The sequence below is a fragment of the Moschus berezovskii genome, chromosome 8 (genome assembly GCF_049115385.1).
Source record: "Moschus berezovskii isolate FMDL1 chromosome 8, NW_MosBer_1.0, whole genome shotgun sequence".
NCBI lineage: Eukaryota > Metazoa > Chordata > Mammalia > Artiodactyla > Moschidae > Moschus > Moschus berezovskii.
The window spans coordinates 50119519-50241414 of NC_142467.1; the positions used below are offsets into that span (position 1 = coordinate 50119519).

Here is a 121896-nt window from a genome sequence, read left to right on the forward strand (position 1 = left end):
GAGGGCAGTAGGCTCAGACATAAGTAAGCATCAGATTCCCCTAGAAAGTCTCTGCAGGTCCCACCTCCCACCTCTAATTCTGCAGGCCTGGGATGGGATGCCCTGAAATCTGTAGTTTAACAAGTCACCCTGTAATCCTGAGGTTGGGATTCCTGGGCTGTACTTGAAGGTCCCCACCTATACCGGTTCCCTAGCCTCATAGAATACAACACAAGCTCCAGCCACCAAAATGTTTAATTTTGATGAAGTTCAATTTATCTGTTTTTTCACTTTGGTTGCTTGTGGCTTTGCAAGCAATGTCAATTTGTTGACATAGCCATGAAACCATTATGAAGTCCAGGTTATGAATATTTACCCCTATACTTCTTGGGAAATAGATGGGGAAACAGTGGAAACTGTGTCAGACTTTATTTTTTTGGGCTTCAAAATCACTGCGGATGCTGATTGCAGCCATAAAATTAAAAGACGCTTACTCCTTGGAAGGAAAGTTATGACCAGCCTAGATAGCATATTCAAAAGCAGAGACATTGCTTTGCCAACCAAGGTCCATCTAGTCAAGGCTATGGTTTTTCCTGTGGTCATGTATGGATGTGAGTGTTGGACTGTGAAGAAAGCTGATCGCTGAAGAATTGATGCTTTTGAACTGTGGTGCTGGAGAAGACTCTTGAGAGTCCCTTGTACTGCAAGGAGATCTAACCAGTCCATTCTAGAAGAGATCAATCCTGGGTGTTCATTGGAAGGACTGATGCTAAGCTGAAACTGCAATACTTTGGCCACCTCATGCGACGAGTTGACTCACTGGAAAAGACTCTGATGCTGGGAAAGGTTGGGGGCGGGAGGAGAAGGGGATGACAGAGAATGAGATGGCTGGATGGCATCACCGACTCGATGGACATGAGTTTGAGTGAACTCCGGGAGTTGGTGATGGACAGGGAGGCCTGGCGTGCTGTGGTTCATGGGGTCGCTAAGAGTCGAACACGACTGAGTGACTGAACTGAACTGATACTGATGCTTTCCTGTAAGAGTTTTATACCTTTAGCCTTTGTATTTATGTCTTTGATCCATTTGAGTTAATTTTTATATATGGTATGAGTCAGGGTCTGACTTAATCCTTTTGCATGTGGATGTCCAGTTCTCTTAACACATTTGTTAAAAAGACTTGTTAAAAAGACTTTTTTCCCCGTTGAATTGTCTTGGCATCTTTGTTGAACATCAATTGACTGTATATATGAAGGTTTCTTTCTGAACTCTCAAGTTTATTCCATTGATGTCTGAATCTATTCTTAGGCACTTACCACACTGTTTTGATTTCTTTACCTTTGTAGTAAATAGTGACCTTGGAGAGTGTGACTCTAACTTTGGGTTTTTCCAGATTGATTTGCTATTTGGCATCTCTTGAAATTTCATATGAATTTGAGAATCAGCTTTTCCATTTCTATCATAAATACCATTGGAATTTTGATACAGACTGATTTTGTTGGTCACCTTGGGAATATTGTTATCTTAACAATATTAAATCTTCCTATCTGTGAACACAAATGTTTTCTGTTTTGTCTTAACATCTTTCAGCAATCTGTTGTGATTTTCAGTGTTTGTGTTACATTTTTTTGGTTAAGCTGGTTCCCACATATTTTATTCGTTTTGATATTATTGCACATAATTTTTAAAAATTTCCTTTTTGGGTTCATTGCTGGCATGTAGAAATACACTTGAGTTTTTTGTGTTGATCTTACATCCTAGAAGTTTGCTGAATGCACTTATTAGCTCTAATAGGTTTAAGAGTATTTTGTAGATTCTTTAGGGTTTTTCTATATATAGGCTTATGTCCTCTGTGAATAGATGAACGTTTACATCTTTTAATTTGAATGCATTTTAATTCTTTTCTTTGTGATTGTTCTGACTAGAACCTCCAGTAAGTGTTGAATAGAAATAGTTAGAGTCAGTGTCTTTGCCTGGTTCCTGATGTTAGGTGGGTGGAAGAGGACACGGAGCTTTCCATCTTTTATCATTGAGTTAACAGTAAGTTTTTTATATAAGTTTTTAATAATTTTGAGGATTTTAAAAAATTCCTAGTCTTTTGTATGTTTTATCACGGTAGCAATTAATGTGAGGTTGATTTTCTTGAGTTAAACTATGTGGGATAAATCCCACTTGGACATGGTGTGTAATCATCTTAATATGCTGTCAGATTTGGTTTGCTAGTATTTGGTTGAGTATGTTTGCATTTATGTATATAAGGGATATGTGTGCTTAATCACTCAGTCATGTCCAACTCTTTGTGATCCCATGGACTGCAACCTGCCAGGCTGTTCTGTCCACTGGGATACTCCAGGCAAGAATACTTTAGTGGGTTACCATGCCCACCTCCAGGGGACCTTCCAAACCCAGGGACTGAACCTAGGTCTCCTGCATCGCAGGTGGATTCTTTACCATCTGAATCACCAGGGAAGCCCAAGAATACTGGAGTGGGTAACCTATCCCTTCTCTAGGGGAACTTCCCAACCCAGGAACTGAACTGGGGTCTCCTGCATTGCAGGCAGATTCTTTACAAGCTGAGTTACTAGGCAAACCCATAAGGGATATAGGTCTGTAGTTTTCTCGTGATATCGTTGTCTGTTGATGGTATCAAGGTAATGCTGGCCCCATGGAATGAGTCTAGAAGTGCTCACTCATATTTTAATTTTTGAATGAGTTTGAAATGAATTAGAGTTAATTCTTTAATTGGCACTACTCACTAGTGAACCTATCTGGTTCTGGGCATGTTCTTGTTGGGAGGTTTGATTCAATCTCTTTGTTCAATATAGTTCTGGTCAGAGTTTCTAATTCTTACCTCAGCTTTGGTTTGTGTTCATGATTAATAAAGGTGCAAAACACTTTGCTAAAACACAAATGTATTTGCAAAGTTTCTGTATCTAAGGAGATGGAAAGAATGTCCTGGTAGACAGAAACAAGAGGGCGAATAGCTTCCTCTGATCTCCAGGACAGGGACAGGTTCTGCTGAGGTGGCCTAGGCCACCCCTTGGGGCCACTGTGACCTTCAGCCCACTGGTCAGCCACCTTCTCCACATTAACACACACTGCCAGGAAGGGGTCCCCAACAGCTCCAATCAGGGACTTTGTGACAATTGCATGGGAGCTAAGCACCCTATCCCAACATCAGACACAAATGTCTCCTACATTTTAGAGATTCCAGGTTTCCTGCAGCTCCATCCATTGGCTTTTGAGGGCAGTGGGTTCGGACATAAGTAAGCTTCAGAATCCCCAACAGAGCCTATTTCCTGTACAGGTTCCAACCTCCTACCTCTAATTCCACAGGCCTGGGATGGCCCTGAAATCAGCATTTTGACAGGTCCTCCTGTGATTCTGAGGCTCAGGTTCCTGAACTAAATACTTGGAGGTCCCTGCGTTTGCCAGTTCCCTGGCTTATAGGATACAGCCTAAGCTCCAGCCACCAAAACGTTTAATTTTGATGAAGTTCATTTGATCTATTTTCTCTTTGGTTGCTTGTGGTTTGGTGATATAGCCATGAAACCATTATGAAGTCTAGGTTATGAATATCTATCCCTATGCTTTCCTCTAAGCATTTTATACTTTTAGCCTTTCTATTTATGTCGATGAACCATTTTGAGTTAATTTTTATATATGGTATGAAGTCAGGGTCTGACTTCATTCTTTTGTATGTGGATATCCAGTTCTCCTAATGCCATTTGTTGGACTGTGAAGAAGGCTGATCGCCGAAGAATCGATGCTTTTGAACTGTGGTGTTGGAGAAGACTCTTGAGAGTCCCTTATACTGCAAGGAGATCCAACCAGTCCATTCTAAAGGAGATCAATCCTGGATGTTCATTGGAGGGACTGATGCTAAAGCTGAAACTGCAATACTTTGGCCACCTCATGCGACGAGTTGACTCACTGGAAAAGACTCTGATGCTGGGAAAGGTTGGGGGCGGGAGGAGAAGGGGACGACGGAGAATGAGATGGCTGGATGGCATCACCGACTCTGTGGACATGAGTTTGAGTGTACTCCGGGAGTTGGTGATGGACAGGGAGGCCTGGCGTGCCGTGATTCATGGGGTCGCAAAGAGTCGGACACGACTGAGCGACTGAACTGAACTGAATGCCATTTATTGAAAAGACTTATTCTCCCTATGAATGGTTCTAGCATCCTTTTTGATAATCAATTGCCTGTAGATGTGAAGGTTCTTTCTGAACTTTCAAATTTATTCTATTGATCTCTGAATCTATTCTTAAACCAACACTACACTGTTTTGTGTTTTTATTTCTTTTAGTTTTGTAGTAATTATAACATTGAGAAGTGTCAGTCTAGCTTTGTCTTTTGTTTTTTCAACATTGATTAGACTATTTGGCATCTATTGCATATTCCATTTGAATTTGAGAATCAGCATGTCCATTTCTATATTAAAGGCCATTGGAATATCAATATTATTATTATTATCTGTAGATCTCCTTGGGAATATTGTCATCTTAACAATATTCAGTCTTCCAATCTGTGAACACAAATGTTTTTCCATTTATTGAGTCTTCTTAATTTCTTTCAGTAATGTGTTGTGGCTTTCAGTGTTTATGTCTAGCATCTTTTTGGTTAAATTGTTTCCCAAGTATTTTATTCATTTTGATACTATTGCAAATGCAATTGTTTTTAAAATTTTATTTTTGAGTTCTTCACTGCTAATGTATATAAATAAACTTGAGTTTTTTTGTGTTAATCTTGTATCCTGTAACTTTGCTGAATGTATTTATTAGCTCTAATAAATTATAGAGTTTTTTGTGGATTCTTTGTGGTTTTTCCATATATAGATTATGTCCTCTGTGAGTAGAGAAATGTTTATTGCTTTTATTTGGATGCCCTTTATTACTTTTTCTTTGTGATTGATCTGACTAGGACTTCCAGTATAGTGTTGAACAGAAATAGTGTGAGATGGTGTCTTTGCCTTGTTCCTGGTATAAGGTGGAGGGTAGGGAAAGATCATGGCATCTGGTCCCATCACTTCATGGCAAATAGATGGGGAAACAGTGGAAACAATGTCAGACTTTATTTTTTGGGGCTCCAAAATCACTGCAGATGCTGATTGCAGCCATGAAATTAAAAGACGCTTACTCCTTGGAAGGAAAGTTATGACCAACCTAGATAGCATATTAAAACACAGAGACATTACATTGCCAACAAAGGTCTGTCTAGTCAAGGCTATGGTTTTTCCCGTGGTCAAGTATGGATGTGAGAGTTGGACTGTGAAGAAAGCTGATCGCCGAAGAATTGATGCTTTTGAACTGTGGTTTTGGAGAAGACTCTTGAGAGTCCCTTGGACTGCAAGGAGATCCAACTAGTCCATTATAGAAGAGATCAATCCTGGGTGTTCATTGGAAGGCCTGATGCTAAAGCTGAAACTCCAATACTTTGGCCACCTCATGCAAAGAGTTGACTCACTGGAAAAGACTCTGATGCTGGGAGGGATTGGGGGTGGGAGAAGGGGACGACAGAGAATGAGATGGCTGGATGGCATCACCGACTCGATGGACATGAGTTTGAGTGAATTCTGGGAGTTGGTGATGGACAGGGAGGCCTGGCGTGCTGTGATTCATGGGGTCGCAAAGAGTCGGACATGACTGAGCGACTGAACTGAACTGAGGGAAATGTCAGGGTTTTTTTAATTATCATTGCTTTAGTTGTGAGTTTTTTGTATATGCTTTTAATAATTTTGACAATGTTTGTTTTTGTTCCTTATCTTTTGGGTGTTTTACCATGAAAGCCTGTTAGATTTTCTTAAAGGCTTTTTCTGTATCAATTGAGATAATCCTGTAAATTCTATTGCTGTTCTTTAATGTAATGTTGATTTTCTTGTATTGAACCATCATTGCATTTCTGCCCAGTGGGATTAATCTCACTGGATCATGATGTATAGTCATATTAATGTGCTGTCAGATTTGGTTTGCTAGTATTTGGTTGAGTATGTTTGCATTTGTATTCATAACAAATATTGTTCGGTAGTTTTCTTGTGATGTCCTTGTCTGTTGATGGTATAAAGGTGATGCTGGCCTCATAGAATGAGTTGGAAGGTGTTCGATCCTCCTCTCATTTTTTAATGAGTTTGAGATGAATTGGAGTTAATTCTTTAAATGTTCGGTAGAACTCACCAGTGAAACTATCTGGTCAAGGGCTTGTCCTTGCTGGGAGGTTTCTTATGATTGATGCATGTCTTTGCTAGTTATAGGTCTGGTCAGAGTTTTGAGTTCATGATGGCTTTGGTTGGTGTTCATGATTAGTAAAAGTTGAAAATGCTCTGATAAAACACAAGTGTATTTTAAAAGTTTCTGCATCTCAGGAGATAGAAAAGATATCCAGATAGACAAACAGCTTCCTCTGATCTCTGGGACAGAGATATGTTCTGCTGAGGTGGCCTAGGCCACCCCTTGAGGCACTGTGATCTTCATGCCTCTGGTCAGCCACCTTCTCCACCTCAATACCCACCACCAGGAAGGTATCCCTAGCAGCCCGGGTCAGGGCTTTGAGACAACTGTATGGAAGCTGAGCACCCTATCAGAGACCAGACACAAACCTCTCCTGCATTTTGAGATTCTCAGGTTTCTACCAGCTCTTCAATGGGCTTTGGGCTCAGATATAAGCAAGCCTAAGAATCCCCTGGGCTTCCCTGGTGGCTCAGAGGTTAAAGCGTCTGCCTCCAATGCGGGAGACCTGGGTTCGATCCCTGGGTCGGGAAGATCCCCTGGAGAAGGAAACGGTAACCCACTCCAGTATTCTTGCCTGGAGAATCCCATGGATGGAGAAGCCTGGTAGGCTACAGTCTATGGGGTCGCAAAAGAGTCGGACACGACTGAGCAACGGAACGGAAGAACCCCCTAGAGACCCTCTTTCCTGTGCAGTTTCCCTCCTCCTGCCTCTAATTCCACAGGCCTGTGATGGCCTTGGAATCTGCATTTTCACTGGTTCCCCTGTGATTCTGAGGTTGGCCTTCCTGAACTGTTCTTGGAGGTCCCCTGCCTATGTTGGCTCCCTGGCTTTATAGGAAACACCTAAGCTCCAGCCACCAAAATGTTTAATTTGATGAAGTTCAATTTATCTATTTTTTTGTCTTGGTTGTTTGTGGCTTTGGTGACATAGCCATGAAACCAATTTCACATCCAGGTTTTGAATATTTACCCCTATGCTTTCCTCTAAGAGTTTTATATTTTTAGCCTTTCTATTTATGTCTTTGATCCATTTAGGTTAATTTTTTAATATATATGAAATATGGTTTACTTCATTCTTTTGTATGTGGATATCCAATTGTCTTAATAACTTTTGTTGGAAAGACTGTTTTTCTCCCACTGAATGGTAATAGCATCCTTGTTGATAATCAGTTGCCTTAAATTCTTTCAGGAGTGTGCTGTGGTTTTCAGTGTTTATGTCCTGCCTGTCTTTCATTAAATTGGTTCCCAAGCATTTTATTCATTTTGATACTATTGTAAATACGATTATTTTTAAATTTCCTTTTTGGTTGTTCACTGGTAGTGTATAGAAATACACTTGAGTTTTGTTTGTTGATCCCATATCCTGTAACTTTGCTGAATACATTTATTATCTCTAATATTTTAGAGTGTTTTGTAGACTCTTTAGGGTTTTTCTGTATATAGAATTCTGTTCTCTGTGAAGAGAGAAAGGTTTTCTTCTTTTCATTTGGATGCATTTTATTTCTTTTTCTTTGTGATTACACTGACTAGAGCCTCCAGTACAATGCTGAATAGAAATAGTGATAGCTGGTGTCTTTGCTTTGTTCCTGATATAAGGTGTGGGGTAGGAAGCTTTCAACCTTTTATCATTAAATTAGCTGTGAGTTTTTTATGTATGCTTTTAATAATTTTGAGGATTTTAAAAAAATTCCTAGTCTTTCGTGTGTTTATCACAAAAGTACATTAGATTTTGTGAAAGGCTTTTTTCTGTGTCATTTGAGATAACCATGTGAAATCCTGTTGTTCCATTAATGTAATGTTGACTTTCTTCTGTTTACCCACCTTTGTATTTCTGTAAAATGGGCTGAATCTCACTGGTAATGGTGTTATTTATTTTAATAGGCTGTCAGTCTTGGTTTGCTAGTAGCTGGTTGAGTATGTTTGCACTTATGTTTATAAGGGATATTGTTCTGTAGTTTTCCCATGAGGTCCTTGTCTATTGATGGTATCAAGGTAATGCTGGCCTCATAGAATGACTTGAGAAGTGCTCTGCCATCTTGTAATTTTTAAATGAGTTTGAGACAAATCAGGGTTAATTCTTTAAATGTTTGGTAGAATTCAGAAGTGAAACTATTAGCATCTGGTCCTGGGCTTTTCCTTGTTGTGAGGTATTTGATGATTGATTCAATGTCTTTGTCATTTATATGTCTGGTCAGAGTTTATAGTTCTGACTGTTTTTGTTGGTGTATATCATTAGTAAAAGTTCAAAACACTTCACTAAAATACAGATGTATCTATAAACTTTATATATCTAAGGAGATGGGAAGAATGGGCAGATAACTAAATAACAGGGCAGATAGCTTCCTCTAATCTCCTGGACAGGGACAGGTTCTGCTGAGGTGGCCTAGGCCACCCCTCAGGGCCACTGTGACCTCCATCCCCCTGATCAGCCACCTTCTCCACCTCTACACCCTCCACCAAGAGGGTTCCCACCAGCCCGGGTCAGGGACTTTGTAACAACTGCCGGAAGCTAAGTACCCCATCCCGAGACTAGACACAAACTTCTCCTGTATCTTAGAGATTCTCGGGTTTCCTCTATCTCCATCCATGGGCTTTTGAGGGCAGTGGGGCCAACATAAGTAAGCATCCAAATTCCCAAGAGAGTCTATTTCCTGTGGAATCCCCACCCCTAATTCAACAGGCCTGGGATGGCCTTGGAATCTGCATTTTCACAGGTCCCCCTGTGATTCTGAGGCTAGGGTTCCTGAATTGTACTTGGATGTACAATCTGTCTTTGCCCACTCACTGACCTTATAGAATACAATCTAAGCTCCAGCCACCAAAATGCTTATTTTTCATGAAGTTCAGTTTAGCTATTTTTTTCCTTTGGTCGCTTATGGCTTTGGTGACATAGCTATGAAAACATTTTAAATTCCAGGTTATGAATAATTACCGTTATGCTTTCTTCTAAGAATTTTATACTTTAGGCCTTTATATTTTGTCTTTGATCTATTTTGAGTTAATTTTTGTATGTAATGTGAAGTCAGAGTCTGACTACATTCTTCTGTATGTGGATATCCAGTTCTCTTAACACCAGTTTTTGAAAAGACTTTTTCAACATTGAATGGTTTTGCATCCTTGTTGAAAATCAGTTGACTCTGAAAGTGAAGGTTTCTTTCTGAACTCTCAAGTTTATTCTATAGATATCTACATCTATTCTATATATCTCACTGTGCTGTATTACTAAGAAAAACTTTGAAAATTTCCTTTGCCTTTTAGGATAGGGTGTAGGTTTAAGACTTATAGTCCAGAAATTCATTACACATCCCTCATAAAACCACCACTCTGGAATTCAATTTATTAAAAAACATACTCCAAAAACAAGAAATATCCACACTCCCAACTTAAAAATATTTACTCTCCTGATTGAAATATTTACTTAACCTGGAAAACCTTATCCATCAGAGGGCATACAGAATGGAAACTACAATTACAGAAAACTAACCAAACTGATCACATGGACCACAGCCTTTTCTAACTCAATGAAACTATGATCCTTGCCATGTAGGGCCACCCAAGATGGACGGGTCATGGTGGAGAGTTCTGACAAAACATAGTACACTGGTGAAGGAAATGGCAAAACACTTCAGTTTTCTTGCCTTGAGAACCACATAAACAGTATGAAAAGACAAAAAGATATGACATTGAAAGATGAACCTCCCAGGTCGGTAGGTGCCCAATATGCTACTGGAGATCAGTGGAAAAATAGCTCCAGAAAGAATGAAGAGGCTGAGCCAAAGCGAAAACAACGCCCAACTGTGGATGTGACTGGTGATCGAAGTTAAGTCTGATGCTGTAAAGAACAATATTGCATAGTAACCTGGAATGTTAGGTCCACGAATCAAGGTAAATTGGAAATGGTCAAACAGGAGATGGCAAGAGTGAACACTGACATTTAAGGAGTCAGTCAACTCAAATGGACTGGAACAGGCAAATTTAATTCAGATGACCATTATATCTATTACTGAGGGCTAGAATCCCTTAGAAGAAATGGAGTAGCCCTCATAGTCAACAAGAGTCTGAAATGCAGTACTTGGATGCAATCTCAAAAATGACAGAATGATCTCTGTTGTTTCTAAGGCAAACCATTCAATATCACAGTAATCCAAGTTTATGCCCCAACCAGTAATGCTGAAGAAGCTGAAGTTGAATGGTTCTATAAAGACCTACAAGACCTTCTAGAACTAATACTCAAAAAAGATATCCTTTTCATTATAGGGGACTGGAATGCAAAAGTTGGAAATCAAGAGATATGTGGAATAACAGGCAAGTTTGACCTTAGAGTACAAAATGAAGCAGGGCAAAGGCTAACAGAGCTTTGCCAAGAGAATGCACTGGTCATAGCACCCTCTTTCAATAACACAAGAGAAGACTACACATGTACATCACCAGATGGTCGATATCAAAATCAGATTGATTATATTCTTTGCAACCAAAGATGGACAAGCTCTATACAGTCAGCAAAACAAGACTGGGAGCTGACTGTGGCTCAGATCATGATCTCCTTATTGCAAAATTCAGACTTAAATTGAAGAAAGTAGGGAAAACAACTAGACCATTCAGGTATGACCTAAATCAAATCCTTTACGATTATACAGTGGAAGTGACAAATAGATTCAAGAATTAGATTTGTTAGAGTGCCTGAAGATTTATGGATTTATCACTTTATCACTTTAAATTAGTCATATCTATTCTTTACTGGTGCTTTCTAAGGCCCACTTGACTTCACATTCCAAGATGTCTGGCTCTAGGTGAGTGATCACACCATTGTGATTATCTTGGTCATGAAGATCTTTTTTGTACAGTTCTTCTGTGTATCTTTCCACCTCTTCTTAATATCTTCTGCTTCTGTTAGGTCCATACCATTTCTGTCCTTTATCAAGCCCATCTTTGCTAGAAATGTTCCCTTGGTATCTCTAATTTTCTTGAAGAGATCTCTTGTTTTTTATATTCTGTTGTTTTCCTCTATTTCTTTGCATTGATCACTGAGGAAGGCTTTCTTATCTCTCCTTGCTATTCTTTGGAACTCTGCATTCAGATGCTTATATCTTTCCTTTTCTCCTTTTCTTTTCACTTCTCTTCTTTTCACAGCTATTTGTAAGGCCTCTCCAGACAGCCATTTTGCTTTTTTCATTTCTTTTCCATGGGGATGGTCTTGGTCCCTGTCTCCTGTACAGTGTCACGAACCTCCGTCCAGAGTTCATCAGGCACTCTATCTATCAGATCTAGTCCCTTAAATCTATTTATCACTTCCACTGTATAATCATAAGGGATTTGATTTAGGTCATACCTGAATGGTCTAGTGGTTTTCCCTACTTTCTTCAATGTAAGTCTGAATTTTGCAATAAGGAGTTCATGATCTGAACCACAGTCAGCTCCAGGTCTTGTTTTTGCTAACTGTATAGAGCTTCTCCATCTTTGGCTGCAAAGAATATAATCAATCTGATTTCGGTGTTGACCGACATCTGGTGATGTCCATGTGTAGAGTCTTCTCTTGTGTTGTTAGAAGAGGGTGTTTGTTATGACCAGTGCATTCTCTTGGCAAAACTCTATTAGCCTTTGCCCTGCTTCATTCCGTGCTCCAAGGCCAAATTTGCCTGTTACTCCAGGTGTTTCTTGACTTCCTACTTTTGCATTCCAGTCCCCTATAATGAAAAGGACACCTTTTTTGGGTGTTAGTTCTAAAAGGTCTTGTAGGTCTTCATAGAACCGTTCAACTTCGACTTCTTCAGCGTTACTGGTTGGGGCATAGGCCTGGATTACTGTAATATTGAATGGTTTGCCTTGGAAACGAACAGACATCTTGGAATGTGAAGTCAAGTGGACCTTAGAAAGCATCACTACGAACAAAGGTAGTGGAGGTGATGGAATTCCAGTTGAGCTATTTCAAATCCTGAAAGATGATGCTGTGAAAGTGCTGCACTCAATATGCCAGCAAATTTGGAAAACTCAGCAGTGGCCACAGGACTGGAAGAGGTCAGTCTTCATTCCAATCCCAAAGAAAGGCAATGTCAAAGAGTGCTCAAACTACCGCACAATTGCACTCATCTCCCACGATAGTAAAGTCATGCTCAAAATTCTCCAAGCCAGGCTTCAGCAATACATGAACTGTGAAATTCCAGATGTTCAAGCAGGTTTTAGAAAAGGCAGAGGCACCAGAGATCAAATTGCCAACATCCGCTGGATCATGGAGAAAGCAAGAGAGTTCCAGAAAAACATCTATTTCTGCTTTATTGACTATGCCAAAGCCTTTGACTGTGTGAATCACAAAAAACTGTGGAAAATTCTGAAAGAGATTGGGAATACCAGACCACCTGACCTGCCACTTGAGAAACCTGTATGCAGGTCAGGAAGCAACAGTTAGAACTGGACATGGAACAACAGAGTGTTTCCAAATAGGAAAAGGAGTACGTCAAGGCTCCCTGCTTGTCACCCTGCTTATATACAGAGTACATCATGGGGAATGCTGGGCTGGAGGAAGCACAAGCTGGAATCAAGATTGCCGGGAGAAATATCAATAACCTCAGATATGCAGATGACACCACCCTTATGGCAGAAAGTGAAGAGGAACTAAAAAACCTCTTGATGAAAGTGAAAGAGGAGACTGAAAAAGTTGGCTTGAAGCTCAACATTCAGAAAACTAAGATCATGGCATCTGGCCCCATCACTTCATGGGAAATAGATGGGAAAACTTTAGTGGAAACAATGTCAGGCTTTATTTTTTGGGGCTCCAAAATCACTGCGGATGCTGATTGCAGCCATAAAATTAAAAGATGCTTACTCCTTGGAAGGAAAGTTATGACCAACCTAGATAGCATATTAAAAAGCAGAGACATTACTTTGCCAACCAAGGTCCGTCTAGTCAAGGCTATGGTTTTTCCAGTGGTCATCTATGGATGTGAGAGTTGGACTGTGAAGAAAGCTGATCACCAAAGAATTGATGCTTTTGAACTGTGGTATTGGAGAAGACTCTTGAGAGTCCCTTGGACTGCAAGGAGATCGAACCAGTCCATTCTTTTTTTTTTTTAGGTAATTAATTTATTTTTTATTGGAGGCAAATTATTTTACAATATTATATTGGTTGGTTTTGCCATACATTGATATGAATTTGCCCCGGGTTTACATAAGTTCCCCCTCCTGAACCGCCCTCCCACCTCCCTCCTCCCTTTATCCTCCCTCTGGGTCATCCCCGCATGCCAGCCCCGAGCATCCTATAACATGCATCGACCCTGAACTAGTGATTCGTTTCACATATGACAACATACGTGTTTCAATGCCATTCTCCCAAATCATCCCACCCTCACCCTCTCCCACAGAGTCCCAAAGACTGTTCTATACATCTGTGTCTCTTTTGCTGTCTCGTATACAGGGTTATCATTTGCATCTTTCTAAATTCCATATATATGTGTTAGTATACTGTATTGGTGTTTTTCTTTCTGGCTTACTTCACTCTGTATAATAGGCTCCAGTTTCATCCACCTCATTAGAACTGATTCAAATGTATTCTTTTTAATGGCTGAATAATACTCCATTGTGTATATGTACCAAAGCTTTCTTATCCATTCTTCTGCAGATGGACAACCAGTCCATTCTAAAGGAGATCGGTCCTGGGTGTTCATTGGAAGGACTGATGTTGAAGCTGAAACTCCAATACTTTGGTCACCTCATGCGAAGTGTTGACTCATTGGAAAAGACCTTAATGCTGGGAAGGATTGGGGGCAGGAGGAGAAGGGGATGACAGAGAATGAGATGGCTGGATGGCATCACCGACTCGATGGACATGAGTTTGAGTGAATTCTGGGAGTTGGTGATGGACAGGGAGGCCTGGCATTCTGCTATTCATGGGTTTGCAAAGAGTCAGACACGACTGAGTGACTGAACTGAACTGATTCTTTACTGAACATCAATAAGGACACGGAATTTTTTTTTTTTTCTAGATGAAAGCAAAAGCACATTTTGTAGTGGTGTAATCAAAGTCAAAACTTCCATGGTGGCTCAGTGGTCAAGAATCCACCTGCAATACAGGAGACACAGGAGCTGCGGGTTCTATCCCTGGGTCAGGGAGATCCTCTGGAGGAGGAAATGGCAACCCACTCCATTATTTGCCTGGAAACTCCAATGGGCAGAGGAGGATTTTCTGTATATAGGATTATGTCATCTGTGAAGAGAGAGAGTTTTACTTGTTCATTTGGATGCACTTTATTTCTTTTCCTTTGTGGTGGTTCTGACTGGGCCTCCAGCACAGTGTTGAATGGAATCAGTGAGGGATACTGTCTTGCCTTGTTGCTGATGTGAAGCTGTGGTGGGCGGGGTGGGGGTAGGGAAGCTTTCAATGTTTTGTCTTCGAGTTCAGTTCAGTTGAGTTCAGTTCAGTTGCTCAGTCGTGTCCGACTCTCCGCGACCCCATGAATCACAGCTCGCCAGGCCTCCCTGTCCTTGAGTTAGCTGTGGGTTTTTTAATATATGCTTTTAATAATTTTGAGGATGTTTGTTTTCATTTCTCGTCTTTGGGAGTTTTACCATGAAAGCATGTCCGATTTTATTAAAGGCTTTTTTCTGTGTCAATTGAGATAATCATGTGAAATTCTCTCATTCTATTAATGTGATGCTGATTTTCTTGTACTGAGCCACCTCTTCATTTGTTGGATAAATCCCAGTTGATCATGGTGTATAATCATTTTAATATGCTATCAGGTTTGGTTTGCTGGAATTTGGTTGAGTATGTTTGCAGTTAGGTTCATAAGAGAAATTCATCTATAGTTTTCTTGTGATATCCTTCTTTGTTGATGGGATCAGTTACTGCAGCCCTCATAGAATGAGTTGTGAAGAGCCCAGTCATCTTCTATTTTTTTGAATGAGCTTGAAACGAATCAGGGTTAATTCTTTAAGTGCTTTTCTTTGTTGGTTGGTTTTTATTGATTAACTGAATCTCTTTGATAGTTATAGGGCTGGTCAGAGTTTCTATGTCTTTTAGTTTGTTTTTATGATTTGTAAAGGTTCAAAACACTTTGCTAAGACAGAAATGTATTTGTAATACTTATATTTCTAAGTGGATGGAAAGATTAATCATTTTCCTGGATCAATGTTTATTGAGTGGTTCTGTTTTCTTTTTAGATTCTAGAATTAATTTTATAACCATTTGAATAGAAATAAAAACACTGAAAGAATCAACTAAAAGTGGTAAATGCAGTTGCGTCCAGGAAAGGCGGCAGAGGAATGCTAATTTTCTTAGAAGTACAGCAGCGCAGTTTAACCCTTTGTAAAAGTAAACAAACTTAATTAGTCCAGAAAAAGGCAGTTCTATAGCCAGGTTGTTGTTGCTGTTGTTCAGTTGCTAAGTCATATCCAACTCTTTGGGACCTCATGGACTGCATGCAACATGCCAGGCTTTCCTGTCCTTTACTATCTCCCGAAGTTTGCTCAAATTTATATCCATTGAGTCAATGATACTATTCAATCTTATCCTCTTCAGGTTTTCTAGATCCAAAGTCTAACTCCATTTGGTAGCTATGTGACCTTGGGCAAGTTTACAGTGTTTGATCTCTCTGAACCTCAATTTCCCCATTGTAAAATGGGAATGATAACAGTACCTACTGTATAAGATTTTTGTGGGAACAAAAGGGGACAGTGGTATGGAAAGGTTTGGCTGGTGAATGTCCTATAAATGGAAGCTTCTTGATACTATCCGTTATCAGGCTTGTCCAGACCAACCTAACTTCTTTTTCCACTTAGCAAGAGCCCCCTGCCGCTCTGGAGACCCCCTTGTGTACAGTCAACTGCCTGTCTAACATTGGGCATGGCCCTTCTCCCAGGGCCCCTTAGAGGTGGCTTCGGAAGGGCTCCGAACTTAGCCAGTGCTACCCTGACTCCAACCCTGCCCCCTGGGGGTCATGTCTTTATTTTGTTTTTTGTTTTTTAACCAAGATTTCCAAACTCTGTGGTTGCCTTGCCTAGCTAAAAGAGGAAGAGGGGGATCAGCCCAAGGAGAAGGAGGAAGAGGAAAACAAGACAAAGAGCCAGTGCTAGTGGAGAGGAACACATGTCCAGGGGGTCTGGTCCCGTCAGAGCTGGTGTCCGAGAATCCAGTGCTCTGCCCTTCCGCAAGCCCTGCATCAGCCTGCTGCTTTCCTGCGGAGGCCATGGGCCCATGGACCCTGCTGATCCTGCTGGTGGCCACAGCTTGGCATGGTAAGAGCAGAACCAGAGCCTTGGGGGTGGTGGGGGTGAGAGGGTTGTGACAAGGTTCCTAGGGAAGGACTCTCTAAACCTCTGCCCCTCACTAGGGGTCCCCACTGTTTTCATCTTTCATCCCTGGACTGCGGGTGTGTGGGTGTCTGTTTCGGAAAGGCAGTGGAGGGGAAAGCGGGTATGAACGGGGTGGAACCAGCCTGGCCAGGGCTGTGGATCTGGCCCAGCTCAGATGGTGGCTGTCCATGTGTCCTGAACACATCACTGTGCCCTCAGGACTCTTTAGTGCCTACTGAACGGTTAACGGCATGTTGTTGAGGGTGAAGGACCAGACACAATGCTCCTCAAACCCCACTGTGCACACAGATCCCCCAGGGATCTTGTTACAGTGCAGACTGACTCGATCGGTCTCAGGTGTGACCTGAGATTCCTCATGACTAACGAATTCCTAGGAGATGCCAGTGCCGCTGGTCCAGACCTACACTGAGCAGAGAGGCCCAGAGAGCCCCTCGTGCCTCTGCTGGCACTGCCAGGCTGGGACTCATGAGGTGAACTAGGCAGGATATAACTTGGAGGGGCCTGAAGAGGCGATGGTACTTCCTTGGGCGGCTTGGGCAAGAGGTCAGAAGGAGAGGTCAGAGGTTAACTTCTCTGACCCAGGGTTCAGGAGAGGTAAATTTGGGATGAGAGGATACAGGGATAGCAGCTTGTTTCGGGGAGGACAGCGAGGGTCTGCTGGGTGGAAATCCTCCCAAACACAGGCTGCGGGGCCTCAGGACAGAGAGCTGTGGAGCAGACCCCACCCAAATCCCATCCGACAGCTTCAGTGATGCAGGATCTCTCACTAGGAGGGTCCCTAACTGAGGCTGGGGACTGGGTGCTGGATTCATATCTACAGTAGGCCCAACAAACACATGTTAGGTTCTTTTGGCCACTCCGTGCAGCATATGGGATCAAACCCATGCCCCCTGTACTGGGAGTGTGGAGTCTTCACTATTGGATCACCAGGTAAGTCCCTACATTTTATTGCATATTTCGAGGAACCCTGGGGAAGGTGGGTGGGATAGGAAGGCAACAGCATCTCCGGCCTTCCCACAGTCCTGTGGCTGCAGGACCCTGAGGAATAGGTGTGTCTGGTCCCTGAGGAGGAGATGGCCCACTGCGGGCTTTTTTGGGCCCAGTCAGTTCCGCTAGGCTTGGAGGTCTGTCCTTTTTTATTGAGATGTGATTTCTGTGTAGTAGAAAGCACAGATTCTTAAGTGAGCCTGCGCTGAGATTTGACAAGCATATATGCTTGTGTCCCCACCGTCTCAGTTAAGACAGACACTATTCCCGTCATCCTAGAAAGCTCTGTGTGTTTTCCTTCACTTTTGTCCTATCCTCCTGCCCAGCAAATGCCTGTGGGAGACTGATGGGGAATGGAGGGGCTGTCCAGCATCTCACCTCAAAGGGAAGAAGAAATGGGGACTGCAGGCTGGGAGCCTACGTTTTCAGTAGACCAGTGATGAGTGAGGGGCAGTTGTGAGAAAGTTAGGGGATAGGATCCGTGCACCCCAGAGACCAGAAGAGACTCGCTAAGACTCCGGGCCAAGGAGGAGGCTGTGCCCAAACCTTGGCATGCTGTGTGTGTATCTGTGTGTGTATGTTTGCGTGTGTATATGTGTATGTTTGTGTCTCTTTGTGTGTGTGTGTGTATGTGTGTGTGCATGTTTGTGTATGTGTATATGTTTGTGTGTATATTTGTGTGTATGTATATGTTTGTCTATTTTGTGTGTATATGTTTGTGTTTGTGTGTGTATATGTTTGTCTATTTTTTTGTGTGTATATTTGTGTATGTATGTGTGTGTATGTTTGTGTGTTCATGTTTGTGTTTCTGTGCATGTTTGTGTGTGTGTGTATGTTTGTGTATGTGTGTGTATATGTGTGTATGTGTATTTGTGTGTGTGTGTATGTTTGTGTATGTATGTGTGTGTGTGTGTGTGTGTATTGAGGGAGAGGTGGGGGGTGTGGGGGCACACCCTGGGAGCTGATGATGAGGGGGGTCTCCCAAGCAAGTGGGAGGGGGTGAGAAGGCTTGGGGAGATGAGATGGTGAGGGGAAGGGGCAGAAGGGGTGCAGCCCCCACCCAAGGAGTAAAGGCCTGAGCAAGCTTTTCCTTCCCTCCAGTCAAGCCAGCAGTGGGCAGCTGGAGCAGAAGCTGAGGCTGTTAGCCCTGTCCTGCATGAATACTTAAGACGACAGGACAAAATAAGATAATGCCTCTCTGACTATACTTCCAGGGGGCCGAGGCTGGAGTTAGAGGACAGGAGGGGAGGGGGAGGGAGAAGGCACCTGTGAGACCCAGCAGGGGCAAAAGCGGAATAGAGTCACAGAATCTGAGAGTGCGGGATGTTGCAGGCATAGGCTGTGACCTTTAAAAGTTAGCACTTCAGCTGTCAGAGTGTTAGGATCAGAGAGGAGGTTAGGAGAGTAGTAGTTGAAGCAGTAACACAGGACAGGAGAGCTGATTCATCCAGAGGTTGTGTATCACCTCCTTGAATCCTTCCAGGACCTCTCAGAGGTGGAAATTCAGATTATTCTCTTTGAAAGAGTAGCCTGAGGGTCACAGGTTAAGCAGCCTACTCAGTTAGCAGGGGAGAGCCAAGTTTCAGACCCAGGTTGGCATAGCACAGTGGCAAAGAATCCTCCTGCCAATGCAGGAGATGCAAGAGACTCGGGCTTGATCTCCGGGTCAGGAAGATCCCCTGGAGGAGGAAGTGGCAACCCATTCCAGTATTCTTTCCTGAAGAATTCCATGGACAGGGGAGCCTGGAGGGCTACAGTCCATGGGATCTCAAAAAGTCAAACATGACTGAGCGACGACTGGCTGCCATGAGCCCACAGGCAAGCTCTTCCCTCCAGTTCGCCACCCCCACCCCGATGCCCTGCCTGGCTGCAGCAGTAACAGGCCAGCACCTGCTCTGTTGGGACTTGCCAGCAGATGCCAAAAATGATGCCTGCCCCTCTCCCTGGTGGTCAGTAGCACAGGGGAGCCTGGCAACAACCCCCAGGTGTTGGCTTCCGCAGTATTCCTCTGGTCACTCCATCCTTTATGCGGATCAGAAGCCTGCACATCTCTGATGTGTACAAAATCAAAACATAAATTAAGTCACCCTGAAATAATTTGACAAAGAGGATCTTTCTGATTCTGGGGTTTGTGGTGAGGGCAGGGTGCAGTGGGATGGAAAGACCCATTAAGAAGCTTTTGTGCAGTACTTCCCTGGTGGTCCAGTGGTTAAGAATCCACCTTCCAATGCAGGGGACGTGGCTTCAATCCCTGGTCGGGGAACTAAGATCCCACATGCCACATGGCAACTAAGCCCCCACACCGCAACTTCAGAGCACTTATGCTGCAACGAAATAGCTCACGTGCTGAAACTAAGACCTGATGCAGCCAAGTAAATGAATACACTTGTTTTTTTTTTTTTTTTAAGAAGAAGCTTTTGTGCAAGATGAAGAGTCCCTGAATTTGCCTGGTTCCCTGAGGGTTGGGATGTCTGTGGCCCCATCACTGGGACCGACAGATTGGACTCAGTAGGGGGGTACCTAGTAGGTCAGTGACAGAGCTGGGTCCCGCAGCCTGGGACATACCAGTGCTCAGCGGGTGGTACCACCTGTTTCAGGGGGTTAGGGGGTCTTTCCCCTAAAAGGGACAGTGGCCAGGAAGCAGAAGTGAGAGCCTTCCTGGGAGAAGGACTGCAGGCTGAGCGGAAACGGGGGCTAGGCCGGGTGCCAGCAATGTGTTTCCGCCTGCACAGGCTGGAGGGCGCCTGGCAGCCCCTCCAAGTCCTTGAATCAGCTCTCACTTCCCTCCTTTACCCCTATTTTAGGCCCTAGAAAAATGCTGACACTGCAGAGGCAACGGGCCTTCTTCCCGGAGGGCCTGAGATGAGTTTCATGTTCTCTTTTCTCCTTCAAGAAATTTCCTTAAAAGAGATTGTCTCCCTAGTAAACACAGCAGGGCTGGGAGGTTAGGGTAGGCTTCTGGGGGTAGACTAGATAGTAAATAGAATGGCTAACCTTTGCTGAGTTATTTATATTTGGTGACAGGTGATGTTCTAAAGCTTTCTGTGCATTTAAATCTCCCGACATCCCAATAAATGGGGACAGTTTTGGTCCCCATTTTGTCAGTGGGGAAACTGAGGCACAGAGCCTCTGAACCTCCCCACTGTGCTACAGAGCAGATGTCCAGTGATGAGAGAAGGCACAACAGAAGACTGAACTCTGCTGTCTAAGATCCTGCACCCCTTTTCTTCTTTAATTTCTTTAAAATATTTTTTAAAGGGATATGGATTTTTATTTGTTTTTGGCTATATCATGTGGCATGTGGAGGAGTCAAACCCACGCCCTCTGCAGTGGAAGCTCAGAGTCTTAATCACTGGACCATCAGGGAAGCCCCTTTTTCTTCTTCCTCGTGTGAATTAATTCAGAGCACTTTGCCACGAACATTCTATTCATTTGTTTCTTCCTTGCCTGGAGAATCCCAAGGACAGAGGAGCCTGGTAGGCTACAGTCTATGGGGTTGCAGAGAGTCAGACATGCCTGAGCAACTTTCACTTTAGCTTGTTTGAAGCCCCTTTTTTGATCTAGGTGCTGGACTTCATAGCAGGAATGCAGGCCATTTATTCCATCAGGCTGAAAGAGTCCACTCCTGGGGAGAATGATGCAGTGATGGCCAGGAAGACAGGCCAGAGGCTGGGGTAGCCCCCACGGGACAGTGGCTGGGTGGGAGGCCAAGAAAGTCCCCAGTCCCCCTCTCTCAGAGACATCAGAAACATCAGTCCATCACAGAGGGTTTGGGGTAGGGCCTGAGTGAGTGACTGGAGAGGGGCAGGGACTTGTTCGAGGTGATCCTGCAGGTCGTAGCTGAACCCCAGAGCCAGCAGCACCCGCCAGAGCAGCACCCATCTCAGAGGCAGGGTACAGCCAATGGGGTGTCACCTCAGCCCTCATTTCTGTTTGCCACTTCCCATCTCCAGGTCAGGGGGTCCCGGTGATAGAGCCCAGTGGCCCTGAGTTGGTGGTGGAGCCAGGCACAGCTGTGACCTTGCGATGTATGAGCAATGGCAGCGTGAAGTGGGATGGCCCCATTTCCCCCTACTGGACTCTGGCCTCTGATGCCCCCAGAAGCATCCTCACCACGAACAATGCCACCTTCCTACACACGGGAACGTACCGCTGCACTGAGCCTGGAGACCCCTTGGCGGGCACTGCCACTATCCACCTCTATGTCAAAGGTGAGGACTGTGAGCCCCCTCCCAAGAGGACTAGCCCAGCACGGCCCACCCAGAATGGCCAAGAGGGCTGGGCCCTGACGTGAACCATCATAATAAGCCAGCTCCACGTTTACTGAGAACCTGCCATGAACAAGGATCGGTGGCAGTGTTTCTAATTTTGTTCCTTACAACAGCCCTGTGAGAAGGTTCTTGTTTCTGCCCATTTTCCAGACGCTCAGAGAAGTTGAGTCATTTGCCAAAGATCACACAGCATTAAATAGTGGGGCTGGACCGGGCTCCAGAGCCCCCAAGCATCAGCTGAGCTTCCCTGGTATTATGTGACCTCAGGCAAATGAACAGCATCTCTGAGCTTCACTGTCACCAATGTCCAGGGACCGGTTAGCCTGGCGGAGGGGGGACAGTTGTAACCCTCTATCTCCGGGCTCCCCAGACCCTGTGCGGCCCTGGAGGGTCCTGGCCGAGGAAGTGACGGTGCTGGAGGGTCAGGACGCGCTGCTGCCCTGTCTGCTCACCGACCCGGCACTGGAGGCGGGCGTCTCGCTGGTGCGGGTGCGCGGCCGGCCTGTCTTGCGCCAAACCAACTACTCCTTCTCGCCCTGGTGCGGCTTCACCATCCACAAGGCCAAGTTCATCGAGAGCCAGGACTACGAGTGCAGCGTTCGGGTGGCTGGCAGGATGCTGAAGTCCCTCAGCATCCGGCTTAAAGTTCAGAAAGGTGCGTGGACAGGGAGGACCTGAGAGCTGGGGCCTGGCCGAAGGGGAGGAAGGGTGGGTGCTTCGCTTCACCTCTTCCTTCCAGTCGTGCCTTCATCATCCACGGGGCACCTGCTGGGGCGAGACCGGGAGGCGTCAGGTGCTGGGAGGCAGACCACACGTGCGCCGGTAACTCCGCTGGCAAGGTAGTCTCAGGTCATGAAACAGGCTATGAAAAGCATTGAACGGGGTGGTGGAGTAGAGTGTGTGGGGGTGGGGGGCTCGTGGAGAGGGTGACATTTTATTTGAGGGGAAATGTGAATTATGAGAAGGTGGAAACAGCAGCACACAGTCGTGAGCCTGGAGCAGGCTTCAAATGTTCCCGGAATGGAAGGAGGGCCCGAAGCTCTTCCGCCCCTTCAGACATGGATTCCTACTCAGGGCCCACCAGGTGCCGGGTGCCGAGGGTGGGAGAGCGGGGCGCAGTGAGCCACGCCACAGGGTGTCGTGATGCCAGGCACATGGGGCGCCTCTTGCTGGGAGGCGTCAGTGGTGTTGAAGTCTCTCTCCTGTCCTCTCCCCACTTGTTTCTGCTGGGCTGGTAGATGGATTCTGGTTTCTGGGAGGACTGGTGTGAGTCAGCAGAACCCCAGGATCAGAATCTGAGCCTGAGACAGGAAGCAAGCACCTGTAATGAGGTCAGAGTGGAAGGGTTGGCCCAAGGCCCTGTGCCCACGAAACCTGTTCAGGAAGCCAAGGGAACCCACTCTGTGTGCAGAAGAGCCAGGCAAGCCCTTTCCCTGCAGCCCACCTTGCAGAGGGATCCTGGGGCCCTCATTTCGCCATGACTCTGTGACAGCATCTGACCCTGAGAAACTGAGTTAGGTTATCTTTCAACAACAGCCACAGCCACAGATGTTAATTCATAGGCTAGGGCTTCCCTCGTAGCTCAGTGGGTAAAGAATCTGCCTGCAATGCAGGAGACCTGGGTTTGATCCCTCAGTCAAGAAGATCCTCTGAAGAAGGAAATGGCAACTCACTCCAGTATTCTTGTCTAGAGAGTCCCATGGACAGAGGAGTCTGCCAGGCTACAGTCCATGGGGTCACAAGAGTTGGACACAACTGAGCAATTAAACCACTACCACTATGTTTTAGGCGCTGGGTTAGCTGCTAGGGATACCACCTTCATTTACTGGGGATGACAGATGAGAGAGAACGTAAATAAATGTGATGAACAAGAAACCAAGCTGAAGAGATTTGGGTAGGGGAATCCATGGGATTCTCCAGGCAAGAATACTAGAGCAGGTTGCCATGCCCTCCTCCAGGGGATCTTTCTGACCCAGGGGTTGAACCCAAGTCTCTTACGTCTCCTGTATTGGCAGGTGGGTTCTTTACCACTAGTGCCACCTGGGAAGCCCAAAGCTAATTTAGCTAACCTGTGACAGGAGGCCCCTCTGAGGAATGTTTGAGCTGAAGATGTGAAGGATGAGAACAACCAGTCAAAGTGTGGCTTTTGCATGGATCAAGCATTCCCAAAGGGAAGGGCAAGGGCTGGGAGGGAGGGGACCCTCTTTGGGTGGGAGGGCCCACGTGGCTGCAGAGCAGTGAGGGGTGGCAAGTGCATACAGGTCGGGAGCAGAGTCTGGGGAGGTGTGAGGGACTGCAGCTTTTAGTTTGAGAGGGATGAGAAGCCACTGAATATTAGCACAAGAGAGGAGCGTGATCCAATCTTCCTTGTAAGGAGCTCACGTTGGCTGCTCAGAGGAAGCAGGGAGGCCTTCCAGGTGGCTGCAGGAGTCCAGAGCAGAGGGGAAGGGTGTGATGGGGAGAGGCGCTGGTGCTGGAGCCAAGGGGACTCTTCAAGGTCCATTTAGGAGATGGGACTTGTTGCGGGGAAAACTGAGGTGTCATGGCTGCCTCCCAGGATTTGTGAGGGGAGCCTGGGCCCATGGCAGGAAGCAGAGTGACAGCTCTGGCCTGGGTGCTCATGGGTGCCTTCCCCTGACCTCAGTCATCCCAGGACCTCCGACCTTGACACTGGAGCCTGCAGAGCTGGTGCGGATTCAAGGAGAGACTGCCAAGATTGTGTGCTCAGCCAGCGACGTTGATGTCAACTTTGACGTCTTCCTTCAACGTGGAGACACAAAAGTCAGTCCCTGGGGGTGGCGGTGGGGTCCTGCCTGTCCTCCTGGCACCCCAGGCCCCACCTCAAGCTGGCACTGGGAGCTGAGGGCATAGCTCAGGACCGGAGAGGGGGGTAACTCACCCACGGTCTCACCCTGGTCAGTAGATGATGCCGAAGCAGGTGTCAGGCTCCTGCATCCACACATTGTGATGGGAGAGGGAGGAGGCAGTATTCCACCCCCTTGACCCATGACCTTTGCCCTAGCCTATAGACAGGAGGCACATGTCAGCTCACTTCTGACTTTGCAAGGGGTTCCAGGGCCACCTCTGAGAGCCAGGAATGTAAGGATTATTTCTGAAAAACTCTAGAGAGAGGAAGAGGGGGTTTTCTCAGGAGGAAATGGCATTAGGCCGCTTCTAAGAACATACTTCCTCCCATGCCTTCCACATGCCAGGCATAACCCTATGCCATTTGCATTCTCCATCTCACTCACTCTTCACTACAGCCCTAGAGCATGGGCCAATGTCAGTCCCAATTTGCAGATGAGGAAACTGAGGCTCACAGTTCAGCCCCTGCCCAAGGAAAAGCAGATAGTAATCCTTCAAGGCTGAGAATTAGAACCCAGCTCTTTGTAATTCCTAAACAACCTCAACGTACCATCTCTGTTCCTTCTGGCTGCAGCTCGCAATCTCTCAACAATCCGACTTCCGTGACAACCGTTATCAAAAAGTCCTGACCCTTGAACTCGATCACGTAGTCTTCCAAGATGCTGGCAACTACACCTGTGTGGCCACCAATGCCCGGGGCGTCCACTCTGCCTCCATGGTCTTCCGGGTGGTAGGTGAGCATCGTGGTGGGGGGAGGGTCAGCATGCATCCTGGAGCAAGGGGGTGCATATGGGGATTGAGAAAGAGAGAGCTGATGTTAAAAAAAGGAGCAGACGCTGTTAGAATAGCTCGCTAGAATCCCCCTTTTCTCAGCCTGGCTAAGGAGCCATGTCTGCGTTAGCCCTCTGATTCGTTCTCTCTCAGAATCCTCCCTCTCTCCTACCTTGGAGGTCCCACAGTACATGGCTGCATCGCAACCAGCATCATGTTGTTGTGTTTGGGGATTGATGTCCAACAGCTCGCTCCTGGACTTCGCTGTTCACTGATTCACTCATTCCTTCATGCCTGGAACTCGCATCACATGGGCTTGTAAACAGACAGCAGTCACCCTGGGTGGGTATGGGAGAAGCCTGAGGTGTCCCAGGAACACAAAGGGGGACTCTCCAACAAAGGCTTGGACTAAATGGACTCGAAGCTGGGACCAGAAGAATGGAGGTGGGTTAGCCAGGCAGAGGGGAGGGGAAGAAAGGGGAACAGCACTTCTGACAGGGGGAAGAGCATATGCAAGGTTCAAAGGCAAAGAGAACAAGAGCATCTGAGACATCCAGCGAAACCGACAACAGCAGGGACACGAAGGGGTGGGAGGGTGGTCACAGAAAAGCCGGGCTGCGGGTAGTATCCGAGAGCAAGTTGACGGGTAGCTTGCATCATCTCTGGTTGGTGGGCGTCAAAGGTTTTAAGAGGAGAGTGATGAGATCAGATGGCACAGAGGATGCAGGAGTGGTGCTCAGGAGCCTGCAGTCCTGAGCCACATTCCAGCCTGCCTCCACCAATGACTTAGGTAGGTTGCTGAAACTGTTTCCCCATCTGCAAAATGGGGATTCTAACAGTAACTGTCTCATAGGTTTGCTCTGAGAATTCATTGAATGTATCTGAACTAACTGGGGCAGGGCCTGGCACAGAGTAAACGCTCGGTGTGCCTGAGGAGATGCCATTTGAGAAAGCTCTGCCCTGTGTCATGTGGATTGGACAGGAGACTCGAGGCTGGAGACCCATCAGGGCAGTTAACGCGGTGTTCCAGGCCAGAGATGGCAAAGGGTGCTGGATTATGGTGGGGACCCCGGAGAGTCTGTAATCCAAAACAATGTAGGAGGGACAATGGCTGCTGGGACAAAGAAAGGAACCAAGATGACCAGAGTGATTGGGGAGGAGGCAGCAACAGTCACTGGGCTGAGACTCCAGAGCAGAGGGCAGCTTCTTCAGGGTGGGGACAGACTCAGAGTGCTTTCAGTTTGGCCATACCTCATGTATTAAGCTGGGAGCCCCAGGGGAGGCAGGAGGGCGAGCCTAAGAATCATTACCCTCACAGAACAAGTAATACATCGGGCTTGCAGGAGCACCTAAGCTCTGTTTTGGGCCCATCCTGTGCCGGCAGTTCTGAGGGCTAAGGCAGGAGAGGAGAACAGTGAACTGTCTCCCGGTTATGGATTCTAATCCTGTCCGTTTTGTAGGGCAGACCTACAGTAGTCACTCGGCGGATGTTGTTTTCCTTCACTCTTCCTGCTAGATCCTTTTTAATGTGGGGGATCCAGTTACAAATGAGAGAGAAAATGCCCTGCCCACATGGGGTTTGTATTCTAGTTGGGAGAAGACAAGCAATAAGCAAAATAAATTATGAAAAAGACAATTTGATAGGATTTTCAGTTTAAAATCGGGTGATCATCAAGGAAGACTTCCTGGGAAACTGACATTTGAGCAAAGACTCGAAGTTGGTGAAGGACCAAGCCATGTAGAATCTTGGAGAAGAGAGCTGCGGACAAAGGGCAAGCAGTGTTCTTAAGGTGGGTCCAAGCTCACCGCGGCAGCCAGCGTGGCTGGGTGGAGCTTGAGAGGAAGTGTAGTACATGATGACATCAGAGGTGAAGGGGAAGGTCCCGGGAGGCCAACCTAAAGACCTGGGCTTTTCTTCTTGAGAGAGAGGGGATACCATTGGAGGGTTTGAGCAAACGAGTGACATGATCTGACTTGAGGGTAGAAAGATGAAACATAGTTTTCTGGTGCTTTGTTGAGGATTGTCTATTGGGAGACGAGGGTAGAAGCCAGGAAACTGTTAGGAAACTACTGCTACTAGTTTGAGCCAGAGGTGATGGTGGCTTGATTAGGGAGGGATATGGTGGAGGTGATGGGAAGGGGTTGGAGTCTGGATGAATGGCTGGCTGGCTAAGGGAGACAGAGAGAAGAAAACAGCCTTGCCCTCAAAACTCACAAGCTTGGAGACAGAAGACAGCTGCCTAAAGGGAGGACCAGATGCATGAAGTAGTGTGGTGGTGGTGGTTTAGTCGCTAAGTCGTGTCCGACTTGTGCGACCCCATGGACTGTAGTCCATGGGATTCTCTAGGCAAGAATACTGGAGTGGGTTGCCATTTCCTTCTCCAGGGGGTCTTCTGAACCCGGGTCTCCTGCACTGCTGGCAGATTCTTTACCAACTGAGCTATGAGGAAAGCCCGAAGTAGTATAGATGTGGTACCTAATGGCTGTACAATCTCAAAGGGCTGCAGTGGGTATTCTGCTAAGTGAAATAAATCAGACAGAGAAAGACAAGTACTATATGATATTGCTTATACGTGAAATCTTAAAAATACCACAAAGGGACTTCCGTTCTTGTCCAGTGGTTAAAATTCCACCTTCCAATACAGGGGCTGTGGGTTCAATCCTTGGTTGGGGAACTAAGATCCCACACACTGCAGGATGCAACCAAAAAGTTAAAATAAGTAAAACTTTAAATATAAATAAATTAAATTTAAAATACCACAAACTAATGAATATAACAAAAAAGAGTCTGACTCACAGTGGGGAGAGGGAAGGTGGGAGGAGCCATATAGCAGAAGGGGATTAAGAGGTAGAAACTTTTATGTATAAAATAAATAAGCTACAAGGATGCGTTATACAACACAGGAAACAGAGTTAATAATTTTTAACAACTTTAAGTGGAATATAACTTTTAAAAATTGTGAATCACTATGTTGGATAGCTGAAACTTATCAAATATTATACATCAACTATAGCTCAGTTTTTTAAAAAAAAGCAAAGTGAATCCAGAGGAGGGAGCACTCCTTTAGCCTGGAGTGATGGGTGGAGTCTCCCTGACGGGGGAGTCTTAGAGAATGAGAAGGATCTAAACAGAAGAAAGGAAGCATATGGGGTTCCTGGTGGAGGAAATGACTTGAGCTAAGAGCCCAGATTGGCTGTGGGGTGTTCTGGGGATATGAGAACACCACGAGGGGTGGAGAATTGTGTGTGCGCGCGCATGTGTGTAGGAAGAGGGGCCACGGCTAGATGGGCACAGGAAGACCTAATTGAGAAGAGCCTTGACTGCCAGGCTGAATAGTGAGGTAATGGGGAACCAGAGTGGGCTCTTTGAGCAGGAACATCACAGGGGAGAGGAGTGAATGTTAGATTTCATAGACCTGAGTAAGGAAAGGAGCCCTGAGAGATGATCCAGTCCAGGGACTTTTACAAAGCCTTGGGGTTTTAAGAAGGCATTTCAGAGGCATCCATGAATGGCATGGAGGGTCTGTGGGTGGAGGTACCTCTCCTTTGCCTGCGATTCAGTCAGAGCAGCTTGATTTTAATTCATGCAACATTTAATTAGAAGGAACCAGTCAAGAATCTTTCAGGTACAGGTAGCAGGATTCAACTCGAACTGACCTCACCAAAAGAGGATTGTATTGGCCTTATAGCTAAAGCAAAACAGAACATGGTTATGAGCTTCCAGGACAGTTGGATTTTGATGTTCAGATATGGACGAGAATCTATTGTTTTCCAACCCTCGGGTCTATATTTTTCTTGTGGGGCAGCACCAAGCTGGGAAACCCCAGTGGGATGAAAGCTTCTCCTTTCCTCCAGTTCCAACAGAAACCATGGGAATGAGTGTCATGGACTCACTCATTCCTTCCTACCCCCAACCAATCACGATCCAAAGGGCACAGATTACCCTGATTGGCTGGCCTGGGTCACATGCCCACTTTCGATCTGCATATGGAAGTTGCATTGATTAAACTTCTACCAGAAAAAGGGGAAATATAAACTACCACCAGAAAAGGGGACATTTCTAGCTGCTAGAAAACATTTTATACAGTTATAACAAGATAGATTTATTCTATTAATCCCTTTATTATATAAACAAAGAGGCAGAGGTGCCAAGGAGGATAGGAATCTGCCCAGGTTCTTTTGGGAGCTTGGAGATAAGAAGAGTTTAAAGCCCCGAGCTTTTGAGAGGGGCGGGAGTGGTGGGAAAAAGATGAGAGAGGGCAAGATTTGGTTCCAGGTTGGGTCTGTGTGACTGGCACGTGCTAGGTACTCGGGGAGGGTCCAGCTGAAAGACTTTATCCACAGGTGGATCACCAAATGAACGCACAAGATGGACATCTTCCCACTCATGCCAGATTGCTGTGCATTCTGCTTTCCAGACAGGGCCTACTTGAACTTAACCTCTGAGCAGAACCTCCTCCAAGAGGTGGCTGTGGGTGAGAAGCTCGAACTCAGAGTCAAGGTGGAGGCCTACCCAAGCCTGCAGAGTTTCAACTGGACCTATGAGGGTCCCTTCTTTGGCTCCCAGCCCAAGCTCAACTTTGTGACCACCAACGACACATACAGGTACCACCCACTAGCTGCCATCTGCATGGCCCACAGCCAGACAGAGAACACTTTAACTGAGAGTCCGCACACTTGGGTCCCATCTCAACCTTGACTAGGGGCTGAGTCCTTTCCCATTTTGAGGTCTCAGTTTTCTTGACTATGTACAGCCTCAACATTAGTCATCTGTTTGAGATGTAGATGAAATCAGTGTACCCTTTTGCTGTATCCTTGGGAAATTAAACAACGTCCTCAAGAATTCTACCATTTCTTGGGTGTGTGCATTCTGACAGTCACCCAAGGTCTCCTGAGCTTATTCACTCTCCTCTTTTGTGACTAATCCAAATGCAGAAGACCATCCCCATGATTTCCACTTAGAGTCACACTCCTGATGGCAATTGCATGAGGTATCTAGCGCCACACACACAGGTTTGGGGTACTAGAGGGAATTAGTATCTCTCAGTCACAGATACATCGAAAGTTCTTTAAAAACCTGTGGCCATCCACCCCTGAGAATTTCTCACCAGCTACTCTTCTCCACTGGATCAAAACTCTTCTTATAAAGGTCTGTCTGCCTGTGCACGCCCCCACCCTCCACTACATGCACAGCATTTTAGAAATGTCTTTTTGTCACCTGCGGACTCTCTTCTCAGGGTCTTACTTTCCTGTCCAAAGTGACCTAACCAGGTCGTTTCTAAACAAGAGAGTTTCCCTGAGGAAGAACACTGTTATTAACAAGTGTGGAAATAATCATTTCTCTACCCTCTTCTATTTCTAAAATTGTTCCTGGAGTAAGGAAACAGCAACCCACTCCAGTGTTCTTCCCTGGAAAATGCTATGGGCAGAGGAGCCTGGCAGGCTACAGTCCCTGGGGTCACAAGGAGCTGGACATGACTGAGCGTGTACACACCCCAGTCCATAGTCACTCTACAGTGTGGTGTTAGCTTCTGCTGCACAGCAAAGTGAATCATCTATCTGGATACACATACCCCTCTTTTTTGGACTTCTTTCCCATCAGGTCATGACCACAGAGCATTGAGTAGAGTTCCCTGTGCTATACAGTAGGCTCTCATTAATTACCTATTTTATACATAGTGTCAATCGTGTATATATGTCAATCCCAATCCCCCAGTTCATCCCGTCTCCCTTTTCCCCACTGATATCCATGTTTGTTCTCTAGGTCTGTCTCTATTTCTGCTTTATGAATAAGCTCATCTATACCAATTTTTTCAGATTCCACATGTATGTGTTAACATACGATACTTATTTTTCTAACTTCACCCTCTATGACGGTCCCTAGGTCCAGCCACATCTCTAAAATTACCAAATTTCATTTCCTTTTATGGCTAAGTAATATTCCATTGTATATACATACCACATCTTCTTTATCTATTCCTCTACCATTTGAATGAGAGAGTACAGCTCCATTAAAGACAGCAAAAATGTGGATCACATTCAATCACATCTTCTCCCACAACTGTGATGAATAGCCCTAATTCAGTTTTGAACCATTTCCTGCAATGTCTAAATGCAGCCTCAGTGTCCTTCTCAATACAGTCTTCAGGCTGTATTTCCATCATAATTGGCTCATGAGAGGAGACCTGTTTGCCATCTCTGTGGTAGATAATCCCTGGACATCTTCCAACTCCCAAACTCTCTGGAGTTCTCTTTCTAGCTTTGGAAGCCCAAACTTCTTTGATTCCTGGATTCTTCTTTGTTGATCAACAGAATCAACAAAGATGTTCCCTTGTCCTCATCTTCTTCTTCCTAGTTCCTTTCTTGTCCTTTCCAGCCAGGATTTCTAACTTCCTCTAGTCTAAAGGAGAAGTTCTGAACTTGAGTCTGCAGACACCTGGAAGGAGGTTGATCTGTGGATAGGTTTCAGGGGTCTGTAAGCAACAGGGACACTGTGGAAAGGAACCAGAGAGGTGCCCTTGAACTCGGGAATCTGGGGCCTTTCAGCACAGGGCACCAAACTGAGCCCATGTGATAGGTGTGTTCATTATGGTGCTTTTGACTCATGCAAAAAGTTAGATTCTTTCAGTTTAAGAAGTAGGTATTAGTTATCTCAAGAATTGACACATGTAGAGGGGTTCTATATGCCAAGGCTTGAGTAAATATTGTGGGTTTTAGTCTAGTAATGGCTGCAGATATTTTCCAATGAAGGGGCAAGTGTCTGCAATGAGTCAGGCTCTCTGAATACAGATCCCTAGTGCTCACAGACGGAGAAGGCAATGGCAAGCCACTCCAGTACTATTGCCTAGAAAATCCCATGGATGGAGGAGCCTGGTAGGCTGCAGTCCGTGGGGTTGCTAAGGGTCGGACACGACTGAGCGACTTCACTTTCACTTTTCACTTTCCACTTTCACACATTGGAGAAGGAAATGGCAACCCACTCCAGTGTTCTTGCCTGGAGAATCCCAGGGATGGGGGAGCCTGGTGGGCTTCCGTCTATGGGGTCACACAGAGTCGGACACGACTGAAGTGACTTAGCAGCAGCAGCAGCAGTGCTCACAGAAAAAGAAGCAAAGGAACGGAAAGGTTAAGTATCCTTGCTTAAGGCCACACAGCTGCGAAACGGTGATACAAGGACTTGAGCCCTGGTCTCTGGAGCCCCATGGCCACATCCTGCCTCCCTGCCCTCTCAATGCCCCTCCTGGCAGGGCTGGCGCTTTGGGGATAGAAGCTGACCACGTACTGGCGTTTCCAGTGAGGACTGTTTAGCCCAGCGATGGTGGTGAAAGTAGATGCATTCAGTGAGGCTTGTGAGGTGCCTCCCAGCACTGGCACTTTACAGGCGCTGCCTCCACTAAACCTCAGAACCACAGTGCTTTGCGGATGAGAGAGGCAATTAAGGAAATTGGGTTGGTGGTTTTTCCATGTCTCAGTGGACCCAGCCCGGGCACCTGGCTCAGCCAAGGCCTTCGTGCCCCAGACCCTTGACCAAAAATAAAACCACCCCTGCTAAGGTGGTTGTGGGAACCCTCTGTCCTCACCCCAGACGGCCTGCTCCTCCCACACAGATACACCTCCAAGCTCACCCTGCCTCGCCTGAAGCCCTCCGAGGCCGGCCTCTACTCCTTTCAGGCTAGAAATGCCAGAGGCGAGGATACCCTGACCTTTGAACTCACCCTTCTATGTGAGTATAAGGGCTTGGGGACACAGGGTCCCTGGAGTGGCCGAGATAGACGAGCTGGGGGAGGCTGGGCTGGGACAGAGAAGGCTCAGGGTGGGTGGTCAGGCGAGGAGACTCAGGCCCTCTCTACCTCAGACCCCCCGGAGGTAGAAGTCACGTGGACCCTCACCAATGGCTCTAAAGCCCTGCTCTGTGAAGCCTCGGGGTACCCCCGGCCCAATGTGACGTGGGTGCAGTGCAGCAGCCACACCAATAGGTAAGTGACTCCCCTCCTCACCTGGGCTCAAGGCTGGGCACCCCAAAGCTCTGACCACATTCTGCGCTTCCCAGATGTGATAAGACCCACGTGCTGGTCCTGGAGGAGCCAAACCCTGATGTCCTGCACCAGGAGCCTTTCCACAAGGTGACTGTCCAGAGTCTGCTGACCCCTGGGACCTTGGAACACAACAGGACGTACGAGTGCAGGGCCCAGAACAGCATGGGGAACACCTCCGGGGCCTTGGGGCCCATCTCTGTAGGTGAGCCTTGGACCCCTGCTCCAGGCTGCAACAGGAGGGGGGCCCGGGGAGCTACCCCCACCCACTCCTGGGAGCCAAGGGCCAGAGTTCAGCGTCAAGCGGATCCCAGACATACCGAGTTCTAGCTCTCCGTGTGCGACTCTAGGCCTCTTGTGACCATAGGCAGCAAGATGGGCAGTCTAGACCCCAGAGGGCTGGAAGTTGTGGGGGGAGGAGGGCATAGGGGAGGCAGAGGTCTAGACAGAAAGCAGCCTGAAGCAGCGGCGGCCTATTCTGGCCCCTCTGCTCTTGAGCTGACTCATTAGTTCACAGGTGTGTATTTGAGACTCACAGGGGAGCAGGGCCTCCCCTGGGCTTAGAGTCTGGTGACGGGGACAGGCGAGTAATGAACACAGGCCCCCAACTAATGAACACAGGCCCCCAACCCAGGGCCAGCCTTGCTGGCGTTTTCCATCCTTCCCAGACTCCCTTCCGTCAGAGGCACAGTCCTATCCACCCGGGGCCGCTGTGTTGTGGGGGTGGGGGGCAACTGGCGCAGCAGCATTGTCTGGAGGAAGACTCATCCCTCTCTGCATTGCACAAAGCCTGCATGTGGGTGAGTTCTCTGATTCTGAGAGGCCCAAGACTGAACAGGGCTACAGCACCCTCAGGCCTCTGAAAAGCAGGTTTGGCACCCACTGTGTGCCAGGCCCAAGAGGACAGACTGGGGGCCTCCGCCTGGCTCCAAGGGGGCTCCTGGTGCCCTAGCCTCAGAGTCCCAGTTCCACATGCCGCTGCCCTGGTGGCTGAGTCTCAAGCTGGTGGTCCTACATTACAAATAAGAAAGCCAACATTTTGCTGAAGGCTTCCACTGCACCAGGCATAGTGCTCAGCCCCTTGCAGACGTTATTTCAGTGCACTCGCCCAGCCCCAGGAAGCTGCTTTCATACAGTCTGCCTTCCCTCTTGGGGCATGATGAACCTGAGGCTTCGGGAGAAGTCACAGGTTCGCTCTCACACCTCATAAGAGGTAGAAGTGAGGCTGAGTCTCCGATTCATGCTGCTGATCTGGCCAGGGGGTGGAAATTAGGTCCTTCCCAACACATCAAGGGAACTGGGGCTACTGATGTGGGAAGAGGAGACCTGGGCCCATTAGCCTGGCTTTCAGACTCTTGGAGGGCCGTGTGGTCCCAGAGGGCACTCAGAGGCGCCGCAGGGACCTCCTGGGGAGGCAGATTTCAGTCCAACCTCTAGAAGATCTCTCCGTCCAAGTTGGCCAGAGGTGTAGGTAATGAGCCTCCACATTGGGGGAGGGTTCAAGTCATGGCTGAGTCCCAGAGGCTTCTTACACAGGCAGGGGGTGGGTTGCGTGATCTGAGGGGCTCCCCCGGCTGCAGAGGCTGTGAGTCTGGGCAGGGTTTATTTATTTATTTATTTTTGGGGGGCAGGGTTTAGAGCTGGGAATGACCAGGGCTGGAAGGGGAGGTCCTCCTTGCCCCTGGCTGGGGGAGGGTCTGCAGGCTTCCTACCGAGAGGACACCTTGTTCAATCAACAAGAATTTGGGGGGCACCTACTGTGTTCCAGGCCACTGGCCTGTTCCAGGGGGGCACGGGGTCTCAAAGGTCCCTTTGGGCGGCTCACTCCCCTGCCCTGCCCCTTCCTGCAGGAGCCTCCACGCAGCCCCCCGATGAGCCCCTCTTCACACCAGTGCTGGCGGCCTGCGTGTCCATCATGGCCTTGCTGCTGCTGCTGCTCCTGCTGCTTTTCTACAAGTACAAGCAGGTGAGCCTGACCGCCAGGTCGTGCGGATCCACCCGGCATAACCACTCACCCATCAGCCAGTCATTCACCGACAAGAGCTCTCTAGTGGGCGCCTGCTGTATGTTAGTGTGAGTGGCTGTCTGAGTCAAGATTCAAGCCTCTGGGGTTCTGCTCTCCTAGGCTTCACTGTCTAGTACCGGAAATGGCTGCGACCATGAAAGTGAGGGCGCGGATTACAGAGGAAAGATAAGATGCTACCAGGAGAGCCCTGGGAGTTGGGGAGAGGGTGAAGGTAGGATCCTCTCCCAGCTGGGGCTTCCAGGGGCACAAGAAGGGCCCCAGGGGCCAGGCCTGTGTCTCTGTCAGGTGGCAGGTGAGTTAGTGGAGGGAAGGCCTGACTGTCATCATCCTCTTCATTATTTTTTAAAAATATTGATGTGGCTGTTTTGGCTCTTTGGATACGCACAGGCTTCTCTAGTTGAGGTGCATGGGCTTTCTCTTTTCATACGCATGCTGAGTTGCTCCGCGGCATGTGGGATCTTAGTTCCCCACCTAGGGATCGAACCCGTGTCCCCTGCACTGGAAGGTGGATTCTTATCCACTGGACTGCCAGAGAAGTCCCCATCCTCTTCATTGTGCGTGCTAAGTTGCTTCAATTGTATCTGACTCTGCAACCCTATGGTCTATAGCCCGCCAGGCTCCTCTGTCCATGGGATTCTCCAGGCAAGAATACTGGAGTCGGTTGCCATGCCCTCCTCCAGGGGATCGTCCAAACCTAGGGATCTGACCCAGGTCTCTTATGTCTCCTCCATTGGCAGGCGAGTTCTTTACCACTAGCACCACCTGGGAAGCCCCTCCTGTTCATTATTTAATATTATTACGAATCCAGTCTGCTGTTAATTGCACTTTGATGTTTCATACCCTGCCTGTCACTTTGAGTGCTCAGTGCTTGAGCAGTGATTTTAGGGGCATTTTCGTGACATGTGTTGCCTTATCCTCTCATTTACTGCCCTCAGCAACCAAGGCATGTGGGTAGTATCGCTAACCCCATTTTACAGAGTTGGAAGCTGAGGTTTCAAGAGGTTGAGACAGATGCCCTAGTCTACAGATGCCCTCTGCCAGTGGCAGAGGTTGGTTTTGAAACAGTCATTTTCTAAACCATTTTGCAAACCATGAAGTCATCTTATTGACTCCATGACAATCTGGAGGCAGGGACTAGAGCAGTCAGCATTCTACAGTAAGGAAATGGGCTTAGCAAGGTTGAAGGACCTGCTCAAGAATCCTAGTTGCTTCCTACCCCAGAGCCCACGGTCTCCACCATTTAGCCTCACTGCCTGTTTATATGAAAGACCATTTCCAGTGCGCGTGGGCACTGACAGGACCAGGCCAGAAGGCTGCGGGAGGCCAGAAGTGGAGGGATGGTTTCTGGCTGGCAGGGAAAGGAGTCTGCTTGGAGGAGGTGGCCTGGCGTGGGTGAGACTGGCCATAGAGGATGGGGCAGGCAGCCAGGGGAAGAGGAGATTCAGGGCAAGGGTGTCTCTGGGGAGAGGGCAGTGTGCACAGAGTGGGGAAGACCATGGGCAGTCCCAGAAATACTGGTGCCTGGCAGAGGCTGTAGGTGGAGGCACGTTGGAGGTCTGGACCCCATCCTGAAGGTTCAGGATATGTGAAAAGAATGAAGTGAGTTACAAACGAATAGCCCACCTGTGAGCCCCTTTGCTGCCTTTTCTCCCCCGTACCTGCCTTGAGGGTTCAGTGTTCTTGCCTGGAGAATCCCAGGGGTGGGGGAGCCTGGTGGGCTGCCGTCTATGGGGTCACACAGAGTCGGACATGACTGAAGTGACTTAGCAGCAGCAGGGGACTTGGAGTAGACAGACGCTGTGTTGGGAGGTGCCCCAGAGGTGCACAGGGTGCTCGGTGCTTAAATCAGCACCCAGCATGAGGAGGCAGCTCCGAGTGCAGACTCCAGAATCCAGGGCCCCAGGTCAAGTCTTCAGGGATCTGGGTCCACCTCTGATACTGGCCATGCGACCTTGACTGGTAGACTGCAGACTGTGGAACACTCAGCAAGATCCTGGGCTTGGACAGCACTCAGAATGGACACTGAACACGCCGGGCCCAGGAGGAAGTTGGCTGGGGAACCTAAATTTGCTCACGCATTTGGGATTGGAGAGCTGTCTGAGGTTGGGCATCTCCTTGACTACACGCCCAAAGTGGTTGTCGGGCACTGCTCGCCCACCTCCAGGGGGATAGGACTTCAGTCACTCTCGTGGCCTCCTGTTCCTTCTCTGAGCAGCTCTGTTGCAAAGTTCTTCCTTATATGGAGCTGAAAGCTGCCTCCCTGTGTCCCACTGAGCTGCCTCCCCAGCCCTGCAGAGATTCCAGAGAAGAGCCCAGTTCCCCCTCCAGCCCTGCCTTGGACTGCCCGGCCCCCTTGGTCAGTTGTTGTTTGGGGACACTCTACCTTCTCTTCAAGGGACCATTTTTGGAATGTGTACTCCCAGGCATCTCTTATCCCATTTAGGAAATTGAACTGGCCCCTGAGCCCACCCAAGGCCAAGAGAAGGAGGGCATCCCAGGGGTCAGAATGGCCATACCCTGATGTGATGGCCATGCCCAAGGGCTTACCGTCCAAGTGCCCTTTGCTTTGCCCCTTGGGGTTCTGAGCCTTGCCCCTTCCCTGGGGAGCCAGCCTGGCTTGTCCTCACTACCCAGGCCTGAGGGGAGGGTGGCCCCAGTCGGGGGAAGGGTTGCTCTGTCCCAGGGCTGAGTCATCACCTTTCTGGCCCCCAGAAAGACCACAAGGGGGGGCTGAGGGGGAAGAGAAAAGGGCAGGAGTCAGCAGGCTAGAAGCAGGAGGGACATGCGGAAGAAAGGATGACAGTGATGGGGAGGAGGGAAGGGGATGGTGGGAGGGGCAGTGGAGAGGCTAGCATTCTCGGGAATGGGGGGCATAAAGGGGGGATGCACAGGAGGGTCCCTAAGATTTCTGGTGAGAACTGTTCAGATCTTCCCCTTCCCGAGACAGAAAGCATCCTCCCACCCAGACAGCAGGTCTGCATGGGGACTTTGATGATTCCATGCCCACCTCGGTCGGCAAGGGGAAGTGGCCAGGGCCCGCTACAAGGAATAAGTGAGATGACGCACGTTGAGTGTGGAGCCCAGTGCCCACTCACAGGAAGTGCTCCGCAGGCCACGCACTGACAGCATTCTATTCTGAGGCCACCCAGAGGAGAGGCCTCTCTGGGCTGGAGCTCCACAGGGGGAGCCACGTGTAGGCGTGACAGAGGCTGGGCAGAACTGGAGGCCACCTTCCAAGAAGAGGGGTGGGGGCGCCTGAGATAGGCAGGAGAGAGTGGTGTCCTCCAGCAATCAGGTCTGGGATTCAGAGGCTGAAGTCCCAGCCAGACAACCTGGCTTGCCTTGATCGCCCTCCCCTTCCCCACTCTCCCCTGCCCGGCTGGGGGTGGAGTGGGGGAGGGGGCTGACTCAGGCCCAGCTGCAGGGCCAGAGGAAGGAGAAGTGGCAAGGAGGAAAAGATAGCCTTCATCGCAGTGGCTCCTGGAGAGGAAAAGGAATCCTTCCTGGTGCTGTCTCTGTCCTTTGGGTTGGAAAGGCGGCCACAGGCAGGGTTTGAATCCTCTGACACTCAGGAAATCTTCCTGTCCCATTTCAGACTATCTGCTATAACTCTACCATGGCTGTCCTGACATTCACCCGTTGTCTCTTGTTCTGAATAAGAATCTGGAAGTTCTTCCTTATGTCTGACTCCAGTCTTTCCCTCCAAACTACCATCTGGATGTTCTTCCTGATGGCTACCTGGGAGACACAAGCCACCCGCCTCCCAGCACCCACTTGAGCTCCCCCGACCTCGAGGAGGGTGTCACATGGAGGAGCCCAGCTGCTAAACAACACAGCCCAGCTGGCCTCCATACCCCACGAGTGACCGGAAAGAGAGTTGGATTGCTGACCCGAGGCCTCGGTGTTCTCCAGCGCCCCACCCCAGCTTCCACTTTCCACCTAAACTCTGTCTTCCATCAGCAGTTCTCGTGGTCACCCCCTGGCATCATGCCCCCATGCAGCTGCCACCCTGGGCAGGAAAGAGCGGCAGCCACTCCCCGCAGCTCAGGGTCTGCCACTGGCCGGCTGGTTGGAGCAGCCTGGAGAGCCCGAGTGCGCGGGCTCGCTCCACCTGGCCTGTAACTGTGAAGTCTGACGCGTCACTCACCTGCATTGAGCCTGGGAGGTTTCTCCTGGCACTGAGAGAATTCACTCAGTGACTGGCAGCCCTCAAGACTCTCCTGCCTTCAGAACTGTGCCCGCCTGCCTCCAGCCACATGGCAGCTCCGGTCTCTCGGCCTCTCCAGGACCTTTGCCACCTCCACGCCTCTGTCCCCTGCTGCTCCCCTGGTCAGCACCCTCTCGCCTCCCCGGGGGCCCTCCCCGACTTGTCTTCTCTTGTCCCCAGCCCCCTCTGTCTTCTTGCCCTGCTTTACTGTCTCCATTGAGCCATCTGAACATGTACATTTTTCTACATTTTGTATTTGTAGTCCTATGTATGTATGTATTTGAGTGGAATGCCTGTCTTATCCACTAGAATGCAGACTCTAGGGGACAGGAACTCTGTTTTGTTCAACTCTGAATCATTGATGCCTGAAACAAATAGGTGCTCAGTGAAATATTTAGATGGAAGTAATACTCAGCCTTAGTTGAGTTCAGTCGCTCAGTCATGTCTCTTTGCGACCCCATGAACCGCAGCACGCCAGGCCTCCCTGTCCATCACCAACTCCCAGAGTCCACCCTAACCCATGTCCATTGAGTCAATGATGCCATCCAACCATCTCATCCTCTGTCGTCCCCTTCTCCTGCCCTCAACCTTTCCCAGCATCAGGGTCTTTTCCAATGAGTCAGCTCTTTGCATCAGGTGGCCAAAGTATTGGAGTTTTAGCTTCAGCATCAGTCCCCCCAATGAACATCCAGGACTGATCTCCTTTAGGATGGACTGGTTGGATCTCCTTGCAGTCCAAGGGACTCTCGAGTCTTCTCCAGCACCACAGTGCAAAAACATCAATTCTTCAGCATTCAGCTTTTCTTTTTTTATGTGAGAGTCCAAATCTCACATCCATACATGACTACTGGAAAAACCATAGCCTTGACTAGATGGACTTTGTTGACAAAATAATGTCTCTGCTTTTCAATATGCTATCTAGGTTGGTCATAACTTTCCTTCTAAGGAGTAAGCGTCTCTTAATTTCATGGCTGCAATCACCATCTGGAGTGATTTTGGAGCCCAGAAAAATAAAGTCAGCCATTGTTTCCACTGTTTTGCCATCTATTTGCCATGAAGTGATGGGACCCGATGCCATGATCTTAGTTTTCTGAATGTTGAGCTTTAAGCCAACTTTTTCACTCTCCTCTTTCACTTTCATCAAGAGGCTCTTTGGTTCTTCACTTTCTGCCATAAGGGTGGTGTCATCTGCATATCTGAGGTTTATTGATATTTCTCCTGGCAATCTTGATTCCAGCTTGTGCTTCCTCCAGCCTTACTCAGCCTTAAAAGGGGAGGAGATATTGATATAGGCAACAACATAGGTGAACCTTGAAGATATCATGCTGAGTGAGACAGTCATAAAGGGACAGATTCTGCATGATTCCAATTGCATCAGGTACCTGGAACGGTCAGATGCATGAGATAAGGGGGAGGTGGGAACGGGGAGCTGTTGTTTAGTGAGCACAGAGTTTCAGTTTTTCAAGATGGAAAGAGTTCTGGAGATTGGCTGCACAACAGTGTGAAAGTCCGTAACACCGCCGAGCAGTATGCTGAGAAATGGTTGACTTGGTGAATCTTGTTATGTGTATCTCGCCACAAGTGAAAATAAAATAGCTGATACTTGGATGGGAGGGTGGATGTGTGAATGGACGTATAGTTTCACCCTCTCTCCTAGCTCAGGAATTACCAAATTATCAGACCTGTCAAGACCCTCAGGCGTGGTCCTAAATCTTTCAGTATACAGTTAGGGAAATCAAGGCTTGGAGAATGGATGGTCCCTTGGTAAGGCCAAGCCAGACAGGGACTGAGCTCTCGGTGGCATAGGCGTGGGGTGACACAGCCCCTCTCACCAAATCGCAGGCCGCACACCCACCTCCTTGCGCTGTGCGGTGGGAGCCAGCCCCTGTCCTCCTGGGTCGGGATGATATCCCAGACTTACCTGGCAGGCCCAGCTGACCCTTCCTCGCCATCCCCACCCCCACCCCTCAACAGAAGCCCAAGTACCAGGTGCGCTGGAAGATCATCGAGAGCTATGTGGGCAACAGCTACACCTTCATCGACCCCACCCAGCTGCCCTACAATGAGAAGTGGGAGTTCCCCCGGAACAACCTGCAGTTTGGTGAGCCGGGGTCTCTGCACCCACCACGCCCTGCTGTCACAGGGCCGGCGTGGGTGGTGGGGAGCCTGTGGGCCCTTAGAGAGAGGCCCCTTTGGCACCCCAGGACCTAAGGAGGCTGTGTGTGTGTCTGTGGCAGGCAAGACCCTCGGAGCTGGTGCCTTCGGGAAGGTGGTAGAGGCCACAGCTTTTGGTCTGGGCAAGGAAGATGCTGTCATGAAGGTGGCTGTGAAGATGCTGAAGTGTGAGTGCAGGAGGGGCTTGGGGTTGGGGGAGTGGGTGGGAGGTGGTGGACACCATCGGGATGGTCTATCCTGTGGTCACAGGGCATCGCCTGCATTTTCAGCCTGTCAGAACTTGGTATCAGGGGTGAAGCCACTGTTTCCTTTGTGAGCTCCAGGCTCCCTCTTACTCCTGGGTGTGGAAGGGCTTCTGACTGAACCCCAAAGGGGCTGGGATGAGAGGCCACCCTGGGCTCTGGCTTGGCTACAGCTTGGCCCAAACAAGTTCAATGATAGGCCGCCTTGCCTCTCTCTCGCCCCACAACTCTCATCTGTATGTCACCTCTTCCGGTTTCTGATTGTCTTGGGCGCTGTGGGTGCCCTCTGCTTCGCTTCCCTGTCTCCTGTGTGTGGCCCTCCATGCCCTGCCCTTTCTGTGGCCCCACCTCCCAGCCACGGCGCACGCTGACGAGAAGGAAGCTCTCATGTCAGAGCTGAAGATCATGAGCCACCTGGGCCAGCACGAGAACATAGTCAACCTCCTGGGAGCCTGTACCCACGGAGGTGAGGGGCCCTGGCAGGCATGCGGGGCCACGATCTTGGGTGTCTGAGGGTCCCAGGGCAGCCTCACTCCATCCATATTCCCCCTGCCATCCCCACAAAGTGAAGGTAGGATCCTTGTCTGGGCACCCCTTGAATTCCTAGGCCAGATGCCTGGACTGGTCAGAAGCTGCTTGTGGATGACAGGCAGTTCTGGGAGCTCTGACCAGTGGCTCTCAGGCAAGCATGGACATCAGAGTCATCTGGAACAGGGGCAAAGAATGCAGATATCCGGGCCCCGCTCCAGGGAGTCTAATGCTGTTGGTCTGGAGTGAAGCCCTTCAAATCTAACTTTAAGCCCCTACTCAAAGAGGCTGGGCACTCACTGCAGGGCCCACAGAAGGGTCGCAGGATCCATTGAGATTCAGTCCGCCTCATTCTCTTCTCCTATAGAAGCTTTGACTTATATGGAACTGCCTTAGTTTTCCTTTGAAGAAAGAATTCTTCAGCTAGTTGTTTGGAGGGCCCACTGCTCTAGACAGATGTGGTCACTGAGGCCCAGAAAGCATGGAGGGCTGCTTACAGACAGGCTGGATTAGAACCCGGGGCTCCAGAGTCACAGTCCGGGTTCTTATTGCCCTTTCCACATTCCTGTCCAGGTGGGGTGGCGGTTAAGGGTGCACTGACCCCACATTCTTGGCTGCTCTAGGCCCCGTCCTGGTCATCACGGAGTACTGTTGCTATGGTGACCTGCTCAACTTTCTGCGAAGGAAGGCTGAGGCCATGCTGGGACCCAGCCTGAGTCCAGGCCAGGATCCCGAGGCAGGCACCGGCTACAAGAACATCCACTTGGAGAAGAAATACATCCGCAGGTAGTATCCTGGCAAAGGCTGGGACTGGGAGGTGGGGCTGTGTCTATTCCCAAAGTCAGCTCAGGGTTGGGTGGCTGTGTGGTCTTCACCTTCCCCTTCGTGCTGTGGGGAGTAGCCACCCGTATTATGTGGGCACTTTAGTTTGTCTCCTTATTCCTATTATCCAAGGAATATCTGAGCCCCTACTATGTTCCAGGAGTATAGTGGGCAGAGATAGGCAGCTCTCAGTCCGGTGGAATCAGCTGTTAATGAATCATTTTATCATGCGTATAATATCCATTCAGGGCCCTAGCTAGAGACGGGCAAGTCTTGGAGATAATGGCCCTATTTCTCCCATAGCACCCATCCCAATTTTGAGTAGCCATGGGGAAGTGGCATAGAGTCTGTTCCTTGTTGGATGAGAAGGTATCATCCTATACAAGGTATCACAGCATAGCTGTAGCCAGGTCCTTGGTCCACTTGGGCCTCAGTTTCCCCAAGAAGCCATCCAGGCTGAACCTCTCAGAGTCTCTGCTCTCTCGCTCTGTAATGCTGTGATTCCTGGAAGCCACCCAGAGGCAGGTGGACAGAGCCACATGGGGAACCACAGAGAGGAAGTGGCCAGTTGTGTGTCACACACGAGTCAGGGGCAGAGGCAGAGCCTGGCTGGACCCTGCTGCTGCCTCCTTTTCCAGTGCTCACCTAAGTCATGCTGCTCTCCTCCAAGCCTTGGACTCAGGGCCTGTGAGGCCTCGAGACCAGGCTGCTGGAAGCTGCAGCAGGATCAGGAGAAGGGTATATCCTGAGCTCCTGTTTTACCACTGTCAGCTACCCGGCCTGGGAAGGCAGAAGGGGAAGGAGACCATGTCACTCTATCCAGTGACCTCGAGCACGGGGGCTGGCAAGATCTGCTTCCTCTTCAGAGTTTCTGACACTCTTTGGAGAGGGTGGCTCATGCTGGGCCTCAGCAGGCTGGGAACTTAGGCCAGATCAACTTGAAATGAGAACAGAAGTCAAGTGTTAGCTTCCATTTTCACGATTTCAAGAGCAAGGGGCATGTGAACCAATCCTGCTGATGGGATCCCAGGCTACATTAATGGAAGTGTACTTTCTAGACCAAGGGAGGGAATAGTTTTTCGATGCTCAGACCATAAATAAAACACTGGATTGTTTTTCTGGGAACATCACAGTAGTGGGCAGGAGGTGAGAGGGCCAGGCTCCTGTCTGGCTGAAATGTTAGAAGGTGCTTCTCAATCCTAACAGCTGCCCAAAGCACAAGCTCAGTCTTCTGAGAGCTGTTAGGAATGTACAGTCTCAGGCCCCTCCAGACTTGCAGAGTCAGAATCTGCATTCAAGTAAGATTCTCCAGATGATTCACACGCACGTGAATTAGTTTAAGAAGCTCTAGATCAGGCCTCCACTCTGGCTGCACACCAGAATTGCCTAGAGAAACTGGTAAGTGGGAATGACTAGGTTTTGTCCCTAGTTTCTACAGTCTTTGGTCTGAGGGGGTCTGAGTATCTGGAGCTTCCCAGGGTGAAGCCAGAAGGGAGAGGCACAGTGCAGACAAGTGGACTTAAAGAAGGGGCCCTGGGGTAAGATCAAATCCCCGCTGGGGGTGTTCCAGGGAAGAGGGAGACACTTGAGGGCAGAGCAACGACCAGGAAGAGGAACAGCCCTGGGGCAGACTAGCATCAGGAACAGTGGAGAACCTTCTAACAGGCAGGGCTGCCAAAGATGGAACAGGCTGTAAGCTCCCTTACTGGATGGCTAAGCAGAGGTCACTGATCACTCAAGAGGGTGGGTCAGAAACTGAAGTCCAAGTTGACTCAGGTCCCTTCCTCTCTGCTGAGTGGCTGGGTGAGGCCTGAGCTGAGCGGCAGAAATAACGGGCCCCTGTCCTCCGCAGGGACAGCGGCTTCTCCAGCCAGGGTGTGGACACCTACGTGGAGATGAGACCTGTGTCCACTTCTTCGTCCAACGACTCATTCTCTGAGCAAGGTGCGAGGAGGCGCCAGGGCCAAGGGAGACAGGGGCTGCTGGGCCAATGCGGGGCGGGGAGGCCAGCGGGGCCATCCTGATGCCTCTCCCCACCCCAGACCTGGACAAGGAGGACGGGCGGCCACTGGAGCTGCGTGACCTGCTCCACTTCTCGAGCCAGGTGGCCCAGGGCATGGCCTTTCTTGCTTCCAAGAATGTAAGTCTCAGAAAAATGGGTTGCTCTGTGTGGTCACCCAGGGGGGTGGGGGCAGCTGAACCCCTGAGGCTAGATGGGTGAGGACACAGGAGAGAAAATGGAGTTTGTGAAGGGGGCCATGCTCCTCACAGCACGGACCGGGGAGTCCAGAGCTTGAATGCTGGCTCTGCCACTTGCTGTGTGGCTTTGAGCAACCACCGAACCTCTCCGGGCCTAGGTTTCTACACCTATAAAGGCAGATGCAATCGTAGGATGGCTTGAGGGTAAGATAGGGTTACGATGTGCTTAGATACTTAGGGGAGGGCCAGCCCTGAGGGTGGCAGCTGCTGGTCCTGTAAGCAGCTCGAGCGCCGTTTCTAGGCCTAAGCAGACCACCGAGCTTCTGAGGCGGCTCCTGCTGCTCTCAGCCAGAGGGCCAGTCACGGCGGTTTCTCAGCACTGCTTGTCTGACCACATGACATTTTCTCCGACTTGGGTCATGGTAGAAGGCAGGGACTGGAGCCATGGTACAGGAGCAAAAATGATGGCCACTGCATCATCCCCCAAGCCTTCTGGGGCCCTGGCTGCTGCTCCTGCACCCTGGGCTCAAGCACGGAGGCGCCAAGACTGACCTTCAGTGCCTTCCCTCAGTGCATCCATCGGGACGTGGCGGCCAGAAATGTGCTGCTGACCAGCGGCCACGTGGCCAAGATTGGGGACTTCGGTCTGGCTCGGGACATCATGAATGACTCCAACTACATTGTCAAGGGCAACGTGAGTGCTGGGCCAGGCTGGGGAGGGGTGGTGACCCTGGGCCCAAGGTGACCGGGGTCTGCTGTGCCAGGCTCGCCTGCCCGTGAAGTGGATGGCGCCAGAGAGCATCTTCGACTGCGTCTACACTGTTCAGAGCGACGTGTGGTCCTACGGCATCCTGCTCTGGGAGATCTTCTCACTCGGTGAGCTGCTGGCCCGCTCAGGCTCAGCGTGGGGCTGGCTGGTGCTTGGCGACCCATGGCACCTGCACCTCCTGGAGGATGCTGGCCCAGGATGCTTGGAGGTCAGCGCGGAGCAAGGGCTGCTGAGGGTGCAGGGTTGGGGGAAACATCTTAAAACCAAGTGTCATGGCTCCCAACGTGGGCTAAGCCCCTCCACCCCGACAGCGCTCCCTCCAGGCTGTTTCCTCACCTGTCTGCTCAGACAGTTGCTGCTTCCTTGAATGCCGTTTCCCCTCGTCGTCTGAAACGTGCGTGTCCCTGAAGACCGGGCACCCATTTCAGGGGCACCAAGACAAGTACTTGGGCTCAGCCCGTCAGTGTGCTCCTCCACCGACCAAAGCCTGTGCTGAATTCTGCGAGTGTAACGAGACCTGGGCGAAGGTTTTCTGCATCCTAGAAGTCTATAATAAGCAGGACACCTTACGGGTGCCTCACCTGTAGGAAGCGCTTGTTAAGGGGAGCTGCTGTTTGACTACCATGTCCAGCTGGGCCCTGACACCCAGCCCCACCAAGCTGTGCAGGAGAAGGGGATGACGGGCACTGAACATCATCTTTTCCGTGATCTTACCTTTTGCAGGGCTCAACCCCTACCCTGGCATCCTGGTGAACAGCAAGTTCTATAAGCTGGTGAAGGACGGATACCAAATGGCCCAGCCTGCGTTTGCCCCAAAGAACATGTAAGTGAAGCACCGCAGGGTTTGGTGGATATGGATGGAAAGGTGTGTGGCCCGTCTTTCCAGTCCAGTGTTCTAGGGCCAGGTTTCCTCTCGCGCACAGTGGACTAACGTGGACCCCTTTTAGCAAGTTTAGGGTTTCTACGGGTTTTCCAGGTAGCATGAAGAACATTCTCAAAGAGGGATCTTAACAGGGACTGGCCCCAAGATGGATGATGAATGTTTGATTTGGACTCTGCTATTATGAGCCCAAGAAGCCTCTTCTCTTTTCTTCTGTCCTGGCGGCCAGCCTCTTGCTCAATACAGCCACCAGCCACTGCAGTCTCTTAACCGCCTCCCTACAGCAGGCCCACCACAAGCTGCTCACTGGCTCCCTGCCCTCACCACAGCCCTTCCGCAGACCTGCTGGCCCGTCTCACCCACTGCGTCTTTCTCCAGCCACTGTCTTCCCACAGCTGCTCCCTGTGCCACCCAGGCGCTCCCTGCCAAGGTGGATGCACGCAGCCCATTAACCAGCTCCTCATCCACTTTAGTACTACCACCAAAGCAGCCGCTTAAACCTACCTGCAGGCAGCAAGGGTGCCCCCTTGGTGCCAAGAGCTTGGGCAAAGTAGCATCCCTGAGTTTCTTTTCTCCTCAATTTTCAGGCCCATTCTGACAAAAAGCCGCCTTTCCCAGGGTTACTGGGAAGATGAGACAAAGCACACCCAGGACTTCGCCCTGGTCTTGTGCTGGGCTCACTTCTGACTTGGTTGCAGGGCCTCTGTCAGGCAGGAGTGTGTGTGTGTGTACGTACGTGTGCGCACACGTACGTGATGACTCCCAGGCCCACAAGCTGCTGCTTCCTCTCCTGTCTCAGATACAGCATCATGCAGGCCTGCTGGGCCCTGGAGCCAACACGCAGACCCACCTTCCAGCAGATCTGCTCCCTCCTCCAGGAGCAGGTTCAGGTGGACAGGAGAGAGCGGGTGAGTGGGGCCAGGCTCACGGGGGGTGGCTTGGTTAAAGCTGAGCCTCACCCTTCAGGACTGACCGTCCCCTGGCCTCTCTGCACCCAGGACTACACCAACCTGCCGAGCAGTGGCAGCAGCAGCAGCGAGCCAGAGGAGGAGAGCTCCAGCGAGCACCTGACGTGCTGTGAGCAGGGCGACATCGCCCAGCCCCTGCTGCAACCCAACAACTACCAGTTCTGCTGAGGAGGGGACCACAGGGAAGTACTGCCCTCCCCGCCTCCAAGCTCCCACCTACTCCGTGGATGGGGCACCACAGGGAGAACACAGACTCTGCCCTCCTTTTCCCTCAACAGCCTGGCCCAGCTCTGAAACTCAGGAATGGGGGATCTATAGGAGGTTGGCGAGAACCCCACTCCCAGGGTCTGGGCCATCACTGCCAGTCGGGGACTGGGGCTGAGCCCCACCCCCACCCCGCCAGTTCTCAAAAGCTGTGGCCTCAGCTTCACTATGCCAACTGGGAGAACACCCAGCTCACTCTTAACCGGTTCCTACTTCTGGGAACCACCTCCCTTCCATCCCTCCTGTTTCAATGGCAATGGACTGACATGACTGAAGTGCCCAAGAGCTACCCAAACACTGAGAAACCAAGGTTCCTTGGGCCTTGGCAGAATGGAAGGGACACCCGCTGAGTGGCTTGATGAGAGCAGACAGATGCTTAGGCTTGTGCTCAGGCCCTGGGAGCAGGCTGGCCCCGTTGGAAGAACCTAACTGTCCCCCTCTGCCTCTAAGCCTTCTCTCCACAGCCCCGCCCCGCCCTGGGTCTGGTACTGCTGCAAAGAGCCAGGTGGCAGCTAAAAGCCTGGAGTGTTCTGTCTGGCCCCCACCACCCTGAGGTGGAAGGCCGGGGACCCGTGTGGCTGGCCACACCAAGCACGCAGCACCCGCTCCAGGCTGACTCATGGTCACTAACAGCCACACTTGTGGAATGTCCCGTTGGCATTAAACTAACCCATTAACACCGCTGGCCTCTGCGTCTTTGTGCCCCGTGGACTTCCAAGGACCCCCTCCGTCCTTCCACGGTAGGTGGCCCTCCCCAGCACCTCTGGGGCCCAACCACACTGTACCCCACACAATGAGACTGGAACTGACTCCTGTTGCACCCAAACCATATAATTTAATAAACTTTATTCTGGTCAGGGGAAGAGAGAGGGGGGAAAAAGCCATCTATCCCATTCCTCTCAATAAATTAAGTAACACAGCCAGTTACACATGCCCTAAGCAAACCATGGGCACTTGAGCCAGTCCTGCTGTTTCCTTTAGACCCAGTCTGCTTCCCCTTCACAGAAGGGAGTTTTCCTACTGCCGCCGGGTCTGGCCATGCTCATGGGCCACTTCCTCTTTGGGGGAGGAAGGAAGCTGCAGCAGCAGTGGCCAGGAGAGGAAGGGTCCTCACAGCTTGAGGCAGAGGACAGTCCTGGAAGGGAGCTCTGGCTCGCCCCTTCAACCCGCTCAGCTGCCCCCAGGTGTGGGTGCAGAAGAACAGGAGAGCACGCCGCCTCTGGGAGAGCCAAGAGCCCACAGGGACCCTCAGAGCTAAGGAAGGCCAAGGCAAAGGCAACCGGCTGCAGGGGAGGGAAACGGCATCCCCAGGAGGGAAGGGCAGCCTCGGCCCAGCCAGGGCCTCCACCCCGACCTGCAGGCGCCCCGGGGAAGCAGCAGTCTCCCCACCTTCTCTCAGCCTCTCCATCTGTCTAGTGGACACACGGTGCCACCCAAGTGTGCCTCTGGGTCTAGTAGGGAGCGTCCTGGCGCCTCTCCCGACCTCTGGAAGGCTGAGAACCAAGGACCCCGGGCTCCACCAAGCTCAGGAAATGGAAGCTCTTTGGTCAGTCCCAGCCCCAGAGGCTGTCCCCTGGATGGACGTGCCTCGGGCAGGGGCCTTGATATGGCTTGGGACACGTGGTCCCTGGGCAGGCGCCTGGCTCACTCTGTGGCCGCGGCACCATCCTCTTCCTCCCCGTCCTCATCCGCCTCCGTCTTGATCTGAGCAACCCCAAGGCGGTAGAGGGTGTCACGGATGACCACCTCACCAGGCTGGCAGCTCTGCACAATGTCGTGGATCTGCCGGTTGACAATCTCACGGCTGGTGAGGAAGTCCATCAGGCGGTTGTAGAGGTAATAGTGGGTGGCGTTGTCGAAGGCGATAGGCCGCTGGCGGACGCTGTTTGCTTTGCTGTCTGCAAAGGAGGCCAGGATGGCTGCATAGGGGGCCAACTCAGGACACAGGGCCAAGGAGTGGTGTCCAGCACTGGGGTCGCCAGGACTGGGCTGTGTGCCTGCGTGGACGATGCGCCGTGTGGCAGTCTTGGTGACCGGGTGCTGGACAGAGTGCTCAGCCTCTGTCATGTCCACTGCATAATGCTGGTCCAGGAGTTCTGGGCAGGACACACTCTAGAAGGGAGAAAAACCACTGTGATGAGAGGGGAGGTTAAGGTCCAAGCTGTGTGCAGGAGGGAGTGAAAGCTGTGGGCTCCTCCGTCACCACAGGGCAGGCACATTCTCCTGGGGTGAGTCCCTGTTCCTCCTCCCCTGGGCCCCCGTCTCCTCATATGATGAGGGGGACAGTAACGGTGCCACCACCCACAGCAGACACCGGGTTACAAGAGCTGCTCTGTCCATGTCTAATCGATTCTGCCCTGGGCTGCAGGGCAGGTGCCCCCAGATTCCGATGTCCTTCTGCAACGCCCCTCGCCAACTCACAGAGCGAGTAAGGCCCAAGGAGTAATAAGAAAAAGGCAAGTGATGACAATGATGTCCCCTTCCTCCTACCAGTCTCTTCCAGCAAAGGGCATGTGCCTGTGCTAAGAACCAAAGCCTGAGACAATGCACTAAGATAGAGAGGCCAAAGCTCTGCTATTAATCTGCTATGGGACTCTCAACCGGTCCATTTCCCCCTCATGGCCTTACTTTCCCCTTTCAATTAGAGGAAAGAGGTTGATAAGGTCAGCATTTTCTAAGCCGCTGTGCCTCTAGATCACAACACAACGAATGCCACGCAGCAGATTCAGGCAAAGCCAAAGCAGGCCTGCTCTGGGCCTTTAGTATGTTAGTGCACAGTGTCCTCGAGGGTGGCAAATTCCCAGGTTCATCTGCAAGATAATCCCTTTGACCCCCACGATACCTGTGTGTTCACCCTGGGTACACTAAATGACATGCTGTGGCCTCACACAAGGTCAGCAGAGATTTGTGGCATAAATACTGGTTCCAGAGTACTGAGACAAAACACTGGTGGAGAAGAAAAAGACGCTGGATGGTTCACAGAAGACCTGCCCAAAGAACTAGGGGGTGAGACATGGCCAGCCTTGTGAGATCCCAGCACGGAACGTACCACTGGCGGCTCCGTGGGGCTAGAGAAACAGCCCTGATTCCTCCCCCACATCTGGTTAGCCAGCTCCGGGTAGCAGAGGTCAGCACACAGGGCCACGGGTGTGGCCATGTCAACCACGTACACAGGAGGCCAGTGGCGGGAAGACACGAGCAGATCCACGTGGTCGAGGGCACTCTCGCCCCGCACGAGATACTTGGAGCCGCAGACCACCTGGTGGAGATGGAGGGTATAGCACAGGGTGAGGAAGGCAATCTGCAGAGATGGGTCCATGCGACTCCTCCTAGGATGGTGAACAATCAGGTTCCGTGACTGAAGTCCCGCCATCCTATAGGAGCCCATGACATTCCACTTCCTCCGGCTTCTGTCCCCAAGTGAAGTCGCCAGTTTACTCCCACATGGGAGAAGAGCATCCAAGCCTCAAATGAGGCTGAAACACACTCCCCACCTCCCCAAGACACTGGCTCCAAAACCCCCTCAACATCGCACCCCTAAACCCCATCTACTCAGATGGTTCCCAAGCTGCATGGTACCTGCAGCTCAGAGATGGTTAGAAGTGAAAGTTCCTGGGTCTCCCTCCGAATCCACAGAATCAGCCTCTGGGGGTGGAATCTAAACACCTGTATTGCAAGCAGCCCCCTACCAGACCTTGAGGGAGCTGTCCAGATGAGAACCTCTGGTGCAGGCTACACCTCCACCAGCAGGATTCCCCAAATGCCAGGCTACTGCCGGGCAGCTCTGTGTTCACTTTCTGTCCACTGTGTCCAATTCTGCCTCCACCTTCACTGCCTCCAGATAGTATTGCTGCCCCCTCACAGCCCCAAGATCTATAGCACTCACACTCCTCTGAGTCCTTCTCATGAAATGGATGCCAGTCACATAACACGATGCTCAGAGCAGGCTCTGACGTGTCAGGAGTTTAAAAGGGCTGATGACCTGACTCGCTTTTGATTGCCAGTCCCCTGCCCACTCTGAACTGAAGGCTTTGTGAAGCTGTCTTCCCCATTCATCACTTACTTTTTCAGGTTTCCTACCCTGGCATCTTCTTGGTTCGGGATGACTGTCATATAGGGTACAATCTTCCCAGAGCCATCCTGACAGCCACCTACCCTGTGAACACTTTCTACAGACCTAAGGAGTGATCTTCTGAGAACCCAAATCAGACCATTTCAATTCAAACCATCCAAAGGGACCCTCACCACTCTCGGAAGAAAATCCAAACCGTTCCTCTGGCCCACAAAGTACTACATGATTTGGCCTCCAGTGACCCCTCCCACCTCCCTCCTCTGCTCACTAGGCTCCCTGATCCTTGTCTAGTTCCTGCAGAGCTGTTGCCACGAGCCATGAAAAAGTCACTGAATCACGTCCAACTCTTTGCAACCATGGGACTCTATACAGTCCATGGGATTCTCTAGGCCAGAATACTGGAGTGGGTAGCCGTTCCCTTCTCCAGAGGATCTTCCCAACCCAGGGATCGAACCCAGGTCTCCCACACTGCAGGCGGATTCTTTCCCAGCTGTTGCCACAGCCGTGGTGACTTTATTTCTCAACATGAGGGCACTGAGGAGGAGTGCTGTCTTTGCTGCTCACCCTCGTACTCTCCCCCACTGATGCAGAGGCCAGCACACAAAAGGGCGTTTAGGACTCACTAGTGATGACCAGAAGGAGCTATTCCACAGCGGCCCAGAGACCTAAGTGCCAGCTCCAGGATGAGCTGGAGGGATCAGATCCTCTGTGTGGCTAAACTGACATGAACAAATCCACCCCGAGTTCCTCGTCACTCTCTTACCTGGTGGGGGCACACCTTGTAGACTTTGCCCCCTGTGAGATGAGGTGGGGGCTGTCGAGCTCTGGCTCCATTCTGAACAGATTCATAGAGGGCCAACAAGGAGAAGCAGAGCTGCTCCTAAGCACAAGGACAAGGTTAAATGGTGGTAAATGCTCAGGGACCAGGCTTGGTCCACAGCAACGAATGCTTGCTCAGGGCGAATGAATCAACTGGTAAGGCCAGAGCGGGCCTTGAAGCCTTGCCAGCCCAATGTCCTGTACCTCAACATATAGATGGGAACAGAGGCCCTGAAAGGACCAGGTCAGAGACAGAGCCAGTCACGCTGCTCAAGCTGCCAGGCTCTGAGGCCTGGGTTCTCCTACTACTTTTTACAGGGCAGGGAAGGCATCAAAGAGGACTTAGCGCATAGGATTTTCAAGTGTGAAATACATAATCTATGGGTAAAATATGCATACATATGCTATGAATGCTACAGCACTCATTTCCTAAGAGCCCAGAGAGGTGATAACTAGACACTGCAAACATCATGACGCTGGTATTTCGGTTATTGTCACTTTGCAAATGAGGAGAATGAGGCTCAGTTTATCCAAGGTCACACACAGTTAGCAGGAGAGCCTGGATTCTTAAACCGAGTCTGGATCCACTACCTTCAACAGAGGAATTGCCTGGATGCAAACGCCTCACATCCAAGGCCTGACCCGGCTGCTGGCTATCTCCCAGGTTCCCCTGCCCACCAGCACCCTCTGTCCCAAAGAAGTACCCAGTCACAGGGATTTGTATCCCTGCCCACCAGAAAAACTGCCCACCAGAAAGTCCCTGTCCCCAGCACCGCCCCAAGACCCACCTTGGAGTCTTCTGCCCTGAAGGGGATGCCACACTGCCTCAGCAGGCACTGCAGCTCCTCCTTGCTGTAGGAGCCAATCTCCTCAAGCTTGCACGCACCCTCCTGGAGCAGCCGCACCAAAGCACTGCCGTTGCCTGCAAGAGATGACGAGCTGATGGGAGGTGCTGCCGAAGCCACCAAACACCCTAGGAAGTCCCTTACACATGAGGATGGACAGGCAGGGGATCCAGTCCACAGGTGAGCAGGCTCTGCCCCAAGCACCGCCTGGCGGCTGAGAGAGGGGAACTCATGGCAGGCCTTAGGGTGTTCTACAGACACCGGAGGTCTCTCGGAACCGGCCTTCCGCCTCTGAAGGTCTAGGGCAGATATCCAGCAGAGCACTGGTGCAGAGAGCCCCCAAAACGGGTCGGCTTTTAACCTTTTAAGGTTTTTCAAAACCATGATCTCAGATGCTTACCACGCTGCAGCAAGAGGAACAGCAGCTCTCATTTTAAAAATGCTCTTGATATGCTACGTTCTTGAACCTGCTGATCAACAGAACTATGTGGGGGCCTTAATTATAAAGTCAATTTAGCAGGCGATGGCAGAGTTGGACATGACTGAAGCAACTTAGCAGCAGCAGCCAGGATTTTAAAAATGAAATAAAACAGCATTTGTTAAGGAAAAGGACGGTTTTATGAAAGTTGTGTTACCTACAGACACATAGGCGCGTGCTACTTCAAAGAGCAGCGCACTGAGGAACAGTGCAGAACCTACTGCTACTGCAAGCTGCGCTTAAACAAGAAACTCAGCCATCAGCTCACTCAACCATCACAGCAACTTAGATTGTGGGGAGCAGCTTCATGACCCTCTGCAAACAAAACAACAGAGGCCAGTGCAATGGAGAGACACGGCAGAGGCCACACGGCTACAAAGTGGCACGGCCAGGAATCAAACCCAGGGTGTCGGGAACCAGCGTTCTCAAGGGAGCCACCTGAGGGCTTCTCAACATATAAGCACAGAGCACCTGCAAATCCACCTGAAAGGCCTGTGAGCAAGCCTGCCCACATCTGTCCATGAGAATCTCTGGGTTGCAGCCCTGTCCTCAGCACTTTTCAGAGGGTTCCCACTGTTCTGTGCAGGGCATGCCAGAAGGCTGACAAGTTCTGTGGGTCGGTCCTAGACAATGTGGCTGACAGCTCTTCAAAACTCTGCACATGATTTGACTCTCCAGGGGATTTTTGTCATAGGTTGTCACTATCTTTCCAGAAAGTTCTCTGGGTGGCCTTGGCCCCCTCTCTACCACTCATGCTATCTCGCTACAAACAAAGTTCCAGACTCCATGGGACCTTGCCCTGACCTCAGGCACCAGCGGGAGGCCTCACCGGGTACTGGCTGCATGTCCAGGCTCTTGTCTTTCTCGGTGTTGACGACCACAGCTCCTCTCATGAGTGGCGGGAAGAAGGGGGCGATGACAGAGGCATCAAACCTGGTGATGGGGATGCTGGCGGGGAAGGCCACCTGCTCAATCACCTCTGTTTCCATTGTGGCCCAGAAGTCTTCCACGTTGACCTCACTAGATGCCAGGAAGTCAGGCCAGGTGAACTAAAAGGTCAAACAAAAACAGTCAACACATATGAGTCACAGAACATCAGCAACACAACACACAACAACTGACCGTCTCAACACAGGCTGAGCAGGGGGAGGGGGAGCCGTGTCCTGCTGGGATACCCCCAAATTTAACACCTTGGTGCCTTGCCTCACTGCTCCCTCCCACACCACCGTGTTCCCCAAGACCTAAATTCCTTCTGCATTTCTGCCTTTATTCCTGTCATCTTCGCTGCCTCGCCAGGAGAGGTTAGCTACCACAGCCTGTCATGTGCCAGACACTGGCTAATTAACCACCACTATACAAGCCACACAGAGTCGGACACGACTGAAGTGACTTAGCAGCAGCAGCATACAAGCCAGAGGGGGCCCGAGGTAAGACCAGACCACCAGAGTGAGGGACGGACCGAGACTGTGAACAAAGATCCAGTGCCAACCCCTTAGTCCCTACGCCTGGCTAGTAGGAGTCACGAGCAAACCTTAGCGGCGCTCTGCCCGCTTTCAAGGCCCTGCTGCTTCCTCCCTCCTCACGAAGTCCTCCCGACACACAGCGATCTCCTCTATGTGCTCAACGCACCACCCACTGTAGACATCTAGCTCTGTGCTATTCAATTATCCTTCTTGTGAGCCCTCTGATGCGACCCCCAAAGTAAGACCCTAGCCTAGTACCTCATCAGAGTCATTTGTGTTCCTCAGCTACGCTGATACCTGGGCTCCATCTCAACCTGGATGAACTAAATCCCTAAGTCTGCATTTTTAAAAGTGTCCCTAAGTGAGTGGTTCTCGAGGTGTGATTCCTGGATCAGCGGCAGGAGTACCACATGGGAACTTGTTGAAAATGCAAATGCTCAGCCCACTCCCCATGCACTGAATCAGAAATCCTGGGGGTGGGACCAGCAAGCCTCACACCAGGAAGTTTGCAAACCGCTGTCCAATGTAATTCTTATGACCACGAAATCTGAGAACCTCTGCTCCACATGTAGACGGTTCAGATGGATCTCCTCTACACAGTCCCCGAGGGGATGGGCCAACTCTACAATCGCCTCATGGACAACTGCGTATTTGTCTTGTCTTACAACTTCCTGTTTTAGTTCACAGACTTTAGAACACCCCCATCCCAGTCTCCTCATATGCACTATCCAACTTTGCATCCCACACACAGAAGAGGAAAACTAAGTCCTAGTCTCTAGAAAGAAACACCCAGAAACCCTCAAAAGAAGAGACACGCATATGGAAAGTGAAGGCAGTGCTACTCCATTCTATGAGGGAAGAGCTTTGCTCGGGACAGGGCAGGTGCCAAGGAGGACTAGGACACACGAGCTTTGCAGGAAGGTGGGCGTCTCTCTATTCTGGAAAGCAAAAAGTCAAGCAGTCTGTAACCAGATGTGTTCCACAGACTGGGTCCCAGGAGTTACTGTGAATATGGCTGTGCTTAAGAGCTCAGACTCTACAGTTCAGGAGCCAGACCAAGGCCAGATCTCAGCACCACTCCTTCCCAGCTGGATGTCCCTTCATCTACAAAAATCTCACAGGGCTGAGAAGTCAGTCAGAAAGTAAAGTACTGAATACAGAGTAAGAACCTGACATATGTAATAAAACGCTCAACAAATCACAGCTGCATTACTATTAACATTTCTACCAGACAAGCAGATCTGAATGAGTTTGGAAAGAGCCTTTTTGGTGATAATAACACATAAGCAGTTCATTTTACCCACAAGGAACACTCAGAAGGCTCCAGTAGTATCATGCCAGTTTTCATATAGCTCATTATGCACCACCCCCCTAAAAATAGAACTATTTGATCAGTATACATACTTTTTTTTTTTTAATTGAGAAGAAAAAGAGGAATATGCATTAAATTACTAATACACTCAGCTGGTCAGGCCAAAACACACCAGAGCTTTTCTTCAGAGGTCCTGAACCATGCCTAGTGGAGTAAGCTACACATCTAGTGCGTAAAGACTCACATGGCAGAGTTCAGAGATGGAAAGCCTGCACCTCCTGTGACTACTAGCACACTCACTGGGCACCCCAAACCTGTGCAGGCAGACCAGCCCTCTCAGCTGATGACAGAGAAAGTGTTCATCTGTGGGATTTTTAAAAACATCACCAACACCAGGTTAAAGAATTTTCTCTATTAGTCTCAATTTGCAACAAGTTTTATCACAAATGGGTGCTGAATAAAAATGAAAGCCTTTTTAAGACATCCAATGAAATAATCATATGAGTTTTCCCCTCTAAACTGTTAAGAATTCAACTACATTAGTATATTTTCTAATGCTGACATAATCCTCCTTTCCTGGCATAAACTTAAGTCATGATTTTACATGTTGTTAGATTTGTACTCATTACTCTACTCATTATTAGATTTGCTATTATTTTATTCAGGACTTTGGTATCGATATTCATGTGTACCATCAGCCCCAATTTTCATATGATATTAAATGTTTGGTTTTGTTTTCAGTTATACGGCCTTAGGACTTACAGAAATAAATCCACTTTTGCAATTCTTCTATGACTGGAATCTTATTTCTTGGATATTTGTTAAAATTAATATATTAAGTCATTTGAATTTGCTGTTATCTTTGTGTGACATTTTTCAGTTAAGAACCTAAGTCAGGTCTTCCCTAGTGGCTCAGTGGTAAACAATCCGCCTGCCTGCCAATGCAGGGGAGACAAGTTTGATCTATGGTCTGGGAAGATGCCACATGCTGCGGAGTAGCTAAGCCCGTGTGCCACAACTATTGAGCCTGTGCTCTAGAGCCCGGGAGCTGCAACCACTGAGCTCACATGCCCTAGAGCCTGCGCTCTGCACCAAGAGATGTGACCTGTCCTCAGTAGCTCAGTCATGTCCGACTCTCTGCAACCCCATGAGCTGTAGTCCACCAGGCTCCCCTGTCCATGGGACTGTCTGGGCAAGAACACTGGAGTGGGTTGCCATTTCCTTCTCCAAGGGATATTCTCCACCTAGGAACTGAACCCGCATCTCCTGAGTCTCCTGCACTGCAGGTAGCTTCTTTACCACTGAGCCACCGGGGAAGCCCACAAGAGAAGTCACTGCACCACAACTAAAGAGCAGACCCGCCACAACTAGAGAAAAAGCCTGCACAGTAACAAAGGCCTAGCCCAGCCAAACACAAACAAACAAAATTATACAATGTATACTCAGAACAGGCCACTCTTTCTCAAAACCCCTCGTTGGCTCTCCATTTCACTCAGCCAAAGTCCTGACAACCGCTGGGCCGCCCAAAGCCTCTCAAAGCTCACATATCCTGCCACCCTCTCCCCTGCTCACAAACAGCCAGCCACAGCGGCCTCCTTCCACAACCATGCCCAGCAAGCCCACCTCCGACTCCATTCTTGCTGCTTCCTCTGCCTGAAAGCTCCCCCTGCTGAAATCTACATGGGCTTCAGAGCTCTATTCTGATGCCCCTCTATCAGAGAGGACTTCCCTGATCACCTCTATAAAGCAAGAACCCCTTCTTCCTGCCACACTGCTCTCATCTCCTACCGTGCCTTATTGTTACTATGTTACTTTTAATTAATATGTATATAAATAGTATATTAATATAATATACACAATTATTAATGTTTGTTTCCTATCTGTTTCCTCAAATCAGAAAGTGAGCTCCATGAGCACAGAAACTCCACGGGTTTAACTGCCATTTCCAAAATGTCTAAAAAGTGCACCTAGTTCATGTTTAAAAAATTAGTTGAATAAGTAACAAATGCCTCCATTTCCATCTAGCCTTTCTTAGATGAAAACCTGAGCAGTGGCAGGAAAAGGCTCCTCGCCTTACTCAGGAAAGAACCACAGCCATCTGCTCCTGGGATCTCAAGAATGAAGATGGCTGCCAAAGTGTGACGAGACTTCTAGAAGTGACCTGTGGTGACCAAGAGGCACTTACTTCCACGCTCTTTAGTGCCAGCACATTGTTCTCACTCCTCTGGGCAACTTCCACTTTGGGGGCCACTCCACAGATGCCACAGATCATGTCATTGTAGTCTCGGACAGTGAGGCACTCGAAAGCCCAGTAGCCATTGCACAGCAGCTCCTGCAACTGGCTCAGCTCCTCCGAGGTAAGAGTCTTCTCTGGAAGGAAAGCAAGAGCTCTGAGAAGTTCACAGAAAAAGATCTGGAGGCCACGGGGGATAAGCAATGGCCAGGAAGAATAGGAATTCTGTAAGAATGCTTCTCTCCTAAGAACACCTAAGAGGTGGTGTTAATACACCACTGGAAGGTCAAGCACCTGTTAATACCACTGGAGGGTCAAGCACCTGGGCCTTTAGGTGTTCAGGTAGCAACTCAAAGGGCAACTGCCATCAGAGCAGTGATGGGTGTACCCAGCACCCACTGGGACCCAAACGCTGTGCTGAGAGCTTTGAATACATTCTCTCATTTAACGCACATCTTTATGAACCAAGAGCAGTTATTATCTTCACTGTGTAACTTTAAAAACTGAGATATAAAGAATAACTCACTGAAACCCACACTGCCACTAAGTAGCAGAGGCCAGAGTCAAACACAGACCACCTTTGCTCTACTCCATCTCACCTAGCAAGGAAGGGACAGGGGGCTGGATTCTATAGGAATGAATGGAAAAGTGTAAACAGAAAGAAATAAGGGAAGCAAGGGGAAAAATAATTTCTAATAATAAATAGTATGGTGCCCATGCTCAGGTCTCAGTGTGAGCTTCAGAAATGGGGGCAGATCTCCAGAAGCTATGTATTCAGAGTGAACTTGATTAGCACGTACTAAGGCCAAGTCTACCTATGACCAAAGAATGAGTTTCTATAAAGTCCGTTCAATCTCGTGCTAAAGGCTGCTGGACCCATGGAAAGACTCGTGTTTTCCAAAGTTAATTCAGCATTTGTAAAACTCAAAAGGAGGACTGTGTTAGGAAGTCAATGTCTCCTTTTCAAAATATCAGACTCTCCTCCAGATAATTTTTTCAACAAAAGTCCATCACTGAAAATTCCCAGGGAGTCTAGGACTAACCTTGCGTAAAGGGAGGAAGCCAACCTTACCTGTCTGCTCCTGCACTGACTTCAGAAGAGTGCTGATGGACACTCTGGGGTCCTCTCCCAGCTTGATCTGGTTTCGGATTGCAAAAAGCAAGTCCAGGCTCACTAGCAGCTTATTCCCCACATTAAAGAGACCTGCAGATTAAAAAGTGGCAAAAGAGAAATTCACTGTTAACAACATCCACGATGGCAAAAAACTGGAGATTAACTAGGTGCCCATCAATGGGAAACATTAAAAAAATAAACCACAGTACATTCATAAAATGCAACACTAGAGGTCACCTGCAAGTTGGTAACCTACAAGCAGCTGTGAAGGAAACTGTTTAACTGGATTCCATTGTGCCCGGAACACCACATGTACTTTGCAGCATGCAGGGGTTGCTCAGAAAAATTGTATGGAAGATGGCAGAATAGAAAGATGTGGGCTCACCTCTTCTTATGAAGACACCAAAATCCCAACTAACTGCCAAAAAACTATCAATAAAGAAACGTTGAAACCTACCAAAAAAGACATCCACATCCAAAGACAAAGCAGAAGTCACAATAAGATGGCAGAGGGGAGCAACTGCTATAAAATTAAATCCCACACCCATCAGGAGGTCGACCCACAAACTGGAAAATCATTGTATCACAGAGGTTCTCCCACAGGAATGAAAGTACTGAACCCCACGTCAGGCTCCCCAGCCTGGTGGTCTGGCAATGAAAGGAGCAGCCCCAGGAGCACCTGGCTTTGAAGGTAGTGGGGATTGATGGCAGGAATTCCATAGGAGTGGGGGAAATAGAAACCATTCTTATAGGGCTCACACAAGGTCCTGTGTGCATCAGGACCAGGGGAAAAAGTAGTGACCTTGTAAGATCCTAGAGGGGGCTACCCTGGTGGCTCAGACAGTAAAGAATCTGACTGCAATGCTAGAGACACGGGTTTGATCCCTGGGTCGGGAAGATCCCCTGGAGAAGGGAATGGCTACCCACTCCAATATTCTTGCCTGACAAAATCCCATGGACAGAGCCGCTTGGTGGTCCACAATTAAGGCTGTGTATTGTCACCCTGTTTATTTAACTTATATGCAGAGTGCATCATATGTATGTACTCTGCCCAGCCTGAAATGCTGGGCTGGATGAAGCACAAGCTGAAATCAAGACTGCCAGGAGAAATATCAATAACCTCAGATATGCAGATGACACCACTTTTATGACAGAAAGCAAAGAGAAACTAAAGAGCCTCTTGATGAAAGTGAAAGAGGAGAGTGAAAAAGCTGGCTCAAAACTCAACATTCAAAAACGAAGATCATGGCATCTGGTTCCATCATTTCATGGCAAATAGATGCAGAAAAGTAGAAAGAGCAACAGATTTCATTTTTGTGGGCTCCAAAATCACTGTGGATGGTGATGGCAGGCACAATATTAAAAGATGCTTGCTCCTTAGAAGAAGACAGCATATTAAAAAGCAGACACATCATTTTGCCAACAAAGGTTCATATAGTCAAAGCTATGGTTTTTCTAGTAGTCATGTATGGATGCGAGAGTTGGACTATAAAGAAAGCTGAGTGCTGAAGAACTGATGCTTTCAAACTGTGGTGCTGGAGAAGACTCTTGAGAGTCTCTTGAACGGGAAGGAGATCAAACCAGTCAATCCTAAAGGAAATCAATCCTGATATTCACTGGAAGGAGTAATGCTGAAGCTCCAATACTTTGGCCACCTGATGCAAAGAACTGACATAGCAGAAAAGACCCTGATGCTGGGAAAGATTGAGAGCAGAAGGAGAAGGGTGTGATAGACGATGAGATGGATGGATGGCATCACTGACTCAATGGACATGAGTTTGAGCAAACTCAGGGAGATAGTGAAGGACACAGAAGTCTGTGGTGCTGCCTTTCACAGGGGTCGCAGAGAGTCGGACACAACTTAGCAACTAAACAACAACATGACCCAGCAGTCCCAGTCCTAGGCATACTGTTGTTGTAGCGAAGAGGCTCTTTAGTTCCTCTTCACTTTCTGCCATGAGGGTGGTGTCATTTGCGTATCTGACATTATTGCTATTTTTCCCACCAATCTTGATCCCAGCTTGTGAATCATCCAGCCCAGCATTTCAGATAATATACTCTGCATATAAGTTCAACAACAACAATATACCTAGGCATACGCTTGGAGAAAATCATGGTTCACAGGGACTCGTGTGCTCCAACGTTCACAGCAGTACTGTTTACAACAGCCTAGACATGGAAGCAACCTAAATGTACATCAACAGATGGAAGAAGATGTGGTACACATATACAATGGAATACTACTAAGCCATTAAAAAGAATGAACTAGGACTTTCTTGGTGGTCCAGTGGTTGAGAATTTGCTTGTCAATACAGGAGACACAAGTTTAATCTCTGGTCTGAGGAGATTCCACATGCCACAGGGCAACAAGCCCTCGTGCCACAACTACTGAAGCTTGTGTGCCCTAGAGCCCATGCCCCACAACAAGAGAAGCCACCATGATGAGACGCCTGAGCACAACAAAAAGTGGCACCACTCACTGCAACTAGAGAAAGCCCACATGCAGTAACGAAGACCCAGTGCAGCCCCCCCCTCCAAAAAACCCCAAATATGCCATTTGCAGCAACATGGATGGACCTGAAGATTATCATGTATGTGAAGTAAGCCAGACAAAAAAAGGTAAATATCAAGATATTACTTATATGTGAAATTAAAAAATGTTAAAAATGAACTTACTTATTAATACAAAACAGAAACAGACTCAAGAGACTTAGAAAACAAACTTACGGTTATTACCAAAGAGGAAAGGAGGGAGGGGAGGGATAAATAGGGAGTTTGGGATTGATATAAACACACTGCTGCTGCTGCTGCTAAGTCACTTCAGTCGTGTCCGACTCTGTGTGACCCCATAGACGGAAGCCCACCAGGCTCCGCCGTCCCTGGGATTCTCCAGGCAAGAACACTGGAGTGGGCTGCCATTTCCTTCTCCAATGTGTGAAAGTGAAAAGTGAAAGGAAAGTCGCTCAGTCGTGTCCGACCCCTAGCGACCCCATGGACTGCAGCCGACCAGGCTCCTCCATCCATGGGATTTTCTAGGCAAGAGTACTGGAGTGGCTTGTCATTGCCTTCTCCACTACTATATTTAAAATACATACCCAGGGACTTCCCTGGTGGCCCAGTGGTTAAGAATCTGCCTTGCAATGCTGGGGCCATGAGTTGAATCCCTGGTTGGGGAACTAAGATCCAACAAGCCATGCAACAACTAAGCCCAAGTGCCACAACTACAGACTGCCCACATGCCACAACTAGAGTCCATACGCTATAGCGAAAGATCCCACCTAACACAACGACGATGCCACAGGCCACAAGACTCAACGCAGCCAAGAAATAAACATTTTTGAAAAAATAAAATAGATAACCAATATGTACCTACTGACAGCCCAGGGAACTCAGCTCAATACTCACGATAACCTAAATGGACAAAGGACTGATACGTGCATATGCATAACTGAGCCACTCGGCTGCACACCCGGGACTAACACGTTTTTAATCAGCTATCTGTTGTTGCTTAGTTGCTGAGCCATGCCCGACTCTCCCAACCCATAGTCTGGAGCCTGCCAGGCTCCTCTGCCCATGGGCTTTCCCAGGCAAGAATATAGGAGTGGGTTGCCATTTCCTTCTCCAGACAATCTTCCAGACCCAAGTATGGAACCTGAGCCTCCTGCATTGGCAAACTATATTCCAATATAAAATAAAAATTAAAACAAACAAGAATATTAAGAATAAAGTAAGTTTAAATGCTGTGACATGACGTTTTCCACAATACACTGTTATATGAAAAGAACAACTAATAAAATATATTTCATAGGGTTTTTTCCTTTTTAATAAAAAATGAAATGTCGCCTTACCACCCACTTCAGTCCTTATCACCAAAAGGATTACCATTCCTCCACCTCTCACAGTTATACCATGAGGAAAGGCCAGGAGCATCCTTTAGCCCAGGGATGTATAGGGAATATAAAAAAGGCTAATAACATCACCCCATGTCAAATCCTGGGATCAAAGACCCAGAAGAATTTCAGTTCAGTGCAGTTCAGTTCAGTGAAGTTCAGTTCAGTTCAGTTCAGTTCAGTCGCTCAGTCGTGTCCGACTCTCCGCGACCCCATGAATCACAGCACACCAGGCCTCCCTGTCCATCAGCAACTCCCGGAGTTCACTCAAACTCATGTCCACAGAGTCGGTGATGCCATCCAGCCATCTCATTCTCCGTCGTCCCCTTCTCCTCCCGCCCCCAACCTTTCCCAGCATCAGAGTCTTTTCCAGTGAGTCAACTCGTCGCATGAGGTGGCCAAAGTATTGCAGTTTCAGCTTTAGCATCAGTCCCTCCAATGAACATCCAGGATTGATTTAAATGCAGCTAATTTAAGATGAATAAAAGAGGGTGGTTTTACATGTCCACAAAATGAACAAAAGCAAATTTTGGCATATGATTCCCAATAACGAATGGTATAGAGTGGGAAAGACCTTTTTAAACATGATACCAAAGGCTGAGACCACAAATGAGAGGGTCCAAGTTCTGATCACATAAAAACTTAAACAAGGGGGGTAAAAAAAAAAAACCACACACAAAAACCCAACTCTCATGTCCAAAAAATCAAATTTAAAAGACAATAAACTTGTGAAAAACCCCATCAACACCAAAGAATGAAAATGTTTACAAAATAAATTCATGACAGAGATTGAAAAACACAGAAAACATATAAATACAGCAGGAGGAGAGTGACCAAGATAGTGGAACAGTAGGGCATGGAACTCACCTCCTCCTACAAATAATCAAAAATACATCTACAAATGGAACAATTTACACAGAACATTTAAACACTGCAGAAGATCTGAGACTTCCAAAAGGGCAAGAAAATGTCCATATAACCAGGGAGAACAAAAGGGCGGGGCAGGGGGCGGTTGGGGAAAGGAGGGAAATCAGGATGTGACCTGTGCCCCAGGGAGGGAGATGTGAGAAAGGAAAGGTTCCTGTACCTTGTGAAGTCCCAGCACTGGTGGGGAAACCAGCCTGGAACCAGGAGGAGCTTAGACGCCTCAGGGGGAAAGCACAGCAGTCAGTGTGAGGAAGGCCAATCAGAGACTGACTTTGCACAGGTGGTCAGTATGGCCTCCCTGCACTCCCCTGCCTGAAATGCTAATCCACCTGTGCAGGCAGTGGGTGGGTGCTGAAGCTTGAACTTCAGCGATCACATCTGGGAAGAAGACTGGGGTGGGCTGCATGGAGACAGTCTGAAGGGGCTGGAGTATGGTAACTGTGCATGGGAAAGAAGCCTGGGCCTCCCAGTGAGGCAGGAGGCCACTGTTGGGGGGGCGTTACACAAGGAGAGGGGCAGGAGCACCACAGGGGCGCTTCTTTCCCCACACATGCTCTCAGACAGCCGGACACTACCTATACAAGCTCCAGGGGCCAGCATGAGCTGCCGCTGCCATCACAAGCTCCAGAGGTATGTGCAGGCTACGCCTACTGCTAAGACATGCATGAGCAGGCACCAATCACCGCCCCCACTGGGGGCATGTGGTCCCAGGAGCACACGCAGGCCACTATACCTTCATACTCCCTATCATAAGGATGATGGCAAGCACGGGCTAAGGAAAGAGGTAACAAGCACCCAAACTAAAAGCAACAGAAATACTAAACCACACAAGCTTATACAAGGATGCTCCCACATACAGTGTTCCAAGACTATGGTAGATAATTGTTTCTCCTCAACTCATACAGTAAGAGAAATATAAGTAAAATGAACGAGCACAGGAACCATTCCCAGTTAAAAGACCATCAGAATTAATTCCCTTGAAGGAACAAACAATAAAAGATACTTTCAATCTGAAACTGAGTTCAAAAAAGAAGCAATAAAAACTCTGAAGGAATGAACAGAAGGCCATCGACAGAAGCACAGATTACTGTAAAAAGGAACTAGAAACTATAAGGAGTAGCCAAGAAAAATTAGAAAATTCATTTGCTGAGACAAAAGATGAGCTAAAGGCAATGAACAGCAGAATGAATAATGCAGAAGAATGAGTAAGTGATCTGGAAGACAGAATAATGGAAATCATCCAATCAGAACAGGAGACAGAAGGTGAAATAAAAAAATACAAAAGCAATATAAGAGATCTATGGGATAATCTAAAGCATGCTAATCTATGCATAATAGGGATTCAGAAGGAAAAAGATCGAAAATGTATTTGAATAAATTATGGTTAAAAACTTTCTAAACCTAAAGAAAGAAACAGATAACCAGATACAAGTAGTAGAAGGTCCCAAACAAGATGAACCCAAACACACCTATGCCAAGACAATAAAAATGGCAGGGAGGGAATGGACATGGGTGTACCTATGGCTGATTCTTGTTGATGTTTGAGAGAAAACAACAAAATTCTATAAAGCAATTAGCTTTAAATTGAAAAAGTGACCAAAAAAAAAAAAAAAAAGGCAAAGGTTAGAGAATTCTAAAGGCAGCAAGAAAGCAACCAAGTTAATCCCAATGGAATCCTCCCCATAAGGCTACTGGCAGACTTCTTGACTCTGAAAGTCAGAAGGGAGTGGCAAAATACATTCAAAGCAACCTAGAATATTATACCCATTATTTCTTAGAATAGGAGAATAAAAGAATTTCTCAGACAAGCAAATACCAAAAGAATATACCAATACTAAACCTACCATAAAAGAAATATTGAAAGATCTTCTCTAAATAGAAAAACAAGAAGGTACAGAAAAAAGGAAGCCACAATGGGAAAGTAAACCACAAAAAAATCTATTTGTGAAAGTGAAGATAAACACAAGGAACAGCAAAAGGATAAACAAGAAGATGTAAAATAAAATGTGGGGGACAGGATGTAAAAACATTTAGATACTCTCTTTTTTTAAAAGAATGTGTTTGAACCAATATGACTATCAGTCTAAAGCAAGTAGATATAGGAAGGGGTTAACATACTTGAAAAACAGGGTAACCATAGATCAAAAGCATAGAAAAGATTCACAAAAAACAGAGAACACAAGCATAAGATAAAAGGAAATCATCAAGCCACAAAAAATATGATAAAAAGGAACAAAGAAGAAACATAGTGCCAATAGGAAAAGAGTTTAAAATGGCAATAAATACATATTTTAACAATAATCACCTTAAGTGTCAATGAACTAAATGCTTCAATCAAAACACAAGGTGGTAAACTGGATTAAAAAACAAGAGCCTACAACATATTGCCTATAAGACCCACTTTAGGGCAAAGCACATACACAGATTTAATGTGAAGGGATGGGAAAAGATATTTCATGCAAACAGAAATGACAAGAAAGCAGGGGGTCACATACTCCTACCAGATAAAACAGGATTTTAAAACAAAGGCCATAAAGAAAGCTAGACCTTATATAATGACAGAAAGGGTCATTCAAGAAGAGGATATTACATCCATTAACATATATGAACCCTCTAAAGCAGCATCTAACTATATAAAGCAAACATTAACAGACATAAAAGGAGAAACTTACAGGAATACAATAATAGCAGGAAACTTTTAACACCTCATTCACGTCAACGGACAGATCTTCTAGACAGAAAATCAGTAAGACAACAGAAATCCAAAATGACACAACAATTATCCGACTCAATTATTTCAGGATATTACATTAAAAAAAAAAACAAACCAAGAATACACATTATTTTCAAGTGTACATGGAACATTGTCTAGGACTGACCACATACTAGGGCACAAAACAAACCTCAACAAATAAAGAGTATAAAAATTACTTCAAACAATCTTGTCTAATCTACAACAGAATGAAACTAGAAAGCAACCACAGGAAAACAAATGAGAAAAAAAATTACATGGAGAATTTTACTAAAAACAATGGATCAATAAGTAAATCAAAAAGGAAATTAAAAATACCTTGAGACAAGCAAAAATGAAAATACAATCATACAAAATCTATAGGATGGAGCAAAAAATGTTCTTAGAGCTAGGAAAGCTCACAGCTATACAGCCCTTCCTCAAAAAACAAGAAAAATCTCAAATAAGCAACCTAAATAGCCATCTAAAATACTTAGAAAAAGAAGAACAAGCAAAGCCTAAACTCAGCAGAAGGAAGGAAGTAATAAAAGATGAGAGAAGAAATAACAGAGATTAAATAATAGAATGAAATCAATAAAACCAAGTGCTAGTTCTTTAAAAGGGTAAACAAAATTGCCAAACTTCTGGCCAGGCTCACCAAAAGAGAAAATACCCAGATAAACAAAATAAGAAATGAAGAAGAAATAGCAACCGAAACTGCTGAAATACAAAAACCAAAACAGAATCCTACAAACAATTATATACCAACAAATTTGACAAACTAGAAGAAATGGACAAATTTCTAGAAACATACAGCTCACCAAAACTGAATCAAGAAGAAATCCATAGTTTGAACAGACTGATTACTAGAACTGAAATAGAATGTGAAGGGAAAAAAACAAAAACAAAAAACTATCTACAAACTAAAGTCCAGGATCAGATGGCTCCACAGGCAAACAAAAACAAACAAACAAAAAAGAACATTTACTGACCCTTCTCAAACTCTTCCACAATACTGAAGCAGAGGGAACACTCCCAAAGATATTATATGAAGCCACCACCACCCTGATATCAAAACCAAACAAAGGTAACGCCAAAAAAGGAAAACTGTCTGTCAATATCCATGATGAATATAGATGCAAGAATTCTCAACAAAAACACTAACAAACCAAATCCAGCAATACATAAATCATTCCAAATTCATAAGGATGGTTCAATATACACAAATCAATTAATATGCTACACCACATCAACAAAAGAGAAAAAACACGTAATCATCTCAACAGATGCAGAAAACACACTTGACAAAATTCTTCATGATTTTTAAAAAAAGACTCAACAAAGTGCATATAAAGGGAACAAATCTCAACATAATAAAAGCTATTTATGATAAACCTGCAAACAATATAATATCCAACAATGAAAAGCTGGAAGCCTTTCACAAAAATGTGGAACAAGACAAGGAAGCCCACTCTCATCACTTCTATTCAACATAGTATTGGAAGTCCTAGCCACAGCAATCAGACAAGAAATAAAAGGTATCCAAATTGGAAGGGAAGAGGTAAAACTGTCATCACTATATGCAGATGACATGATGCTATACATAGAAAACCCTGAAGACTCCACACAAAAACAGCTAGAATTGATATATGAATTAAGCAAGGCAGCAGGATACAAGATTAACCCACAGAAATTGGTTGCAGTTCTTTACACTAACAGTGAAGTAGCAGAAAGGTAATGTAAAAAAATAATACCTTTAAAAACTGCACTCCCCCAAAAATAAATAAATAAAATACTTAAGAATACATTCACCTAAGGAGGTGAAAGACTTCTACACTGAGAATTATAAAATATTAATAAAGGAAACTGAAGATGATTCAAAGAAACGGAATGATATCCCATGCTCTTGGGTTGGAAGAATCAATATTATTAAAATGGCAACTGGGAGGGGGGTTCAAGAAGGGGAACACATGTACACCAGGGGCGGATTCGTGTCAATGTATGGCAAAACCAACCAATGTATTAATGTAAAGTAATCTGCCTCCAATTAAAAAAAAATGGCAACTATCTAAAGCAATCTACATATTTAATGTGATCCCTATCAAATTACCCAGGATATTTTTTACTAGAACAAATAATCCTAAGATTTATATGGGACAATGAAAGACCCTGAGGGAAAACAACAAAGCAGGAGGCACAACCCTTCCAGACTTCAGACAATACCCCAAAGCTACAGTAATCAAAACTGTGGTATTGGTACAAAAACAGACATACAGATCAATGGAACAGAATAGAGAGCTCAGAAATAAACCCACACACCTATGGTCAAAGGAGGCAAGAATATAAAATGGGAAAAAGACAATCTCTTCAGCCAAGTAGTGTTGGGAAAGTTGGACAGCTGCTTATAAATCAATGAAGTTAGAACACACCCTCATATCATGCACAAAAATAAACTCAAAATGGCTTACAGAGTTAAATATAAGACATTATAAAACTCCTAGAAGAGATCACAGACAAAACATTGTCTAACAGAAATTGTACCAGAGTTTTCTTAGGTCAGTTGCCAGGGCAATAAAAATAAAAATGAAAGTAAACAAATGGGATTTAGTCAAATTTACAAGCTTTTGCACAATAAAGGAAACCACAAACAAAAGGAAAAGACAACCTATGAAATGGGAGAAAATATCTGTGAACAGTGAGACCAACAAGGGCTTCCTCTCAAAGACATACACACAGCTCACGTAGCTCAACAACGACAACAACAAACTAAACCACCCAACAGAAAAACAAGCAGAAGAGCTAAATAGACATTTACCAAAGGTGACATGCAGATGGCCAATAGGTACGTGAAAAGATGCCCAACATCATTATTAGAGAAATGCAAATCAAAACTACAAGGAGGGACCACCTCACATCAGTCAGAATGGCCATCATTGAAAAGTCTACAGACACAGAATGAAAGATAAAAAAAAAAAAGAAAGAAAGAAAAGGGTCACATTCAGTAAAAGCTGGAGACAGTGTGGAGAAAAGGGAACCACCCCCTCCACTGGTGGAACATAAACTGGTGCAGCCACTATGGAAAACTAAAGATGGAACTGCCATACAATCCAGCAATCCCACTCCTGAGCATGGATCCAGAGGAAAACACGGTGCAAAAGAACACACGCACCCCTGCAGCAGCAGTATTCACAACAGCCAAGACATGAAAACAACGGAAACGTCTGGCAGAAGGATGGACAGAGAAGAAGGATGGATATACACACACTCACTCACACATACACAGACTACGACTCAGCCATGACAAAGAACAAAATAATGCCATTTGCAGCAATAAGGATGCGACAAGAGATCATCACACTAAGTGAAGCAAGTCAGAGAGAGAAAGACAAATACCATATGATATCACTCATACAATCTAATGTAATCTAAAACAGCACAAACAAACCCTACATATGAAACAGAAACAGCCTCAGACACAGAGAATAGACTTGTGGAGGAGGGGGTTGGGGATGGAATCTGGGGTTAGTAGATGCAAACTGTTACATATAGACTGGATAAGTAACAAGGTCCTACTATAAAGTACAGAAAACTATATTCAACATTCTGGGATAAACCATAACGCAAAAGAATATAAAAAGAAGGATATATATATATGAGTGTGTATAACTATGTCACTTTACTGTAGAGCAGAAATTAACATTATACATCAACTATGTTTTAATAAAAAATAAGTTTAAAGAAAAGAAGTTTTATAACAGTTTCTATGTATCAAATTGACGAAGCTGAAACAATTATAATGATGAGGAGGGACTTCTGGTTCAAGATGGCAGAGTAGAAGGGTATGTGCTCATCTCCTGCAAGAACACCAAAATTGCAACTAGCTGTTAAACAACCATTGACAGGAGGAAGCTGGAACCCACCCAAATAAGATACCCCACATCCAAAGACAATTAGCTGCTGCAGTGAGACGGTAGGAGGGGTACAAACACAATCAAATGAAATCCCGTACCTGCTGGGTGGGTGACCCACAAACTGGAGCACATTAATACCAAATGAAGTTCTCCCACTGTCGTAAAGGTTCTGAATTCCACGTCAGGATTCCCAGTCGGGGGGGTTGAAAAGGGCCTGGGAACCCCCTGGCAATCTGGCCTTTAAGGCCAGCGGGATTTGATTACAAGCCTTCCACAGGACTGGGGGAAACAGAGACTCCAGTCTTGGAGGGCACAAACAAAACCTTTCCCACACCAAGACCCAGAGGAAAGGAGGAGTGACCCAACAGAAGACTGACCCAAAACTACTCGCTAGAGCTGGAGGGTCTCCTGTGGAGGCATGGGTTGGCAGGGGCTCACCACGGGGACAGGGGCACTGGCAACATCAGACCAGGAAGTTCCCCCTTGGCGTAAACCCTCTTGAAGTTCACCATAAAGCCTGGTGGCTCAGAGGTTAAAACGTCTGCCTGCAGTGTGGGACACCCGGGTTTGAACCCTAGGTCAGGAAGATCCCCTGGAGAAGGAAATGGCAACCCACTCCAGGACTCTTGCCTGGAGAATCCCATGGACAGGGGAGCCTGGTGGGATATAGTCCACGGGGTTGCAAAGAGCAACGACTGAGTGACTTCACTTTCTTAAAGCCTGTAGACCCCAGGGCTGGGTCAAACAACAACCAGAAAGGGAGTGCAACCCCACCCATCAGCAGATAATTGGATTAAACCTTTACCGCAAGGCCCTGTCCACCAGAGCAAGACCCAGTTTTTCCCATTGCCAGTTCCTCCCCTGAGGAAGTTTATACAAGCCTCTTAGCCTCAACCACCAGAAGGCAGATGGAAGAGTAAAAAGAAGCACAGTCCCACAGCAGCTAAAACAAAAACCATATTACAGAAAGTTAATCATGATAAAAAGCAGAAAGTTATGTCCTAGATGAGCTTCCCTTGTAGCTCAATCTGTAAAGAATCTGCCAGTAATGCAAGAGACCCTGGTTCAATTTCTGGGTTGGGAAGATCCCCTAGATAAGGAAATGGCAACCCACTCCAGTGTTCTTGCCTGGAGAATCCCGACAGGCTATAGTCCATGAGGTCACAAGAGTCGGACATGACTTAGTGAGGCTTCCCTGGTGGCTCAGATGGTTAAAGAATCTGCCTGTAATGCAGGAGACCTGAGTTCAATCCCTGGGTTGGGAACATCCCCTGGAGAAGGGCATGGCAACCCACTCCAGCATTCTTGCCTGGAGAATCCCCATGGACAGAGAAGCCTGGTCACAAAGAGTTGGACAGGACTGAGCGACTAAGTACATGTCCCAGATGAAGGGACAAGATAAAACTCCAGAAAAAGAACTAAATGAAGTGGAGATAGGCAACCTTCCAGAAAAAGAATTCAGAATAATGATAGTGAAGATGATCCAGGATCTTGGGAAAACAATGGAGAAGATGCAAGAAATGTTTACCAAAGAACTAAAGAACAAACAGAGATGAATACATACACTAGAAGGAATCAATAGCAGAATAACTGAGGCAGAATAGATAAATGACCTGGAGGACAGAATGGTGGAAATCACTGCCACAGAACAGAATATAGAAAAAAAAGAGTGAAAAGCAATGAAGACAGCCTAAGAGACCTCTGGGACAACATTAAATGCAATAAACATTTGCATTATAGGGGTCCCAGAAGGAGAGAGACAGAAAGGATCTGAGAAAATATTTGAAGAATTAACAGCTGAAAACTTCCCAAACATGGGAAAAGAAATAGTCAATCAATCAAGTCCAGGGCATGATAAACCCAAGAAGGAACACATCAAAACACATACTAATCAAACTGACAAAAATTAAAGATAAACATAAAATATTAAAAGCAATAAGGAAAAAATGACAACATACAAAGGAACTCCCATCAGGCTATCAGCTGATTTCTCAACAGAAACTCTGTAAGTCAGAAGGGAATGGCATGATATATTTAAAGTGATGAAAAGGAAGAACCTACAACCAAGAATTCACTGGGCTGGAAGAAGCACAAGCTGGAATCAAGATTGCCAGGAGAAATATCAATCACCTCAGATACGCAGATGACACCACCCTTATGGCAGAAAGTGAAGAGGAACTAAAAAGCCTCTTGATGAAAGTGAAAGAGAAGAGTGAAAAAGTTGGCTTAAAGCTCAACATTCAGAAAACTAAGATCACGGCATCTGGTCCCATCACTTCATGGGAAATAGATGGGGAAACAGTGGAAACAGTGTCAGACTTTATTTTTGGGCTCCAAAATCACTGGAGATGGTGACTGCAGCCATGAAATTAAAAGACGTTTACTCCTTGGAAGGAAAGTTATGACCAACCTAGGTAGCATATTAAAAAGCAGAGATACTATTTTGCCAACAAAGGTCCATCTAGTCAAGGCTATGCTTTTTCCAGTGGTCATGTATGGATGTGAGAGTTGGACTGTGAAGAAAGTTGATTGCCAAAGAATTGATGCTTTTGAACTCTGGTGTTGGAGAAGACTCTTGAGAGTCCCTTGGACCGCAAGGGGATCCAACCAGTCCATCCTAAAGGAGACCAGTCCTGGTGTTCACTGGAAGGACTGATGCTGAGGCTGAAACTCCAATACTTTGGCCACCTCATGCGAAGAGTTGACTCATTGGAAAAGACTCTAATGCTGGGAGGGATTGGGGGCAGGAGGAGAAGGGGACGACAGGGGATGAGACGGCTGGATGGCATCATCGACTCGATGCACATGAGTCTGGGCAAACTCTGGGAGTTGGTGATGGACAAGGAGGCCTGGCATGCTGCAATTCATGGGGTCACAAAGAGTCGGACACAACTGAGCAACTGAACTGAACAACCAAGAATACTCTACCCAGCAAGACTCTACTTCAGATTTGATGGAGAAATCAAAAGCTTTCCAGACAAAGCAAAAGTTAAGAGAAGTCAGCACCACCAAACCAGTTCAGTTCAATTGCTCATTCGTGTACGACTATTTGCAACCCTATGGACTGCAGCATGCCAGGGTTCCCTGTCCATCACCAACTCCTGGAGCTTGCTCAAACTCACATCTATCGAGTCGGTGATGCCATCCAACCATTTTATCCTCTGTTGTCCCCTTCTCCTCCTGCCTTCAATCTTTCTCATAAGCATGCAAAATGTATATATTTAGAAAACTTATGAATTTTTGCCTAACTAAAAATTTTTTGACATTTTGATTCCACTTGTTTGACTTACCATGAATAGAATGCTGTATTTAATTTAAAAGAATAAATGTGCAACAAACAATGAAGTTTTACTTTATAGCACAGGGAACTATAGTCAGTTATAATAACCTATAATGGAAAATAATTTCAAAAATATTATGTGTATATGTATAACTGAATCACCTTGCTGTGTACATGAAACACTGTAAATCAACTATACTTCAATAAAATACACATATTAAGGAAAAAAAACACCAGGAAAGAAATTATAATGCTAATCTACTAAGGTTCTTAAAGTTAATAAGTGAGTTTTACAAGGTCATTGAATAAAGTTCAATAGATAAAACCCAATTATGTTTTTATACTAGCACTGAACAGTTAGAAATTGAACCATGTCATTTAACACTTAACAAAATTAAATGCCTGGGTATAAATCTAACAAAATACCTGCAGGACCTATATGCTAAAAACAACGAAACACTGATGAGAAAAAAACAACAAAAGAAAACCTAATCAAACAGAAAGATAGACTATGTCATGTATTAGAAAGACTCAATATTTTTAAGCATGTCAAACTTCTGCAAGCTGGTCTATAGATTTAACATAATTCCAATTAGAATTCTAGCAGGATTCTGCAAATACTAACAAGTTGATTCTAAAATTCATATGGAATGCAAAGAAACACAAAGAGTTAAAACAATTTAGGAAGAACAAGGTTGGAGAATTTATACTACCCGAATGATAGGAGTTACTACAAAGCAACAGTATTCAAGACACATGGTACTGGTAAAAGAACAGACAACATAACCAATGAAACAGAGTGCAGAAACAGACCTACATATACATGACTAATTGTTTTTCAATTAAGTGGCAAAAGCAATTCAAAGCAGAAAGGACTACTTTTTAACAGTGGAATAAATGGATGTCCACATGGAAAAAAACCCCTCAATCTTGACCTCACACTTTACATAAAAATGAATTCAAAATGGATTACAGACAAATAAAAACCATAAATTATAAAGCTTTCAGCAGAAAACACAGGAAATATTTATGAACGTCACCTAGATAAAGACAGCAATAACATCAAAACAACTGCTAAAACAAAATTTGATGAATTGGTCTTTATCATACTTGAAAATTTTTGCTTGTGGAAGATTCTGTTAGGAGAATGAGAATATAAGCCACAAACCATAATAGAATATCTGCAAATCACTTATCTGACAAAGGACGTATATGAGAATATATGAAGAACATTCAAAACTCAACAGCAAGAAAACCACCCAGTTCAATGGGCCAAAGATGGAACAGGTACTTCACCAAAGACATACAGATGGCAAATAAACCCACAAAAAGATGCTCAACTTCATTAGTCTTAAATATAAATTGAGACCACATTAAGTTATTACTACACACACCTATTAGAATGGCTGAAACACACACACACAAAATAGATAATACCAAGTGCTGACATATGAAGCAAATTGGAATTCTCACCCATCATTAGAGGGAACACAAAATGGCACCAACATAGGTAATCGATTGGTGATTTCTCATAAAACTAAACATACACTTACCACGTGGCCCAGCAATGTGACTCCTAGGGTATTTACCCAAAATAATATGAAAATTTAAGTTTACACAAAATTCTATACATGATTATTTACATTTATGAATACAACTGTCAAAATTGGTAAAAATCCAAACATTCTTCAAGGAATGAACAATCAAGTGTGGTGCCCCACACAATGCAAAACTACTCAACAATAAAAAGGAAAATCTACTGATACACAGAACGGTATGGATGACCTTCAAAAACATATATATATATATATAGTAAAAGAAGCCAGACTCAAAACACTATTCACCATAGATTTATATGACATTCTAGAAAGACAGAAATATATGGAATGAAGAAACTATCAAATGGTTGCCAGAGGTTAGGGGTTATTAAAAGAGAATGGGGTTATTAAAAGGGACATTAAAAGAGAATGCTTTGGGGATGATGAAACTGTTCTATATACTGATTGTGGTCACAGTTACAAAACTCAGTGCATTTGTCAGAACTCAGAACTGCACAACAACAAAGTTTACCGCATGCACATATAAAACATATATTAAAAAAAGAGAGAGAGACCCCAAGTGCTATAGAGCGGCTGAGACAGACCGCAGGGAAATGGCACTCTAATTAGTTGTTGAAATAGTACAAGCTCAGTCTGGCAATACAAGACATTAAAAGCATCAAAATAAGGCGCCTTAAGGTCCTGAAGACAAGGAGAATAAGAAATACTCCTTAATCTTCAGCAGTCGACTCTACATATAAAACTCAAGATTCAAATTCTCAAAATGGTTGGTACATGGTCAATGTTCAATGAATGACGCTGATGAATAAAGGAAAAGGGTGAATATACAGCAATTCCACTTTTGAGCACCTGCCCAAACGAAATAATAAAGGCTGTCCACAAACACTTAATTATAAAGAAAACTCTAAAATGGAACACGGTCATATATCTCTCCTTAAAAATGGTAATGCATTTTAGACCTGCCAGCATAAGATATCCATGATACATTGCTAAATTTAAAAACAACACTCCAAAACAACATCCAGCACAACCCCGTTTTTGTTCAAAGAAAAACTACTAAACCTATAAAATCCTATACCTTCTTTTATTCTGTAGGGATGAAAAACATCTGAAAGACTATAGAATACAATGTTGAATATTAATCTCATAGCAGTAGGATTACTACTGATTTTTAGTTTTTTCTTTTTACTTTTGAGTGTTTTGTTTTTTCCACAATGAAGATCTGTTATTTTAAACTTAACTTTCTTTAAAGAGCCCTAATAAGAGAGTCTCAACACTTCAGAGGTAAATATAATCTTCTGGGGCTGGGCTATCCAGGAGGAAAGATATCCTCTTCCTCAGAAGCCATCTGAGAGAAAATCCAATGCTCACAGGACCAGAGGTCTGACCCACAGAGGCTGTTCTCAAACATGTCCTTTGAGGCTAAAAAGGCTGGCACCCACCTGTATAGATGTCCATGAAGCTGTGCAGGGCCAGACAATGGGGATTCAGACACATCTTCACCTGAGCAGTCACAACCTGCAGCCAACTGGCTGTCAGCAGCCAGCATTCCTGGGGCCCCGCTAGAGAGCTAGTACCAAGAATATTTTTTTAAAAAAGAAGGAAAATCAACATGTTAATGCAGTTCCTAGGTTCAGTGATCAACAGCAAACTCAAGACTTTAAATGTAGTAGGAAATGAAGGTGTAGGACCTTGTGCTCCAAGGATTTTCTTAGATGGGTGCTCCCCCTTTGCTGGAATTGGGCTTATGGAATCACCCCTGAAGTTAACATAATTCTGAACTTATTATCCAATTTAACCAACCCTAATGAACTCTCAAATCCAAGCATTTCACCAGGCAGTCCAGAAGTAAACTAAATCCTAAGTTGGGGACAGTATCATTTCAACAGAAATAATATATAATCACTATTATTATAATTTTATTTTTGGTGATTGCAAAAGTAAAGGAAACCTAAGAAAAGCTGAAAAGAACATCTGCAAAGGTTATAGCCTTAATGGTATTTGAAGAAAGGGGTGATACAGGTTAAGTAAGATGAGGCAGCTAGGGGAGAGTAAATCTGAAAGCGGTGCTTACTTTTGTCCCCCTTTGAATAATGGGCTGTTACAGAGAAGGCACTGCGTGGATGGAGACTCGTAGTAATTTGACCAAGAAGTTTGCTCGATGGTGACTGTCTCCTCACTCACATTGGACAGGATGAGCCGAGAGCTATTGAGTTCATGAATCAAAGAGAAGACCTCGGCCAGCTCTGACTCATTCTCGGGAATCTGCAGGACTTTGCGCAGCAGCTGCAGTGTTGACTGGCGCTGTATCTCCTTCTGGGCTGCGCTCAGGGGATCTGTGGCACTTAATACATCTGGGAGTGGTGAGCTTGCCTCCTGGAAGAGAGCAGATCCGTCACGAAACACCGTCGAGGGCACAAAAGAGGCGGCCATGGGCTAAAACCATGAGAGGGTGTGGCAAAGGGAAGGGCCTACAACTGAAGTGGGAAACCCAGGTCCCTAAGCCACTCAGCTAGTAACTCACTGTGTGACTCACAGCAGGAGTTTTCTCTCTCTAGCACTATTTCTCTACCAGTAAAACAAGAGGATTATATACACCTCTTGGTCATGAGTTCAAGATTCTGCTCCCATTCACCGGCTATGAGGTTTGGAGGATAACAGACCAGGGGTTCAATTCTGGATATGCCACTGAAGAGCTGTAAATAGGTAACCCCCCGCAATACTTCCAAAAAGGAAGGATCAAAATACTAATAATCTCCTAGGGTTGTTGCAGAGTAAATGAGATAGTGCAAGTAAAGCACTCAGCATGCAACAAAAACTCTATGAATGTACCTTTGATATGTAAACAGGCACCTGTAGAGCTTAAAGCATTTATTTTTAACACTGTGTGGCTTCTGAGTACAAGAGAACTTTATACACCAGTCAGAGGCTTCCAGGAAACAAGGTTCTGAAACGCTCTATGAAACAGGTCCTTCTTATACCGGCCCCTTTTCAGTGGTGGTCCTTCCCTGGTCTGTGCAAATGCAGCATCAATCATTCGCTCCTTCATGCTCCTATAGTCCACTCCTTTACTGCATATTTCATTTTCTCATAGGTGGTAAGCCATTGTTCTCTCCCCTGCTTATTTATTGAATTTCTAATACCACCACTGAGGGCACACAAAAGATGCTAACTCATATTTGCCGGACATATTATATGTTGTTGCACGGAGGTTAAGTGCATAAAAACAACTTATCAACTCAGTATACCTGTGACAACTCTTGTCTTGCTATCTGTAATAGTTTGGTTACCTATCTTCCCCCTAAGCTAGACTGTAAGCTCCTAAAGGGAAGTGGGCATATCTTATTCATCTTTGTATCCCCCCAAAACTGACCCGTAACAGGCTTTCAATACATGCTTGCTGAAAAAATGAATTTGAATGAATGCCTGTAGAAGAGCTGAGTGACACTAAAATGAGTTGCCCCAGGACGCTGTGTGTTCTTTCTCATTTATGACTTATGCTGAACCATGGGTTGGAAGATTGGCTGGAAAGCATACTATCCTTTGGCTCTGAAACACAGATAAAAGATGGAAAGGAAAGAAGATCATTCCAGCCCAGAGATACTGCAGTCTTAATTACAGCCACTGGCGACAAACTGCATAGGAAACGTATGGTCACCAGGGGGCTCCAAAGAGAAGGCACATAAACTTAAGGGTCCTTGGGTTTCTGAACAGTGTTTTGTGGAAAACAATTATTTTCTCTTGTTTTTCTAAAATTTAGAGAATTAGAATGTGAGGGAATGTATAAAGATGAGGGTGATGGCGGTAGGCAGCTACCAGCTAACCAAAGAATAAAAGAATATAAAAAAGAGTGGGACTTGAAATCAATTGTCAAAAGGTTCCCAGATAATTCCTGTCTGACCAAGAAAAGTTACTTCACCAGCAGAGACCAACGACCTATTAGCATAATGCAAGCCACATTGACAGCTACAATGAAATAGGAAAAAGGAGTTCAGAGCATCTACCTACACAGGACTCAATTCCATTCCATAATCACTGACACATTATATATGCAAGCTCCAGCATTAGAAATATGGGGGCTGGCAATTCCCTGGGACCAGTGGTTAGGACTCTGTGCTCTCATTGCCAAGGGCCTGGGTTCACTCTCTCGTCGGGGAACTAAGATCCCACAAGCCACGTGACCAGAAAGAATAAGGAGTATGGGCCAACAGATTACACTTGCCTGACAAGTGACTGTGGTCTTACAGGGAACTAAGAGGGTGTCAAGACAGGGTGTCGTCAACATTTTCTATTTGTTTCCTTAGAATCTTTCTGCTTTTGTTTTAAACTTTTTATTTGTATTGGGGTGCAGCCGATTAACAATGTTGTAATAGTTTCAGATGAACAGGGAAGAATCTTTACATCCACAGTTTTACAGAGTTCTAAGCAAAGTACTGATGTTGAAGCTGAAACTCCAATACTTCGGCTACCTGATTCGAAGAACTGACTCATTTGAAAAACCCTGATGCTGGGAAAGACTGAGGGCGGGAGAAGAAGGGGACGACAGAGAATGGGATGGTTGGATGGCATCACTGACTCAATGAACATGAGTTTGTGTAAACTCCGGGAGTTGGTGATGGACAGGGAGGCCTGGCATGCTGCAGTCCATGGGGTTGCAAGGAGTCGAACATGACTGAGCAACTGAACTGAACTGAAGCAAAGTACCCAGAACATCTAAATTTTTTCACTTATTAGATCATGAATTATTTCCATTTTGTAGACTAATCTTAATCTTTTATGCAGCATTAATAATTTACTATTTATTAGTAATTAATATTTATTGTTATTGTTCTGTCACTAAGTCATGTCCGACTCTTTGTGACCTCATGAACTGCAGCACGCCAGGCTTCCTGTCCTTCAGTATTTCCCTGAGTTTGCTCAAACTCCTATCCATTGAGTCACTGATGCCATCCAACCATCTCATCCCTTGTCACCCCCATCTACTCTTGCCCTCAGTCTTTTCCAGCATCAGGGTCTTTTCTAATGAGTTGCCTTTTCACATCAGGTGGCCAAAGTACTGGAGCTTCAATACCAATGAAAATTCAGGGTTGATTTCCTTTAGGATTGACTGGTTTGATCTCCTTGCTGTCCAGGGGACTCTCAAGAGTCTTCTCCAGCACCACAGTTCAAAAGCATCAATTCTTCAGCACTCAAGTGTTCTTTATAGTCCAACTATCACATCCAAACACGACTACTGGAAAAACCACAGCTTTGACTAACAAAGGTCTGCCAATAGACCTCTGGTGGCAAAGTGATGCCTCTGCTTTTTTAACACGCTGTCTAGATTTGTCACAGCTTTTCCTCCAAGGAGCAAGCATCTTTAATTTTGTGGCTGCAGTCACTGTCCGCAGTGATTTTGGAGCCCAAGAAAATGAAACCTGATATTGTTTGCACATTTTCCCCATCTATTTGCCATGAAGTGATAGGACTGGATGCCATTATAATTTATTTCAATGGTAGACACAGGCTATTTCTAATTTTACCTGTTGTAATTACAGAATGTGTGATGTTCCAGATGGGCTTTATTTCAGATATTTTGTTTAATTCTGGGAATATGCATTTTTGTACTTGCTAAAAGTATCTGTTCTGAATTTTGAGTCCCAACACTTGTCAAGAACCATGCAGATGTGTGTTTGTATGTGAGCACCGAAAGTTTTACTCTGGAAACTGATTTAAGGAAATAGTTCAAACAAACAAAAAGTTAATCTGGGGTATAAAATTTTAGATCTAAATCAATTTTCTTTATATTGCACTGGAATTCTCCCTGTTTACTAAATAACATTCACTTTCTTGAAGGAAAAAAAGAGACATGGTGTGGTCAATGTGCTGCGGAGAGGACCACATCGACCATGTGCAGAAAGTAGAAGGAGCAGCTCACCGCCAGCAGAGGGCACCCCGTGCGACAGAACGTGATGGGAGGTGTGGAAGCATTCTACAAGTTTCCAGACTCCTCAAAGCTCAACTCTTGAGTTTTCTCTAGCGCTCGCTCATGGCCCCAAGAATAGAATGCCCAGATCTAATCCACCTTGCCTGCTTTGTTTTACTGATGGGGAAACTAAAATTCAGGATAGGGAAAGCAAGCAACTTAGGGTCATTTCCAGGCAGGTCTCTTAATTTCTATTCTCAGTGTTTTTTCCTTTTTAGTTCCACTTCTCTTTCTCACAGTAACCTCAGAACACTACCTCAAGCACAGAAACAGACCTGAAGTCTGTTGGGGTGAGATCCACTGCCAGAAAGCCCCCTCCCATCCACACACATAGAAAACTTAGCTTGAAGAAGTCCTCCCTAACTTCTCCAGTTCTGTCCGCTCCCAAACCCCTGACCTCCTGACAACCTTCTGGGCCTCTCCATGGCTCAAGAACATTCAGTCCGACCCCCTGCCTGAAAAACAAACTGCCTAGTCTTAGCATTAAAGATCTTCCAGGATACATGGTCCCAATCTGTTAGGACTTCTTTTCCATACTGCTCCCTATACACTCTCTCCTCTAACCCAATGGAACGTCAGACTGCCTACCTCTTCATCTCCACTCTTGCCTGTCCTTGAGTACATTGCACACCTTTCCCTCCCACCCACATCCCGCACATCTTGTGAGGTGTGGGCTAGATCTAGAGTGGCCAGGCTCCATCTTGGATCCTGACCTGTTCTGTGAGCCATCCTCTTTCCCTCCAAAGCATATGAGTTGAGATCTCTCTTTTTATGTTCATCCCAGTCATTCTGTTCACTGCCTTAGGTAGGTACTCTTTCTGTTCACTTAAAAAAAATTCCTATGTGGAAATTCAGAGGTCCCCTGAAACTGCCCGTTTTCCCTGGTTCTAGTAAACAAACAAACAACAAAAACAAGCCCTAAGGAGCCAAGTGGAATGTGTTTTACTATCCAGCAGTTTGGCCCCACTTCAGGGAGCGGGCCTGCCAAGACTTCTAGAAGTAAAGCACTGTGGTTGGCCAAATGCTCTGCAAGGAACCCGAGTAGCAGCAATCTCATCTACAAAGTCCTGAGGCTGGCACTCTGTATTTACCAAAATTCTATTTACAGGTCCTTCAACAACCTCAGAGCTAAAACGATGTAACCTTTCCAACCCTTTCTACTTCAGAATCCTGACTGAGGTCTGTGTTGGCTACTTTTTCCTCCTGTGAATGAACTCTTGGTCCACTGAGCTAGAAGGTTCTCGGAGATCAGGGCATCTGATAAACTCCCTTATCTTAGCAAAGAGGATAAGGAAGCCCAGTAAGAAGGCACTTGCCAGGTTCAGAACCTAGAACCTGGCTCCAGTTCTGGTGCTAACTACAATATGTACCAAGAAATCCTTTTATTTCTCCTAAAGCTGAACTGCTAACAGAACCCTGTCCAAGATTGGGGGGTGTGTTTGGGGAAGGAACTCACAAGAACCTTGGTGGTTTTCTCAGTCCGGTCTTTGGCAAGGTTAAAACCACAGCTGGGACAAATCCGAGGTTTATGCCGGTTGGTGTAGACATAGCTACAAGAGGGATTCTTGCACTTTCCCCGACCTCGTGATGTAGCCAGGCCCAAATCCTATAAAATAAGACCATATTTCAATTCTATAAGTCAATTTACACCTGTGCAGAGCCAAGAATCAGGATGACCTGCTATTGGTAAAACAGAAGAGAGTGACAATATGAATCCAGATTTAGACCAGCTCTCAAAGAGCCTTAAAACAAAATACTTTTTCTGTGGTTATCCCCTTTCAGTCTTAATATATCCTGAACGTCCTCTGATCTGTGAAACAAATGAGTTGAATCTCAAAGGTCAGAAATTCAAATGCCTTCAGGGTCCAGGCAATCAGCAGTGAGGCAGGTCTGTTCTAACAGAGTGCCAGGGGGACCAAAGACTTCAAACTCCGTCTGAAGAAATATTGTGACCTGTGGCCTCTACAAGCTCACAGCTCTGGCAGTGAGGCTCTTACAACAAGTTGCAGTCTAATCAGCCGAAGAGAGGCTCCTGGGCAGTCACCAAATGGTGCCCCCCGTGGCCTCCCATAGCCACAGGGAAGAGACAGTGAAGGGATGGACGGTAAAAAGAAGTGAGTGATTAGGCCTTTGGAAAATAAAGCCTGAGCAGCTCTCCAGGATAAGAGAGACTCTCTTCCCAAGATAGGGCCAGAAAAGGCAATGACCCACCATACAATGTTGTCGTGTTCCTACTGAATGCCCAGCACAGGGCATGGCACAAAGAATGTGCTCAATAGAATTTTCTGAATTTTTAAAAATCTTGAATTTAAAAAAATCTAGCTGCTTTCTCAAAATCTGTGCATCTCACTCATCCAGGGAAACTGCCAAAAGTTACCTGGCTGGTTGGTACCTTAAGGATCAACAAAATTAGAGTGTATTGGGCAAGAGAAGCCCCAAAACATGCTTTCTAAGCCCACAGAGTATTTTACAGACAGTGAAAACTGAGGACCAGAGAAGGAAGAGCCTCAAGGTCAGATGGCATGCCAGCAGTAGAGCCAGAACCACTTTTGGACCAGGTCTTTCGACATCTAGTGTTTATTTCACTGCTCCAGGCTGCTTAGCCTGCAAAAGGATGACCCCAGAGCCACACATTCATTTACTGGGATGTTAATATGGGAAAACCTTGGTGGGAAACAGCAGGCTGAACAAAATAAGTTGCTTTTACTAAAGCACTTCTCAAACCCTATCAGATACTAGTACTGAATGTGAGTGTTTCAGGGAGAAAAAATACATTTCTCAAACTTACATGCAGGTCTAAAGATGGCTGAATGCTGAAGTTGGACTGAATTTTCCATGACTTTCCAAGAAAACTACTCTCAACAGAAATACCCTGGTCAGCTGGCCTACACTTCATGGATCTCACTTGGGAAAAACAAGAAGCCTAGCTGATTCACGCAGTAACTACTATGATTTGTTCCAGTGACAAGATGTTTAGAATCACTGATCGAGCCCTCACCCTACTCTCACTCCCAAGTACCACTCCCCACCCCGCCTCAGACTCCTACTCACCCTCCACCACACAACCAAACCACCCATCACTTAGTTCCACTTACCAGTGTGACAGTGCAGCTGTACTTATACGGAGGAAACATATCAGGCTTGACCTCCACAACTTTCACCTGAGATGTCCTGTTGGTTTGGCCATTTGAGAGCTGCAGATCAGAACAAATTACTTAGTGCTTCTGAACCCCAGTCAAGTTCCTGAGGTCCTATGTACTGAAACAGCTTGAGGAAACAGTTGCCCAGGAAGTTGTAGAGCTATGCTCCAAATGAGCCCTCTGGGATGCTAGTCAGCACTCACTAGCCCACCAAAGGTTTAGTATCGCTTTCAATTCCCAGGATTGCCACATTCCTTTGCACAGCTTCTAACACTGCATATTAGTAACACTATAAATCAGATTCACAACTACTATCAAGTGAGAAAAGCATATAATTGCTCTATACACAAATATGTGGTTGAATTATGCTGACATAAAGAAGTCTGTGGAATTCCCCGGCAGTCCAATGGTTAGGACTCTGCACTTCCACGGCCAGGGGCCTGGGTTTGATCCCAGATTAGGGAACAAAGATCCCATGCCAAAAAAAAAAAGTGAAAAAAAAGTGATTATTTCAAAATAATCTGAAAGATTATTCACTAAAATGCCACAGGCTGAGGGGAAGATAATGGTTGTTTCCCATTTTACCAGTAGCTATAAATTTTTCAAATGTTCTACACAAAATGCAAAACGCATGAAGAAAGCATTCTAAATTAAAAATAACTATTCTGTAATAATTTAATTTTCAGAATATAAGATCTCATGTAACTTAACTGGTTTAAGACTACTAGCAAGAGCATTTATGGCTTTTTACAAATACTGAGTTTGCAAATTAAAAGGAAACTACAGAGGAGACTGGCAATTTATACACATAAAGGGGTTCGAAGGCCTGGAGATCTAGCAAGTAGCTGAAGCAGATTCATTACCATCCTTCTATACTCAAAGATCACACGTGCACCCAGGGGGGTCACCACTGCTGGGTAAGAAAAGATCAACCTTCAGAGTAGAAGCTGGATGACACCCTTGTTGGGACAAATTTACAACTATCACACAAAAGCAGTTACCTGACAGCAAGGGCAAGGGAGAAACAGACTGATATTCCTATTCCAATTTGGTCCATTTTGGGGTTTTCAATTTCAAAGTGAGGGGTCAGGAAATTATTTAATGGGCTGAAATCAGGATTTTGAAAAAGAAATGGAAAAATGACTGCATTTAATATGGGCATAGCTTCATTAAGCTTTTAATGTGTAGCTGTATGTATATGTCTACTGATGTAGAAGTGTGTTTATTACTGACAGGCATGCTCAGAAAAGTGCTGATTCAAGGAACTTTGATCATATTCAAGTCACATATGGCAAAGAGAACTAAAACAAAAAATCTAACAAAAAATGTGCTTCAACACATGCAATTTTGACACCTGGTAATAAATCTTTAACAGCTTTATCATTAAATGGAATGAACTGTACTGGTTATAAGCCAGTGGATGAGATAGTTGGATGGCATCACCGATTCAATGGACATGAACTTGTGAAAACTGGGAGACAGTGAGGGGCAAGGAAGCCTGGCACGCTGCAGTCCACAGCATCGTGAAGAGTCAGACTTGATTTGGTGCATGAACAACAAGCCAGTATAAGGAGAAAGAGCCATTCTTTTAGGTTTAAAAGATTACATTTAAAACATAAACACAGACAAATGCAGGAAGGGATCTGAAGGCTGAAATAGTGCACACCAGACTGTCAATAATTGTTATTTCTAGGTGACAGGATCATACGACTTATGTTCTCTCTGCCTTACCTGAATTTTCTATAGCAATCATGCATTCATTTTTTTCTAAAAAGATATGACAACTAAATGCAGTATCTAATCCTAGACCAGATCCTGTACTGAAGCAGAAAATGTTTAATGGACTTAACTGGGTAAAACTGACAAAATAGGATACAAATGAAAAAGTATCAATGTTTCATTAAGTAACAAAATACCTCTATTTTTAGGAAACACACAATTAAGCATTAAAGAGCAAAAGGCCATGTTACCCTTAACTTATGCCTATTTTAAACACACACACACAATGGGGAAGATACATAAGCATGATGATAATGAAAAATGGGCTAATACGTTAACAGCAGGTGATGTTAGAGAGTGCACAGGTGCTCTCTGTACTACTTCTATTCTTACAACTTTGTTTTAAATTGTTTCTAAATAAAAGTACACATAACAAGAAATTAAAACATAGACAAGTCATTCATGCTAAACCTACTCCCAGAGCTCTACCAGTGTAATAATGGGGGCTTTCTGCCTATGGCTTTGAGAAACTCAATGGAAGCCCTGTTCTCGGAGCAGCCAGCCCCCCCAGGGAGCTCCCCCTCTGGGGAATGGTCTTACCTTCACCTCACCAGTGCTAGATGGCTGTTGGATGGGCTGGCCCAGCTGCTTCAGCGTGCTTGGCTTCAGGCCACAAGTCCTCACAGAGGGAGTCTTATCTGAGACAACCAGGAGCCAAACTGGTGACTTAAGTGCATTCAGAGTTGCCCTAAGTCTCTCATCTCCATGCTCAACCCCCACTCCTGCCCCCTTCCCTTTCAACAGTCCCTCCTCCCGGGTCTGTCCCAGACCTTACCACTCAGAGGAAAGGCCTGCCTGGCCCTGGGCAGTCCAATGCTGCTGCCGCGGCCCACATTAGCTGGGGCTGGAAGAATTGCTCTCATGGGTCTTGCTGCAGCCAGTAATGATGGCTTGCCCCGTGCTCTGCCTTTAAGCTCCGGGGCTCTGGGCACAGGAGTGAGCAGGTCAATTCTGAAAAAAAAGAAAGAAGGAAACCCCTAGAAATGTCCAGACCAAGCGGAAGAAAATCAAAATGCTATCTCCAGACAGCACTTTATTAGAGGAATACAGCGTTCTTGCCTGGAGAATCCCACGGATGGCGGAGCCTAGTGGGCTGCTATCTATGGGGTCACACAGAGTCGGACACGACTGAAGAAACTTAGCAGCAGCAGCCCTGGTTAAAATGTCAGACTTTAGACATTAATTAAACCATTAAGTAGCTCTGTAACCCTGGGCAAAAAATTTCACTTCTGTTTACCTCAAGTTTCTAATACATAAAATGGGAAAGTAATTACAGGTTTTTCATGGGTCATTATGAAGATTTTTAAAAAGTGCAAAACCGTGCCTACAGTGAGGAATTATCAACAGCCAATGTATGGATGTGAGTTGGACTGTGAAGAAAGCGGAGCACCGTAAAATTGATGCTTTTGAACTGTGGTGGTGGAGAAGACTCTTGAGAGTCCCTTGGACTGCAAGGAGATCCAACCAGTCCATTCTAAAGGAGATCAGTCCTGGGTGTTCATTGGAAGGACTGATGCTGAAGATGAAACTCCAATACTTTGGACACCTCATGCAAAGACTTGACTCATTGGAAAAGAGTCTGATGCTGGGAGGGATTGGGGGCAGGAGAAGGGGACGACAGAGAATGAGATGGCTGGATGGCATCACCGACTCAATGGACATGAGTTTGAGTGATCTCCAGGAATTGGTGATGGACAGGGAGGCCTGGCGTGCTGTGATTCATGGGGTCACAGAGAGTCGAACACAACTGAGTGACTGAACTGAACTGAATGTAGTTATAACATCTAATCCACCCCTAGTCAGCTCAAGTATTTAAAGTATATCAGTCTCCCACATGAGGGCTGCTGAGAGACCCTGGAGAATAAGGTCCATGTTTTCTTCATCTCTGTAGCTCCAATTTGAGCATAAAGCCTGTCCACAGGAGGCCTCAATACACCTTGGCTAAAGTGCTTCAGGTGCCCAAAGCAAAAGTGCACAGCATCCTTCTCTAAGGACACAGAACCATCTCAAAGTATTGATATATTGTTAAATTTTAAAAGGCAATGAGTCAAAGTATGTATGTTATGCTGCCATTTGTGTAAAGAAAGGTGGGGAAAAAAAATACACACAATTCACCTTGAACAGCATGTATTAGGGGAACTGACCGACACGCACTCAAAAGCTCACTGATAACTGCACAGCCCTTCCTCCATATCCAGAGTTCCCCATGTGGCAGAGTCAACCCACTGTACACCGTGTAGTATGATAGTATGTATGTAGTGAAAAAAGTCCATATGTAAGTGGACCCACACCATGCAAGTCTATGTTTGTTCAAGAGTTAACTCTGTATGTACATACATAACGTGTATTTTCCCCACCTTTCTTTACACAAATGTTAGCACAGCATACATATTTTAATATCTTGACTTAAAAAACTTAATATTATTATAAACACACAAACACATTCCTATCTGTTTATATATACTAAAATTATCTCTAAAAACACAGAAAGTTAGGAATCTTATCTGTGGTAAATGGGAATGGAGCACTGAAGGATGGGAAAGATTTTTTTTTTCAGGATATATTTCTTACATCTTAGAGTTTGAACTAAGTATATTTTCTATTCAACAATAAAAAATTTCACCATAATAACATAAACCAGAATTTCTAAACCATGACACTACTAACATTTTGGGCCAAATAATTCTCTGGCACAAGAGGCTGTCCAGTGCAATGCAGGATGTCTAGCAGCATCCCTGGCCTCTATCAGCAGATGCCAGTAGCACTCTCTCCCCAATTGTATCAACCAAAAATGTCTCCAAACACTGCCACAATGTCCCCTGGGGCACTGCGCCCCTTTAAGAACCACTGATATAAACAAGTAAGGAATTTCCATTTTAAGATGATAGTTGCCTTTGGAAAGCAGCTACATAGATCATCCAGTTAAACCTCTAAAAAAGGCAGGAAAAACAGCCGATACTTATGGACTTCTCCTATCTGAAAGCTTCACATGTGATCTTTTTCAGGCAGTATGGTCAGGCACTGAGGATATGATTTTTTTTTTTAGAAGACCCAACTCAAAATTTTCCAGAGGGGGAGAATGAGTATGAAGTGACTGTGCCCAATCAAACAGAAGCCCAGGAAAGAGTCACAATCAGAATTTAGTTCTCTGACCAGCAGGACAGGAATCTTTACATAAGATGCCTTAATAATTCCTTTCTTTCCAAATGCAGGAGCCAGGATAGAATACTAGGTCTGTAACACTGCCCACAGTCTGTACTAGTAAGACTCCACAATAAATGCTTTAGGGAGACTGACAAGAAGAGACGTGTAAGACCAGGACAGTAGTGAAAAGACAGCAGAGTATAGGAGAAAAGGCAAATCAATGTCTCTAGGCCTTGGTTTCTGTATCTAACATAGAAACCACGAATTGGGCTCTGCTGCCTGTCCCAGGAATGCTATAAAGACATGGACAAAACACACACAGGGCACTTCACAAGCTGCTGTTCTAAACGCAATGCTATATATAAACACACTGGGTTACCCTGTAGGCTTTTTAGGAGCAGGGAGTGAACCGGAGGTGCTGGTCCCCTCGGCTGGCGGTGGCACGTCTAGTCCAGGACTGTCATTTTCAGTTGTCCCCAGAGAGACCTCAGGCTTGACCACTGGAGTCTTAATGACTGCTGTATCATGATTCCCAGGAGTTTCCTTGACCAAAACATGGGCATCTGAGATGATCACTTCCTCCCACTCATTCTCCTCACCCACTTCTCTTGGAGGAGCTACACTGAGGAGTTGGCTTACAGCTTCTGAATTCTCCAGAGTCAGTTTGGAAGTGTTTTCCTTAGCGGAATTTTGCTCAGTGGTGACAAGCTGCTGATTTCTTTTAACCACAGAGCCTTTGGAGGAGACACCAGAAGTCAATTCCACTTTGACTTTGGCTGGCTTTTCCTAGAAAAAACAATAAAACCTTTTATGCATGGGGCATTTTACAGTTGACAACACATTTACAAACATTCTCTCATTTGATCCTCATAACAATAATGTATGAGCAACAGATAAGAAGCTGAGGCTGAGAGAGGAAGAGGTTGACTTCAGGTCCCAAGTTTTTATAAAACTGGCCTGAACCTAAGTCTTCTGATTCCAGTTTCCTTTCACCATAATATTCAAGGCTATAGTTAGGATAAACCTATTCTTCTAATAAATTCTTAATGACATGTTTCTTTAGGTTTCAGCAAACAAATGCTGGCATTTTTCACCTCGACCTCTGACTGTTCAAGGCCTACTCCTTAAAAAAATTTCTTAACAGTGGTTATGGCCAGAATAGGACTCAGAGGTTTTTTCTTCCACATGAATAGTGAAAGGCACTATAAACTAGAAGACAAAACACAAAAGCTGGGTTCTGTCTAGGCTCTGCTTCATCGTAACTGCTTATGTCACCTGAGGCAAGCTTCACCTGATTTCTTATTTCCCATTATGGAAAAAGAGAGCTCTTGGGTCAAAGGCAGGAAGACAGCCTTTTGGGAGACTTAACTGTTCATGGAGGGGCAGGACCCCTCTTTGCACTTTCAGGAAGCTCAGTACCTGTGGCCAATGCCATTCAATTTCAGTATTATCTCCCAGTCACTGACTACCAAAACCCCCTTACATTTCTAAAGTCCCTCTGGGCCACATGGTGCCTCTGGCTAAGAACCAACATAGATGACCTTTTAAGAAATCTCCAATAAAGCATTCTTAGGTTCTAACACAGAGAAGGAAATGGCAACCCACTCCAGTACTCTTGCCTGGAAAATCCCATGGACCGAGGAGCCTGGTGGGCTACAGTCCATGGGGTCGCAAAGAGTCGGACATGACTAAATTACTTCACTTTCACTTTTCACTTTCATGCATTGGAGAAGGAAACGGCAACCCACTCCAGTATTCTTGCCTGGAGAATCCCAGGGATGGAGGAGCCTGGTGGGCTGCCATCTATGGGGTCGCACAGAGTCAGACACGACTGAAGCCACTTAGCAGCAGCAGCAGGTTCTAACACATGATGACAAACCATGAGGACAAGAAACATTCTAAGTAAACTATACTCAGCTTCCTGACTGCTTAAGAGGGAAGTTAGCAGAAAATCGGGAGACACGTTAAACCAAATCCTTGAGATGAGATATTTGAGCAAAATGTTGCCCACTGAGTAGGCTATAGACAAAATTTTTTTGCAGGAAGACTGAGTAATTTAAGCCAACAGAGCAAAAAAACTTGAGCTAGTGATCTCACATTTCCTTCACTCAGCGTACCCTTTTTAGATGTCATTTTCTTTCAAGATGGAAGACAAATACTACCAGTTCCTCGTGCAGAGACCTCAATTACTGCTACAGGAGTGAGGCCTTGAGCTAAAGAGCCTTATATACCATCTTTTGTTCCGTCCAAATCACTGGGAACTGTGCCACATGTTTCTTGGATAATTTTAGCCAGTATGAACTCCAGAACAATATAAGAAAAGGTGAGTCATTTCCTGACTGGCATGGACATATTTGGAACTTTCAGAAACTATTTATACTTGTTCCTTTAAAAATCTGAACTCAAGAAATCTTAAGATTCCGCAGCTTAACAGCACAACAACGCCTGCAGTTTGGTTTAGTGGAAAAGGCAATAGCATAATTAACAATGTGAATGTAACAAGTCATTTCTCCTCAATCTATTTTTCCTCAGCTGGAAACTGGGAGTTGAACTAGCTGATAACCAAAGTCACTAAAATTTTAAATGCATTTATGCTACAATGTTACCCATTTTCTTCTCACAATTACTTATTTTGTTCCAAGGAGACTTAGAAATCACAGTATATACTCTTTATATGGTAATTCTTTAAAATATTTACTTATTATTTATTTGGCGGCATCGGCTCTTCGTTGCGGTAAATGGGCTTAGTTGTCCATAAGAAATGTGGGATCTTAATTCTTCAACCAGAGACTGAACCTGTGTCTCCTGCATTAGAAGGTGGATTCTTAACCACTGGACCACCAGGGAAATCCCTACATAGTAATTCTTGCAAAAATCTTGGAGAAAAAAATTTCTGACCTAGCAAGGAAAGACAGGAGACAAGTAGCCAAGAAAAAAAATTTATGCATGTCATGAGTTCGATCTCAGAAAGAATGGCTTAAAAGTTATTTCAATAAAAGGGAGGGGAGAAGACAAAATGAAAAAGGAAAGAAAGCCAAAGTCAAAACAGAATCTGAAGCAGATTATGCACAGGATCGGTTAGACTCTTTCACGCAAAAGCACAGGAAACAAGGTCATTTGTCAGACCTGCTGTGCATCAGTGAAGAAGAAGGACCAAGGAGAAGTCCAACTACTACCCAATTCAATCTTCCTACCGCAGCTGGGGAAGTATATTTTGGGAGAATGATTAGGTGGGAATAAATGAAATGGCTTCACAGCAACACAAAAACTCCACAAAGCCCTATGTATTTCCTGCCCCTTGAAGTGTTACCGTTCACAGCAATAACAAGAGACAATTATACTGCTGCCAACAATGAGAGGACTGAATATACAATTACACTAGAAATGAACCATCCATTTTGCATGCATAATTTCATCTGACCCCTCCGACAACCCTACTGATGCAGGTAATATTCTTAATTTCTATTTACAAATGAAAGGAAGCCTAAATCAAGAACAGAAATGTAGAATGACTTTCCCAAGGTTACAAAGTTAATACCTGAGTAGGGGTTTGAACTGAGGAAGCTGACTCCAGAATTATATTCTTAATTATTAACCTATTCTGTCTCCAAAACTGGTGCTATCCTGAACTTCAATACTTAGCCAGAGGGCGAAAGTCACTATCCTGATAATTTTCTGAGAAATGTTCTCTGGAAAATGCCCCAAAGGAACTTAGCAAGTACAATACTATGTAAGTTTTCTCTACAGAGAAAATAAGTTTGGACCATGAGTTGAAACACATGATGAACACAATCCTAAACTATTTTCACAACAACAATGCCTTCTCTTTCCTTTTCTATCTACCCAGATTCTATTGCTCTTTCCAAACCATCTCCTCTATAAGACCGCTTCTATTTTAGTCCTTTTGTCCCTAATTTAGTCTCATATCAAAAATGTGGCAAGTATGTATGATTTATAGTCAGTGCCGAGTATACAACAGGTAACAAAAAACATGTTCTGAGCTGAACATCACAGGGGCATAGCTCTAATGCTCGTTTATTTACTGAGCACCATTTATTTGGAGACTGAAGTACATATTTGGAAAGTTAAACTATGGCAGAGCTTGAATATTGGGTTAAAGACCTCCACTTTTAATAGAAGCTATAGGAAACTAAGTGGGCTTCCCTGGTGGCTCAGACGGTAAAGAATCTGCCTGCAATGTGGGTGACCTGGGTTTGATCCCTGGGTCGGGAAGATTCCCTGGAGAAGGAAATGACAACCCACTCCAGTATTCTTGCCTGGAAAATCCCATGAACAGAGGAGCCTGGTGGGCTACAGTCTGTGGGATTGCAAAGAGTCAGACACTACTGAGCAACAAACACTTTCCACATGAACCTAAAAGGACTCAGAGCTAAGGAATGAGATGTGCCCTGTGTTCATGAATAGCTAAGCAGTTGGTGTGGAGGGTGGATTGCTAAAAATGTGACCCTAACAGGAAATGAATAATTTAACAGTATAGTCATTCATGGAAAGCTATGAAGCAATTAAGGATAACGTTTTTGAAGAATATTTAATGATATGGTATGGTAAAAGAAAAAAGACAAGATACAGAATTTCTATACCCACAGATAATGACTAGAAAAAATCTTAACAGACACTGAAATCTTAACAATGGCTTTTCTTTGGATGGAGGTTATGGATAACATTTAATTCTTTCTTCTTAAAAAGAAAAAAACTGACTTATTTGTAGCATCAGAAAAGTTAAATTAATATTAATTTAAGTCATTTATTCTTAAGGGGAATGGTAAGTTTACTTTGTGCGGCTGCCAAAGCAGTGATGGCCAATGGACTTTACCTTTGGGATCCACTTCCCTCCAAGGAAGTTACCACAGGTAGGGCACTTAGGTGGTTTGTGCCTGGTGACATATGTAAAGGAGCAGCCTGGGCTCGTGCACGTCCCATGGCCCCGTCGGGTGTATGTAGTAGTCTGTAAAAAAAAAGTAAAGAAAAGGTCAGAATCAACAGTACAATCTAATCTCTCTCAGATCCTGAAGACTATTATAACCCCAACAATGGCAGGAGGATACCAGCTTGCAAAAATTAGCCAGTTCATGGTCTTAAAAGGTCAGAGTTGGAAAGGCCCTAAAATACAACTAATTAGTTCACTTTTTAGAAATGGAGACTGAATGCAAATGAAGACAGACAACTGCCTAGGGTTACAGAGTTAGGTACCAGAAGAATAAAAACTATGATAAAGTGAAGTGAAGTCACTCAGTTGTGTCCGACTCTTTGCGACCCCGTGGACTGTTGCCTACCAGGCTCCTCCGTCAGTGGGATTCTCCAGGCATGAGTACTGGAGTGGGGTGCCATTTCCTTCTCCAAAAAAAAAAAAAGTTACGATAGTTACAATTAATTAATTAAGTGAAGTACCACACAGTGCTGAACACTCTATCAATATCTCATTTAAAGTTCTCAGCAATACTGACTATCTCCAGCAAGCTACTGGTTGCCTTCGTCTCAGGTGTGGGTCACAGGACAGCTCTTGGAACTGGGAGAACCAGTATTCACAAATCAGACTGTTCTGGAAAATTGAAAGGTGCTCAAGAATTTCAAAGGGTGGCACCAGGTCTTTGTGAAGGTGCTCCTAGAAGGTGTTGTTCCTGGAGCAGTGGAGGTTCTCTCCTCAGATCTGGGGAAAATGGCTGAAGTGATGGAGTCCAAGATGGAGCAAAGTTTCCAAACTGTTACTTCTTGGAGGAAAAAGAAGGAACAAGAACAATTCTGTAAACTCTTTATTGGTGGTTTGAGCTCTGAAACCACAGAAGCAAGTCTGAGGAACTACTACAAGCAGTGGGGAAAGCTTATAAGCTGTGAAATCGTAAGGGACCCTGCAAGCAAAAGATCGAGAGGGTTTGGTTTTGTCACCTTTTCATCCATGGCTGAAGTGGATGCTGCCATGGCTGGTAGACCTCATTCTACTGATGGGAAAACAATTACCCCCAAACGTGCTGTCCCGAGAGAGGAATCTGGACAGCGAGGGGTTTTCCTAACTGAAGAAGCTTTGTTGGTGGAATTGAAGATATGGAGGAACATCATCTTAGAGATTACTTTGAGAAATATGGAAAAATCAATGCCATTGAGATAATTACTGATAGAGAGTCTGGAAGAAAAAGAGGCTTTGGATTTGTGACTTTTGATGACCATGATCCCGTGGATAAGATTGTGTTGCAGAAAAACCATACCATCAACGGCCATCATGCAGAAGTGAGAAAGGCCTTTTCTCGACCTAAAATGCAACAAGTCCAGGCTTCTAGAAGTGGAAGGGGAGGCAAAGCTGGTTTTGGAGATTATTCTGGTGATGATGGAAATGTTGGACCAGGGTCAGGACGAGGAAGTAGTTTGGAGGACGATCTGATGGATTAAGAAGTGCTCAGTGGACTTGGTCATGGTTATAATAGGTGTGGAGGATGACCAGGAACTGGCAATTTGGGAGTTAGCCCCGGTTATGGAGGAGGAGGAGGAGTTTATGGTGGTGGAGGATTTGGATAGACAAGAGGATCTTTAGCTTCCTATTTTACATGGACCTGACTGTACAAAGAGGAGAGAATAAGAGCCCAGAGGTAACAGGGCAGCTTTAGGCTATCCAAATAATTAATGAAAACTCTTTTCTCAGTCATGTCATGACTGTGGCAGTGATGTAGCAGAAGACACCAGAACAGATGCAGAGTCATTTGTGAATGGATTGGTATACTTAAGAACATCACCTTACTATGGAGGAAAGAATGAAAAACATTGCTTTTGAGACAGTTTCCCAATCAATTTTTTTGTTTCTTTCAAGTAAGAGGATAGAAGCATCCTTTCTTTGATAACATTAATTTTTTAAGTGTCCAGTGACATGTGAACCTGTTTTCAAGATTTTTCTCACAAAGTTTTGAAAAACTGTTTTCTAGGATCACGGTATAATGAGACATTTAAAAAACTGAAGTGTCTTGTAGTATTAAGAAGTTGTTGTACATTTATGATTTAATAAAGACTTCTAAAGGAAAAAAAATAAAGTTCTCAGCAATACTATAAGGTAGGTATTACTACTACTGAGGTTCAGAGTGGTTAAATGCTTTGTTTCAAATCATGAATCACGTGGTGACTCAAGGACAGAGAGACAAGCCTAGAAGACAGATCTTTTTGATTCCTGGTCAAAACTCCTTCCATGTATCCTGCTGCACCTACGGCTCTCCATACATCAAAGAACTTGCTTCATCTTCATTCTTATTAGTTAAAAATCAGAGAACCTAGAATCTAGGATTCAAAGATACAAAAACAGTCCAGTCACTAAAGAAATGAGAGGGAACTCCAGTTGAAACCAGGTCCTTTGACACTCAACAGAATTTGAGTATTTGCATACATATATTCAATCACTGGCTCACATAATCTCTGGTGATTTCCCTTTGAAGAGAATGTATTACATTTCAGCTACAAATCGAAATTAGCCACGCTTCATTTCTTGATTAATGCTGGAAAGAAAACATTTCCCTGTCAGATCTGTTTGGTCACTTATGAATGGTTTGCTTAACTACTAATTCCTATCTCCCTAGCTTGACCAGAAAGCAAAAACCTCCCTTAAGAAACACCAAACTGCCTCTAGGCTGCCTCTGGCCAGAACACCTAAGGAAAAAAGGATATAACAGTGGTAGCAAATCAAGGATGAGTATGAAGTTGTGTGGCATCAGGAGAAAGGATTTGGGTTCCAACTTCGTCACTGACACACTGAATGAGCTGGGAGTAATTCATCTTTGCTCTTGGGCCCTTGATTTCCTCTTTTGTACAATCACTTGCCCTTTCTGCTTAATGGGTATATCTTGAGGAACAAAAAGTTTGTAACACTATTTTTAATGGAAAATAAAACATTTCTCTTTCCTCTGACTGTGGCCCCACACAGAATAGTCATTCTGAATACATTCCCAGAGAAAAGTTAGTTCCATAAATAAATCACCACCAACTTGGAAATACTCCTAAACAGCAGCTTACAGAAATGACTCTAGAAAATAGTGCCAGTGTTCAAGGCTGATGTTGCCTTCTTAAGTAGTTCTAGAAGAGCTTAATTAACATTTATTAAACCATGAAAGAACATTAATTTCCTGAAGAGTAAAGACTCAGGAAAAATAATTTACTACAACTTACCTAATAAAGTATTGTTTATCTGTAGCAGGAATTTTAAGAGGAAAAGACAGACTATGACAAATTAAATATATGTACCTAAAAGAAACCAAGATATGTATCCTAAAAAAAACCAATACAGTAACGAAGACAAAGTTAACAGGCCATAGACCAATAAACGAGATAAAATGGATTCATTAAAAATATTCAATTTGGAGTTCCCTGGTGGTCCAGTGGTTAAGAACCCACCTGCCAATGCAGGGAACACGGGTTCAACCCCTGGTCCGGGAAGATTCCACATGCTACAGGACAACTAAGCACATGTGCCACAACTACTGAGCCCAGAAGCTGCAACAACTAAAGCCCATACACTCTAGAGCCCTAGCTCTGCAATGAGAAACCTGACCACCACAGCCACAGGGTAACTCCCACCCACCGCAACTAGTAAAAGCCCACATGCAGCAATCAACACCCAGGGCAGCCAAAAATAAACAAATAATTTTTAAAAAAATATTCAAGTATTTCAAAAGAAAATAAAACAAGAAGAGGACATATTTAAACCAAATCATATTAATAATCACAGTAAATATATACTGCCTAAATACTAAATACCTAAATTACAGATAGTCAGACAGGTCTTGCTCTTACAGCCAAACTATATGCTGTCTACCAAAAAGGTACTTTAAATACAAAGCCACAAAAAGGTAGAAGGATGGAAAAAGATATAGCTTGTTAATAACAATAATCAAAAGAAAGCTTGATATCAGAAATAAGTAGATTTCACAGGCAACAGTGTGAGAGATAAATGTCATTTCTTAATAAAGGAGCAATAAACTTATCCAGAGAATTTAACAATCCTAAACGTTTATGTATTTAATAACAGTTAAAATACATGACACATAAACTAACAGAACTGCAAAAAGAAATACATAAATCTACAATGACTGGTGGATGCTTTCTTAGTAGTTGACAGAAACAGTCGACAGAAAATCAGTAAGAAACATTATAAATCAACTCAACCTAATCTGAAATGTACAGAACACTCCATCCAACAGCAGATTACACACTCTTTTCAAATGTACTTAGACCATTTATCATGAGAATCCATACTCTGAGCCATAAAATAAGCCACACTCAATATAAAAGGATTCAGGTCTTATACAAACTACAAAGTTCTAATCACGATGGAATCAAATCAGAAATCGATACAGAAAGATATCTGGAAAATCCCAAATATTTGGACAGTAATACACCTCTAAATAACTCAAGGGTCAAATAATTTAGAAAGCATTTCAAACTGAATGGAAATGAAAACATACCCTACCAAAATTTGTGGGATGCCACTAAAGTAGTGCTTGAAAGTTAAAGTCGTTCAGTCGCGTCCGACTCTTTGCAACCCCATGGACTAAACAGTCCATGGATTTCTCCAGGCCAGAATACTGGAGTGGGTAACCTTTCCCTCGAAGAAGGCAATGGCACCCCACTCAAGTACTCTTGCCTGGAAAACCCCAGGATGAAGGAGCCTGGTGGGCTGCAGTCCATGGGGTCACATAGAGTCGGACATGACTGAAGTGACTTAGCAGCAGCAGTAGCAACCTTTCCCTTCTCCAGGGGATCTTCCCAACCCAGGGATCGAACCCAGGTCTCCCGTATTGCAGGCAGATTCTTTACCAGCTGAGCCACAAGAGAAGCCCAAAGTAGTGCTTGGAGGCAAACTAAGCAGCTATATTAGAAAAGAAAGTCTCAAATCAATAACCTCTACCTTAAGAAACTAGGTAAGACCAAATTAAACCAAAAGTAAGCAGAAGAATGATAATAAAGATCATGGCAGAAATGAGTGAAACAGAAAGTAGAGAAATAGCTAGGATCAATGAACCCAAATGTTCCCTCTCTGACAGCAATAAAATCAATAACCTCTAGCAAAGTTTATCAGGAAAAAAGAAAGAAGATCCAAATTACCAGTGTCAGTAATGGAGAAGGAAAATCACTACATATTTTATAGACATTAAAAGGACATAGGTTCCTCAAAACTTTAAACACAGAATTACCACATGATTCAGCAATGCTACCTTTAGGGTATTACATCCAAAAGAACTGAAAACAGGGACTCAAAACAGACATTTGTATACCAAAGTTCATACCACCACTACTCACAATAATCAAAAGGTAGAAATAAACCAAATATCCAGCAATGTTTATGAATGGATAAACAAAATGTAGTATACACATACAACGGAATATATTTTAGCCATAAAAAGGAATGAAATTCTGATACATGCCATAAGACAGATGAACCCTGAAAACATGTTAAATGAAAAAGATTAAAAAGGTAGCATTTGAATGAGTCCACTTATTTGAGGTACCTAGAATACACAAATTCCAAGAAAGTAAAACAGCTATTACTAGGGCCGAGGGCAGAAAGCAGGGGCAGGGAATGGGGAGTAACTGTTTAATATACAGTTTCTGGTTGGAATGATGAAAAAGTTCTGAAAATGGATATTGGTAAAGACTGCATGACACTGTGAATATACTTAACATCAACAGCATTTGAACTGTACACTTAAAATTGACTAAAAGGGTAAATTTCATTACGTATATTTTACCAGTTTTTTTTTTTTTTTAAAGAGTAAGGGAATGTTTTAAACAATTTTATGTCAATAAATCTGACAATTTAGATGCAATGGACAAATTCTGTGAAAGACAAACTTTCAAAGCTCACTACAAAATAAATAATCTGAATAGTTCTATATATATTTTAAAAATTGGACTTGCCATTATAAACCTTCCCACAAAGAAATCTCTAGGCCCAGATGAGTTCACTGGTAATTCTAACCATTTAAGAAAACAATAACGCCAGTACTATACAAAACTCTTCCAAAAAACAGAATAGCAGAAAATATTTCATAGCTCATTCTATGAAGTAAGCATAACTTTGATACTAAAACAAGAAAAACACTGTATAAGAAAATTAAGAGACCAATAACATGCCTCATGAATATAGATACAGAAATTCTGAACAAACTGTTATCAAATCCAATCCAATAATATATTAGAAGAATAATATATCATTGCTAAGTGAAGTCTACCCCAGGAACACAGAGTTAACATTTGAAAAATACTATTAATCATACTAACAAACAACAACAACAACAAAACCCAATCATCTCTAAAGACACACAAAAATCCAATATCCAATCCTGTTAAAAACTTCCAGCAAGAATAACTTCCTAAACATGATAAGGGTATCTATGAAAAACCTACAGCTAATGATGAAAGACTAAATACTTTCACCCTAAGACAGACAGGCAAAGATGCTGGCTCACACCACTTCTACTCAACAGTGTACTGGAGGTCCTCCACAAAACCCTAAGACAAAGTCTCAGCCCACATGCTGCAGTGTGTGACGGAAATAACATTGAGAATCAAAAGACCTGGGTCCTTGTTCTGCCTTGTTTCGCAGCTCAGTGACCCTGAATCATAGAACAAGTCCTTTTTCTTCTTTGGACCTTTTCCCTAACCTGCGCAATAACAGTACTGAATTATATCAGTGATCTCTCAAGTTTTCAACATCTACACTTCAGAAAATATAAAAACCATGGAACCTATCCCGAGAAATTACTTTCTCAAAGAGAAAAATTGGTATGTAACTTGAGTTCAAGGATCCTGTGGAGCTCTATTCACAGACCCGCCCCGACTCCCTCACCCTCAGTTAAGAATATCTGAACCAGAAAATCTCTGCAATCTCTGCCAGTCCCCATGTCCTAAGTTCATTAACAATTTTAGAAAACTACCTGAAAGAGAATTCTTACAGAGCCATAATCTCCATCAACTCCCCACATACTAACCAGTTTGATGGAGGTGGGGTTCTCCACAACCGAGTAGGCAGGAAGAGGCAACATAATGAACTGTGTGGCTGGTGCAGAGGAGCTACTCTCACCGGAATCCTGCGGGTACAGGGAGAGAAGACAGTTTTATTGAGATGGAGTAAAGAACACCCAGGAGCACTCATAACACTGAAGACAATCAAGTCCAATAACCAGAGATAACATGCTTATCCAGCGGATGCATCAAGAAAATGTATGAAACTATAATTATCTCAAAATAAAAGTCTAACTAAGGACAAAGAAAACCACTACCACAGGGAATGTGCTATCCTGCTATCCTCATTTTACAAATGAGAAAACGGAGGTTAAGATACTTCAGACTCCTAAGATCACATAAATAGTCAAAGAAACCAATTCTTGTGACCTTGTCAAATGTTCTTAGGAACCTATTAATCTACCTTAACAAGGCCAATGGCAGGCTTCATTACCATATACAGCATTGTGGCAACATATAATAAAATTTATGCCTGGCAAGGAATCCTTTGCAGGGCTATCTGCTCTCATCTGTCTAGGCTGTAGGGGCCACTGCACACTGGTCCTCTTAGATTGTGCAGGACAACTACCTCTTTGAGGATGCCATCCTACCCAGGATGAGAGACAGCCTGGTGGCAGCTCCCCAACTCTTCACTTCCAGGGTCCATGCTGTGGAATCACTGAAATCACTGCTCTTTCCCCTCAACTGGGCATGACTGGAAAGCCACTGGGAACAGACCTCCCCCTTCTTCTCGGCTATTAGCCTGATCAACCTGGCTATGAAAAGAACTTCCTTCTTCTACTTACTTTGTGTCCAAGACCATTTACAATCCCTCCTGAACAGTTTTCAAGATGCTATTATGTTTGCTGAAACAATCATAAGGGAACATAAAATCCTAACCAATGCTAACAGCCTAACAGATCCTGGCTTTGACTCATGAACAGCCCAAATATCATTCCCATCCCTCCTGCTAATGTACCTTATCTCATCTGAAGAAAACACTGGCTAAACTGAGCAAGAGAAGATGTGAGAGAGCCTAAGAAACTGAAGAAGACTTTGGACCAAGCCTAGGGGCAAAAAGGCTCAAGAGGACTGCAGTCCAACTCAGAAGTGCCACACCAATTCCTAACTACCACTACTCCAGAATCACACTGCATGGGTCTAGCTGCCTTTTTAACTCTCTCAGGTAAAGCACAATCACAGTACCTGTCACTTACCCTCATGACTGTTACTACAGACATACTCTCCCCAACCTGGGGGTGGGGCACAGCCAGGCTTCCAGTGGTGAGGTCTGATGAGCCGTTCACTAAGGTCTCTTCAATAACCAGGCTTGTCTGATAAGGTTGGTGGCTCTCCCCTACCTCCAGGGAAGCCTCATTTAGGAGCACATCCTGGCCGAGGATCTCTGAGGTGGCGATCTCCTGTACAGCACCAGGCTGGGCAAGGGCTCCCACATCCTCAGCTAAGGCCTCTACAGCCAGGCATTGTTCTGCCATGCCTGCATGGCTGGGCACTGTCTCCAGGGCAGTGTTGGACACAAGAGATGGTCCTTTGGGGGACATCTGGTTCTGGGCCACACACAGCTCTAGTTGAGGGCAGCTTTGCTCCTCCTGCAGGCTGCTCTTGGGGATGATGATGTAATCTGAGCGAGGGAGGATCTTGCGGAAACCTGGGATGTCTGGAACCACAGCAGTTAGCCCAGAGAGCTTAGAGTTCTGATGATGAAGACGCCAGGTTGGGGAGACAAGCAGAGATAAACAGAGTCAGACCACATGAATATACACGTATAAGCTTTTTTTGTTTTTCCACAGAAGAACCAGAAAGAGTCCATTCTCTTGACCTGTGACTTAGATAGGGTCAGCCTCTGCCAACAGCAATGTCATCTTCATCTGAATCACACTTTAGCCAACGTAACTTACTCAGTCACAAAGGAGACAGAGAGTGGATTAGACTCTATAAGGGGCACTGATCTTGGCATCATGCAACTGTGAGATGAAATCCCAGATCTAGTGGAGTCTTAAACAAATTCTTTCCCCTTTTTAGGCTTTGCTGCCCTATCTGTACAGCAAGGGAACTGAATCTGGCTATTTATGAGTTCTTTTCCAGCTCTGCAACTTTAGGATTTCAAAGTAGCTTTAGATGCCAGGATGTATAATGGAGATTTAGATGCCAGGATGTATAATGCTCAATGAAACATTAAAGCATAAGATACAAACCAACAGGCCACTCTGGATCTCAGGGAAGCAAGGAAGAATTCGGACATCAGAGCTTCTCCCAGACTTGCGAAGAAGGCTTCACGACAGAATGTGTATAGGGAAGTGGTTATATGATAAGGACCTGAATATACTAGGGGAGGTGGGAGAATATAAACATGAACACTGACCTGGGAAGGTTTAGAAAATACTTCCTAAAAGCAATACTATTATCATGCCCCTTTCTCAAATGAGGGAACTGAAGCAGGGTAAACTTTCGCAAAACACACAGTCAGTGAGTAGTGAGACTGAGACTCCAGGCCAGGTCTTCTAAGGAGCCAGAAGACCAGGCACTGGAACACTGGAAGCCACAGCTCTGCATGGCTACCTGGAACCAAGAAAAAGGTGCCTGTGTTTTATTTTTTCAATTTAAACTGAAAGCTACCCAACACGGAAAATAGAAAAGTTCAAAGTGAACAGATAAGTAAGAAAGGAAATTAAATGGACCAAAAACTAATTTTAGAAGCATCATTTTAAAAGAACTAAATCAATTACAAAAGTATCTTTAAAAAAAATCTAAAGAAGTGGATAAGACTCTTAGGCTACAAAGGAAGCACTCAGGTGAAACTTGAAAGCAAACTGTCCAAACCCATTATGGAGCCTTTACTGGAGAGATAATGAAGAAATGATAGTCTCAAGTCACCCTTTGAAGCCGACAGGTCAAGAGAACAAAACTAAACGGTGGCAAATACAAAGGCTGGTCTGGACTTTATCAACAAATCCAAGCCCTGAGAAAGCAGGGCAGCCTGAATGACATTCCTCTTACACACTGTAAGGAATGACACTGCAAACATAGGCCCCGCAACCTGGAAAGAGACCTAAAGAGCTGCAAGGGACATAGCCCACCACAAGGTCTCCGACACAGGTTCCCACAGTACGCAGGTAGGAGGGTCCCACCTGCACACCAGGTAATTGGGGAGAGGTCAAACAGCATATAAAATCTCACCCAGTCTTGGTACATCCCAGATGCTCATTAAATGTCACCTTTTCTTATTATATGGGCACTGGACGTTTAATCTACTAAAGAGTGACATTTACTGACCAAGTCAATATGTTCCAAGAACTCAGCCAGGTGTTTTACATTATCTATTTTAAACATTGCGAACAGATACTATCATCCCCATTTTACAAATAAGGAAAGCAGGACTCAAAGCTTAAATGATTCTTTCAAGGTTATAGCTAGTTAATACCAGAGCTAGTTTATTCATAATAATCTTGGGGATAGTGGTGGAGATGATGGTAGATACAAATTTACATACGGGTAAAGAAAAATCATTATAGTTGATCTACTTAAATTTTTTAAGTCTTAATAAGGATCTATAATAACACCCAGTTTTAAAAGTCATGTCAGGGGACTTCCCTGGAGGCCCACTGGATAAGACTCTGTGCTTCTATAACAAAGCGGGCATGGGTTCAATTCCTGGTTGGGCAAACTATGATTCCACATGGCCAAAAAATTGAAAATTTTTTAAAAATTAAAAGCCATATCACTTCAGGATTAGGTAAAATTTTCTTGTATCATGGGCAATAAGTTTGTGACTTTATAATGGGGAAACCAAAGAAAATATGTGTACCTTTCCTAGACTCCGCCTTTCCTTCTCCACAGGGATTGTTTCCTAGATTCACAGTTTACAAACAAATCATCTAGAGAAGGAGTAGAGTGGCATCTCCCAGATGGTAGGTAACACAGAGCTCTACTAAGAAGAGAAATGCCAAGCCAACAAGGACAAACTAATCTAAACGGTGGTCAGTAGCAGATGGGCTCCACTAAAGGAAACATAACCTGTTTTGCTATAACATTGTCATTGCATTCCTGAAAAACCTTTGCTCTACACGATCAAAAAAGTCAGAGACTCTTGTTTCAATTGGAAAAAAAGGAGTTAAGGTGAAAAGGTTTCAGCTTACAATAACAAGGTTATTTTTCCTGCAGGAATTTTAGTTAAAAAAAGCAGTACTAACAGTTGTCAGTACATTTTATTCTTGTGAACAATAATAACAAAACGGCTGACAGACACAAACCAAAGAGCTTTCTTGCTTATTTTTTAATGCAAACGTCCAAAGGCTTAGTCCCCTCTGTGAACTTCAGCTTTAGCCTTACACTTTTCACTCAGTAGTTCAATACCAGTGCTAGAACATGGTCTTATATAAAGCAGCTGTGTCTACCTCTAAACTCACAAGCCTAATTGCTGATTATGGGATAACTGATAGTGGTCAACACAACACAAATTAACAATATTCACACTCAGCTGAAAACATGAAAATCCACGGTGTAAGGAAAATGGCTGGAGAAGCTACTCAATGAAGGGAAAGGAACACTAACTACTCACAAGGCTGAGCGGCTCCAAGTTTTGCTAAAACTCAGAAAAGGAACCTAAGGCTCACTGGAGATGATGTATGGCCACAAGCAAAGAGTACAAGAGAGTGCAGGGCATCATCAAAGTGGGAACAGAGAGGGAGTTCCCTGGCAGTCCAGAGTCTGGGACTCTGTGCTCTCAATGCCATGGCTCAGGTTCAACCCCTGGTCGGCCTGAGATCCTGCAAGCCATGCGGTGCAGCCAAAAAAAAGAGAGAGACAATATCAGACCCAACAAAGGTAAAAATGACTCAACTTAAAAGTTTTCCCAAGAGAAGAAAACAGGAGAACAAGAGGTTGGATTCCCCAAGCCTTACCACTAGAGCAATGCAGGTATTAGCTGAAGGGGGAAAAAAATAAGTACTTACAGGATCCAGACCTTCTTTCTCCAGTTTGGCTTTCTCCAGGTAGTAACTCCTCTCGGCCACACTGAGAAGCCTCCAACTCTCACTAATCTTCTTATTGATCTCAGACTGAGGGAGGTGGGGGAGCTCCTGCTGCACTTTCAGGTAGATGTCGTAATAGTACAGAAGGTAAGCGGACCTGAGGAAGCAAGGACTTCATAAGGTTTCCCCTCCCTCAACCAGTAAATTCTACAATATTTGAGTAGTGAAGAGTTAAATACAAAACGCAGCTTTTCATTTCAAAAGCATTTCTGTAAACAGAGACTGAAGCAAAGAAGCATTTAAATAATATCCCCAGAGGGTAAATGACAGGTGGTTTCTCCCTCCAGAAACCTGGAAGCAAAGACTTGTCTGGTTTACTTCACCACCACCACTTTTTCTGCAGGGAGGACCAACTTTAAATCCCAATATGGGCAAAAAACAGATACAAATGTTCTGTCATTCCACTTTTAGGAAAAGGTTAGAGGACTGATTACCACTCACATCCTCATCTACACAGCCTTTGGTCATCTCTCTGGTAAACAGCACCGACCGAGGCCGAGAGGGAAGCAAGCAGACCTATCGAAGTGACCCAGAGCTGGGAGACTCAGCAAGAAGTCTGAGGAGTTCAGTTAAGGAGGAGATTAGAACTACAATCTGGATATCCTTTATAGGTATCACTGGTGCTACTTACAATTCCATATTTTTATTGATGCCCTAATATTTAGACAACAGTGGTATTAATAATGCAGGATATGGTTCTCTTGTACAAAGCTTCCCACCATTTGTTTGCCTATTTCCTGCTACAGCCTAGAAACAGGAAGAAAATTTGGAAAGGAATGACAATTGCTGACATCAACTGGTTACTTCCTACTCCCCAACTCCCTCTCCCCGCAACCCCACTACCCCCATCAGGAGACTTCAAGAACTGACATGGCACTCTCAGTGAATCTGGACACAGTCTAAAGTCTTCTTGTTCAACAGAGCTCTCCAAGCAGATTCTGTTTATAAATGCCAGCTACCAAAATGTGTTGGCTAACCTGGGTTTCTTGGCCTTTTCTCCATGTATTTTATACTTTTTCTTCTTCTTGGGTGGCCCAGGGGAGGTATAACAGTAGGCTTCCTCAATTTCCTCCATCACGACAGTTACCTCAGTACCATCATACGATGCATCCATGGCTAGAGGAAAGTCAAACACAAACAAGTGTCAAGAATCTACCTGAAAGAGGACAGCAGCCTCCCAATCCAACGATCCCTTATCTCTGCCAGGGCCTTAAGACTCAGTCATTTCCCAAACTCAGCAGATGGATCTTAAGCACCACCTGGGGGACCTCCTAAATACATAGATTACAGGATTCCACCTCAGCCTTCTAATCAGAATCTCTGAAGGGCATGGCAATCTGTATCCTTAACAAGATTGTTGTGCCATGTGCTTAGTTGTTCAGGCATGTCTGACTCTTTTTGACCCTTTGGGCTGTAGCCTGCCAGGCTCCCCTGTCCGTGGGATTTTTTCAGGCAAGAATATGGGAGTGGGTTGCCATTTTCCTCCTCCAGGGGATCTTCCTGATCCAGGAATTAAACGCTCGTCTTCTGTGTCTCCTGCACTGCAGGCAGATCCTTAACCTGCTGAGCCATTGGGGAAGCCCTCCATGATGAAGCTCCAATACTGTGGCCACCTGATGCAAAGAACCGACTCACTGGAAAAGACCTGATGCTGGCAAAGATTGAGGGCAGGAGGAGAAGGGGGCAACAGAAGATGAGATGGTTGGATGAGACTCAATGGACATGAGTCTGAGCAAACTCCGGGAGACAGTGAAGGACAGGGAAGCCTGGCGTGCTGCAGTCCATGGGATCGCAAAGAGTCGGACATGATTCAGTGACTGAACAACAACATCTTTAACAAGGGCCCAAGGTGATTCCTCTAACTAGGCAAATCTGGGATCACTAGCTTAGCCCTTTCACTTATATTCACTCATGAGACACTCAGTAATCCTTCAACTCAAAGATTTATTGGCCCCATGTTATAAGAATTCCATATGGTAACAGGTGAATACTTGGCCAGGAGTCAGTTTTGGACACTCCCTCATGTTTCATGCTTAAGTAAAATGCTTCATTGATTTTCATTCATTCAAACGTGTGATAACTGCCAATATGTAGGAAGTTTCTTTACACTCGGCCAGCTTGTGTGACTCTGGACAGGTCCTTAAGCTGCTTTAGGTTCAATTCTCTCTTTAAACAGTAAAAAGTGATGTCTCTCCCACCTTACCACAGATTTATAGTAATAAGGCTCAAGGAACAATCAAGTGCTATACAAAAAGGGACACTACACCCAGTGACTTGAAAAGCAGATTTTTTTTTAACTCAAAAATTCAACTGTGAGCCCTCTTCCATTATGCTACACTGCTCCCATCTCCATGAGCAACATTCTAAATCAGCACTGTTCTATTAACATTTTGAAATGATCGAAATGTTCTTCATCTGTGCTCCTCCAATATGGTAGCTACTTATAGCTGCTGAGCACCTCAAATATGGATTGTGTAACTGAAGAACTTGAATTGATTTCGTTTTGTTTCATTGTAATTAAATAGCCACATATGGTTAGTGACTAAGGTACTCAACCACTCAGGTGTAAACAGTAATCTGACAGACATTAACTCTCCAAAACTGGTCTACTGCTGCGGCTGCTGCTAAGTCACTTCAGTTGTGTCTGACTCTGTGTGACCCCATAGACGGCAGCCCACCAGGCTCCCCCGTCCCTGGGATTCTCCAGGCAAGAACACTGGAGTGGGTTGCCATTTCCTTCTCCAATGTGTAAAAGTGAAAGTGAAGTCGCTCAGTCATGTCTGACTCATAGCAACCCCATGGACTGCAGCCTACCAGGCTCCTCCATCCATGGAATTTTCTAGGCAAGAGTACTGCCATTGCCTTCTCCGAAAACTGGTCTAAGAAACAGATAATCTACTAATAGCCTTTCCTAGGGAAAGGAAGGCATTACAAAAAAATTCAATGACTAGTGCAAGAAGAGTGAGTTTATTTGTGGCCACATTCTAAATTGGAGTTTTACCCACAGACTCAATCCCTGGATGCAGAAAGGTTCCCAGAAACTTCATTTCACAAGAAATAATACAGTTGCTCCGGAAAATCAGTGAGAAGATAATTTAGGATTCTGGGAAGAAGGAGCTGTGTAAGTAAACACAGAACTGATATGTGTATTACAAGGTCCACTCACATCTCAATTTAGAACTCACTCCACAAATGATGAAGTATCTGGTAAGTTATAATGAGAAAAAGAGCACTGCATGTTGAGTCAGAAGACCTTGATCCAAGTCTAAATTCTAACCATGAGATCTCAGGTAAGTCTATTCCCACCCTAAAATTCTGTTGTTCCTCAAGTGAGACAAGAGGCTGAAATCTGCGGCTCCTAACTTTGAGAGGCAAGAATACCTTTGAGAATGCTGTGAAAGTGGAAGTACCCTCTCCCAAAAAATGCAGATAAATATTTCACTTTTAATTTTTAAAGATATACAAAAGAACACACTATTCCTAAAGTTCTACTTCTGTACCACCTCTAAATAATTTCCCTTACCACTAGAAAACATAACAACCCCCCCCCCCAAAAAAAAACCACAAAAAACCCAGTCTTCTGTTACAGCACAACTCTACAGGAGAACATAACCGACATTCGGTTGGGTCAGAAACAGGCCAGTGCCTTCACTGGGTAAAGGACCCGAGGGTTCAAATCAAGGCTATGTAAGGATGTGTTGTTTTTTTTTGTCTTCAATAATTGACTCCTCAGCCCTTGAGTCTTACAGAGAAAAACAATAACTGCAGGAGAGCTTCTGTAAAGAATGACATACAGGGTTTTAGCACGCAGAACAAAACAAGTTAAAAATAAAGTCATACAAACACGTTGAGGGTTAGGGGCAGGAAGAGACTACCCTGGGTTTTGGCTTATGTGACTAGCCTGGCTTAAGCCTGGGTTCAAGAGTGTTTTCAGATCCTAGTCCCCAGTAGAGCAATGTAAAAAAAAAAAAAAAGCCAAGATAATATAAAGGGTAAAACCAAGGGCTCTGGAGGGCAGAAGATCAGGGTACTTTCACGCACTTTAACAGCACGCGCACAAAGTTCTATGACCTTGAGCAATCTACTCTCACTCCAGAAGCCACAGTTTTCTCCTCTTTTAAACGAAAAGTAAGGTAATACTTGAAATATGTGACACACTGTCACTGTCCCATCAGAAACCCCTCGGACCCTCATTAAACGGCCTTTGACAGCACAGCTGTGGGCCACGGTTGGCCTACGGGCCTTAGACGAATGCGGGAGGAGAGTAAGGTTCACTGCTCCTACATTGAGGAAGAGGCAACAGAGCTCAGACAGCCGCAGCGCCCAGCTCGTGCAGCGCGGCGCTCAAGGGCGGGACTTACCTGGGGAAGCGTGCAAGCCGCGCGGCTCACATTCCCGGAGGCGCCCGGCCAGGGGGCTCGACGAAGGGGCTGGCCGGCGCACTCGCGCTCCCCGCTGTCGGCGAGAGGCGGCTCCAGTCGTGGCAGTGGCAGCAAGGAAGTGGAGGCGAGGACTCGCGCGCGCATCCCGGGGGCTAGAGGAGCCCCGGCCCTGCGGCCCCGCCCGGTGACACACGGCGCGGAGTCGCGACAGCCCCTCTCGCTCCCCTTCCTCGGAGTCGCGATATGGGGTCGTAGAGGGAGGGTGTGGAAGCACACGTGCGCCCCGCAGGCTCTTCAGTGACGCCTGCCGAGGGCCCCGGGGGTCAAGCCCCGGGAAGCCCGAGGAAGAAAGCAGGGACACGGGCGTCACCGCGGCACCGGCTCAGCCGCAGCAGCGGCGGCGGCGGCAGCAGCAGCACTCCTCGGATCGCCTGGGAGACCCGTCCCGGCGGCCCTCGCGGCGCACCGGAAGCGGCCGGCAGCGCGTGACTGCGCGCGACCCCTCGCGCAAGCGCAGTAGTCCATCTCAGGCTGAGGGGCTGGCCCATAGAAACTGCTTAGAGACTTAGCGGGGGGCTGCTAAGGAGGACGGACTGCTTCCTGCTAGAGGTTCCGGGAGGCGGAGGAAGCTGCGGCCGCCCGCGCTGGACGCTCTCAGCCCCTCGGGTGTTGTCGTAGGGCGTTCAGGTAAATGGGGCGGGGCTGTGCCGAGGGCGGGGGTCGAGGCCCCGCCTCGCCTGTCAAAGCCAAGTCGGGCCAGGGAGCCTCAGGACGATCCCCCAACACGGCGTTCAAGGCATGATCCCATTCCTGCTCTGTCACCGCTTGCTCAGGATCGGTTTGTTACTTCTTAGCGCGTCATCAAGCCATCCTCCTCACCCAGTGATCTGCCCGCAATCCGTCTCTCCCACCGTCCCACGCAGAGTAATGGTTGTGACTGATTCAAATGGAACTGAATGACATGTGCAGTCAGATAAGAACTGTCCCTTCCTGCCGATGTCACAGATTGTCCTACATTTGTATAAGTCCCTGCACTCTTACTACCATGCAAACCTGCTTATTTTCTCCTTATACCACTATCACCTTTCTCCATCTACCACTGTCACCAGCCTTCTCCTAGTCACCTGCTGGAACTGATGCAGTTTCTTCCAATCTCCTCTCTTCTCCCTCTACAATCTGTTCTCCACACAACACGCAGACGTATCTTTTTGTACTGTAAATCTGATTAGGTCACTCTCTGCTTAAGACCCTCCAGTGTCCTCTTGTTTACTTAGCATAAAATTCAAACTTATCTTGACCTCCAAGGTCTTGATTTGGCTCTGAGTCATTCTCCTTCCACATCTCTTCTCAGTACTGGTATTGTTCCCAGAACAAGCTATATCACACTCTGTAGTATGCAGAATGCTAGCTTTGTGCTGAGCCTCCTTGGCTTTGAATTCCAGGCCCATCACATGTAAGCTGTATTAAGCATTAAAGTATGAATAACAAGTTATGTTTACAAAGAACCAATAATTGGTACTCATTTCTGTAAATGGCATCACCATTCACTCAATTCCTAAGTGCTCAAGCCAGAAATCTGGGAGTTATCCTTGACTCCTCTTGCACCTCACATCCAGTCCATCAAGAAGATCTGAAAAAACATTGTTCCAAACCGACCACTTCTTACCATCTCCATTATTACTCTAAAACAAGCCACCATTATCTCACATCAGGACTCCAGCAACAGCCTCCTAGCCTCCTCCTTTTTCTCTGACACCCTTCCATTCCATTCTTCACACAGCAGTCATCTTTCTCTTTGCTTTAAATCCTTCAGGAGTTTCTTGTTGCACTCAAATTAACACATCCCAATTATATATGGCCTACTAGGCTAGCTTGCATTTATCTTCAGATTAAGGGCCACCTCTTAGGAAAATGGACTTTACCCATTAGGTACTCCACCTTGCAACCAAAAGACTTTATAAAGTGCAAATCTGATCATGTCATTCCAAAAACAAACAAACAAAAACCCCCAAAACTCTAAAGCCCTCTTACTATCCCAAGATCCTTGTTTTCTTCTCCAAAGACACTTTCCCCCCGACAATGCCTTTTTATTTTCTACAGTACTTCACTGCCTTTACACATAGTTCCTTCTATTTCATGAATTCCTGTTTGTTTATACTTTAACTCCCAACATCAATCTTGTTTCCTCTTAGAAGTACACTGCCCATCTCTGGCCCACCCAGTTGATCATCCCACTTCTTTGTTCTTCCACAGTACACTGCAGCCTCTATTAAAGTTCCCCATACACTCTATAGTTTTGTCTTCCCTGCTTCCCTAGTAATGTCCTCAGTGGTAGGCACTATGCTGCATTCATCTTTGTATGACTGACATCAAGTACAGTGCGTAGCACAGAGAGGATGTCATGAATGGATAGACATGTATGGAGGTAGTGGCCAAAGTCTCACAGCCTAAAGCACAGCAGCTTCTCTTGTTCTCAGAGGATTCTCATGATAAAAGGTTTAAGCAGGCAGTTACCAAAACTGCTACTGCTGGATTATTTCCTTCATAGCACATATCACACTCGGTATTAACAATTTTTTCTGTTCAATTATTGTTTATCTCCCTACATCACGTTGTATATTTCATAAGGGCAGGAACCTTGACAATGTTGTTCATCACTGTATCCTCACCACTAGGCACTCATAATTATTTATTAAATGAATGTGTGGCTACCAGGAACATCTTCCCACAGTGAAAAATCCTTCCAAACCATGGTGACAGAGCTATAAAGATTTGACTGTGGTGGGATTTCAAGCAGGACTATAGATTGGCAGAAACACCACTAATCTGAGTCAAGAAATCTGAGCTATATGAATCTGGGTAGGCCCCTTCCCTGGGCCTCAGTTTGTGAATCTATGAAATGAGCCTGATACTAATTCCTTGAATTTATATAATGCATTGCTATTTGCAGAGCTTTTACCATCTATTATTTCAGTCTAGTCTCATAGCAGACAGAGCAGACACAGTTATTATTTTTATGAAGGCTCAGAAAATTTGAGGAAACTTGACTAAATCACTTCTATTTCAAACATTCTGTTAATACAATGAATCTGTATAAGTAATCTCTACAAAAAGTCAGTAGCATGAATCCCATCTTCTCTTGACTTTGGCCTTATCATTTTTTAATACAATTTTTAAAAATCCGAACCCATCTTTTAGGGGGAATCCATTATCTTTGGTTCCTGATAGGTGCTCCATTATGTCTTCTCAGTTTTCCACACTTGCAGCAACACAAGCCGTGAGGAGGAACGGACACAGCCTTGGCAGTTGTGGCCTGGCCCTCATTCTACAGATGTGGCCAGCAAGGGGAACAAGGAGCATCCGCAGTTCTCCCTGAAGGAGAAAATGACAGTTGTGGAAGCTGTAGACTCAGGCAAGAGGAAAGGCAATGTGGCAAAATAATTTGGAAACACTCCTTCTACTCTGTCTATATTCTTAAAGTGAAAGTCACCCAGTCGTGTCTGACTCTTTGTGACCCCATGGACTATATAGTCCATGAAATTCTCTAGGCCAGAATACTGAAGGATCGTGCCAAATTTGAAGAAAAGATGCAGGAGGCATCAATGGGACCTCCGCAGAAAAGGATAAGGAATGCTTTTTATGACAACACTGATAAGGCTGTTTTTGCCTGGTTTCAAGAAATCCATGCCAAAAACGTTCTTGTGACTGGTTCTGTCATTTGGAAAAAAGCACTAAACTTGGCCAATATTCTTGGCTATGACAACTTACAAGCAAGTGTGGGCTGGCTGAACAGACTTCAGGATCGCCACGAAATTTCTTTGAAAGCAGTCTGTAGAGGGGATAGTGAGAGATTAATGAACGGTTAGCAAGTGGCATACAGAGGAAATTATAAAACTAGTTGCTGACTTCAGCCCAGATGATATCTTTAATGCTGATGAGACAGGAATGTTTTTCCAGCTGCTTCCCCAGTGCACACTTGCTACTAAAGGGGACCATTGTCGAGGGGACAAGAAAACGAGGCAGCAGTTGACAGCACTCTTTTGTTGCAGCGCTTTAGGAACTGAAAAAATGAGACCGTTGATTGTTGGTAGGTCAGCCAATCCACACTGCCTCAGGAATGTCCATTCTCTCCCCTGTGACTACTGAGCCAACCAGCAGGCATGGATGACACAGGGTCTGTTTGATGAGTGGCTGATCCAAGTGGATGCCAGGATGAAGCAGGATCCTGGATCCTGGATCTCGTTCTCGCTGGATCCTCCTGCTGATCGACAAGTACTTTGCTCACAGCATGCTTCTTCCATGCCTGGAAAGGAGTCAGGTATGGTATCTGTCCTCAAACTGTACTGCCGTCCTGCAGCCTCTGAATCTTGGCATAATTCATACCATGAAAGTGCTGTACAGGAGCCACCTTCTACAACTGATCCTCCTCGAGTTCAGCAGCAGTGAGGATCAAGAAGAAGTGGATGTCAAGCAGGCTGTCGACATGATTGCTGCAGCATGGTGGTCAGTCAAGTGGTCCACGGTGGTGAAATACTGGCAGAAGGCAGGCCTCGTCCCTGTGGAACTGACAGATTCTGACACAGAAGCAGCCACCGGTGAACCAGGTATTGCTACTGAAAAGTTGTGGCACTTGGTGGCTCTTGCCACCTGTGTCCCAAATGAAATAAATTTCCAAGACTTTGTCACTGCAGACGATGACCTCATCATCTCTCAGGAGCTGTTGGACACAGAGGTCATCGAGGACATGGGAGCCAGCGAAAGTACTGATGAAGATGGAAGTGAGATAAGGGGGAGGCATCTTTACCACAGCAGCCAAAAGTCACCATCACAGAGGCCATCTCAAGTGCACAGAAGCTTAGACGGTTCCTCTCCACTTGTACAGGTGTTCCTGACACCACTTGTGGCCAGATGAGTGTTTAATGAGAAGAGTGATGCAAACTCTTGTTGATTCCAAAATTACAGATTTCCTCCAAACAAAATAATATAGAAATCAACTTCCTTCTTTAATTCAGAGGATGTACTTTACAAGAATAAATTTCTTTAGATAGGATATTGAACTTAAATTTTGAGCACTATTATGACAACATTCTAGTTTTCTGAGATAATCAGGAACTTTCCTGAATGGAATTTGGGACCCAAGGCTTTTCATTTCTAATAAGTTCCCAGGCGATGCCAATGCTGATGTGGTTCAAGGTCTGTGCTTGAGAACCACCAGTCCTGCTGGGTTATACCGCTTCTCTTTTTAACTGGCCATCTAAATACTCCCAATCACTAACTGTCCGAAAAAAAAAAAAAAGTATCAGCTGTTCTTACTCTAGAACTGTAACTCCTTCCTGCTGATCTAGTAACTCCAGAACCTTCTTAGCTATTCTCCTGAATGCCCTACCAAGTATTCAGTAGAGGTACATCTATGTCAAAAGAATTACCAAGAGCCATCTAGCCTACCAAAGCATCTTTTAGTACTTTAGGATTATTATCAGTAGGGTGCCAGAGTATAGGGAAATAAAGCGCCTGAAAGAGGAGACATGCTACAACCTGGAAAGCATGGTAATACCAGTGTACCTCTCAAATCCAGGCACGGTGTGAGGAACATTTATAAGAGAGATGACCTGTGTGAGAATGTTTGGATTATTTGGATAATCCACAGTGGTCCTCTGCACACCGCTGGATACCCCAGCCTGGACCGTGTCATTAATACAAGGGCACACTGTTTGCCTTCACTACAATTACTTCATTGCTGTTGTTGTTCGGTCACTAAGTCATGTCCAACTCTTTGCAACCCCATGAACTGTAGCCCACCAGGCTCCTCTGACTGTGGGGTTTCCCAGGCAAGAATACTGGAGTGGGTTGTCATTTCCTTCTCCAAGGGATCCTTCCAGGTCAGGGATCAAATCTGCCTCTCCCACTCTGGCAGATGGATTCTTTACCACTGAACTACCAGGGAAGCCCATAAATCACCCTTATTCATTTGTGTTTGTTCTTCAAAGAGTCTGTGAGAGCAGAGTTATTTCAAAATGTATAAATTTATCATCAAATTTATATTAAACACTGTAAAGCAATTACCCTCCAATTAAAAATAATAAACTTAAAAATTATATTAAAAGTTTTTCTCCTATAAAAAGGCAAGCTTAATATCCTTTGAAACCATAGTATCTATTCATCATGAGTTAGATAAGTGTCAGGTTCATTTTTAGAAGGTACATGCAATACCTGTTACTGTTGTAGTGTGGTTCCCTGCCACAGGTTAATTTTATGGCTATTTCAGAAATCCATAGCAATTTAGTGATTTTTCTTCCTGTAGTTACTTAATTGAAACAGATGTATAAAGCAGATTAATCATAGAAATACCACTTCCATGTTGAACAAAAGAACAAACACATACACAGCAGATGCTTAAATAGATGTGTTTTTTTAAAAAACCTTATTATGGATATTTTTTCCTTTTAACACACTAATATAATCTGAATTAAAGTTACTATACATATTTTAAATTATTAACACATAGGAAAGGAAAAGTGTCTTATGGCTAAGTCCTGTGGTTCTGTGTCACTGTCAGCACCTTAATTGCTCTCATCATGTGTCAGGATTACTGATGAAATTTCTAATTTTTCCCCTCATCTTTCTCCTGAAGTCCATTTTGCACATAATGTTACAACTCTTTCCCCTCCCCAATTATCTATAGTGGCTCCCAAAGGCCTACAAAAGCAAGACTATTTAGCTGAGTTCTAGCACCCTCTGGAGTTGACTACAACCTGCATTTCCCGCTTGGTTGCTCAGCACAGTTTAGTGTGTGTGGCCCCTACTACGGGCCATTGTCTTCACCCCATACCCATGTCTGCCAGTGTGCCTTTGCCTGAATGCCTCACCCTGTTCTCTCCCAAGCTGGGCCTCACATATTCTTCAAGCACTAACCAGAGTCCTCTTTCTTTCAGCCCTTCTTGAAGACTCCAGCGCTTGTTCCAACTTTCTCTCCCTCAACTCTCAGCACTTCTGACTCTGTCATTCAGTTAAGCACTTAAATGCTTTGTCAACATTCTGTAGCCAAATTGTAAGCTCCATGAGAGCAGGAACCACTCTTACTTTGTAACCGTAAAGGTGCCTAGCACTGTGCTGGGAACATCAGTAAACATCAGTAGGCACATCAGTAAACACCGGTGTATAAATTAACGTCAAGTCATGTCAAAGCCACCTTATTTTTAAAGCTGCAAGAAGCACTGATCCTACTAGAAAATGATTTGGAGATAAGATAGGGCTGCCTTCTATTTTAAAAGGACCTGCAAAATTTTTCCATGAATCATTGCTCAAATATTATTCAAGTCCAGGTTACAATCTATTCTTTGATAATGAAGAATTCTAATACAGAGTTAAACCTATTTCCTTGCACAGAAAGTCACTGCGCGAATATCCATTTCTGTAAGATAAGACTTTAGTCTGAAAGGCTTTGTCTCAGTGCTTTGTATATAGTAATATTCAGTAAGTATGTGCTTAAACGTGCTCTTTAAAAAAAAGAAATCTCACATTCTTGACTCATTTAACATATATGAATTATATCCAAGTAGATGGAAATCAGATCCAGGAGAGCTTTTGCAGTATGATTTATGTCAGGTGAAACTTTGCTCTTCTTGGATATTGGGGGGTTTTGTTGTTGCTGTTGTTGTTTTGCCTTCTGGAATGTGGGATCTTAGTTCCCTCACCAGGGAACCCTGTGAGGGTTTCACTGTACCCCCTGTGGTGAAAGCTCAGAGTTTTAACCACTGGACCACCTGGAAAGTCCCCAAATTAGAGGGTTTTGACGCTGTTTTTTAAGCTAAAAAAGGTAGATACTATCCCTGCTTAGTCTCCTGTCTTCATCAGGCCCTCTCTGGCTTCTCTCTGACTTTCTGTTCCCTCCAACCCCACTTGAAGATATAGTTTTGTCCCACCTGACCAATCCATTTTGTAAGCCACCATTCTGGGATTACGGACCTACCTCAATTTTGCTGTCATGAGGATAAAAATGTGTACCTGTAAATGCTGTCTGTTGTCCTCACTTGCTTCCCAAGTGGCGCAGTGGAAAAGAATCCACCTGCCAATACAGGAGGCACGAGAAATGCAGGTTCAGTCTTTGGGTCAGGAAGATCCCCTGGAGTAGGAAATGGCAACCTCCTCCAGTATGCTTGCCTGGACAATTCCATGGACAGAGCCTGGAAGGCTATAGTCCACGGGGTCACAAAGAGTCGGACACAACTGAGTGCGCGCACACACATTGGCATTACTATCCACCCAATTTGGAACCTAAGCATTTAGAGGCAAGGACCTGCCTTACCACTGAAATATCTTGGGGTTCAGTGTTCCAGAACCACCCAACCTGAGCAATAGATAAAACTCAAGGAGTTGTCTTTGCCCTATTCCTATGAAGGGCTCTTTCATTAAAAAGGAAGAAAGCTAAGGCACCTCCCTGGTGGTCCAGTGGCTAAGACTCCATGCTCCTAATGTAGGGGGCCAGGGTTCAGTCCCTGATAGGGGAACTAGATCTCACATGCCACAACTAAGACCTCAAGCAGCCAAATAAGTATTTTAAAAATTGATGTGTAAAACTGCAAGGAGATCCAACCAGTCCATTCTAAAGGAGATCAGTCCTGGGTGTTCATTGGAAGGACTGATGCTAACGCTGAAACTCCAATACTTTGGCCACCTCATGCGACGAGTTGACTCACTGGAAAAGACTCTGATGCTGGGAGGGATTGGGGGCGGGAGGAGACGGGGACAATAGAGAATGAGATGGCTGTACGGCATCACCGACTCGATGGACATGAGTTTGCGTGAACTCCGGGAGTCGGTGATGGACAGGGAGGCCTGGTGTGCTGTGATTCATGGGGTCGCAAAGAGTCGGACATGACTGAGCGACTGAACTGAACTGAAAAGAAGAAAACTAAGACTTATTGACTACATATTTATGTCAAGCATTGTCTTACTTCTTATCATTTAATCTTTCCAACAAATCATAATACCAAAGGATAGATAGTTATCTTCAAATTGGGATGTGGTAGAGGGCTTCATGGCAAGCCACTCCAGTACTCTTGCCTAGAAAATCGCATGGACAGAGGAGCCTGGTGGGCTGCAGTCCATGGGGTCGCTACTAGTTGGACACGACGGAGCAACTTCACTTTCACTTTTCACTTTCACACATTGGAGAAGGAAATGACAACCCACTCCAGTGTTCTTGCCTGGAGAATCCCAGGGATGACGGAGCCTGGTCGGCTATCGTCTATGGGGTCGCACAGAGTCGGACACGACTGAAGCGACTTAGCA

At 45.6% G+C, this 121896-nt stretch overlaps 2 protein-coding genes and 1 pseudogene across 3 annotated transcripts; 2 read left to right on the top strand and 1 right to left on the bottom strand.

The window, feature by feature from the left end:
• The first annotated feature begins 16243 nt into the window (after positions 1-16243).
• Positions 16244-49200, top strand: CSF1R (colony stimulating factor 1 receptor). Its single transcript, XM_055431496.2, has 21 exons — positions 16244-16434; positions 21453-21710; positions 22141-22425; positions 24415-24551; positions 25210-25369; positions 29825-30011; positions 33014-33129; positions 33262-33382; positions 33457-33644; positions 35290-35405; positions 41647-41773; positions 41910-42014; positions 42445-42555; positions 43241-43403; positions 45292-45383; positions 45482-45579; positions 46210-46332; positions 46403-46514; positions 47131-47230; positions 48087-48195; positions 48286-49200. Exons 1-21 carry the CDS (start codon positions 16386-16388, stop codon positions 48421-48423), a joined length of 2895 nt encoding a protein of 964 aa, XP_055287471.2. The 5' UTR covers positions 16244-16385; the 3' UTR covers positions 48424-49200.
• A 148-nt stretch (positions 49201-49348) lies between these two features.
• On the bottom strand, positions 49349-112986 carry HMGXB3 (HMG-box containing 3). 2 transcript variants are annotated; one of them, XM_055431493.2, is made up of 21 exons: positions 112585-112718; positions 109201-109339; positions 108146-108320; positions 104390-104887; positions 103160-103258; positions 96016-96147; positions 91821-91967; positions 91561-91724; positions 88813-88988; positions 88578-88675; positions 86214-86312; positions 84575-84724; positions 79228-79529; positions 78596-78723; positions 60814-60945; positions 59694-59878; positions 55563-55782; positions 54199-54332; positions 53355-53471; positions 51569-51778; positions 49349-50631 (listed from the first exon to the last, which is right to left on the bottom strand). In XM_055431493.2, the coding sequence occupies exons 2-21, from the start codon at positions 109335-109337 to the stop codon at positions 50164-50166; spliced, it is 3771 nt and encodes a 1256-aa protein (XP_055287468.2). In that variant the 5' UTR covers positions 109338-109339; positions 112585-112718; the 3' UTR covers positions 49349-50163. The 2 variants fall into 2 exon arrangements, with proteins under 2 accessions (XP_055287468.2, XP_055287465.2); XM_055431490.2 differs by having other exon boundaries at positions 91561-91967; positions 112585-112986.
• LOC129559587 (heterogeneous nuclear ribonucleoproteins A2/B1 pseudogene) lies at positions 96859-97583 on the top strand (annotated as a pseudogene).
• Positions 112987-121896: the final 8910 nt, after the last annotated feature.

Coding starts and splice junctions, on each gene's coding strand:
- HMGXB3 (XM_055431490.2), bottom strand. CDS start 109,337: ATGGATGCATCGTATGATGGTACTGAGGTAACTGTCGTGATGGAGGAA. Junction 96,148..103,159: donor ACCCCACCTCCATCAAACTG/GTTAGTATGTGG, acceptor TTTTTTTTACAG/ACTACTACATACACCCGACG. Junction 88,676..88,812: donor GCAGGCCTTTCCTCTGAGTG/GTAAGGTCTGGG, acceptor TGGTTGTCTCAG/ATAAGACTCCCTCTGTGAGG.
- CSF1R (XM_055431496.2), top strand. CDS start 16,386: ATGGGCCCATGGACCCTGCTGATCCTGCTGGTGGCCACAGCTTGGCAT. Junction 25,370..29,824: donor CATGGTCTTCCGGGTGGTAG/GTGAGCATCGTG, acceptor TCTGCTTTCCAG/ACAGGGCCTACTTGAACTTA. Junction 43,404..45,291: donor GAGAAGAAATACATCCGCAG/GTAGTATCCTGG, acceptor TGTCCTCCGCAG/GGACAGCGGCTTCTCCAGCC.